The sequence below is a fragment of the Pituophis catenifer genome, unplaced genomic scaffold (assembly GCF_029215685.1).
Source record: "Pituophis catenifer annectens isolate HBS135680 unplaced genomic scaffold, rPitCat1.0.hap2 SCAF_10, whole genome shotgun sequence".
Classification (NCBI taxonomy): Eukaryota; Metazoa; Chordata; class Lepidosauria; order Squamata; family Colubridae; genus Pituophis; species Pituophis catenifer.
The window spans coordinates 16906393-17015362 of record NW_027256890.1 but is presented as its reverse complement, the minus strand read 5'-3'; the positions used below and the strand labels follow the sequence as shown (position 1 = coordinate 17015362).

General features: G+C 48.1%; 8 protein-coding genes across 9 annotated transcripts; 3 read left to right on the top strand and 5 right to left on the bottom strand.

Moving 5' to 3' along the window:
• Positions 1-5371: 5371 nt before the first annotated feature.
• LOC139322455 (hemojuvelin-like) lies at positions 5372-7018 on the bottom strand. The gene is given in 3 exon segments (XM_070951564.1): positions 5372-6230; positions 6539-6788; positions 6790-7018. Coding segments are annotated over 3 exon segments (924 nt in total). The 5' UTR covers positions 6840-7018; the 3' UTR covers positions 5372-5606.
• On the top strand, positions 6850-11948 carry LOC139322151 (heat shock 70 kDa protein 1-like). Its single transcript, XM_070951129.1, has 3 exons — positions 6850-6920; positions 7139-7217; positions 10068-11948. Exons 1-3 carry the CDS (start codon positions 6850-6852, stop codon positions 11946-11948), a joined length of 2031 nt encoding a protein of 676 aa, XP_070807230.1.
• Positions 11949-12976: 1028 nt separating this feature from the next.
• Positions 12977-18803, top strand: BOLA1 (bolA family member 1). The gene is made up of 5 exons (XM_070951127.1): positions 12977-14937; positions 16425-16705; positions 17257-17469; positions 17643-17846; positions 18112-18803. Exons 1-5 carry the CDS (start codon positions 12977-12979, stop codon positions 18609-18611), a joined length of 3159 nt encoding a protein of 1052 aa, XP_070807228.1. The 3' UTR covers positions 18612-18803.
• A 970-nt stretch (positions 18804-19773) lies between these two features.
• SV2A (synaptic vesicle glycoprotein 2A) lies at positions 19774-32461 on the bottom strand. Its single transcript, XM_070951565.1, has 12 exons — positions 31796-32461; positions 28068-28248; positions 27656-27807; positions 27056-27189; positions 26752-26841; positions 26510-26620; positions 26191-26279; positions 25161-25325; positions 24696-24829; positions 23012-23215; positions 22438-22597; positions 19774-21807 (listed from the first exon to the last, which is right to left on the bottom strand). The coding sequence occupies exons 1-12, from the start codon at positions 32379-32381 to the stop codon at positions 21624-21626; spliced, it is 2190 nt and encodes a 729-aa protein (XP_070807666.1). The 5' UTR covers positions 32382-32461; the 3' UTR covers positions 19774-21623.
• A 9784-nt stretch (positions 32462-42245) lies between these two features.
• SF3B4 (splicing factor 3b subunit 4) lies at positions 42246-44832 on the bottom strand. The gene is made up of 6 exons (XM_070951561.1): positions 44742-44832; positions 44443-44571; positions 43766-44308; positions 43401-43592; positions 42989-43159; positions 42246-42758 (listed from the first exon to the last, which is right to left on the bottom strand). Exons 1-6 carry the CDS (start codon positions 44773-44775, stop codon positions 42574-42576), a joined length of 1254 nt encoding a protein of 417 aa, XP_070807662.1. The 5' UTR covers positions 44776-44832; the 3' UTR covers positions 42246-42573.
• Positions 44833-46985: 2153 nt separating this feature from the next.
• On the bottom strand, positions 46986-60127 carry MTMR11 (myotubularin related protein 11). The gene is made up of 17 exons (XM_070951558.1): positions 59764-60127; positions 57839-57911; positions 57355-57488; positions 56940-57012; positions 56392-56534; positions 55873-55951; positions 55516-55672; positions 54845-54932; positions 54234-54322; positions 53558-53688; positions 52503-52572; positions 51814-51884; positions 50754-50926; positions 50049-50219; positions 49665-49913; positions 49295-49573; positions 46986-48263 (listed from the first exon to the last, which is right to left on the bottom strand). Exons 1-17 carry the CDS (start codon positions 59818-59820, stop codon positions 48147-48149), a joined length of 2154 nt encoding a protein of 717 aa, XP_070807659.1. The 5' UTR covers positions 59821-60127; the 3' UTR covers positions 46986-48146.
• A 5377-nt stretch (positions 60128-65504) lies between these two features.
• OTUD7B (OTU deubiquitinase 7B) lies at positions 65505-90157 on the bottom strand. The gene is made up of 12 exons (XM_070951555.1): positions 90029-90157; positions 77737-77878; positions 77115-77285; positions 76682-76930; positions 75221-75322; positions 74699-74826; positions 74299-74411; positions 73767-73894; positions 72356-72505; positions 72016-72130; positions 71290-71374; positions 65505-70583 (listed from the first exon to the last, which is right to left on the bottom strand). The coding sequence occupies exons 2-12, from the start codon at positions 77819-77821 to the stop codon at positions 69261-69263; spliced, it is 2649 nt and encodes an 882-aa protein (XP_070807656.1). The 5' UTR covers positions 77822-77878; positions 90029-90157; the 3' UTR covers positions 65505-69260.
• Positions 90158-95313: 5156 nt separating this feature from the next.
• VPS45 (vacuolar protein sorting 45 homolog) lies at positions 95314-106295 on the top strand. 2 transcript variants are annotated; one of them, XM_070951410.1, is made up of 15 exons: positions 95314-95438; positions 95613-95747; positions 96158-96218; positions 97274-97353; positions 97568-97636; positions 98352-98489; positions 98621-98731; positions 98897-99031; positions 99591-99704; positions 100786-100953; positions 102004-102162; positions 102377-102484; positions 102698-102819; positions 104003-104134; positions 105944-106295. In XM_070951410.1, exons 1-15 carry the CDS (start codon positions 95346-95348, stop codon positions 106035-106037), a joined length of 1719 nt encoding a protein of 572 aa, XP_070807511.1. In that variant the 5' UTR covers positions 95314-95345; the 3' UTR covers positions 106038-106295. The 2 variants fall into 2 exon arrangements, with proteins under 2 accessions (XP_070807511.1, XP_070807510.1); XM_070951409.1 differs by having other exon boundaries at positions 97262-97353.
• The last annotated feature ends 2675 nt before the right edge of the window (positions 106296-108970 follow it).

The window sequence follows — 108970 nt, the reverse complement described above, 5'->3', positions numbered from 1 at the left end:
GGCTAGAATCATGCCAGGCGTGCTCTGGGCAATCTTGCCATGTTATGCAAATCACATGCCTTCCAATGCCAAACACCCGGGAACACCATGAAAGGTGTCTTGGAGGCTGTACGGTGCATCCACTATAAAAAAATTATTTAAAAACTGATGCTCCACTATAAAAGTGGAGCATCAGGGAAGCTTTTCTGACATTCCAGGCTGGATGAAAATCTGTGGCTGCTTTTCGGAGGACCCTGTCATCCAGTCCTATGGGTCTCTGATATATGCCGCAATTTCCCCCCCCACCACCACCACCACTCTTTCCTTCTTATATTTTCGTATTGTGAGCAAATAGGCCCCTTTATTTGCTGAGCAAGCCTTTTGCTGATCAGAACAATTTTTTAAAGCCAAAAAGAATAGCCTTTTTCTCAGAAACCTCAATGTCACCTATTTTTGGAGCGTGAAACACCAGTGCTGAGGGATGGTAGTTTAATTAAATCACAGGACAGATCACATTAAGAGCTTGCCTGAAAATCTAAGGCCATTAAACACTTCTCTCCCCATCCCACCCTACACATACCCCTCCCCGGGTTGCAAAGAAGATTATCAAATGAGATTTCTCTTTTCCTCAGCATCTGTAGATTAGGACTGTATAATTCTGAATCCGTATTAAGGCAATACCTTTATTAGGTCAAGTCAAGGATGCCAAATCTCTGCCAGTTTTGGTGCCCGCCTCTCCCAGGGTGCCTGGGCTTCTTCACTGTTGCCACCCGGATGGGGCTGCCTCGGAAGAAGGGGCCCAGGAGAACCCACACAAAGGGATAGTTGGCTTCTCACTCTGGACAGCAGTCCAGCTGTCTTGGCCAATTCAACACTGTGTATTCTTTCCTTCCGGTTTTTCCTCTTGTTTTCAGCTTTGTTTACCTCGTTTATGCTACATGGTTTCCTGATAGAATTTAAATGAAGTGAAATGTTGTGGTAATAACTGCAACAGTTACCTTTTGTAACAATATTTGACCTCGTGGTCATTTATATTACAATAGTTTAAACACTGAATTATTTGAAGAAATGACCCAAAGAAGGTGCCTTCAGCATTTCTTCCCCTTATTTCCTGCAAGGATGCCAGGGACTGCCTGTCCAAAAGCAGGTAGGGTTGGGGGGGTGGGGGGGAGGCTCAAGGGCACCTGGCCACCTCCTATCCTAAAGGAGATGGTGATTTTGCATGCAACAGCCAGTCTCCGGCATCTCCAAAGGTAAGGCTTCGAATCTACTGCCCACTGGAGGGCTGCAGGGGGAGCAGCTTTGCTCCTGGGGGAGATTTGGGCTCTCTAGATGACAGAAGCGCTTCCGGGGCATTTGGGGAATGGCTGAAGGTTTTCCCCTCTTTGGGGAGGGGGAGGGGGAGGTCTGTGTCTTTGGTCTTGCTGAGTTCTTGCCCCGAATCTTTTATCAAATGAATTTAATTTCTGTTGGGTGAGACTGACTTAGTGTGGCCTTTTATTTATTTAGGACTCTTAGAGGACACATTTTTCATCCTTATTTAATTATCCCTGGGCTCTCCAAGGATTTCAATGGCAGAGAAACAGAGGCTCCTTTTAATTAAGCAGGGGGGTCCTGGAGCATCACAGAGGTGGAGTTAAAGAGGCAGCCCAGGCCAGAGGAGAAGAGAACGGGAGAGGCAGAGAGCAGGTAGGAGAAGCTGGGCCAGAGAGCTTCCACTCAGAGGCCTGGGAAGGGGCAATTGCCAATCCTTGGACAAAAGGGACCCCTTGGGAGGGGCGGGTGCTATGGGTTGGCTGTGGAAGGGCTCCCCAGCTCCATCATCTGCCTTGGCGTCCTCTGCTTCCAGAGGAGGCCAAGGAGGAAGGGGCAGCATTCCCCCAGGTCACTCTGTTGCTTGTATCCTGCTAGCTTGGAGAGCCCCTTTGCAGAAAATGCCATTTTGGGCAGTGGTGAAATCCAAATTTTTTGACTACCGGTTCTGTGGGGGTGGCTTGGTGGGCGTGGCAGGGGAAGGATACTGCAAAATCTCCATCCCCAACCCACTCTGGGCCCAGCCAGAGGTGGTATTTGCCGGTTCTCTGAACTGCTCAGAATTTCCGCTACCAGTTCTCTAGAACCTGTCAGAACCTGCTGGATTTCACCTCTGATTCCGGGGCCCGGAATGTGATTCCCCTGTGGCCGCTGGGTAGAGGCAGGTGAAGCACTGAGGCAGGCCTGCTGCCCTGTGGTGAGTCAGGCAGGCAATCCAGCACATCAGAACAACCAAGAGGGATCACAGCATGCAGATCTGGAAAGACGATCAATTTCCCGTTTTGTGGGCATATGTGTTTGCCCACATATTTTGAGATGACATGGTGGAAGAGAAGCCATGTGCCTGTCCAGGCTGTGAGGGAGAAAATATGTCACTTGAACCCTAAGCTGCCGGCGGTTTCCTTCTGCTAAACAAATCCCTAATTTCATGGTTAGAAAAAATCAGCCTTCAGCCATTCCAGTTTTTCCTTATTTGTTCGCTTGATGGCAGTGCTGGATCTCTAGAAAGCTGCCTTTGAAGAAAAGCTCTGGAGGCAGGCAGATCCTCCGGGATCCACTCCCAGAGAAGACAAACCATCAACCAGCAAAATCCTGTGCATCCCTTGACTAAAAAAACATTGATTAGATCCAAAGCTGGCAAGAGGGTCCTTCCGTGGCCCTTAGCTCCCCTGGGGGCTGGGGCAGACATCCTGGTGTGAATCAACTTCTGTACCTGGAACAGAGATTTGGAGAGAAGGGGACTCCCCGGCAGTGGTGAGTTTCAAAATTTTTTACTACCGTGGGTGTGGTTTGGTGGGCGTGGCATGGCTTGGTGGGCATGGCATGGGAAGGATACTGTAAAATCTCCATTCCCACCCCACTCCAGGGGAAGGATACTATAAAATCTCCAATCCCTCCCAATCAGCTGGGACTCAGGAGGCAGAGAATAGATGAGGGCGGGGCCAGTCAGAATTTTTACTACTGGTTCTCCGAACTACTCAAAATTTCCACTACTGGTTCTCCAGAACTGGTCAGAAACTGCTGAAACCTACCTCTGCTCTCTGGGTTCTTTTCCCCTTTCATCAATCCCACCCTATTTCCCCCAGGCATCTCTGTTCCTTTTTTTTTTTTTAGTCTTCATATAAATTAACATTAAAACATGTTGGCAAATAGTTTGACACACTTTTTTCTCTGTGTTTATATTTTTCTTGCAAAACATGGATGACTTAAAGCATTTGCCCTTAAAAGATGCTTGGCAAGGTACATCTTGAGCTGAAAACATGCCCAGCAAGGAGGTTGAAGGACTTCCATTGGCATCTTGATGTGAATGGCTCTCATTATTTCCCATCTGCGAGTTGCTTGAATCCAGAAACTTGGCCAGCTAGTTTGAAAATCTCAGGCATACGTGCACTCTCACAGAGAGGGAAGGCCATAAATTTATGTTAAACTATGCCAAATGTTGTAAAAGGAAGTCCTTCTCCAGGCACAGAAGAAAGCCGTAAGAGCAGTTGCTCAGTGGCCTCTCCAGATGGTTGACGAGTTTTATGTCTTGTGTTTAAAAAAAAAAAACTCCACCAAATTTTCCCATAGGCTTGGCTGGTGTTTGCACTGTTAAAGAAAAGAGAGATATTCATCCCTTCTCTGAAAACTCTGCTAGTTCATCTCCCAGGCCAAGAGAAAATGGCTCGGGAGCCTCCTGTTGATCCAGGAGCTGATTTCTAGGCAAGACAGATGGTTGCCACGCGTGGGAAAGGTGGCTGACCGAACTCCATGTATGCCTACCTGGGACTTCTTGGCTTGCAAATGTTCCAGATGTTTCTACAAGGATGATGGGAATAACTCAAAAGCTGTAGCAACTGGCTCTTTTGCTTCGATAAAATGTTTTTTTTTCCAGTGAAGAATTAACATTTATTTTTTATGATAGTTAACTATACCAATGCAAATATTCTGGGAAGGGTGCCTAGAACCCCTAGTAAGATCCGTTTGCTCTCTTTCCAGAGTGCAGGACATAGAAGAAGGGGCAGCCGTAGGCAGCAGGAGTGCGGAGGGGAGAAGAACAGAAGCTATCAGAAAGGGAAAGGTATGTAACGCATAAATATCTGGATTTATTTTCTTTAGACATATTAGTAACTCTACCAAGGTTGTTTACTCAGGCAATCCCAGACCATGATTTGACTCTGCTTTCTCAGACCACAGTCAGATACATACAAACATCCATCTTCCGAAGGGACATTATTCTGTGCATTGTCCAGTTTCTACAGAACTCAAAACCAAAACGAAGATATCCCATCCCACCATTCAATGGAGGAATTGCAGCTGACAGAAGACTGGATGTGGTGCTGGAGGAAATGCCAACTCTCCTTGGCAAGGATGCCCCTTCCTTCAGTAATTTGATGGCATCCATACTCGCCCCCAAAGGTGGGAACTGAGTGAGCGAACGGCCTTCCTTCTCACAATTTGGACCCAAAGCAGAGAGGAAACTGGGGCTTGAGCAAAATCCCAGTAGCAAATATTAGTGTTGGATGACTCCGAGTAAAGAAGCCCCTTCCCAGGAGCCAGATGGGAGGTGGGGGGTGGGGCGACCTGCATATTCTTGGGGGGGGGGGAGGAACTCTGAAGTTCCTCAGCCTGCTCTCTCCCCAGCTTCCACTGAACTTGCCCTTCCAGCCAGATGCAGCTTCTCAGCCAGATGCAGCCAGATGCCACAAGGGGGTGCAACAGTCCTGCCCCAGCCAGGGACTGGGAGGGCAGGATCAGTGTGACTCCCACAGTCCCCACGCGTGCGCGTGCACACCCCCCCACACCCCCACCAAGCTTGGTCTTTGCAATGCCGGGGGAAGGCTGCTCCGTTATTTTGAGCTTCACCTGTTGAGAAGCAGCAAAGCAGCACGAGAAACAAATAACAGGGGGTAGGTTGCGGGGGGCGGGGGTTGTCTGCAGAAATAGATTCCGACCATGGGTGGCACATGAACCGAGCTCTCCAGCGTGAGAACGGAAAAGCCACTCAGGAGGAAAAGCTGAGCAGGCCAGAGTGTTGGTGGGCCAGAGGCTGGCCAGGGCGACTTGGTCTCACTGGCTGTGTTCTCACATGCAGGTAAAGGCCCCGGTTGAATTTCAGTCCTTTGTTCTCAAAGGGAGAAAAGGGTGCTCAGGGCACTCTCCGCCCGCCCCCCTACCCCACCTGGAGCAAACTGCCCGTGGGGCTGCCTTGTGACTGAAGGAAGCCTGAAGCTGGACCGGTTTTCCGATGCTGCCCCCCATCCAGAGGGCTTGGGGGAAAGAAGAAGGTCCACCTCTCCAGGCTTCCTCTCTCTGCCTCCAGGGAGAAACACTTGCAGCAGACAAGAGATGCTGCTTCAAGCCCTTCAAAGGCTCCCACTTCATATATGAAGCATTTTCTTAAAAAAAACCCCACGGATATGACCGGCCCCCCCGCAGTCTCAGCTGCTGCAGAAATTGCCCAGCGGGACTGCTCTGAACGGCAGGTCCAGGCTCTGTCCAGGGAGGCTGCCAGGCCGGCCAGGGTCTCTGAGACCCCCACGGAGGCCTCCTCCCGTCTTGGTATCTGGCGCCTCAGGAGGAAGACACTCTGGATGCTGCCAACGTTGGCAGAGTTAAACCTCCCATGCAAATACCAAAATCGTGGCCAGGGTGAGGCAGAGAAAAGAGCTGGTGGCGACCTGGCGGGCAGCATCACGCTGGAAGAGGTGAAGCTTCTTGGCATCTGGATGGAAGAGCTTGGCATCCTCCAAGGCGCCATGAGCCACGAGGGTGAAGTTGCTGTCCCCTGAAGCCACCACATCGAAGACACACGAGTGAAAGTAGACGTCCTCCACTGGCAGCTTCTCCTTGCACAGCCGGCGGGCTTTCTCGGCAGCGATGGTGCTGTGGCCACAGCAGCCGTGGTGCCGGGAGATGCGCTGGCTGGGAGGGCATCCGCCCACGCACAGCTGCAGGTCCTGCTCCTCAGTGAAGGAGCCAGCCACCTCCTTGGCCACACGGATGGAGAAGGACAGCTGCTTCCCTGCCCGGCGGACCGCAATGGTGGTGCCGATGTAGGCCGCCCGAATCTCCACATGCTGCCCAGGAGCCCGTTCAAGGATGCTTAGGCTGTCCCCTCCAGGTCGCTCCCCCCCATTCACCGAGCCATCCACAAAAGCTGCTGGGAGGTTGTCTGCCTCGGCCTGGTAGACTTTCTGGTCAATGCACTCCTTCATGTTCTTGAAGATGATGGTGATCTGGAAAGAGGGGAAGGTCAGCAGCATCAGCTGCAGGAGGCAACCCAGGGCACCCTTTCCCCAGAGTCAGGGGGAGCTGCATTTGGTTGAATGGGGGGGCTTCCTTCCGCCCCTCTGGTTTGTCCCGAAGCCCCAATCCCTGGCCATCCATCTCCACCCGTGGGACTCCTGGAAGTTACCCTGGGGGTCTCCAAATTCAGCTGCTTGAAGAATTTTCAGACTGCAGGCCTGAGCCCCGAATTCCCTCCAGCCCCCAGGTACCCCCTTCTCCCATCCCACCCTTTCCAGAGCAGTTGCTGCCAGGTCACCTTGCTCGTGGCCGTGGCGTTCGATCCTTTGGCCACGGGGGAGTTGGTGGCTTGAGCAAACAGGTAGTGGTTGTCCAGCAGCGGCCAGGAGCCCTCCGCGCGGCAGGTGTGGAAGTCGTCCCCAAAGGTCCGGATGTGGGGGTCCCCGAAGGTAGCGCAGTGCTGGTAGGTGGGGGGCTGGCCGCGCTTGTGGGCAAAGGCCTTCTCATAGTTGCAGAGGTCTGGGGACCCAGATCCAGGGGGGCGGGGGGGGGCGGGGTGCTGGGCTGGGCCCCTCCTTGGAGCAGTTGTGCTGGGTCATGAGGTCCTCGATGCCGTGGACGGCCAGGTGGAAGGCCAGGTCCCCGCGGCAGGTGCGGGCTGTGTGGCGGGTGCAGCGGGCGTAGGCACGCAGGGCCAGGCAGTGGGCTGCCCTCCTACCAGGAGCCCGCAGGGGGAGTGTGGAAGCCACATACTCTGAGTTGCAGCGCAGGATCCTGCAGCGGGCTTGCACTGTGTGGAACGAAAGGGCCGCTGTGGTGAGTGCACAGTGCCAGGTGCCCTCAAGGAACAGCAAAGAGCCCACCCCTCCCACCTTCCCTCCTCTTACCGTATCTACAGAACAGGAGGAGGAAGAGCATTTTTAGGAGGAAGCCTCTGCCCGGGAGGCATAGGTGTGGCAGCCTTGGCAAGCAAGGGGATCCCTCACTCCAATCCATGCAGCCTTGGAGGGAAGCTGCTCACCCTCACTGCTCCTGGCCTCCAGGAACGAGCCCAATTTCAAGGAAGGCCTCCCCAGCACCTGCCTCTTTCCAGAACATTGGAGATGGGAGGAGGCCACGCGTGATCAATCCTGGCCCTTCTCTGGAAAGCGCCTTGGCCAGCCTCCTGCGTGGGCACCCGGTGTCTTCCTCGGGGCTCTGGCTATGGGCATTTTGTGGAAGGGAGAGAAAAGGATCTTTGGCAGCGGCTGCAGGCCCTGCAACCCGATCCCTACCCCACAGGCAGCAACCAAGGCAGAGGCTGTAAATAGGCTTTGCTATTTCAGGTCCCCTAAGCCAAATGGGGGGGGGGTATTTTAGGCTCAACCCTCTTGCATATTTGCACATATGTCGATTGGTGTGTGCAGAATATACACGAGCAAGTGAAGGCTCTCAGGAACTCCAGCGTGTCCTTAAGTAGAGTTTTCTTCCCTCTGTGTGCCTTTCTAGGCATCTGAATGTCTACGCTGGGTCGCGTGATAAAAGGAGGGGACTTTGCATCCTGGGGCTGATTGTCTCTCACAAGCCAGCTTTGAGGCAGTGGGAAAAGGTTCGATCCAACCAGAAGATCCTGGTGGGATTTAAACATTTGAAACAAAAACCATTTCAACGGAGAAGCCGGGAGGGGGTGCTCTTCTTCCCATGGTCACTGGATGCAGGCAGTCAGGGTGTCAAATCCTCCAACACCCGTTTTTTGTGTGTCTGCAGCTCTCCTTCCTGCCCCCGACCAACCCCCACCCCACCCCCTGTCCCAATCTTCCTATCTGCTGTCCCCAAAGAGGGACGAGAGCTGGTCAGAAGAGGGTCTGTCTGCTTCTGGGTTGCCAAACGGCCAGAAGCCAGAGTCTCCTCACTAGGGGTGAACCTCAAGTTCTTCTTGTGAGCAGCATGGAGTTTGGGGAGCCCCTTTCAGGCCATCGTCAGCCAGCACTTCCTCTTGAGGCAGAAGGATGTTCTGGAGAAGGTGAGCAGGACACTCCGAAGGTCACAAGCAGCGTAGAGTTGGGCTGGTGATAGAGACCCTCCCTCAACCCTGGGTCCTTTCCTTTCCTCCAGAGATCTGGGGCAGGAGCTTTGGCAGTGGAGCTGGTTCAAACTCATGGATAGGAAGTTTGTGCAAAAGTTGTGAAAGCCGGCTGCAGACCCACAGGACCCTCTGCCTCCCTCGCTTTTGAGAGGAGGGGGCTGCAACAGATAAATCAAGAGACAGGCGCACCTGTTCCTCTGCGGCTGTCACCCCTGGGTGGGGGGAGTCAAAGTCCTGAGGGTGGGGGTGAGGAGAGAGCCAAAAAAAGACTGTGCAGATGGAGCCAGGCGGAGATTCCGGCACACGGCAGCCGCCCGGTGTCTCTCGAGAACCGTCTCGGCTGACTCCTGGGTGGGAGGTGCGTCCCCACACGTAGCCTTTGATCTCCTTCTGAGGAGGAATGATGATGAGTCTCCACTATGGGGCTGATGCCTGCATTCAGAAGAGGAATAAGGGAATGGACAAGACAAGGGATTTTCCAAGCTGAAGTGCGTGCGCGCGCGCGCACACACACACACACACACACACACCTTGCGCTGTCATGAAGCCTCTGTGGCCCCGTCCGGAGGTTCCTCCCATTTGCTCCACATGCGAATGGCAATGGCTGAGCCTCCCACTGAAGACGTGTCTATCAAGGCTGCTCCTGGGAAAACATTCCCCTTCCTCCCCAGAGGTCACGGCCGTCACAGGAGCCCCATAGACACAAGAACAGTTTTTCCCCGAATGCCATCCCTCTGCTAAACTAATAATTCCCTCAACAATTCCCTTAGTAAATGTCAAATTATTTATTAAGTCTGGATTATTATTAATCTTCTCATTGTTCCCACCACCCATCTCCTCCACGTATGACTGTATGACTGTAACTTTGTTGCTGGTATCCTTACGATTTATATTGACTGTTTTCCTATGACTATCATTAAGTGTTGTACCTTATGATTCTTGATGAATGTATCTTTTCTTTTATGTACACAGAGAAGCATATGCACCAAGACAAATTCCTTGTGTGTCCAATCACACTTGGCCAATAAAGAATTCCTATTATTCTATTCTATTCTATTCTATTCTATTCTATTCTATTCTATTCTATTCTATTCTATCTGTTCTGCATTACTGCAATGCTGGAGCCTCTGGATTCTTGCTCAGCTTGGACGGCATTCAGCACAAAACCAACAGCTTGAACCGGCTCTTCACGGAGGACCGGCAGGGCCGTTAAGCTGTGCATCAAATGCATAAATAAATGCCTTTCCTTGAGCCCTTGCAGTCTTTGCCTTGTCCCCCTTTCTCTAGCCAGGGTGGCTGCTGATCCTCCCCAAGAGAGCTTTCCTTCCCCAGCCTCCAGGTCCTCTACGAGGGCTTCTCCAGTTTACCTGCTGATCATTCGTCTGGAAGCGACAGCCTGTGATGAACGGGGCCTTGGATGCCACCCAAGAAGCAGGTGAGCCATAGAAGGAGGTGACTCAGGCTTAAGAAGTGCTGTCAGTTCAAACCCCTTTGTGATGTCTGATGGTGAAGTCATCACATCGGTTGGAAAGGAAGGCTGGGGACCCTCAGAGCAAGGAGAGGCCCAAGTGCCCAGCTCTAGGCAAGGAAAATGATGCCATGATCCCTAGGAAAAATCTAAGCCCTAGTCGTCCAGCTTTTTGGTCCTAGAAAAGGGGCAAAAGAAAAGGGGAGACACCTGCCTCTCTCATGAGAACGGTCACTTCCTTCCACTCCTGAGTCGGTCACCCTCTGGGATATCACCATGCCTAAGCAACATGACCTGGCTATTGGGATTGACCTTGGAACCACCTTCTCCTGCGTGGCTGTCTGTCAACACGACAAAGTAGAGATCATCGCCAATGACCAAGGGAAGCGGACTACGCCGAGCTACGTGGCCTTCACCAACACAGAATACCTGATTGGGGACCCAGCAAAGAGCCAGGCCCCTCTCAATCCCCAGAACACGGTGTTCGATGCCAAGCGGCTGATTGGCCGCAAGTATGAGGATGCCGCCGTCCAGGAGGACATGAAACATTGGCCATTTACTGTGGTGAGCCACGAGGAGAAGCTAAAAGTCCAAGTCACCCACAAAGGCAAACAACGGACCTTCTACCCTGAGGAGATCTCCGCCATGGTTTTGGCCAAGATGAAGCAAACAGCTGAGGCCTACCTGGGCTATTCTGTTTCCCAAGCCATTGTTACAGTGCCCGCCTACTTCAGTGATGCCCAGCGGCAGGCCACCATTGATGCCGGAGTCATTGCGGGCCTCCAGATCCTAAAGCTGCTGAACGAGCCCACGGCAGCTGCCATTGCCTATGGCCTGGATGCCAGGCACCAAGAGGCAGGTGGCCGAAACATCCTTATTTTTGACCTGGGTGGAGGCACCTTTGATGTTTCTATACTTTCCGTGGAAGATGGCATCTTTGAAGTCAAGGCCACTGCAGGAGACACCCACCTGGGTGGGGAGGACTTTGACCAGAGGTTGGTGGCCCACCTTGCAGAGGAGTTCAAGAAAAAGCATAGGAGGGACCTCCATCAGGACATTAAGGCTCTGCAGAGGTTGAAGATGGCTGCCGAGAGGGCCAAATGCACCTTGAGTTCCTGCACCAGTGCCAGCATCTCTGTGGACTCCCTCTTTCAAGGGGTAGATTTCCACACCACCCTCACCCGGGCACGGTTCGAGGACCTCTGCTCCGATCTATTTCGAGCCACCCTGAAGCCCCTTGAAAGGGCCTTGAGAGACGCCAAGATGAGCAAAGGGGATATCAAGGACATCGTATTGGTTGGGGGCTCCACCCGCATCCCCAAGATCCGGAAGCTGCTGAAGGACTTCTTCAATGGCAAGGAGCTGAACAAAGGCATTAACCCTGATGAAGCTGTGGCTTACGGGGCAGCCGTCCAGGCCGCCATCTTGACGGGCAACCGGACGGCCAAGATGCAGAATATGTTTCTTCTGGATGTCACCCCTTTGTCTCTGGGAATCAATACTCAAGGAGGCGTCATGGCAACCATCATAAAACGCAACTCACCTGTCCCAACAAGAGAGGTCATGGAGTTCACCACGACTGAGGACGACCAAGACACCATCTTGTTCATGGTGTATGAGGGCGAGCGGGCCTTGACCAAACACAACCACCTCTTGGGCATGTTCACCTTGAAGGGCATCCCCCCAGCCCCCTGTGGGGTCCCGGTCATCCTGGTCACCTTCTCTATCGACGAGAACAACATTCTGACCGTCTCAGCCAAGGATGTGGAAACAGGGAACACCAGCCACTTGACTATCTCGGACACCCGCGGACGGCTGGGCAAGGAGGAAATAGAGACGATTGTGCAGACAGCGGAGGAATTCCGGGCAAACGACCTGAACCAGCAGGAAAAGATTGAAGCCATGAACTCCTTGGAGTCCTGCACCCTGGAGCTCAAGAGGGTGGCGGAAGAGCAGCTCCTGGATGGGAAGGCCAAGAGGAGGATGCTGGAAATGTGTGACGGTGCTGCCTCCTGGCTGGAGGGGAACCCCCTGGCAGAGAAAGAAGAATGTGAGAAGCGGCAGAAGGACCTGGAAGAGGCCTGGGACTCGGTCTACACTGGCCCAGGCGAGGTGGCAGAAGAGCGGGCAGAAGGAGACCCCGAGGCCACTGAGCCGAAGGAAGACAGGGAATGAATCGGCCAAGTGCCAGAGTACATTGTTCCACCCAAAGGGCGCATTAAAACTATGGGTAAAAAAGAAGTCCCTCTCTGACTATTAGTTTCTCACTAGTGGCTTTTAAGCCCAGATCAGCCCATCAGCAAGTCACATGAGCAGAGTCCAAGTCCAAGTTGAGGCTTAGCAGGAAGGCCAAAGCAAGAGAAGAGGCGTGAAGTGCGGGCCAGGCAAATCCTCCGAGTGGCTGCCTAGCTGGCCAAAGTCGCCTGCCCTGGCCTAAGTAGAGGGCCAAGTCCACTCCAAGGTGGCATCACAAAGCGCCTTCTCAAAACTGCAAGAACACAAGAGCCACACAGCTCGGCTTGCTCTCCCTTTGTCTGGCTCTTGACACAGTCTAGGAGGTGATCCTTCCTCTCCCAGGACCACCACTACAGCTCAAGGATGGAGCCCACCTGGACTTTCAAAAGTCTTGCTTTATGTCAGTGTATCCTTATTTTCTCTAGATGTTTTTGAACAGAGTGCTTAGTTCACCTTCTCCAGATGTGGGGTGGGTTCTCTATCCCGTTTAAGGATTTTGTTTGTCTTGCCTGGCTCTGAAACCCACCACAAATGGGATCGGGATCAGGAACAAAAAATACAGCCAGACCCCTTGCCCAAAGGCAATTGCACTTACCCAGGAGGCCCAGCACTGTCCGCTTCCCCCAACGTGGCTGGAAGCAGGGAGTCAAGATGCTGTCCCAAGAGAAAAGCCCCCCCCGGCCCATCTTCTCTGGGTGGAAACAGTGGTGGGCTCTGTAGCAGAATCTCCCCTGGGAAACAGAAGAAGAAAGGGGCTGCCATCTGCTGGGGACACCGAGACCCCCAACAGGCCCCAGGGGCCCATTGTGACATGCACAGTGATGGGGGAAGGGTGTCTGTCCTCTGAAGAAAAGGCCAGGAGGAGGAGTGGGGGGGGGGGCGCAGGGCCCAAGAAGAGCTGCCCCCTGGGATTGCCAATTTTCCATCATTGGCAGAAGGCCAGGGGCTGCTCAGGGAAAGAGCCACCTATGGGAGCTGACCTCAGCCATGCAGACGCGCCCAGGCCCACCTCCAGACCAGAGGCTCCCTCTGCATTGAGACCAGACACGGCCAGAATTTGCCCCAAAGGTCCAGCCGTGGGGATTGACCTGGGCACCACAAAATCCTGTGTGGCAGTCTGCCAGAGGGGGAGGGTGGAGATCCTGGCCAATGACCACAACAGCCGCACTACCCCCAGCTGTGTGGCTTTCACTGAGAGGGAGCGCCTGGTGGGGGAACCAGCAGAACTACAGGCCAGCCTCAATCCAGAAAACACCATCTATAACGTGAAGCGGCTGATTGGCCGCAGGTACGACGACCCGTCAGTACAGTTGTGCCTGAAGAACTGGCCGTACCACGTGGTGGAGGCTGGCAATGGCAAGGCCAAAGTCCAGGTGTCCCACCGAGGAGTGGAGAAGGTTTTGTACCCCGAGGAGATCTCCGCCATGGTGCTCTACAAGCTGAAGCAGGTAGCTGAGGCTTCCTTGGGCCGCCCGGTCACCCAGGCTGTCATCACGGTCCCAGCGTACTTCAGTGATGCCCAGCGCCAGGCCACCATTGATGCAGGGGCAATTGCGGGGCTCCACGTCCTGAGTTTAGTCAGCGAGCCCACTGCAGCTGCGGTGGCTTATGGGCTCAAGGAGACCCGCCAACGTAAGGGGAAGAGAAACATCCTCATCTTTGATCTGGGTGGGGGCACCTTTGATGTCTCCATCCTCACTGCCCAGGATGGTGTCTTTGAAGTGGTGGCTACAGCAGGGGATTCCCACTTGGGGGGGGAGGATTTTGACCAAAGGCTAGCCAACCAGCTCGCCCAAGAGTTCAAGGACAAGTTTCAGGAGGATCCCGCTGAGAGCAGGAAGGCGATGCAGAGACTGAAGGCAGCCTGTAAGAAGGCCAAACAGACCCTGAGTTCGAACACGACAGCCACCGTCTCCATTGACTCGCTCTACAAGGGCATTGACTTCCACACCACGGTCACCCGGGCCTGCTTCGAAGATTTGTGTTGTGACCTCTTTCAGGCCACCATGGTTCAGGTGCAGCAGGTGCTGGAGGAAGCAGGGCTCAAGAAGAGCCAGGTGCACGAGATTGGGCTTGGGGGAGGCTCCACGCACATCCCCATGATCCAGAGGCTCCTGTCCAAATTCTTTGACGGACAGAGGTTGTGCAAAAGCATCAGCCCCGAGGAGGTGGTGGCCCATGGCGCAGCCATCCAAGCCGCCGTTCTGACGGGCCACCGATACCAAAACCTACAGAACCTTCTCCTCCTGGAGGTGACCCCTGTCTCCTTGGGGCTGGAGACAGTGGGAGGTGTGATGGACGTAGTGGTCAAGCGCAACTCTCCCATTCCCACAAGAGAGAGCAGGAACTTCTCCACCACGGAAGACCAGCAGAGCAGCCTCTTCCTGCAGATCTATGAAGGGGAGCGGATGCTGACCAAGCACAACCGTCTGCTGGGCACCATCACCCTGAGTGGCCTTCAACCAGCACCACGAGGTGTCCCAATGATTGTAGTCACCTTTCGGATCGACCACAACAACATCCTCACTGTCTCAGCCACGGAAACAAACACGGGAAACAAGAAAGAGCTCGCCATCGCCGACACCCGGGGCCGGTTGGATCGAGAAGAGATGGAGAGAATCCTCCAGGAGGAGGAGGAACATCGAGCGCAGGAGAAATTGGAGGAGGAGAAGCTGGAAGCCCTCAATGCCTTGGAGGCCAGCACCCTCCAGCTCAAGAGGGCGGCAGCGGAGAAATCCCTGGACGACCGGGCCAAGCGGAGGCTGCTGGAAATATGCGAGGAGGCAGCCGCGTGGATGGAGGACAACCGGCTTGCGCCCAAGAAGGCCTACGAGGAGCGGAAGAAGGAGCTGGAGGGCGTCTGCAGCGCCATCCTCACTCACTTCAATACCCGAGAAGCCCAGCAGCAGGAAAAGCCAAAGGAATCTTAGCTCCAGAGGAGCATATTAAAAAAAAGAAAAACGGGATTATTCATTTCCTCCTCCTTCTCACAAGAGAGTCCTGGGAGACCAAAAGGACAGCAGGCCCAGAGTGACACAGGGGCTTTGATGCCTTGGCTGGAGGAGGAGCTGAGCTAACAAGAGGCGGCCCCACATCCCATCTTTCTTCCCCCCCCCGACCCCCAGCAGAGGATCTGATAGGGCCAGTGGCCACTCCAAAGGGATTGCACCAGGCCTGGGGAGGGGGCAGTCACAACGGGGTGGTGGTGGTGATGTTTGTGTTGTGGACAGCAAATGGAGTGTGATATGGAGCTGGCAGATGCAATGGAGGCCAATCCTCTCTAGGGCAGTTGTGCCCCACTGAGTGGGCTTCAAAAGGAGTTCCCCCACATCATCTAGGACAAGCGAGGACTCCAGCACTCACTAGCTATTTGGAAACAAAGGCCTTGATCTCTTCAGCCAGCCCACCCCAGCCCGCCAACTCTTAAGACCACCTTGATAAAAGGAACCCTGGAAATCCAGGCTGTGTGAAATGCGAATTTTGCTCCTGGAGGACTGAGTGGCTGCGGAATGAGCATCATCTGCTGACTGGAAACCCCCTTCCCCAAATTAGCCAGGGATTTGCTTTTGTGGCTGCTACACTCAAGAAGGGAGGGGACATCAGCTTCCCCAGATAGGGAGATGCTCGCTTTTATTGGGAAAGGAAGCAGGGACAACCCTTAACTGACAGGGAGGGGCAGGACAAGGGCTCATTTGCAAAGCCATTGCAGGAAAGTCCCACAGATAGGGGACCCGAGGCTACTTAGGGTGATGACTATAAATTTGTGCTGGAACCTGGGGGGCTTCCTGTTCCTGCCTGGGGGCTTTCAAAAGATTTCTCTTTATGGTTTATTTCAGAACAAAGCTGACCAAGCTTTCCTTATCTCAAACCTTAATTACCCAAACTAGATAACATCACTGGGACCAGCACTGATGATGTTACCTATTTGGGTAATGAAACAGTCTGCAAGAAAATGATCAAGGTCAGAGAGCACCCAGAAGCTTCAAGGGTTGGAGGGGGAAAGGCAGGGGAGAAGACGCCAGCAGACTGGATTCAAAAGCTTGGAAGCCTCAGCCAAGGAGATTTTGGCTCTCAAAAGATGACACCCACCCAGGTGCTGGAGCTAGCTCGAAACAGAACCAGGCGGGTTTAAGGGCCGCTGCCCAAGAAGCTGGTGACCCTGTTAGGTGGGGATCTTGCACGGTGGATGGAGAGACTAGAGCAGTGATGGCGAACCTTTTAGGCACTGAGTGCCCAAACTGGAACACACATACATGTGCATGCATGTGCATGTGCTGGAAACCCGAAAACCAGCTGGCTGGTGCGCGCATGCCTGTTTTTGGGGCTTTTTTTGGCCGTTTTCAGGCATATTTCAGGCCGTCTTCAAACAACCGGGAAACGGCCTGAAAATGGCCCAAAAAACGGCCTATTTTTTAGCCGGTTTTTGGGCCATTTTCAGGCCGTTTTCTGGTACTCTGGCACCCGCGAAGACCAGCCAGAAATCAGAAGAGCAGCTGGCGATGGCATGTGTGCCCACAGACATGGCTCTGCATGCCACCTCTGGCACATGTGCCATAGGTTCGCCATCACGGGACTAGAGATTCTCAGAGACACGGAGGGTTACAAGCCTCTCTGTCCTGCAGCCCGAGAAAGACAGAAGATCCGGGGAGACAGGGCTGAAGGAGGCATTGAGCAAAGAAGCCTCATCCCCCTCAAAGGTATCATGCTATTAAATGTTAAAATGTTAACAGGAACATTGCCTGAGGTCACAACATGGACACTTGTGCAGAAGTGACAGTCAAACCTCGGACCTCCTCCGTGCCTCCCAGGCAGGGTGGAGCAGCTCAGATCCTGTGCTTCTTTCTGGGACTGGCTGAGATGGGGGGGAGGGGGGCTAGGGGCTGCCCCAGTCATGGGCCTCAGCTTGGACTGGGCTTGTTCAGATCACCTCACTGAGGAGAGTGCAGGGTAGTGGTGAGGAGCTTGGGGGGTGTGGGGGACAGAAGCAGGAAGCAATGACCTCTTTTCTCCTGCTGGACAAGCGGTTTTGTCCCAGCAGGTTGGAGACCCGTTCGCGGGAACCGGGCCGGCCTGGCCGAAAGCTCAAGAAAGGCTCGCTCGCCACCTGGTGGACACATCCGGGCCTGCGCCGGTTCCGGGGTCCCTTGATGGGGTTAGTCCGGTCTCGGGAGGGGTGGGGAATATGGGACGTGTACGTTGCACCTGGCCATAGGCGAGGCCCGGGAGGGAATCTTCTGCTGAGGACCAGGAGGCGCGCTGACAGACGCTGCAGAAGGGAAATCTACCTGCGGCACACCTGGAGACCAGGGGCGGGCGCCAGCGAGGCGCTTTCCGCTGGAGGAGGCTGCGCGGTGTCCGGATCGGCGCAGTGAGGTCATAATGGCCCCTTCCCGGAGACACAGCGCGCTCAGCTCAGCTCAGGGAGAAAGAAAAGAACGGCGGACCAGCGCTCCATATACAGGTGAGACGAAGCGAAGGGAGAGATAGCCCTACAGCTGGCTGAGCATGATGGGAGTTGTAGTTCGGGGCGCCTGGCCGCAAAGGCTACGCGATGTGGGGTTCCCACCAACCCACTCCGGGCGGCCACGACAGCACCCCCGCGGCCCTAAACCGGCTTTTCCCCATCGCGCCCAGCCAAGACTACGGCTCCCAGAATGCAACAGAGCGCGAAAAAAGGGGGCGGCTCCTGGAGGCTGCCGGGAAGTGTAGTGCCGTTGGAGCCCCTCGGGCTGGCAGGAACGCGGTTTCTCGGCAGCGGCGAGACGGGCTCAGCGCGCAGCCCAGGAAGGGACGCGGTTTGGAGGGGGGGCGGTCGATCTCAGTGGTGGGACGCGGCAGGTGAGTCACCTTGGGCGGTGCCGGGCCGGCGCAGGGGCCCCTTGCAACCGTCCCCGCGGCGGGGCTCCCGGCGCCCTTCCGAAGTCGGGGGCGGGGCGGCTGCAAACCTTCGGTCCGCCGGGCTGGCCTTGGCACTCTGCGCGCGGCCGCCGAGCCGGGCTTCCTGCGCTCCGGTCGCGGGCGGCCCTTGCCGCTTTGGGCTGCCCACCGCTGGCGGGGTCGTGGAGAGCGAACCCCGCCCCTCCGGCCTTTGTGTTTGTTGCAGCTCCTCCAGCCGACTCGCCGATGGTCCCCTCCAGCCTGCCGGCCCTCGGCCGTGCCCTCCGCTGGCCGGCCTTCTCCGCCGGACGCGCGGCGCTGAGCGGCTCGGCCGTGGAGAAGCCGGTGGAGTCGGGCATCCGGGCCAAGCTGCAAGCGGCGCTGGAGCCCCTCCACCTGGAGGTCCTCAACGACAGCCACCTGCACGCCGTGCCCCGCGGCTCCGAGACCCACTTCCGGGTGGTGGTGGCCAGCCGGCGCTTCGAGGGCCTTTCGCTCATCCACCGGCACCGGCTGGTCAATGAGCTCCTCCAGGAAGAGCTGGCCGGCCCCGTCCATTCCCTCTCCATCCAGGCCAAGACCCCGCAGCAGTGGGAGAAGAGCTCCAAAGCCAGCCAGAGCCCCCCGTGCCTGGGAGGGGCCAAGCACGACCCGCACGTGGCCGACAAGTTGGGGAAGACGACGGGGCGGGTGGAAGCCGGGCCAGAGGGCCAGAGGGAGCCCTGACGGCAGCCTCCTCGGCGGGTCCCCGCATGCCTCGCCTTCCCCCAGAGTCGATGCCTCCTTCCGGGCTGAGCTGCCCAGAGCAGCCCTGGGCGCCACCTGCCACGGTTTGTGCCCGCTTGCTTGGTTCGCTCCCCTGCCCTAAAGAGGCCTGTGCGATGTCTGCTGAAGCCTATTAAAGGCCTTGGCCTTTCCTCCCTTTGTCTGCTCAGCTTTGTGGGGAGGTAGGTGGTTATTGGGGGGGGGGAGCTGTTCCTCCCCAGATGAGGGGGAGAGGGTCGTGATTTCTTTCCCACCCCGTGGCAAAGGGTTCCCAGAAAGGAGCGTTGGCTGAAACGACAGTAGGGTCAAATAGCCATTTGCTCCCTGGCACTCATTCGCCCTGCGCTCTGGTGGAAATGTTGGTTAAATGGCCTCTAGTGGGGATTGCAGCTTAACCCCTTAAAAAGGGGGAGAGCCTTTTCTGTGAGGGCACCCACCATCTGGAACGAGCTCCCCCCAGAGATACAGAAGATTCCAGATCTGCTCACTTTCCGCCGTGCCCTCAAAACATTCCTGTTTCAGCAGGCCGGCCTGGCCTAACTTTCCCTTTATATTGCTTTTTGATTTTATTTTAAACTGGGATGTCTTGAATTATCTAGGACCAGAGTGTTTAGTATATTTTAATTGGTTTTTTTTATTAACGTTTGTATTACATGTATTTTTATCGTTCGCTGTTCACCGCCCTGAGTCCCTTAGGAATAGGGCGGTATATAAATTTAATAAATAAATAAATAAATAAAACCCAGGCACCACCCCAGGAGGTTGGCAGGGAGGCCATAGCGCAGACTAAAAACAGCATCCCTCATCAAGTAGGAGGGGGCCCAGTGGACCCCTAGAGGAGCCCCCACTCAGCCGGCACTGGAGCTCCCTGACCGATGGCAGGAAAGCCCGAATGCCAGCCTTGCTGCCTCTTGTCTGGGCAACCCCCCCCCCTTCCAGTCTAACACCCCACTCCTCCCAAAAGCTCTGCTTTCCTGCCAACTGATTTGGCTTTCTTTAAAAAGGTCCTTTGGCTCCCTCCGAAAAAGTGGCCTGTGAAATGGACATTTCTTTCTGATTATTAAAAAGCAGAATTCAACCAGGGAAGATCATTAGATTTTTCAATCTTTTATTTTCCTCCATTTTTTACATGGATTGTTGTTAACTACAAGTTCATCATGGTGGTTGTGGGAACATGGCTCGATTCAGCCAAACATCCAGATTTCCTTCTCCAGTTGAACGATCTGTATACACATATTAGCCAAAGCATCTTTTTTTCTTTAAAAAAAAATTCTCTGTTTCTCACAATGACATTTAAAATAACTCTCCTATCTAACCAGCATTCTTGGCTTGTTTGTTTATACAAAATGAAATGATCCAGAGACTACAGCTGACATTATGGGTTGTTTTTTTCCTGTTTTTTTTTTTAATTGTTCTTTACAAACATCTAAAAACTACACCACGGCACAAAGTTTTTGTCAGTTGGTTTTGCGCACAGACAGAGCTACATATGGTTCGTGTCTTGGTTTTGTTCAGAAGCCCACCTACACCAGAACACGGGAGGGGAACTAACCCCAGTGAGGCCTGAGGTCTGGAAGCAGCAGGGAGGGCGCGATTTCATCGGGTAAGGTTTGCTCAGCAAGGGGGGGGGGGTGTCCGTTTCCCCACCCTACAAGAAAATGTGGCTTTTTGCATCTGGAGAGGTTCGAGGCTTGGAAGAGGAAGAAGAAAAGACACCCAGCTGCTCTTCCCAATAAAGAAGGAACCACCATCGTTGCTGCAGGGAGTGAAAGGAACTGGGGCCATCCTCCCTAGTGGTCCCACCATCAATTAGGAGGGGACGGGGAAAGGGATGGGGTGCAAGGGGGGAGGTCTCTTTCTGGTACAAGATGGCAAAACGCACAAGACTCAATCCTGTAACTAGCCAGCCTTTGAAAGACAGAATGGGTCTCAGGCTAGGGAAGAGCCCGGGAGGGGGGAGGGGGGGCTCCCGCCTTGCAGCATCAGGCTACATAAAATCCCTTCATTTGGTCCAAGATCTGCCTGCCGCTCGGGCACTCAGCTGCTTCGCTTGGGAGCGGCATTTTCTGCTCTTTTGGGCTATTTGTGGCAAATGCAAGAAAACATTTCTGCTTAACTCCTCCCAAGTTGTGCTTGGATGCCCCAAATCTGACTTCCAATGTTCAGGCGGAAGAAGGAAGGAAGCAAGTTCTGGCTCTGGCCACCTTCTTTTCTTTCAGGAACTAAACAGCTGAGGGAGGTTGCTATGTTTCCTTCCCCACTGAGGTGACTCACCCACAGCCAGGAGAGGCCAAGGGGGTCCTGGATCAGCCCGGAGGGTGGGAGGGGCCACCTCTTGAAAAGCACCAATGCAAACAGCGAGGAGAACACGCTGCAGGTTAAAACACTCCTTATAAAACCCTTTTCCCAAGAAAAAGTTGTGCTGCGGGGGGTGGGGGTGTGTGCATGCCCACCAGGCTTTGAGGGAAGCTACGCCTCCAATTCAAACGCCAGCAGAGCCCGAAATGTATCTGCTTGTGTGCTTGTACTATGTGGATCCCTGCTTCTAGCCCTCATTGTTAGCTATGGGAGTTTTAGTCTTACTTTACTGGACAAGTAGAAGTCATATTCACATATACACAGACTTGTGGAAACCATGATCTAGAAGCAGGAAAGGAGATTGCAGAAGACAAAGTTTTGTGTTACGTTTGCTAACGCCTAGCTTGTAAAATGCCACCCACCTCCCATGGCTTGGCCTGCCCTCCTTCGGCTTCTCTGGCCTCCCCACCTTCACATCTACCTCAGCACTGTGGGAGAAAGGATTGTGAGGAGAACTCAAAGAGCAGGTGAGCTTGCAGAAGAAAACCCAAGCGAAGACAGATTTCCCACTGAAATGGTACAACAAGACAGTCACAGTGTCTACAACGCTAAATCTCCCCCGGGTGGGGGCGGGGGCGTGGGCGTGGGGGCGGAAGAGTGCCGAGGGGCTCGCTCTCATTGCAGCACCTGCCCCCGGGTCTCCGGCAGCTTCAGGGCTAGGGAGCTGCCCACAGCCAGCGCCGCTGATGCCAGCAAAATGGGCACGGCTTTTGTGATGCCCACAAACGACGTGAAGATGCTGATGCCCAAAACCGCCGCCAGCTTGCAAAGAGCGTTGAGGAACCCAAACGCGGTAGTCCTGGAAGCAGGGAGGGGGAGGCCATGAGGAGGAGGAGGAGGAGGAAGAGGAAGAAGGGACAGTGGAAGGCTTTTGTGGGGGCAGAGCTTTCCCTGGGTCTCCCCATCCCTTTTGATTCCAGGGGCCAGGAGGGATCACCCTCCAGTTAAGAGTAAAGCCACCAGGAGCCTATCCGTGGCAGAAGCACAGAAGGTGCCCGAAGGAGCAGGCCCCTCCCCAAACAGGCTCACGGGGGCAGTTAGAAGGGGCCCTGGGCACCAGTGGTGGGTTTCAAATTTTTTTACTACTGGTTCTGTGGGTGTGGCTTGGTGGGCGTGGCATGGCATGGCAAGGGAAGGGAAGGTTACTGCAAAATCCCCATTTCCTCCTGATCAGCTGGGATTTGGGAGGCAGAGAATAGATGGGGGCAGGGCCAGTCAGAGGTGGTATTTACCAGTTCTCTGAACTACTCAAAACTGGTCAGAAACCCACCTCTGCTGGACACCCATATTGGGCAGAAAGCCACAGGCATTTTTGCCAACCCTTCTGTACGACACACCCACCGACACCCAGTGTAGGTGAGACTCATTCCCCAGCTCTTCTGTCTGCTCCCCCACACACCTTCTACAGGGCATGTCGGGGGAGCCTCACCTTCTGTCCGAGGGGTACAGCTCCACTGTGAGGACATCCAGGGCATTCCACGAGGCAATGCTGACCCCACCAAACAAGCAGAGGAGGGCAATCATGGCTGACTCGCTGTTGCCGAAGGACAAAAAGAAGCAGCTGACGCAAGACATGACACTCGACCCGGCTGTGTTGGTCAGAGGAGGCAGGGCGGCAGAGTAGAGAAGGAGGAGGAGGAGGAGGAGAAGCATTAGCTCACCAAGGTCTCTTTCTAGACCTCATCGTGAAAAACGGGCAGGCCCAGAAACCTTTTTGTCTCCACCGTGAAGTCCTGGCCAGATCAGGAATCCCCGTGGCTGGTTTCAAAGCCCGACCCAGACAGATCCTGTTGGGCCGCCTGACAGCCACAGGCAGAGCTCAAAAGGAGTCCAGCGCCACTCCGGATCCTAAAGCAGCCCGCCACATGACTGACTGGTTGGCCCCTTGACAGCCGGTCCCAGAGCTGAAAAGGGGCCACCCACCTCGCTCGGCCCCCAGGACCACCTGCTGAGAGGGAGGGCTGATCCCCCCCCCAGCATTTGCCAAAAGGGAGGCCCCTCACCCAACATGCGAAGACGCCCGATCTTGTCCATCAGGAGCGCAGAGACGATGTTGCCCGGCAGCACAGCCAGGGTGCCCAGGAAGCTGACAAAGTAGATCATGTAAGCGTTGTTGTCGTCACTGAAATCCAGCTGGCACCCTTCTTTGTTGTGCAGGAAGGTGCTGTTGATGATCCGACTGTCGATGAACTTGTACTCAAAGAGGTCTGGGGGTGGGCGAGAGGCCTGGGCTTAGGCCCATTCCCTAAAGAAACCCGGCAGATTCCGCCCCCTAATGGCCAGATCCCAAATCCTCCCCACCTCCCCCATCTGCTCAAGCCAGCCCTTGGCCCACCCAGGAACCCATCTGCGAGTGCCCGTCCGAGATCTCTCAGGACCCCCCCCTTTTTTTTATTGAATTTGTATACCGCCCTACTCCCGAAGGACTCAGGGCGGTGAACAGCCATAGAATAAGACATATAAATACAAAATTTAAAATAGATTAAAACGAATTAAATAATTTGGCTGAACAAATTAAAAACCCCAATAATTTAAAACCAGATTTAAAATTTCCATTTAAAAAGGGGAAAGACTTAGGTCAGGCCGGCTTGATGAAATAGGAAGGTCTTGAGGGCGCGACGGAAGGTACGCAGATCCGGGATCCTCCGTATCTCTGGGGGGAGCTCGTTCCAGATAGTAGGTGCCCCCACAGAGAAGGCTCTCCCCCTGGGGGCCGCCAGTCGACATTGTTTGGCCGATGGCACCCGGCGGAACCCCTCTCTATGAGAGCGTACTGGTCGGTGGGAGGCTATTGGTGGTAGTAGGTGGTCCCGTAAATAACCTTTCTGGATTGCTTGCAGGCTCCTGCCAACAGCTCTCCCCTCGCCGGTGAGCACACCTGCCTATGTCTTTCCATGCTGGGAGACTCTTCTGAGCCACCTTTTCCTCTGCCTCAGGGGTGAAATGTTCCCGGTTTGGACCGGCTTGCCCGATCCAGTAGTGATCATGGCAGGTGGTTTGGAGAACCGGTAGTGATCGCAGCGTGAGGCTCCGCCCGGCCGCCCAATTGTCGTTACTTCCTGGTTTTAACCAGGAAGTAATGTGTTTTGTACCCTCTGCACATGCGCAGGTGGTTTTGCTTTTTTGGTTTCAAAAGTAAAAAAAAAAGGCTGACAATCACAGCTGAGCTGTGCGATTGTCAGAGCCTTTTTTTTCTTTTAAAAGTGTTTTTTTTACAACCTATTTGGGTGAACAGATTGTAAAAAAATGTTTTTAAAAGTAAAAAAAATGATTGCGCGCCCCAGCTGATCACCCCCTCCCCGTGTGCGCTGTTCTACTTACCCCATGCCTCCTTTTGGTGTGTGCTGCATGCACGCATGTGTGCACCTTGCATTTGGTGCGTGGTGTGCACTATGCGTGTTTGGCATGCAGTGCGCATTTGGTGTGCAGCGCGTATGCACAGCCAGCGAACCGGTAGTCAACCGGTTCAGATTTCACAACTGCTCTGTCTCCAGTAGGGTCAGATAAGCAGCAGCAGAGCAGAGGCTGTGACTTCACAGGGGATGTGAGGTTGAGGTAGCAGCAGCAACAAAGAGTTTGAGCCGCTCTTTGTGGAAGCCCAGCTGAGGCAGGAGGGATGGCAGAGCTTCCCAAGGACCCCCACCCAGAGGTGCCCGGGAGCAGCTCTGGCCCCCTCAGACACATTACCTGTGTTGTAGAAGACGGTGGCCAGAAAAGTGCAGTTCTTGAAGAAAGTATTGCTTGATGTAACGTCCTCAAAGTAGCACTCTTCAAACAAAGAGTCAATGAAGGAGACCGACTTCATCTTCAGGCCAATAAACCTGTTCCAGGGTGGGGGGGTGAGGAGGTTGAGGATCCACTGGTTAATTCACACCTGCTACTAAGCCCTAATGTGGCTTCTTCTGATGTGGCATGATGTGCGTTTCTACCTGTTACAAAAATGCGCCTGAAAAGCATCTCTGCTTTTGGAGACTTTGCAGCGTGGTAGCCCAGCCCTTTCCTTGCCTGGGAAAAGACTGGGCAGTCCAGAGATGGTGCGGCTGAAAGAAGCATCCAGCTCTGATGCTGGGCCCTCAGCCTCACCTCTGCACTGACGGAGCCTGCGCTGACCTGGGGGTGTGGAATGGGGGGCAGCCTCTGAAGCAGACCTACTTGTCATTGAAGTACTCCCCCCGGCGATGGATCTGGTTCTCCAGGGTGAAGTTGAAGGTGATGTGTCTGAATGTCTCGTTGTTAAAGACCTTTGTGCGGGAGGCATATTCCACATTCTGGAGGTGTTTAATCATGTCTGGGAACCAGACGGTCAGGCCGTAGTAGCTGCCCGGTAGCCAAAGCCGGTGGAGGAGAAGGTGGGGGAAAAGAAAGAACCAGAAAAGTTTGGGGGACCCTCAACTGGAGAGAAGGGTTGGTTTTCCAAAACACCCCTTCTTCCCAAGTGGGAAGTGACACCCGGGCCGTTGGGGCAATAACTCGCAGAATCCCTCGCTGGGCAAGAACCTTGGTGGGGTAATGAGGCAGTGGGTCCAGGCAGCCTCCCTAAGTCCGGCTGCCCAACCCTCAGCTCCTCCTGCTGGGACGTTTGTCCTCCCGAGTCCAACTGAGGGAAATGCTGGGAGCGAAGACCCACGGCCCGAAGGTGGCCTCAGACTGGGTCACGCGCTGCTCCCCAGTGATGCCGCTGGTGGGCGGGAGGGATGGGAGGTTTGCTCTTTACTCCTTAAAGGCTTAATGTTACCCTTGGCATCCCCGCATAGATTGGAGGCCTAGATTCTCTTTGCCATTCAATTTTTCATTACAGGAGCAGTGGACACTGCCAATTGGCTCAGGGTGGGCTTGTGAAAAGCACCTCTGCTTTTGGAGACTTTGCAGCATGGTAGCCCAGCCCTTTCCTTGCCTGGGAAAAGACTGGGCAGCCCAGAGATGGTGTGGCTCAAAGAAGCATCCAGCTCTGATGCTGGGCCCTCAGCCTCACCTCTGCACTGACGGAGCCTGCGCTGACCTGGGGGTGTGGAATGGTTTTAGGCAAGGGGAGACGGGATAATGGCTTTTCCATTATCAGCCCAGCTCAGAGAGGTTTGGGCCTGTCTTGTGTTTCAGAGAAGGGATCGGTGTATCTCCCACCCTTGAGGCAGATCTATGGATCCAGCATCAGGTTACCTGACTCTCCCCCAGGGTGACTCACCTGAAGGACATGGTGAACCAGACGGCCATCATCATTAACGTGACCCGGCGATACTCGGGAGCAAAGCACTGGTGAAAATTTGCCCAGACCTGTGGAAAGCGAGGGGACCAGCTTGAAGCTTCCTGGTCTGGGACGCAGCAAGGGGCACGAGGGACTTGGCCGGCTTCTCCGGCAGCTCCTTTAGGAGGTTGCTGTCCTGAAAGCCTTTTGTGGAGGCCACGGTCGAATTGCAGCCTCCCCCAGCTGGTTTGGTTGCCCAGCACGGCTCCCACCAAGGGAACAAAAACCCAGCCATCCCAGAAACCCTCCCGGAACTGACCTGCTGAGAAAGATTCAGGAAGCGGACCATCCAACGCCGGTACCAAGTCCCCGTGTCCGACTGGATCTCAACCAATTCATCCTCCTGCTTGATTGTCTTGATGTGGGTCACCTGCCAATGGAAGGTGGCAAAAGACAGGTGAGGACCCTCGAAAATCATCCAGAGCTTCCCTTGCCAAGAGAGCAGCAGGGACGCTGACAGACGCAAAGAGCCCTGGGGGGGGGAGGAGGAAGGCCTCCTACCGAGAAGACCCGTTCAGGGTGGCCTTTTGCCCTCATGTTGGTGTCGTGGACCTGCTTCAGAACCATCCAGGCCTCGTCATGCTTGCCGTTCTGGAAAGACAGAAACAGGGAGGCATCCAGCATCTTGCTTCCTGAGGGTCTCCCTCTGCCCCCTCCGAGAGGAGCAGCCTCCCCCCTCGGAGGCTGAGCCCTTGGACCCTTCCTGCATCAGCTGCTGGGGAAAGCAGAGTCGGCCCAGCTCTGGCCCTGTGGGCATCTAGTAGCTCTTTCCGCCCCTACAAAGGTGGCGCTGGGGTCTTCTTACCTCCAGGAAGAAGCGGGGGCTCTCTGGCATGCTGGTGAGGGCCCCAATAGCAAAGACCGAGGGAAAGGCGCAGACCAAGACAAAGACACGCCAGCTGTGGAACTGGTAGGCGGATCCCATTTGGAAGCTCCACCCTGTGTGATGGGGGGGGAGTGATGGAGAGGAGGGCTTTACAAAAACGGAATGTCCTCTTCACTGCTATGAACAGCCTCCCCCCCCCCCCCCCAAATCCAACCCCCGCAAAATGCTGCCGTAGCTCCTCATCTGAGCCATGCAGGCCTACGGGCTGCCATCAGGAGCAACAACGGCCAAACCCTGGTCCCCCCGTACCCTCCGAGGCCGAGGACGGCATCCCTGGCAGACTGCTTCAGATTGGGAGGAAGGGACAAACCCTCCTGCTAGCTGCCCAACTCTGGGCGATGAGTGGGACAACAACCGAGGACCAATTTCTGTGGGCCCAGAGGAAATGCGGGCCTGGAAAGCCAGTCAGCCAGCCAGCCAGGGGCCAGCAGCCAAGCTGAAAAAGGCTCAGCCCCACTTGGTCTCCTTTGGTCATCCTGATCCTTTCTTCCCCCCCCCCCCCGGTCCTCCATGACTCACCGTAATGGGGGATGATGGCCCAGGCCATGGCAGAGGCGTAGATGCCGCCAATCATCCAGAACATGCAGAGCCAGCTGAGGTGCTCACCACGCTTCTCCTGGGCCAGGAACTCCGAGTAGTAGGAGAAAACGATGGGGATGGAACCCCCAATGCTGGGAGGGGAGGGGAAAGAGTGGTTTTAGAAGCGGGACGGGGAGGACCGACCTGGAGGCCAGTCACATTTGGCTGCCTTTGCAAACCTTGGGTCCTGCCAGCCCCAGGCCTCTCTTCTGGCCCTGGCTGCCCTTGAACACACGGCTCTGTTTGTCTGGTGTTGGATGCCCAGTCCACCCTTCCCCTGGAAAGCCAGCCCTGGCTCAGGATGGGGAGGAAGACGGGTTGTGCCAGGCGAAAGCCCCCAGGGCCCCCTTACCCCACGCCAGAGAGCAGCCGGCAGAAGAGGAACGTGCCGTAGCCCTGCACGAAGGAGGAGAAGAAGGCAAAGACACTGTTGACCGAGAGCGACATCAGCAGGCACTGCCTGCGCCCCAGCCGGTCTGCCAGGCCGCCCCACAGGAAGGCCCCCACCATCATTCCCAGGTAGACAATCAGGCCTGCAGGAGAGAGACAGCAGGAGGAAGGGAGGGAGGAGGAAGAAGAAGAGTTACAGTGGAGGAGCCATGTCCTGGAGGGAGCTTGGCAGCCCTCTGTTTATTCTTGGGAAAAGGGTTGGCCTGGCAGTCAGATAGGGTCTGGCTCTATGGGGAGGATGGGGGCAATCTTGCATTAACACCGACCCTGCTGGCGTCCCAGGCTGAGGGCCAGGAGGGGACGGTGCCCTGTGGCTTCCAGAGCAAGCTGGGTGCGTGGGGATTCTTTCCACCTGCTGGCAGTCCAGAGTTAACCTCTCCAACACCGACCAATTGTGCCCCCTGCTGGATACTCGGCAGCCTTGGCCTGGGCTCTGGCAGCATCTCCGTTGCCATGAGACAAGAAGTGGGGGCTGTGGACCTTTCTGGTGGCTTCCTCTCGCCCTGGTGGAGAGGTGCCCCTGCCCCTCCGTGGCTTCACCCACACTTTTCAGGCAGGAACTGGAGGTGGGGGACTGGCTTTTAGAGCTCTCAAATTGCTGACTGAATGGCCCAGTCTTGAACCACAGTGTTGGAGAGTGACCAGGGGCTAGGAGAGGAGAAACCCCCTCCCCGCCTGAGCTCCTTGATGGGCTATTCGCATTTCACTGGAGCCGGCACCCATCAAGGAGCCACCATGTGGTCCCGGACAGGTCTTGCTCTGCTTATTGGGTCAATGCGCACCCTGGGCAGCCAATCCCATCCTTTGCTGAGGCCTCAGTGCCCACCTCCTCCAACCATCCTGGGTGACGGAGAGTCCCGGAGAGGAAAGCTGCCCAACGCCTTTGGAAGGCAGCCTCATCGGTGGCTGATTTTATTAGACCAACAGCAGAGGAAAAGTGCCCGGCGCACTCGCAAGGCCCAAACCAGAAGGAAGCGGAGCTTTGCTTCCCCACCTCCTGCGTGACCTTTCCCCACCAGAAGTGGGGAGGAAGGCCGGCTTTGCCGCACTGCGGTGGTGTCGCATGGAAATCTGGCCCCACAATTGCCTCCAAAGCCGCCACCCCCCCCTTGACTTCTTACCCCCTAGCCCCCTCCACCCAGCATCGCTCTTCCTTTCTGGGGAATTTAATTTTGCCTGCGCTCTTCCCTCCCTGTCTGCCCCCGCCTGGCCTCCTTGCAGCGCCCCAAAGCAGCAAGGAGATAAGCTGGGGAGGGGGCTGGTCTCTCTGCAGAGAGCCGCTAAGATGGAGAAGGGGAAGATGAGTCACCCGGCAGGCAGTGCTGGAGCCTTTGTCAGCAGCAGCAGCAGCTGCTGCTGGTCCCCAACTGAGTCACAGAACTGCCAGGGAGCCACTGTTCCTGCAGCAGCCGAGGGACTGCTCCATTCCTTTCAGGAGGTGATGCCCCCGTACTTGGGGTCTCCGCCTGGGGGAGAGTTGCTGCCCTTTTTAATGCCTTCTTTTTTAAAATGGACACAGAAACACCTCTTTGGCCCACAGGGTACTTCAACAGAGAAATGCTAGGAAATGGACAATACTAAGCAGAGCAGAACCTGCTGGGTCAGGCCAAGGAACCCACCAACACAGAGCCCCGGTGGGAGCTTAGCTAGCTGGGTGGGTAGACCCTGATCTCCTTGATCTCGGCCTGTGTGTGGAGAACAGCCATTTCCTCCATGAATGTACTTAACTTCTTTTTTCAAAACTATCCAGTGGCCCTAATGGCATGGTTTAGCAAAATTAAGGAATCCCTGCATAGTGAGACCTAGCGTTTCAGGGAAAGATGAAAACTTACAGCATTGTCCTCCCTGCTATGCTAGTTTTCCATGTGCATGGAATTTGTCTCCTTACGGTATATTCAACAGAGTAGTCATACAATCCCAAAGTCCAAAGTGTTGTTATAAATTGCAAACACAATAGCTCTGCTTTATGGAATCTCAGCTCTGTTCCTCCAGACACATACGCACCGAGTGGTCAAACCTTTGCATAACCATCAACTATGCTCTCAATCTGTCTGATCCCATAAAGATTGTACTGGTGGCAAGAGAGCACTATACAACCTGAAAGTTTGCTACGAATACTTTCTGCTGCCAGAAAATTAGCAGTGCCAACTCCACAACTCATTCCACATGAACTGGTATGACTTACTTCAGGGCTGCAAATTTCTTGCTGTAAATTATTACGCCTCATCCCTAAACTGCAAAGTCCATGCAAATTCAGACCACCCCAACGATGCCCTTGATGTGATGTCCCGCTGCCTGGAGGCCGTGCGGGCCTGGATGGGGAGGAACAGGCTCAGACTCAACCCCTCCAAGACCGAGTGGCTGTGGCTCCCGGCGCCCCGATATAGTCAGCAGGTGCCATCGCTGACTATTGGGGGTGAATCTTTGCCCCCCACGGAGAGGGCTCGCAATCTGGGTGTCCTCCTGGATGCACGGCTGTCTTTAGAAGAGCATATGACGGCCGTGGCCAGGGGGGCCTTTTATCAGGTTCGCCTGATTCGCCAGTTGCAGCCCTTTCTGGATCGGGACGCCCTGCGCACGGTCACTCATGCCCTTGTTACTTCCCGGTTGGACTATTGTAATGCTCTCTACATGGGGCTCCCCTTGAAGAGCACTCGGAAGCTCCAACTGGTCCAGAATGCGGCCGCGCGGGTGGTTATGGGCGCAACCCGTTATGCCCATGTGACACCCCTCCTGCGCGAGCTGCACTGGCTCCCGGTGGTCTTCCGGGTGCGATTCAAGGTGTTGGTTACCACCTTTAAAGCGCTCCATGGCATAGGACCCGGGTACCTCCGAGACCGTCTTCTGCCACCAATAGCCTCCCACCGACCAGTTCGTTCCCACAGAGAGGGTCTCCTCAGGGTGCCGTCAGCCAAGTTATGTCGGCTGGCGACGCCCAGGGGGAGGGCCTTCTCTGTGGGAGCCCCAGCCCTGTGGAATGAACTGCCCCCGGAAATTCGTAAGATATCTGACCTCCGGGTGTTTCGCTGCGCATTGAAGACCCTGTTGTTCCGCCAGGCCGGACTATCAATACAATAGTTTTAAATTGGGGTATTTAAATTTATTGGGGTTTTAAATTTGAGCCATTTATTTAATTATTTTAAATTTTATATCATTGTTTTGTTTGTGTTTTTAAATAGGCTGTACACCGCCCTGAGTCCTTCGGGAGAAGGGCGGTATAGAAATAAAATTATTATTATTATTATTATTATTAAATATTCCTTAACTGGGAATTATTCTTGGTGAAAGTATATGTGGCTAAAGATAAACCTTTTATCAAGTTTCAGCTTGCAATAAAAAACACCACCTATTTCCCGTCTCAACTCTACCAGAGAGCACCGTCTCTTTTTCATAATGCTCTGTGAAACTCTAGGACTCGGGGGGCGGGGGGGGGGGAATGGGAAAGTCAACCATGCTCATCTATTGCTTCTGAAATTAAAAACTGAATCTACACCCCAAAACACGATTGGGCCAGCCCCCTTCCCCCTTCTCAGGTCATGCCTTCTTTGCCAGATTACCCCGAGAGGCCAAAGCTTTCAAGACAGAGATCTGTGAATCCCTCATTAAATCACGACCTTCCTGGGGACTTACCCAGCATGCCTTTATTGGAGTCTGACAAGCACATGTCTTTCTCAGCACTGGGGAGGACAAAGCCGACCACAAAAATCTCCACTCCATCAGCCATGAGAGCCAGTCCAAGCACAAAGTAGAGCGTCCACTGGAATTTCCCATGTCCACACTCTTGTAGAATTAGCTCATACTGCTGGGAAAGCTCCTCCTTCTCCTTCTTCTTCTCCCCTTCCAGGTCATTGAAGTCTCTGAACTCACTGGCTACCTCTGGGCCGGCTGTCAGCCGGTCTCCACCTTTCAGGGAATCATTCCGCGGGATTCCCTGGTACTCCCCCTCATAGATCTCATCGTCTTCATCGTGGCCTTCCGTAGCATCGCTGGAGGCCCCTTCATCGTCAACCGAGGGCTCCCCACGGTAGTATCCATCTTGGGGCTGATAGTCGTCATCGTCCTCTTCCTCAAAGCGAGTGTAGGAGCGCTTGGTGTACTCGTCTTGCATGCGCTCCACCCCCTTGCCCACCTTCTTGGTTGCGTGCTTCTTTACCTCCTTGGCGATGTCTTTTGCGCCACGGATAAAGGCGGTCCGGTCTCTAAAGCCTTCGTCCATGGCTCCCACCAGCCCTTTGGGCCTTGAAATGAAAGGAGGAGGAGGAGGAGGAGGAAGGTGCTGGGGACTCTGTGTGTGTGTGTGCTGTATTCAGCTTTTGGCAAAGGTTCCCCCCGAGGACCAGCTCTTCAAGGGTGGGGACCCATCTGCCTGAGCCCTGGCTTCTGCTTCAGAGGAGGCGGCAATGCCTGCCAAGGGGAGCAAGGCAGAGGGTGCTCCGCTGGGCTGACTGACAGCGGCCCTGCAAAGGAAGGAAAGGGACGGGTTGGTAAAAGGAGACAGAAGGTCAGGTAGAAGCCCGGTGGCTCAAGTCAGCTCAGATGACCAAAGGGACCAGATGGGGAGAAGGTGCCCTCACTCAGCCCTGGGAAGCTGGGAGGGCAAAGGGGAAATCTTTTTTGAAAATGGTGCCAAGAAAACAGCAGAGGTTTCTCCAGGTGCTGCCAGGAATCAAGAGTGATTTGAAGGCACACATTTAAATAAAATAAAATAAAATAATAAAATAAAATAAAATAAAATAAAATAAAATAAAATAAAATAAAATAAAATAAAATAAAATAAAATAAAATAAAATAAAATAAAATAATAAAATAAAATAAAATAAAATAAAATAAAATAAAATAAAATAATAAAATAAAATAAAATAAGATTATTTACCAAAACGTTCTACCTGTAAATGAGTACTTTAATTTCAACCATAATAACACAAGGGCTATCAATAGATTTAAACTCAATGCAATTCGCTCTAATCTTAATTGTAGGAAATATGACTTCTGCAATAGAGTAGTAAATGTCTGGAACACTCTACCTGATCCTGTTGTTAGTCTCACTAATCCCCATACCTTTCACTGTAAACTGTCTACCGTGGACCTTTCATGTTTCTTAAGAGGTCCCTAAGGGGGCGTGTATAAGCACACTAGCGTGCTACCGTCCCTGTCCTAGTGTTCCCAATTTTATGTAATCATTCTATGTGGTTATGGCTATGTTTTGCTAATTTATATCCTTTTTTTTTGTGCCAATTTTTTTCATGTGTCCATGTCTATAATGTTACTTGTTTCCTTGTACTTGTTGACAAATAAAATAAAATAAAATAAAATAAAATAAAATAAAATAAAATTGTCAAGTATTTGCAAGCCATTGGCACATGTGTCTCCACCCCTATGTGGAAAGGAGAGGCTTACCCTGAGTATAAAACCCCCTCCAACCTTTTCCACCTTGCTCTCTCGCTCTCTCTCTCCATCTCTCTCTTTTCATGTTTGTTCCTCATGAGACTTGATCTCTGTTGTACATAGTTAATATGCTTTATCATATGAATAAATAAATTTAAGACATTTATTTATGCATCTGCCTCTGAACTCTTCTACGCTCCTGGGTGTTTCTACGATCCCAATTCCACAAAAATAAAATACAATACAATAAAATAAAATAATAAAATAAAATAAAATAAAATAATAAAATAAAATAAAATAAAATAAAATAAAATAAAATAAAATAAAATAAAATAATAAAATAAAATAAAATAAAATAAAATAAAATAAAATAATAAAATAAAATAAAATAAAATAAAATAAAATAAAATAAAATAATAAAATAAAAAAAAATAATAAAATAAAAAAAAATGCACATATTGAAACACTTGTTCAATACAGGTAATTGAGGTTGGGAAATTCCTCCCCCTGCCGTTCTCAAATGAACCCCATGTCCTTCCCTTTCCAATCCCAGACAACAAAACTCAATGAAACTCAGACTCAAAGGGCCTTGGAATGGATCTTTGTTGTCCAAGCTGGTGCCCTCTATCCCCACAACCCCCCCTCCATACACACACACCTGGGAGGACAGAGCCACTTCTTGCTCGGGGAGTGGGGAGAGGCTTTGGAAGAGCAGAAGGAGCAAAAAGGGGTTTGAGTGGAAGAAGAAAAAACTCTCTCTCTGCCAAATGTTCTCCTCTCCCAGCAGGCTATTTTTAATCTCTGGTGGCAGAAATGGCTCTGGAAGTAGGAGAGAGACCGGCTGAGAACCAGGAGGCGAGAGGTGGTTCTCCAAGGCTCTCATCTCTGCCAAATCCAAGAATCCTCTTCCTAATTTGTAGGGCTGGGAGAGCAAGCAAACCTGGCTTATTTTGCCTCACTTTCTTATCTTTCCAGCCCTGATTTTTTATTTGCTTCTGCATTAGTTTGGGATTGAAGAAAACAACAATGCACTTCCCCACTGGAATGCAATCTCTTGCCCCAACGTTATGGCATTGCCACTTCAAAGGGGAACACGGGGCCTTCTTCACTGGATCCCAGATTATGCAGCTGCACCCAGCAAGGTGCCCGAGAGACTCCAGGACCTGGCATGAGCTAGCGGGGTGGTGGTGGTCTGTGGGGTCTGGGTGCTAGGGTGAAGGTCAAATCTGCCCTCAACACACACCTCAGAACCCCTCTTCTTTCACAAGGACCACCTGTGGGGAAAAGCACTGAAGCACCAATGCAACCTGCCTTCTACGGCACACGCCATAAGGCCCCCAGTGAGGCCAGTCTTCCGCATCTTGCCACCCTCCAAACCTGCCAGACTACAACTCCCATCCCCATCAGGTCGGCCTGTGTCAGGACTTGCTGCTGGGTTGTGAGGCATCTCAGCCGCCTCTAATGTCTGTGCAGGAGGCTGTAACTCACATTCATCATAGGGGGCAAAGGGGATCACCTGTGGCCGCTTCCACCCTACCTTGAAAGCAGCCAAGGTGTACCCGCAGCCTCGGGAGAAGCCCCGGCTGTGCCTCCTTCTCAGCCGATCAAAGGGAAGGGAACCGTCTCCCTCCAGCCACAGCCCGCGCTTTGGTTCCCTAAAGGCCCACGATTTCCGCCAGGTTTTGGGTTCCTTGCAGTTTGACCGAAAGGGTCGGAAACGGAATCGGGCATTTGCATCGCTCCACCCCTCCATCTGAACAGCTCCCCCCCCCCAGATGAGCAGATTTTTCCAAAAGGGGGAAAGGGAGGAACCATTTCTTTCAATGCCGCCCCCCCACCCCTTCCAGTATCATGCCGGGGCTTATTTTAACGAATAGGCGCATTCTGCGCTTGTACAGAGCGCTGTTGCCTACACGACGCAGGCCGGGTTCCAGGAGCCGCTCCTAAGCGAAGAGGAAACGGTTGCTCGGCCTTGCGCGGGGCTCAGGATCCCTCTCCTCGTTCGCGCAACCTGAAGCCCGCGGACCCGGGCAAGGTCACCTCCCGCCCCGGCATTTTCGCGGCCTCCTTCAAATGTTCGCCCCCAACATTGATCCAAACACACATTTTATGCGAGGACGGAACTCTGTTGTACTAACTGGCAGGGAAGGAACACCCCCCTCCCCCGCGAAAATGCAGACCTAGAGCTGGGGAAACCGCGCCCGCGTTCCTCGCCGGCAGCCCCGGCAATGGGCCTCCCGCTTCAGCCCGGCCAAAGAGAAGACCCTTGCCACCAGCCCAGCCACAGCCGCTCGCAAGCCCGAGCGATCCGACCCGACAGCTGCCTCACCAGCCTGGCGGGGACCCTTTCCTGGCTCGAAAACCCGCTAATTTAGCCCATTCAATCTATTTAAATACGCAGAGACGCCGTGGTACGTCTCGGGTCCCATGATTCCGAAGGGGGATAGCGCCGGCTGTGAGCGATGGGGAGCGTAGTCCAGTTGATTGTGGGCTGCGGTTCTTTTGGGGCGAGAAAACGGGGAAATGTGGGACTCCCAAGCCCCTCTTCTCCTTTCCAGTGGCTTCCCCTTCGACGCCGTCCTTTGGGGGGGAGGGCTCGAAGACCAGAGAGACGCTTCTTTCATAACCATCACCTCCCCCCTCCCCCTCCGCGCGCAAGAACCTATTTTTAATTTGCAGCACCGACGGAACCCATCAGTTCCACGGCGCTGGCTGCTCCACAGAGACCACGGGCTTCGTGCGCTTTGGACTGGGGAGGGCGATATGGGAGCCCGCGTGCCCCCCTCCCAATTATTCAATCGGCCTAAAAAAAAATCCTGGCTACATGGTGATGATGAGCGAAAGGTGAAGAGCACCAACCCCCTCCCCTGGCTCGCCCCCCCGCCCCGGCCTCCAAGGTCATTTGCTCTCCCGCTTTCTTCCTCTCTGCAGCCCCGGCCGTGGCGGAGCATCGCCTCAGGGACCGTCCCGCAATCCTGCACCAGCCAAGGCCGGACCGCTCCCGGCCGGCAAAGCGAGCCCGCAGGGGAAGGGGCTCCAAGATGCGGGAAAAGCCGCACGCGGGCGGGGGAAGGCCAAGATTTGCCAGGACAAAATGGCTACACGAAGGGGGAAACGGCGCTGGCATCCCCCTGGCCGGCCTGCACGCCCCCAGCCCTGCCTTTGGCTCACCTGGCACCGCGGTACTCGGCCCGTTCGCAGCCAGGCAAGCGCTCGCTTCCCCTGCCGCCGCCGCCGCCGCCCGCTACTGCTGCTGCAACCGCCAGAGAGACGCAGGGGGAGCAGCGGCGGCGGAGGAGCCAGAGCGCTAAGACTGCTGCGCCCCTCCAGTCACGGGAGAGTCCATTGTGGCACGGAGGGGAAGGGGACGGGGACGACAGCCCGCCCGGGAGACGAGCGGGCCGGAGCAAGACGGGGCTCCGCGAGGTCCCGCTTTCCTCGCATCCCAGCTGATCCCCTTTCAGCACTGCGCACTGAGAGGGAAAGCCGTCCGAGGAACGCAAAAGAGACGCCTTACCAAGTCCCCGCTTTTGCTATTTCTTCTTTTGCGCTTGTTCCAAGCAGGCTTATCAAAAAACCAGCCGCCAGGCGAGTGGCTGGAGGACGGAACCGAGTCACCCCAGCAAGCCTGCAACAGCAGCGATGTTCTCCCCTGCGGGGATCTCCCCCCCCCCCCCTGTAGCGACCTTCTTTTTCTTTACATCACCAGTTTCTGGCCAAAGGAAAAAAAACCCTCCCCCCAAATAAGCCAATGGCCCACTGGTTTCTGGGCACTGTAACCCCAACCCAGCAGTGTAGAAGGGCTTTCACAGGTCATGCTTCCTTCCCTTAGCCTGGGTACCTTCAAAGGGCCTCCTGCTGCAGAAATGCCTGAGTGTACCTGGCCTTGTATAGAGCAGGTCACAGATCCCAGCTCAGACCGGGCCCCTTGGATAATGGTGCCAGGAGAGAGACAAGACTGGCTGAGGGTCTCGGAGGAGTCCTGGTTGGAGGTGCTCAGATAGCAACACTCTGGGAGAGCAGGGCCTTTTATATCCAGCAGGTGCTAGGTGTCTTGCTGCCCAGAAGTGAAGTGCAGCTTAGTGGAAGAGATGCCCCAAGATGGGGCGGGGCAGTGGGGGGGGGGAGAGGAGAGGAGTTAGCTAAAGGTCAGAAGCCAGGAGAAAGGAGGATGATGTCCTTTGGCTTTTAATTCCTTTGATATCATTCCCAAACTGCGGTAAAAGGAACACCAGCCCTGCACTTCCAGAGATTCCAGGATGCCAGCCATCTGAAGCCTTGCATTTTTTATCTAGGACAGCGCTTGTCCCTTTTCTCTTTCGGAGGCCCCCTTTACCTTCCAAGGCATCACTGGCCCAGGCCCAACACAAGAAGTGTGAATTGCCACACAATCCACCCTCTGGGCCGCCCAGGAGGTCCTGACCAGATGCTCCCCAGTCCCACATCTTGGCCTGCTCATCTCCCACCCCTTTGGAGCCCCAGAGGGCCTCCTTGCAAGGCAGCAGAGCCCGCTTCACTCATCTTCCAGGACAAACCTAATTCACACACAAAGTATTTTTCAGAGCCCATCTGAAGATCCAGAAGCCACCACTTTGCTCCCCCAGGGATCCCTCTGCGCCTGCCGCCCAAATGAGCTGCCAGGTACGTGTGCTGCTGGTGGGCACACCAAATGCTCTTAGAAATGGGTTCAGCTTGCACTGCAGTTTGTGCCAGAGATGTGACCTCTAGTGGCGGCAAGATTCTAACAATTGTGCGCTTGGCTTGGCTTTGTTTTTCAAGATGTGGCTCACGAGCGAAGAGGAATTTGCAGGATGTTATTCAATGTTAGTTTGGGTATTTAAGAAACATTCTCCCAGTTAAACTGAAGACAAAGGTTTATTACTGCAGCTGATCAGGCTCCTTTAGCACACTGGGTTGAAACAGGCAAGCTTCCTCAAGTTACTCTGAGCCTCAGACCATCCCTTTATCTTTCAGGCCAGGAAGCTTAAGAAAAGGAAGGTGAACTATTCAGAAAACTGCCCCTTGGGAATTTTTTTTTCACAGAGATCCAGTCCATTTCTCACATCAACTGTCTTCTTGTATCCAATTTACAATCATTCATTCCTAATAAATGCTATTAGAACATGTGATTTTCATTTTAAAAAAATAATTTTTACTACTGTATATTAGCAGGGCGCTCCTTTGACATTTTCCAAAAGTATGTCAGTTCTTTGTAAAAAAAAAAAAAAAACACCCTGAAATTTAGGGATCCTGCAAAAAACAGAACATGCTCTGGTCTCACTCCCCGAGACACACCAACCAGGGATTAAAATATGTGCTGCGAGTTTTATCTGCTTGGAAAGGGATGTGTAGAGAGCACAAAGAGACAGCTTTTAAGTCTGAACGCAGCACTGTTGTGAAGTGTTGAATTTTCCTTAACAAGATATTTTTTAACATTCAGAATGTGGGATAATTATCAGTTCTTTGCCTGTGATCACACCAACTATGTGGAAACCAGGAAGCTTCATAGATTTTACACCGTTCTTTCTGGGCACGCGAGAGGAACCCACCACTGTCCTTCCGCTCCAACCCAACAGGCCACTTCCATCCCATTCTTACTCTCAGGTAGGAGGGTCTTCTGCATCTTGTCAACTAGGTCAGTCCCTGTTATTTTTGTATCAACAGCTTTATCTGTCTCTGTGGGGGAGAAATTCAGACTTGAGTTTGGCATCTTGGTTAAGGCCTTCTGGAAGGTGGCCTATGGTTGGGTTCAAGCTCCTTGCAGAGGACATGTCACTCTGCAAACTGACCCGGGGCACACAGGATCTAGTTGTAAGAATGGGTTGTTTTGCACAGGTTCCCTCCTCCCACAGTCAGTGGTCATAAAGGGAAGGACAACCCTATATACTCCTGCCCAAACTAACATCATGTTTAAGCACTGCATGAACTTTTAGTATAAAAAATAGCAAGAGGCACAGGCTGTTTTCTGGGAATGCAGGCAGGTGGCATGCCAGGTGTAGACAGAGGAATTCCCAGGTATGGCATCTCACTGATACGCTGGTTTCTCACCCATCTTATTTTGTGCACAACTGTAAAAGGTTTACAAGCCAGTTCCTTGCCATGGCAGAATGTAGCGCACCTACTTACTGTTAAAATATTCATCCATATAATAAAGCTTGTGATAATCACCCTGGCCCATACCAATTTGCAAATAGGGGTAATAGATCAACTGACGATGATAGTATGTCTCTTGTTGTCCATACTGTATTGAATAACTTGGAACAGGGGACATATGCGAGGCTGTTATTTGTGGATTATAGCTCTGCTTTTAACACCATTTTACCCAACAGGTTGTTTTTTAATATGTCCAATTTGGGTATAAATCAGAGGATTTGTTTGTGGATAAGGGATTTTCTGACAGGTAGGCCACAGTCAGTAAGGATGGGATCTCACCATTCCTCTACTTTGATACTAAGCACAGGAGCCCCCCAGGGTTGTGTGCTAAACCCCTTTCTTTATTCCTTGTATACACGACTGCACCCCATTGTATAACACCAATGCAATTATTAAATTTGCGGATGACCACAACAGTCGTGGGGTTCATTAATAAGAACAATGAGTCTGCTTACAGGAAGGAGTACAAGGGCTGGCATTGTGGTGTAATGAAAATAATCTCACACTTAACACCATAAAAGCTAATATTATAATTGACTTCAGTAGGAAGAGAGATGTATATCTACCATTGTACATAAATGGTGAGGAGGTGGAGAGGGTGGGTAGTTTTAAATATCTGGGCATTTATATCTCGGAGGACCTCTCATGGACTATGAATGCTAACATGCTTGTGAAGAAGGCACAGAAGAGGCTGTACTTCCTGAGAATGCTCAAGAAGATAAATCTATCTCAGCATCTACTTCTGTCCTAATATCGCAGCACCATTGAGAGTGTCCTGACATACGGCATTCTTGCATGGTATGGGAGCAGCTCTGTAGCGGACAAAAAAGCTCTAGAGAATCATTAAAACTGCCCAGAATATCATCGGACTCCAGCTATCAGCCTTGGACGACATCTTCGAATCTTGCTGTTTGAGAAAGTTACATAACATTCTCAGAGACTCTTCCCATCCAGCTTACAATCTTTTTGGACTGTTGCCTTCTGGCAGTTCAAGATGCCCTTGAAGTGATGTCCCAGTGCCTGGAGGCCGTGCGGGCCTGGATGGGGAGAAACAGGCTCCAACTCAACCCCTCCAAGACCGAGTGGCTGTGGCTTCCGGCGTCCCGATATAGCCAGCTGACGCCATCGCTGGCTATTGGGGGCGAATCACTTGCCCCCACGGAGAGGGCTCGTAACTTGGGCGTTCTCCTGGATGCACGGCTGTCATTAGAAGATCATTTGACGGCCGTGGCCAGGGGAGCTTTTTATCAGGTCCGCCTGATACGCCAGTTGCGCCCCTTTCTAGATCGGGACTCCCTACGCACAGTCACTCAGGCACTCGTCACTTCCCTCCTGGACTACTGCAACGCTCTCTACATGGGGCTCCCCCTGGGGTGCACCCGGAGGCTCCAGCTGGTCCAGAACGCGGCCGCGCGGGGGATTATGGGGGCGACGAGGCGCTCCCACGTAACACCTCTCCTGCGCGAGCTGCACTGGCTTCCGGTGGTCTTCCGGGTGCGCTTCAAGGTGTTGGTGACCACCTTTAAAGCGCTCCATGGCTTAGGGCCGGGGTACTTACGAGACCGCCTTCTGCCACCAATAGCCTCCCACCGGCCAGTACGCTCGCACAGAGTGGGCCTCCTCAGGGTGCCGTCCGCCAGACAATGTCGGCTGACGACCCCCAGGGGGAGAGCCTTCTCTGTGGCGGCGCCCACCCTCTGGAACAACCTCCCCCCAGAGATACGTACAATAACAGACCTCCGGATTTTTCGTCGGGCCCTAAAAACCCATTTATTTCAACTAGCGGGGCTGGCTTGAGTAAATTTTAAATTGATTTTAAATTGGGTTATTTTAATTTTCGGCCAATAATATTTAATTATTTTAAATTGTTTTTAAATTTTGTATGTATTGTTTTTTACCCCGGCTGTTCACCGCCCTGAGTCCTATTCTGGAGAAGGGCGGTATAGAAATTTAAACAAATAAATAAATAAATAAATAAATAAGATACAGAACAATTAAAACTCGGACCACACGTTTTCTGAATATTTTTTATCCCAGAGCTATGATTGCACTCAACGATGAATTAAAGGGCCACCATCAGTGAACTGTTGGACAGTATTACTTGGTCTGTTGTGTGGATGTTTGGGTGGTTTAGAGGTGGAGAATTGTGGTGGGTGGGAGTGTGTTTGGGGATTGTTATGTGTGTTGGACCTGGTCTTTGAGTGTTAAGTGAATTTCGTTGTATGCGTATACTGTGTATACACGTACAATGACAATAAAGTTATTTATTTCAGCTCCTTTCTTGAAATCTCTCATGGCCACTGTGCCTGGAGGGCATTTACATCCGGGCACCAAGCAACACCCCCTCCCCCAAGTTCAACATTCAACAAGGTAATAGCAGCAAAATAATCTTATAGCTGGGAGGGTCTGACACTTGGAAAGCCCAACCTGTCCTACTAAATTGGATGCTGAGTGACTCTCCCTATCCAATACACTTACCTCCCTGCTGGAAGCAGATCCCCTTCCAAACTCTGTGAGGGCAGCAGGACCACAGACAAAGTCATTACAGAAAACCTTCTCATTTTTTATTTCAAAACAGCAGTTTTTCAGTTGGATTTCACAAACAGGATCATTAAAAAAGGGAAAAGTGAAAAACCAGCTTTAATTTAAGGGAACACAGGTAATAATCAGGATGTGCAAACCCTCAATGCTGCCAAAGACATGACCATGTTTTTCATCACTAAAGAGGGAGATGCTGCTTGCTGGAATGTTTGTCTCTCCCCCCCTCCCCCCAAAAAAACAAACAAAAAAATAAAATAAAATAAAACAAAACAAAACAAAAAAAGGGAGACGCACAGGAGGCAGCAGGCAGGCTGGTGACCTATTGTGGCCTAGGGGGGGAGAGGCCCCCGCATAGGTCCCCGTGGAGGCACCATGGGCCGTTGGGCAGGACGAGGTGGCAGAGGGATGCGCTGGTAGCTGTAGGGAGGGGGGCGAGGGGGGCCATTGTATCCATGGGGTGGCATCAAGGGAGGCGGTCCACGCATCCCATGAGGTGGCATGGGACCAGGATGACCTGAAGAAAGAAAACATGTGGGCATTAGATGGCACCTAGAAGATTCCCAAGGCCACATCAAGCTGTGAGGGTAAGTTGCTTCAGGCAGAAAGGGAGTCAGAGCTATTGCATTGTTGGGGGGATTTGAGAAAAACTGCTTGCGTTTTCCTTCACACCCCTTAGGGCTTTATGGCACTAAGCCAGAAGAGAAGAGAAGAAAAAGAGTACCCCAGACCTTGGTTTCCACTTACCCATTGGTGATCCAAAGTGAGGTCCCCTGGGTGGCATGCCCATGGGGGGCGGCCCAGGATGGGGCATGCCTGGAGGTGGGCGTGGAGGTGGCTGACCCCCTGCCCCTGGGGGTCCAGGGTGATGTGGGCCCATCCCGGGCATTCCATGATGGACCTGCATTTGAGGCATCCCTAGGAAGGCAAAAAAAGGCAGGGATTTCTCATTCACTCATTCACATTGTTCCAAAGACATAGATTGGCAGTTTGTATCAGGAAGACCTCACTCACATTGTACAGCTGGTTTACAGGGACCACAGCTGGACCCCACTGTTCCCAAACTCTCCCACAGCCCCCAGTACTGAGATTCCTTACAGTGGCGAAGGCAGAGCCGGTGTTCTGCTAAGAAGAAAGTTGTCCAAATCACAGAACGTACCTGGATGCATCCCACCAGGAGGGAAAGGATGTGGGTGTGGAGGATGCGCCCCTCCGGGGGCTCCTGTGGAAGGAGGTCCTGGGGCACCAGCCCCTGGTGGCATGGGTGGAGGTGGCATAGCTGGAGGCAATCCTGGTGGCAAAGCTCCCGGAGGGGGCACTGGTGGAGGAAATGATCCAGGCGGGGGGATGCCTATAATGGAAAATCACAGAACACCCTGAAATACTGGAGAAAGCACCCACCAAACCCCTGGTTACATCACTCGTTAACATTTTCAGAAATTAAGAAAAAACGATTTTCTTAATTGTTTTTTTCTGGCATGAAAAAACAATTGTCGGAAGCTACCAGCCCCAGCACTGGTGTACCTGGAGGAGTAACCCCTGGTCCCAAGGTGGTAACCACTGGCGTGGGCACCGAGGGTGGGGGTGGAGCATCTGCAAAGAGTTGATGTGGCCGGTCGGCCTGGGAGAGGGGGTTCTGCGCAGCGAGGAGGCGCTCAGCCGCTGAGCCATGCCTTTCCCCCTTAGAATCCTTCTTGAAGGCATAGGAGACAGTTATGGGGCGGTTGCAGAGGTACTGTCCGTTCATCGCCTCTATGGCAGCATCTGATGCATCAAAGCTGGCAAAATTGATGAAGGCGTAACCCTTGGAGTTTCCCGTGTCTGGGTCACGCATGATCTTTGGAGTCTGCAGGATGACCCCGAAGGCGCTAAATGTGTCATACAGCAGCTTCTCATCAATCTCCGGATCCAGATTGCCAATGAAGATGTTGGCACCCACATCCAGGTTCTTGTTGTGGGCCGAGGCCTTATTGACCCGGATGGGCTTCCCGTAGAGTTTGATCATGTTCATGATCTTGATGGCGTAGTCCGCGTCCTCCTCGCTGAGAAATTCCACGAAGCCATAACCTGAAAGGACACAACCCGGAGAGGGCAGGTGATTCCGCTGTGCATCGGTGCCCTCGCTTGCCCCAACAGCGCATGGCCCCATGGCCAAGCAAGCCTCACCGGGCTGCCCAAGAAGCCGCCCGCCGCCCGCTTACCTTGGTGCTGGCCCGTGACGCGGTCTTTGGGCATGTGGGTGTTGACCACGGGGCCCGCCTGGAGGAAGAGCTCCCACAGGAGCGGCTCGCTGACCTTCTCGTCCAGGCCGCCCACGTAGACGGTGGCATCTGGGGGGCGAGACGGTGGTCAGGTGGCGGCGCCAGCCCACCCTCCGACCCGCGCCCCTGCGGATCCTTTCGGAGGATGGTGCCTGGGGCCCAGCCCGCGACTCCGCCAGGCGTCTCGCGCGGGCCTGAGGAGCGGCCGCCCCGCGCCACCCCGAGCCCGGCGCCGTTACCTTGGTTCCGTTCCGAGATGGGGCCCGCCGCCATCTTGATCCGGGGGCTTCCCGGCTTTCATTCGCACTTCCGATCCTAGCCGGAAATTACGTTAAACGTGGCCGCCGAGGCCATCTTGTTACTGGGCGGACGCTCGGACGCCTCGCCGTGGAAGGCAGCTGGTTGTAAGGGTTACCGGGCAACTCGCGCGCATAATCATCTCCTCGCGGAAGTCAGATTAAAAAATAATGAAGTGCCCGCCACTATATCACAACAACGCGTCTTCTGCGTACGTGCGTCATTTCGACAGCAATAACGAGGCATAAAACCAGAACTTCCGGGGTCCACCAGTCATGCTACTTCCGCCCAGAAGAGGGAAACTGCATCTGGCCAATCAGTGCGAGCCTATCCCAAACCCCTCCTCTTCGTCCTTTCCCGCTTTTTTCTTTTGCCAGGCAGGCGCAGTAGCGACTCACGCGCTCAGCTTTTTTTTTCTTCTTGTTTTTTTGTTCGTTCGCGCGCCAATTCCTGAGGGGAAAATCGTTGCCTTTTAAAAGAAGGCAGAAAAAGAGAAAAAAAATTGAGTAACTCTTAAGTTTTGTGGGAGCCTCTGCTCCAAATAGAATGGCAGCCATTGGCGCCTCTGTCTCTTCTTTGGGCTCGCGAGGTGCTCGAGGCCCAGCAAGGGTAGGAATAAGCCAGGGACTGGGAATGATGGGTCCTGTGGTCTTACCGCCGTCGTCTCGGCCTCCTCGGGATTGTCAGGCAGGGAAGAAAGTGCAGAGTAATTGTTTCCCCGCACATTGAAGGTTGGATAGAGTAGGAGATGCTTCTGAGCATAGGCAGAGTGTGGCTGAGAGAATGGCCTGGCTGAGCAAAGGGAAGGAAGGTCTGGACCCCTCTCAGGGAACGGGGTAGAGATTTAAATCGGAATCTTCAGGCAAACATGTCTAGGAGGGGCAGGTGGCCTATCTGCTTCGTGCTAAATCGGCAGAGAGTTTTATTTAGACCCCAAATACTCCTATGGCAGGCCTTTATATAGATAGTAACCCTTTACTTTTTTTTTCCAGCTCAATGTGTTTGTACAATACGTCTGGCCAAGGAAAAGCCACTGGCAGAGGGGATGAAGACTGTGCAGTTGCTTCAAAAGCTGGTTAAGAAGGGCAACTTCAGGCAGCAAATCGTGATTTAGCCCAAGGTGGGTGAAACAAGCTTTGCTCTTTCTTTTATTTTTGGTCTAGCTGAGAAGAAAGGCAAAGTAAATAGCATATAGCAGGGGTCACCAACCTTTCGGACCTCAGGGACCACTCAATTCATAATTTTAAATCCCGCGGACCACTAATATGATCTGCCTAATGACCCGCTGTGTGGGTGTGGCTAGGTGGTCATGTGACTGGGTGGTCATGGCCAACTTGATGTCACTCGCGTCGAGCGGTACCTTGCTGGCCTCAACTCGCCCCTCTCCTCCCAGCCCCTCCCCGCCTCCCCGCCTGGGCTCCCTAGGGCCCCAACAGGAAGCAGTTGTTGGAGCTAAGCAGCCACAAGAAAGAGTTGGCAAAACAGCTCAGTTCAAATTGGATCTGACCAAGAAGGAGCTCAGTAGAAACACCTCACTGAGGACTATGAGCATAGGCTTTCAAAGAAGAGGGAAAACCTGTGGGAGTGCAAGGCCAGGTACTGGCATCTGGAGGCTCAGTGGGTTGAAATGGTCAGCCAGTTGCAGGCCATGATGCAGTCCCACTGGAATGACGCCCTCCGGCTCTTCGCCACCAGCAGTGCTTCCCTCCAGCCTTCGCCCAGAGTCCCACATCAGGAGGCTGAAGCAGACTCCAAGTTGGAATTTCTGCCCCCCCCTCCAAAGACCCCGAAGGGGGAGACTCTCTGCAGCAACACAAATGTTCATTGCACGTATCCGGCCCAGGGGCCATAGTTTGAGGACCCCTGATTTAGTGCAATATAAAAAATGCAAATAATTTTTCTGCAGACCACCAAAATTTTCTTGCAGACCACCAGTGGTCCATGGACCACCTGCTGGTGACCGCTGGTATATAGCACACATGCAAACAAATGAAGTGAGTATGAAATAATGGTGTGTCTCCTATATACTCTGGATTGCAGTTTGAAAATTTGCATAAAGGTCTGTTGTGGTTATGGGAAGCCAATTCGTCCTTGTGCTCTGTCCCAGCTCTGGATTTCCGAGGATATTGATACACACCAACGGTCCTTATCAAATTTATTAAGTAGCAAGAATAAACAAGACCGGCCCAGAAAGCAAGATATGATAAACCAAAATACTCTGATTATAAATACGAGTTGTTTTCCAGCAAAAAAGCACTAGCTGCGTGTGACTTAAATAGGCTAAGGGAGTGGCCAATTATCCTCAATCCCTACTCTCAAGTAGACCTCCTCTTGAGTAGCCGCTCCTGCCTTTTAGCAGCCCTGCATGCTTGAGCATTGAGGAGAGGCTCCTCCACTTCGCTTTCTCCACTTGAAAAAATCTCTGGAGGTTCTGAAGGCCCTGGCTGAGTCTCTGCCACTGTCACCACATCCTCTTCAGCCTCCTCGCTGTCTGACGTGAGCGCTGGCTGTGCAGGCTGCTGGCGAGACGCTACACCAGTCTCCTCTTCATCGGGATCAGCCACGATCCGCGCAGGCCGCTGGTGGGCCACAACACCTTGTAACATTGTGACAAAGGGAGAAAAACAACCCCCGTTTCATCAAATGCACAAATATCCTTAACAACAGTTTGGTGTATGATGTTTACAAAAATTTTTATTTTATTTAAAAAGCTATTAGCTTAAAATTGGCAATTTACTGTTTGCTGTTAAGGATTCTGAACCAAAGCTTATGAAATAATATAAAATTGAAGTTATGGCAAACGTTTGTCTCTATAGAGATATGGAAGATTACACACACACAAACTTGCATATACAATACATATATACACACACATAGAGCGGATAGAACACATTGAGTGAATAAACAGTAAACTTGATATATGAAGAGGGAAGCTAAAAGGATTACGTTTTTGTGCACCAGTGTATCATGCATGTTGAGTCTGTGGCTCCAGGGTTGATGATTTCTGTCTACTGAATGTATGGTCAGCTTTTGATTCTACTTAACAATTAATACATTTACAGGTTACCTTTATTACCGCAGGCAATAAGAAGAAAAGTTCCTATTAATCTTTTTCTGTATTCCAGGGCTGTAAATATATAGCATGCCATTGTCTTTGTAGCATAAGAACATTAGTTCATTTGGAAGGATGTTCATTTTAGAAAACTATTCATGGAATATAGAAAGTACAATGCCTCATTTAAGAAGTTTCTAAAACCTAGCTTGTTGTGGTTGTTTTCATATGAAGGAGAAGCAATATATAACGTTCAGGAAGCCCTGTGTATTTTTAATGAACTGTTGTGGCCTTCTTACGCATTTTCCAGAGTTATGCTACAGCTTCCTCTTGCTTGCAAATAGGTTAGCCGCTTTTGAAGAAGATCCAGCTCTTCAGTGAGTTTAACAATGTTGGAAGCAAAGAGGCCAACCTGAAGGGTGACATACATTGATTTAAAAACTCAAGTTACAAAATAGTTGCTGCTACTACTATATATGCCATTTTAAATCATCTTTTGCACTTATACTCCATGTGTGTGTTCAACAATACAGGACACAAATTCTTCACCAAGAGGATGTAACAAGAAGGATTTCTAGAAATATGCTTTTAATCCAATACTGCATCCAAATTTCTGCAATTTGAAATTTCATAAGAGAGAAAATCTACTTTAAAATATTTTCTACAATTGAGGATGCTGCTAGGCCTGTTCTTGACTTCTTCAAAAATCCCCTTATCCCAACCAAATACAAAAAAAAAAAAGAAAAAAAAAGATGATAGTATTTCCTCTCCCACCAACATTTTTTGGAGTTGGGGGAATTGTTACCCATAGAGCAGTTTCTGTGGGGGAACTGCTGAAGAAAAATCTTGCCAGGATGCAGTATGAAGCAAGAGCAATGGTTTGCCCACAAACTCTTTGGAGCTTCACTGTTTCAAATGGAATGGACACTTTTACCGTATCTCCAGTTCACCAGAATCAGAAGAGTAGGCAGTGTATAACCTTTAATAAATAATTTTCATATACATCAAGGCTGAACCAGAAATAAATTGGTTCATCTGCTGAGCCAGAGGATAGGAGGAGAACATATGTGTCTGGAACAGATTCTGGGTGGCACCAAGACATAGTGTGCAAGTGCAAGAAGAGAACACAAATGATTCCTGCAGCACACGCCTGTCATTTTTTAACATTATGCAAGGTGTTTGAGGCCTTTGTGCATGTTTAGATTTTATTTTCTTTTGGCATACAAGTGAATGGGCTAAAATTTAGGAACAATGCAGATTAATAGCACTGCCCACTTGAAAAATAATTTTCATTACTGTGCAATGTTTGAAACCAAGGCAGTAAAGATGAGATGCTGAACAGGCTTTTACAGACTCCATCAATATATATATATATACAGTTCAAAAGCTATATTTGGCAATTTATTTCAGCTGAGGCTTTTTTCTATTGGGTTTTTTTTGTACCTGAACTTCTGGATTTCCCCGAAGATAACACCTTTTCCATAAACGTATTGAAGTCCCTATATATGATGGGAGAAGCAGCAAATCATTATGATAAATGAAGCTGCCATTGGATTTGGCCTTCCAAGACTTTTCTTGTTCTCTAGAAGTCTCCAGTGCCTGAACACGATGAAAACACTTTTTGGAGAGGGTCCCATTTTTCCAAGGAAAAATGTGGGTTTGCAAACTGAGGGAGCCTTTTGAAAAAATGTACAAGGTCCATTTTTCTGAAATATTTTCCATCTAGAGGAAAAAGAATGTAGAAAAGAAAGTTGGCTTTGAATCTAGCAAGCCAAATGTTAAAAAATAACACCTTATGTTTATTAATACGCACCTTGTCATCATTTGTGAGTAGGATTTTTTTGTTAAAAGTGCCTCCATTGCTGAAGTTGTTGTCATTGTACCAGGGGTTCCTGAACTGTGCTATCTGCCAGGGGTTGGATCTGAGTAGCCAGTTCCAAACTGTAGACAAATTTGTGTGCCCTACATTTTTGACAGGATAGCCTCCTTTTTGCAGGATTTCTAAGCAGAGATTTTCTTGCCAGCCATTGATAGGAGTGTAAATTTGATTGAGAAAATGATTCTGGATACAAAGAAAGATAAACTAATCATTTCCAATATATGTTTCTCTCCCCTGTTTTCATAGATTTTAATATTCAAGGAATTAGGACAATAATCTTAATTCCATTATTTTTCACAACTGCCAGTCTTGGCTCACCTGATTCTTTCGATTTCGTTCCCACTGGCAGTTGAATAGGAAAGTGCTAGAAAATGGAATGAAGCAGCTATCATATATGGCCATCAAGTAGGCCTCTGTAAACTCAAAAGATTGTGGGAACTGCTGCAGCAGTTGCCATATGGAATCCAGGAACAGGAAAAATATTGGTGACTACAAAAAAAAAAAAAGAATTACAACAGATTAAACAGTGAAGTGATCCCCCCCCCAATCCTTATCTCTTTTTTGCATTTAACTTCTTTTCTGAAAAGAGGATGAATTAAAGTAAAATGAATGCTTAATAGTGGATGTTAACACCATGTTTTTTTAAAGGCAGAAAGTGATTCAGGCTATCCCTTCTTCCATTCTTTGGGTTCCTTGCAAATCCATTTCATTTATTTTCATTAGATTTTTATCCTGTTTTATTAATTGATTGGTCCACTGAAGGCTGAATACATACCTGATATTCCTGCCTCCTATTTTTCCTACATCACCAGTCCTGTGAGGTGGGTAGGACTGAGTGAGTAACTGCCTAAAGTCACTCAGCTGGCTTTCGTGCCTAAGAGAGGCCTAGAACTCAGTTTCCTGGTTTTTAGGCCAGCACTTCAACCAGTACACCAAAACAACTCTCATTTTATTTTACATATAAACATTTTATTTCAAATAGCTAAAGGCACAATTTCATCCTAGCTCATAAAACAAACTGACCTCATCCTGGTCATTTTTCTGAAGTACATTGAGACGCTGCAGGAAAGGGTGGCCAGCTGCTACCCATTCTTTCTGGATCAGACTCTGGAATCCATGTATAGTCCTCATATAGGGATCTGAAAGAACTTGCACTAGGGAAGCCAGCAAACAATTCAAATCTCTGTCATCTGATTCTGGGAGGAAATGGAACAGATAAAAAGAGTTTGTGAGCCATGGTAGTTTTGCATAATTATTAATTGCAAAGAAATTGATTTTACTTACTAGAAATAGCAAGGAAGACAAAAATTATAATCACAAAGATGTAATAGGAAACGTACCATAGATCCTGTTTAAAAGCTTATGGATAAACAAATAATATAGTGAAATCTGATTGAAGGTACTTCCATGTGAGATTTTGGCACTGTTCCCAAATCAATATCATGATCATGGGAAAGGGTTAGTTTCCTGTCAATAGGATTTCCCATTAAAGCCTTATCTCCTTGGTTTTAATCTCCTTGCACTGGGCTTTGTAGCTAGTGACCTGTTTTGTTCTTGTTTTTAACTTTACTATAGGCCTGGATGGGGGTTGGTTTTGGTCAGCTTATTTGAATATTTTTTGTTGTAGATTCACTTTGACTCTAGTCATCTAGCTATCTCATCCTATTTGTAAGAAGAATCAAACGGGGATGGGAAGTGTGTTTTCTCAAACGTAGGCAGTTCTGTTTACCTATATTGCAACAGCGCACTGGGAAAAGAAACACCCCCCCCTCAAGTTATGTTGTGCTTATGAATAGATGTTGCATAACAAATCAGGAAAGTCTATTGCAGCTTTTATAGAAGACAAAGAATGACTCTGGTCCTTGGAGACTTCTGTCTAGCTCCCATATTGACACATGCTTGATACAAACACCACTAATGAAAATCTGAAACAGCATGACTTTCTTGCTTGGTTATCTTCAATAAAATTGTAGCATGATTTGTGAAATTATGGTTTATTGTGTGCACCCATATATTACAGTTTGCAAATAACTTTCAAGCAATTATTTGAAAATGGAATTAAGGACCAAGGAATTTACTTTACCTTGCAGTACAATTGATCGACTCCTCTCTGTTAGCAGAAAAGTCACTTCATTGGCTTTCTTCAAGCATAATCTAAACAATGTTGAAAGCAAAAAGTACAAGTCTCACATAGCCTTTCCTATTTTTCTAATTGTCCTTCTGTCTTTCTGAAGAATGCTTTGTGTAGCAGTTTCTTTTATATACTGAATAACGTCATATTTAATATCAATCATTTGAAAGGTATTCATATCTGCATGCTAACATTGTTCTTTTAAAAATGATGTAAAAACGGCAGCATTGTGAATCAAACATTAGGTTCTTCCCTGCAATTCTCTTCATAGCAGATCTTCGGCCAATCTAAAATTACTTTTCAACTAAAATCAGCCTTTAAAACACAAGATGAATTAATTAGGATTCATCTTGCAAGAATTAGTTCTCAAATCATAAGGAAGCTAGAAGTCATTTTGTAAACAATCTTCTACATTTTCAAGAGACAGGTCTTATTTCATTGAAAGAGAGCAAGAAACAAAACCAGAGCTTTCCCACCATAATTTCCGTGTATATATAGGCTTTGCATTTGAAAATATAATACTTACTTGAATTAATGTCTTGAATTAATTTATTTCTTAATCAATCAGTGATTGAAAGAATTAATCACGGGATAACTAGCTCCAGTTCAGGCAGCTGTCATAGAAGTCTGAGACCTCTTACCGTACATGATCTAGCCACCGTGTATTTTCCAGACTTGAGAGCCATTTCTCATCAGGTACAACAGATGTATCTGGGAGAAGCAAGAAGTATCACTGAAGTTAAATTTGACACCAGCGTTTTGTGAAAAGTGGGGATATTTTACACCTTTTTATAATAGAAGGCGCATTAAAAGCCTAGGAATAGAATCCTAGGCTTCCAAACCCAATGAATCAGCTGTATCATAAATCTAAAAATAAAATCAATAAATTAAAAAATAGATAAAAGAGGGCAATTGCAATGAAGTGAAGAGCCAAATTTTCATGGCTCTTCTTGACAGCAGAAAGGGGCCCTCCAGTTCTCGGGGGCGACTACATTCTGGAGGGCGGACACTGCTGTAGAGAAGATGCCCTTCTAAGTTCCTCCTGAGATACAGCGTTCTTTATTTGAAGAAACCTGGAGCACTTCAACCCTGTAGGATCAAATCAACTGGGTGGATGTTATGGGAGATTCCTCAGGCCCTATGGCATGTATTATTTTTCTAAGTTTAAAAGTATTTCACATAGATTTTAAAATATGTCAACATGCTTGGAGTGATTTTACTGACATTTTGTAGGAAATTCTCACAAATTAGGTGAGAATTGAAACTAAGAATAGCTTTCTTAAGGCCATGCGTTGTATTTGAACCAATGAGTTCCTGATCTTTAACTCAATATATTGCCTTTTATCCACATAGGTATTTCTGGATTTCTTAGTGGTTGAATTGAATTTCTGACTTCATTTAAGTGTGTTTATGTTTAAATTAATGTAGCCGAATATGGGAGTTTTGTCTCTAGCATTAAACCTGTTTTTGATGTTCAAACCTATCTGGTTGTTTATGCCATTTTCTTGCTGACAAAATTGCTTAATGATCTGATGTTAGTAGAGTACTTGTCATCTCGTATCTTTCATTCACTTAAACAGGCATTCTGACATAATTAATGATTAGGTTGAGAGATCTCTTGGTCTGTCCTTGCTAGTGCTAAAACGTGCGTGTGGCACACTTCTTAGAAGGAGAGTTGTCTTCTAATTCTGCTTACCAGTCAGGCAAAGGCTCAGGTTCCACAGTTTGGAGTAAGACTGATGGATCTCGGGAAGGCTGGGAAGATCAGCAGTTGCTTCTACAATTACACACTGAGAATGTCCAGCAAACAATAGTGTTTCTATTGCCCTTCAGAGAGAAATAGGAAGGGTGGAAGTAATACTCCAGGAAATGAGACTTTTTTAAAAAAAAGTAGTCTAAGGTACTGCACAATTTGGGCACTGCCAAAATTTAACAGCTTTTTGAGCTTTGGCTGTGTGAAAACGCAACTCTATAAAGTTGCTGAGATTATATCATTCTGGATCCTTTGTGTCTGCAGTTCACGTATGGTTCCCATGTAAAAGATGGAATGGAATTCAATTCCATATTGAATTGCAAGCCTTGGGGTTTCCCCCGCCCCTGGAGAAGACCTACCCAAGATTAACCAAGTGATACATACATTAGGACCAGGAGAGAATTTTTTGAGTATAGAAGTAATAATTTCTCCATGTTTTTGCTGATGTCCTGACCCCCTTTTCCCCCTCCCCTCAAGCTGTCCCACAGTGGTAATCCACCCTTTGGCATCATTCATCACACCCCTTCCAGTCATCCCTGTCTTTCAACCAATTGGTTTCTCAAGAGCAGAAAATTCCATGTCTTACTGTTAGCTATGAGTTTCTCTCGTTGGCATATACCTTATATCTTCCTTCTCTGGATCTGAGTTAGTGTGGAAGTTAGCTGCTCTAAGAAGATCACTGCCTCTCGGGTGATGCCAGCACAACCTCTGGTCATAATAACAGAGGGGAAAAACTTGAGTTCTGAGCAAGATTTTTCTGATCTTCACATTCAGACTTTCCTCTTTTTCTTCTAAATGGTTTTACATTTTTTAGGCAGGTATTCCAATGTGCAAACATTTCCTCTTTCATGCTCACAGACTGGGTTTGCATATGATGCTAAATGCAGGTTTAGAAAGCACAACTCTTAATTTTCATAGAATGTACTATGCTCTTAGAAATAAATCCTATTGTGGTTTAATTTTAGCATAATTCACACAATATACTAATATACAGTAGTAAGTGAGTTTCCTCATTATACTGAATCACTGGTAGACATACCTGGCTCCATTTTAACCTAGTCTTTCAGGTTGTGGGAACTTGGAATCATGCTATATTCAGCCTTTGTATGGAATAAATGTCCCCTCCCACTGGTCCTCTATTTGCAGCTTAACAGAAAGGCTCCCTCTTTCATTTGCCTTCTTGTTCTTGTGTGTGGCACAGCACACTCTAATCACAGTTTTATACTCAACTGGTATTCGTCTTTCATTGAAATGCACAAAGGCTCTTTTCAGCTCATTGTCCAGAAATCGACTGGGGACCCACAAGTATTTGGGAAGGCTGTTAAAAGGAAACAAATACATTTGAAACCAAACTTTACAAAGTACTTCTCTGCAATCTGGTACCTTTTAGTTATACTTCACCATCCCCAGCTAGTATGGGCAGGGTAGGACTTAGTCTAACACATCTGGAAGGAACCTGCTTGCCAAATATAGATTTTTAATGTATGTGTTCAGAAAGGACAATCTAATATTTACTGCTACACCTTTACGTAGTTAATTCCATGCCTGATTCTTGGTGCAGCAAGATAGCTTCAAATATTAATTTATTAAAACATGACTGCGTGCTTTTAAAATACCTGGGGTTTAAGAAGATTCTACTAAAAAAGGAGACAAATAAATATATTAACTGGCTACACAGCACAAACACTAACTAGCTTTTCACCATTGCTGCAAGAGCTTCCAGATGTAGGCTCCTTGGCTTAAGCCTTAAGCGACAGAAGGACTCGGTTTCAACTTCTCTCTCCCATTCATCCTGGCTTCACATCTTTCCATTGTTACTTCTCCATCAGCACATCTGCCCTCAATGCAACATTTGCTATTGGTGGGCAAGTGCCTCCCATTCTCCTAAAAATGGTCTTTACCTGGTAGACATATCAAAGCGCTCATTGACTGGGCTGACTCGCCAGTCAGCTGCACCGAGCCGCTTCAGCTCCTTCTCCCAGTCACAGAGAGTCTCAAACAGCACTACTGAGAATTCTTCCTGCAGCTGTATGTCCTGTCTGGCCAAGCAACTGTTCTCTACAACACAGAGGTCAATGTGTTGAGATGTGTATTTCAATAAAATCTCCCTGTTTCTTTGATGTTGCAAGTGCTCCATCGCTGGAGGTTTTAAATAAAAGATTGGATAACAGTTTTTCTGAGATCGTGTAGAGACTTGAAGGTCTCTTTGGAAAGGTCTCTTTCCAACCTTAAGATTCTAGGGTTCTATGTCTACTTACCCAAATTCTTCAGAGTTAAGTATTCATAGCAGGTATCCCTGCCACTGTTTTCCTGAGCCTGTGCAATGGCCATTGTCACCTGGAAAGTAAAGTTATGGAAGAGCAAGGTCATCTAGCTGGCTTCCTAGGCGGGACTAGAAATTTCTATTGTGCCACTCATCTGTGGCATCCAGGCCAAGGGTAGAAAAAGTAATCTGTTTTTTAAAAAGAGAAGGCTTCTCTGCCTTTAAGGAGAAGTTAATAAAGTATGCCAATGAATGAGGACAATGATTCTCATATCTAAAATATTATTTACCACGATGAGAAGAATTCGTGTGTGCCATCTTGCATTTTCCAGTGCCAGAATTAGGAAGGGGGAAAGAATTTCATATTCTCTTAATTGCAGAAAAGGGTTAGGGTTAGGGCCATACAAATATTTGATTTCTGAATGCAGAGTGAGAATATTTTTTGGCAGAAGGACTGTGTTTAGACTCACTATTTACTAGCTGTCTTTCTGCTGAATTCACCTCCATAACTTACCCGGAAGGCCTGAGGTTCTAAACCATTTTCGTGGAACTGGAACCTTAGCACCCGGAAATCTCGGCAATAGATGATCAGTTCCTCAGGAATGAACTTCAGTGTAGATGTGCTCGTCAGCACCTTGGCTTTTGTGAAACTATTCACTGGGGTGAGAACAGAAATCATGTTATTAGGAGGAGGAAGGCTGTTGTGAGGGAAAGATTGATTATTAGAATAACCAATAGCAGTGTCAATTCACAGAGCAATAAGACAACAGTTTCCTGCCTTGGGCAGTTTACAAGTCTAAAACTGGATGAAGTCCTTCCCAACTGTTACACTCTGATTCTGTCTCTGTTCTTCAGAACAAAAAAAAAAAAAAATACTCCATGGAAAACATTACAGATTTGAAGAGGTATTTCAAGCTGAATAATATTTCCATGAATACATCTCTGTGAAATGGAAAAGAAACATTGATTGATTTCTTGCATCTTGAGCAAAATTATCTAAGAACAAAATAGTTGGCTATTATAAACCCTAAGATTAAATATGTATTTTTCCTCTAAACCTACCAGCCACCAGTTTTCCAATACATGGTAGGGCCACTTCATAGTCACTGCACATAAACAGACAGCAAGAGTCATTCTAGAAGGAAAAGAAAGAACTTTTAATTGGCTTTTCATATTTCTGTTCTCACTGGATTTCAACTGGTTCTATAGACTGAATCTAGAATGGATAGGTATCTCAAACCCAAAGCAGAAATACAACAGAAAATATTTCTTCTGTGAAGGCAGGCTTAAAATTCTGAGACTGAGCAGGACCCAAGAATTCTTGCGTTCTGTGTTGCACTTCTGAGTCCCGTGCCTGCACAACTTCCGAACCATCTTTTCCTCCTACCTTTCCATTCTTGTTGCTCACTTGCTGCTCTCTGCTTTTAGGCGTAGCCTGAATTGGTATTAGTGGCCATGAATCAATCATCAAACCCACCTCATTGTTTGGAGAGGAATCTGGTAAGAAGGCCACTCTTAAATTAGTACAGTAAAGTGTGCCAGGAATATGGCCTTCTCCATCTCGGGAAGAACTTTTTTTAACATGACCTGCTGCTTCTTGGATATATTCACCTGAAATAAACAGTAACAGTTGAAGGACGACCACAAGGATTTTGTCTTTCATTTTTAAGTGCCACTTAATGGGATATAGTATGTGAAGTATTTAATGAGTTACATACATTAAGTATGTAATGAAGGATCATGTATTTTATATATGAGAAATGTAGCAGTGACTTCAAGTGAACCATTGTACAGTAATAACCCTTCATATCCTCCTTGCAATAAAAGGTTTGACTCCATTTTTAATAGCATGTCTAGCTCTGCTTTTTCCTCTCCATGCAATTTCAGCATGCTTCAGAAATGTAGCCCAAGACTGACATCCATGTGCATGCATGCCCATATTGGCCCATTTTCCCCACTACCTGCAATGCACTGGAGAGTATGACGATTTCCGTTCCTCTTTCTGCTCATGTGGGGGGACTTTGGACTCCTGGGCTGCAGAGAAAGAAATGAAGATGGTCGCCAGTGCAGCACAAATTGTGTTTCCTAAAAGCAAAGATCTTTAATCTGAACGAGTAAGACATATTTGGATATTCTTAAAGTAATACCCAAGCGGAGATAAAACAGACAACACTTGTTGTCTTGTCAGTACTAGTGAAAAAAGAGACAAGGGATTATTTTGCATATTATTTTCATAATTTTAGGGGGGGGGAGTTGCACAAGATATTGGCAGTTTACAAGACTGTACTCTATCCACTAGACTACACCAAAGTTTCAAGGCCAAGTATAGTTTAAGAGATCAGTAAATCACCTTGCAAAATGATTTTCTCCCTTACTTCTCTGACAGTCTAGTAAAATCAAGCACGTGTCTGTCCTACCATTTCTTTTACATTCTAAACTTTAGATTGAGGGTTGTCAATCTAAAATAACAAGCAAACTCAGAGAGCACCATGGACCCCTCATGTCAAGCCTGAGCTACAAATGTTCTTTAGTCATAAACTTTAGATTGATTATGTATTCCTGTATCTTCAGCTCCAGTGATTGTTACAGCACTTGGACTGGCTGACTTCCGTCATGCATACTTCTGCCTCAGTTTGGAAAACATTGCTTGATTATGCAAAGAATGTCCGAAGGGAAAGAGAAAGAGAATGTATGTAATAGTAAGAAAAAACAGACCTTTCTTGGAAAAGCAAAGACAATTGAAGCAGAAAAATATACATAAACTATTAATTAGACAAAATGTCAAGCATATTGAAACAAGCACTTTAGAGTCACAGTCTTTAACCTGTTTTATTTGGCCTCCCTGGCTGTTCTAAAGAAATCGCCTGAGATCAGCCGCCTGGTCATAGCAGGAACCCTGGAATGAAGCACTCGGGCCAAGAGGCTGGGTTTCCTAGCTACCAGCTCAAAAGCCAAAGAAGCATTAAAGCCAGGCGGCAGGATTTTTTAAAAAACATTCCAAATGTTTGTGAATCATTAACGGGAAAGTTGCCCTGCTGAAACGATCCATGGCCAAGTACATAACGTACAGAAACAAACACCCATTTCTAAAATTATTACTGCTTTAAACAAAAAGGGAGACCAGTGCTTTGAATCAACTTAAGGGTTTGGACGCGGAATTCCTGCAGATCTTTACACAAAATAATTGTAGAAATGTGCTTTGAAATTGCAGCAGTATTCTAAATCTTCTAAAAGAAGACAAAAACAAACAGTTGGCTGCACTGAAATTATTTCCCAACATAATGCCATGGATAATAGTCATTACACCTAACTTTATTGTTTTTCCATCCCTTCTTACTAAGAGATATTTATTTACAAGTGGTGCTGTCCATCCATTCTGCTGTGCAAGAGAACACATTGATGTTAGTGGCTGCCTTGTCTTTGATAGTAGTGTGGTTTAAAAAGGGAGTTTAAAAATCCAAGTTTTTCCTGGTGGCAGGGATACAGTTAACCCAGTTTGCATCCCAATGATTTCAATGCACATTATTTTTGAAGAACTCCTGGATAACACAGGTGCCACTTTGAAACATTCTTACATTTGCACAAAATGTAGAATTAACTTCCCCATATGCATACCACCACCACCAGGTGTAATAACTGTATAATTTACCCATTGCGTAATTAGTTAGACCCTTGCAGCGGACCTCACACATCACCCTCTTCATACTAGAAGGATCTTACAGAATAATTTAATCCTCTGTTGCATTTGAGAATATTACAGTAGAAAACCGGAAGGTATATTCATAGCCATATTCCCCCTCCTCCCCCAGTTTCCCCAAATAGCTGGCAAAAAAAGTTACTCAACCTTCATTCGCACATCAAAACAACAGGCAGATTGACTACTTACCCCTGTATCTGGAAGAGGGTGTTTAATTTTAAAAGAGTTCTTGGACATAGAAAGCATTGTAGTGTCTTTGTGTGCCCCATAAAAAAGGGGGTGAGTCTATTCTTGAGTGCAGTGGGAGAAATGCAAGAAGGAGGGAAAGAAGTCCGTGTCCCAAATCCCCCCTCTGATTAGCCTTGAATCTGAAATGCAGGCTAGGACTGGGGTTGGTAGGAAGGGGGTCTTGGTGATCAGATGCCTCCAACTCTTCTTCCTGCGAGTCAAGATAACTGAAGCAGCTCTTCTGCATATGCCAAAGTCTTCCTTGCAGAGGACAGAAGCAGAGAGAATGGATAAATTTTAATCGGAGTCCTTTCTGAAAAATAAAATGTTGCTGCTGTTTGGAGAGGACATCTGGAAAAGCTGGCCAGCAGCTGTGCGTGTAGGAGGGCTGCTAGCTACTGCAAGGCGCGGCTTTTGGCTTTTCCTTGGAGGCCTCCCTCTCCCCCCCCCTTGCTGCAATGGGCCCTTTGGAAATGAGCAGCCGCAGGAGGGCCATTCAGTCCTCCAGTCCTCTCTGTGAAACTGACACCTTCCTCCTCCTGTGGAATAAGCAGGGCGGGTGAAACTGACGCTCAGGCAATGGCTGTATGCTGCATGCAGCTGCCAGCAACAGCTCCCCTTTCCTAGAAGCTGCTTTTTTTCACAGAGCACTCACTCTGCTGTTCTAGGATGGTGCCTTGTTGCCAAGCTGCTTTAGTTATAACACAAATCCAGAGACCTGGATTTACAGTTTACAGGCTAATGAGCAGGATCCTGTCATAAAAAAATAAAAATAAAAATCACTCATTAGTTCTTTTTGCAAGTAAGCGGTATAAATGTGTGGTTTATGCAAGGACAGGCAGAGTCCTCTCTTTAAATTTCCAGAAGGAAATTCCCTCTCCACAAAGGGCAAACTTGGCAATCATTTTGGAAAGAGCTAGAGTGTTGAAGAATTGAAGGCAGAAATCATAAATTAGTTGTGATAACAGAGGCTGTAACATAACCCCCATCTATAGTGGAAGCTAGTGCTTTTTTAACATACGATCTGGCATTTGTAAGCAGCAAGATTTTTAGCCTTACTGACAACAGCAAATTAGAGTGATTAAAACAATGGATAATGGACATTAAAAAGAAATAAAAGTCCATTGTGAGCAAGTTCCAAATTATGTACAGTGAAACAAAATATCTCATTTATATACAAACCAGTGTTTCTCTCATATATGAAAAAAAATAAAGTGCCTATACTTTTTGCAGAAAATATACTTGTGGAAAGTGGGAGGAGAGTTGTCATGTAAATGCTGCAGCTTAGATACAAATAAATCCAAATTGTTTTAGAACTTAATATTGAGAGTGTGGGAAAGCTGAAAACTGAGTTATTTTGCAACCTTCATTAATCACCAGAATTGTTGGGTAACAACAATTAAACCTAGGTCCTGCGGTCTTTGGACCTGCTTGCTGTCATAATAACTGTTGCAATCCAAAACATCTGAAGAGCACTAAGTTAGGAATATGACTTCAAGATCTTGGCCAAATCTTGTTTCCTTCTCCAAGAAAACAAGTTAGCAGCAGCCTCAGGAAATTTGGCTACTGATTACCAAATGAGGTCTTGCTGGAAGGATCAAAGGGTAGCCTGTCACAAAGTCTCTGATAAGGACATCCTCTGAAGCTGAATAGCTTTGAGTGCTAGACCATCTCAGGTCAAAGTCTCTGAATGGTGGAAATATTATTTTGTATTATATAGCAGCTTTTTTTCAACTTGAAAAAGCAAACTGTAATTCCAGTTATTGCGAGTAAATATATAAATTGGGACTGATTAATAATGCTTTCCAACATTGCTAGAGGACATTAGTTTGAAACAGCAACTATGCATACTTGGGTACGCCAGCCCTCTTAGACTCCAGCAGGCATTCCCCACACAGAAGCCAAGAGCTGTCTTCAGCATGCCTGAGCAGGGAGGTGTATTGAGGTCACCCCTCCCTGGCTGGGGGCTTTTATAATATAAGAGGAGGATTAAATAGAGAAAAGGAATGCAAGCTGAAGCAGAGGCTGGCAGAGTGCCTGCCGGGCCTTCTTCATTTGTACTTTGCTGTCCAAAGAAATATTAGAGACAAGGAAACTCTTCTAGCTAGAGGATTTATTCTTATCATAGAAAGCTTCTTGGTTAATCTTGAAAAGATGCAAATAAAAATACTGCCTGCCTCTGACCTCTGTCAGCCTTATAAAGGAGACAACCGGACCAGGAAACTGGTGCCGTAGAGGTCTAATGCTACTTTTATTGGAACCATTGTAGTGAAAGAATCTTGCCAAGTCTGAATGTAACTTTCTCCCTCTCTCTCACTTTATGCCCTCTACATCTTTGTGGGAAAAACCCCACTCCCTTGTATAGAGTCATTCCCACTTTCCCTGTCAAAGCAGGAGACTGTCCAGCCTAAAAGCTTCAAGTGATCATTTCCTAATCAAGAGAAAATTTTCTGATCTGCTTCCAATAGACATAGTTTTTATATATATTTTAAAAAGCAACGTTAAGAAACTAAATGTTCATTCATATTTCCTTTTCCAATTCTGAACATTTAATAAAAATCACTATTGCTCCTAATAAAAAACACGTTGAACCGGTTTTGTTTCAAACTGTCTTAAGGTGACTTGGATCCCCTCAAAATTGGCTTCAGTTCTTTTAACTTGGAACAATTTTGTTTTATAGTGTCATTGCTATTTAGAATAGAACAGAATAACAAGAGTTGGAAGGGACCTTGGAGGTCTTCAAGTCCAACTCTGCTTATTTAACATAATTATTCAGAATACGAATAATCACAGATCTTCGCACTTTCCGACATGCCCTGAAGACCTTTCTGTTTCAACAAGCAGGGCTAGCATAAACATCTAAATTCTATGCCAAGGTCTTAGCAGATACACTAAGTTGACTCAATTTATTATTTACTGTTTATATAAAAAAAAATTATTATATGTATATGAAATCTTATTCTGTTCACCACCCTGAGTCCTTCGGGAGAAGGGCGGTATAGAAATTCAATAAATAATAATAATAGTGCATTTGTTTACTAACTTGAGAACTCTTGGAGTTAAAATATGTAGGATACTTCATAAATAAGCAAACACAGGAAAATACAAAATGACCTAACTTGAAACAAATTGTTTCTTCAATTGTATCTAAACGTAGAAAATGCTACAATAAGGCAAAGAGATCCTATTAAGGGATCGCCTAAAACCAAGAATTAGCTGAAAGGTGTCAGAATAACTTTGGAATTTGGTATGCTGCATATAAGGACCCCCCCCCCCCGCCTCCCCCCAGATTTTTTAAAGGGCTTATCTACTTTAAAGAAGTTCCCCACTATCTCACCCTTTTGTTCAATATCTGATTCTTGGAGACTGCCTGGGCAAGTCCTTGCAAGTTTTTTTAGAAGTAGTTTGCCATTACCTCCTCCCTAGGGCTGAGAGAAAGTGACTGGCTCAAGGTTTTTGTGCCCAAGACAAGACTCGAATTCATGGTCTCCTGGTTTCTTGCCTGATGCCTTAACTACTACAGCAAACAGAAGGCAGCAAATGGAGCTTATTTGGGATATTGTATGTCCCAAATAATATGTCCCTTTTATTCTTCCAAAGCTATTTTCAGATTCACTAACCTAGAAAGGAAGGTTGAACAGTTGCAGGTATTTTTTTCTGCCTCTCTTCCGGAAATTCTTTTCCTTCCCACTCCCTCCCAGTTAGAGGACAAATTTAACTCCACAGCAAAACAAAAAACTATACTGCATGTTTTGCTTCACCAGTCTCCCTACCTCGGGGCATCTTTGGTCAAGCGGAAGAGTGTTATTTTTGGAGGCCACAGTGCCTGTCTTGAAAGCAGCTTATTATATACGAGAGGGACAAAGACTCAGCATGGGGTTTGATAGTTGAGGCGGAGCCAGCAGTGATGCTTGTGGGAAAGCAGAAACAAGCTTCATTGGCACTTCAGATACAAAATAGGAAACTGCAATTCTCTCTGTCAAGAAGTAATCCAACCAGAAATCAAACCAGCAGATGCTACTTGGGTTTCCCTTTGCCCAACTGAAGTATAGTAAAGCTTCCATCCTGAATATAAGCCCATCGTACACAGGATTCACCCAAAGATTCATCTTGTCTGGCATCCAGATATTCCTAACCTGGTCACAAGCAGCAGCAGCAGAATAACAGAATTGGAAAGGACCCAATCCCTGCTTGAGCAGGAGACCCTATACTATTTCAGAGAGAGGATATATGGTTCAGCAGCCCTCACTGCATAAACGAGCCTTTTCCAAAAGTGTTATTAAAAAATCTGCACCATTAATAAATTAAGTTATGCTGGATTAAAATTTCTAGATTCATATTGAGTGATTAGGAATGACACAGTGCAGCTTCCTGGCCAATATGAACGCTTTTTACCATAGTAGAACCAGTTGATTCATTCCTTGGTTTTGTACTGAGAAAGAAAAGTGGACCCCTCTAACAGGGCAAGTTTAATTTAATTTAATGTAATTTAATGTAATTTAATTAATTCAATTTATATGCCGCCCCTCTCCGAAGACTCAGGGCAGCTTACAATACATTTTAAAAAATCATTATAAAAAAACATTTAAAAATTAAAAACATTAAAAACTCATTCACGTCATTCATGGCCGGATCTCGCCAGATCACAAGAGCGAGATCAACGGCCCCAGGCCTGCCGGAAAAGCCAGGTCTTCACCACTTTTCGGAAGGCCAATAGGATGGGGATGGTCCAGACCTCAGGAGGTAACTGGTTCCAGAGAGCTGGGGCAGCCACAGAGAAGGGCCTCCCCTGTGGGCCCACCAGCCGGCATTGTTTAGCTGACGGGACTCGGAGGAGACCAACTCTGTGGGATCTTACCAGTCGCTGGGAGCTATGCGGCAGAAGGCGGTCTCGAAGATAACCTGGCCCTGAGCCACGTAGGGCTTTAAAGTTCCTCAAAGCCTCAAGATACCATCTGTGTGAAAAGGCTTGTTATGGTACAAAGAAATCTTGGTGTGGGGATTGGGGGGAAAAGTTCCAATGCAGCATTTAGCAAAGCTGCTTGCCTGGAACCAGGTTAGAGAATATAAGTTCTTTAGAATGCAAGCAATATTCAGCTTCAGAATCAATTCCCTTCTGTCCACCACCACCACTCAACCAGGAGTGGCAGAGCCACTACTGATGTTTTATACTTGAGGCACAAGGGAAGCATTTCATACACATAACTGAAGACAGGCCAAGCCTACAGTTCGAATCAGGAGAGCTACCTGGAATTTCCACTTTTAAGGCAATGGTAGACAAGGACAAGCAAGCAGGGGTGTATGTGGGGGAGCAGCCTCCTGCTCAATACTGGAAGCATCTTCACGGGGTCCAAGCCACCTCTTCCGTGTGCTTTTGTTCTTCTGTTTTGTTCCTAATGATGAAAGGGATGCATTTTCGCTGCCAGGGAGGATGGATATATGAATCTGTAAAACTCTACATACGTGTAAAAGTAAAGCATTTGGAAGACGAATATATTCCTATATCTATTCCTTTAAAAATAATTGAAATAGACAAACAAAACATCATCAAGAAATGGTGGATTTACAAGGATAAAATGTTCTCTGTTGTTATTTTAAACCAGATCCCAGTCATTCTTCATCTGCAAAGAAGGAAAAAAAACCTCTTTTCAAAGAGGCTCACCAGTAGAAAATAACCTGTAAAGCACCAGCTCACCCTCCTGCTTAAAAAACTACAGCAAAACATAGTCATACTAATTCTTAGAAAAATTATTACCTAGTAACACATATATAAGACATTTCCGGAGCAAAGTAAACAGAAATTACAACAATATATTTATATAAATTTTTAAAAAATATTTTTTATTGTCAACAACTGGAGAATTAAATCAGGTCAATTAATTCTTAGACAACTAGCAGAAAAAAAAAATTAACAGAAAACCTTTCTATAGAGTTTCTACATGCTGGTTAAAGTTATACCCTGGGCATTTTTATTTAAGGTCATTTATTTTTGTCAAACTAAAATGAAACAAATTGAGACACAATGTCAGAATTAATCATAAAGGAACTGAAGCTGAAATGATTGGTCAATGAAGCCTTTTCTTTTGCTGTGCAAAACTTTGTGCATAAAAATGGGAAAAGATTATTTTGAGCATGGGAATACTTGGAATATTAAAATAATTTTAACTATTTGTAGAGTCCCACAAGTGTCTGTCAGAAGCCACAGTCACATCACTAATAATGCATGCCTTGTCTCAATCTGTGGTCTTTCTCTGTGTGTGCATCCATATCCATAGGGAAGGTGGGAATAAACCAATCCTTAAATTTCTCAGAGTATGCCATAAACTTTTACTCCAGCAGAGGGAGCAAGACCACAAACTTCTCCCACTACTTGCCTTTCTATGAAAAACTGTTTATTGTAGTGTCCCTTCTACTAAATTAAAAAAGGTGCTTGGGAAACTCATCTGGTTATATTTCTGCTCAAGAAAATAAATGGTTAAAAAAGGTACCTTAAAATATATCCACTGCATTCAATTTATAGCTGCATAGACAATGAATAAAAAGGGTAAGGTTTTATTTTTTCAATAAATAGTATTTTTAACGTTTGCTTTTTTAATGAAAAAAGAGTGCTGTTTCACCATAAAGGAAACAAACCTACAATTTAAGAAAAATAGAAGGAGGGTCAGGAAAGGGAAAGTCAGTGAACAACTATACCAATTCAAATGATCTGGTAGGCAGAAGTGAAATAATTAGAATTCACTGTTACTAAGGCGGAGAGGTTTTGGAATTAAAATTCTGGTGTTCATAGAAAAATACTTTTCAAATAGAAGTTTTTAAAGTGTTCACTTTATCTTGATGTACAAAAATGCTACAATCTTATGAACCCAATTGCTATAATTATAATACTAGTTATAATTAAAAAGTGATCAGAAACAAACTGTCAAGGTACAATCTCAAAATTACTAGTTACCAGTTTGAAAAAGCAAAAAAAGAAAGCACAGATCTCTAGAAAGAGGTCTTACTACTTGGAAAAAATTATATGGTAAGGGGGAATTCTGCATATAGCATGTCTTTCAGATAGCGTATGTATATTTTGAAACAAAAATTTTGGAGGTGACATTCAATTTAGTGAAAGTGATCAAATAAAAAGTAGTCCAATGTCACTGATAGGAATTCTTGCAATAACTAAACATCTTAAGCAACCAGCACTGAAAAGTGACACAGAGAATCATAAAAATGCAACCACCATTGCTGCTGCCCTCATAAAAATAGATTTAGGATAGTTAATTTTTGAAGAAATGTGTAATTTTAAAAAAAGGCTACTTTGAGCTCAGCTACTCTATACAGTCACAAACAAACTAAACAAGCTCTTCCTCAAATTAGATTTTAGTCTATCAAACCCAAAAACTGCTTGAAATGTCAAAACTTGAACATCCTGAGTTGGGTTTTCAGATCACATGAATTATAATTCCCAGATGTCCACCTACTGTCAAATTTTAAGACTGAAATTATTATTCTGAACACAATGTAAACATTTATGCTGCCTAACAAGATAAATACATGGTTTTATTTTTCTTTTGCTCCTAATTTTATCCCTCTGCACATCCTGTTTTTTTTAAAAAAAAACCTTTTCCCTATTATGGGGCTCTGAAATTAAGGAAACTATAATCTTCCATTTAGCATTAAACAGCATTTAGCAAGAGGGGTGGATGGACTATCAGCTGTGGATGGAAATCCATCTTGTGTGTCTCAGGAGCTTTTCTGCAAGCCCCGCTTTAATTTTATATCACGCAGCAGATCCTGACAAATTTAACACAGCAATACATACATATTTGCCTCTTAATAGTGCTCCTTTCTCAAATAAAATTATCTAGGAAAGAAACAGGAAAGCGCCATGTTATTTCATATTGGGCTACTGTCCATGTTAAGGCAGTGCAAGAAGTATTAAAGAAAGCCATGAGTGTTGGGTTATTGTTTAAAATATTAAGTACACTTGCAGTTCTCTGTCCCAACTCAGCAGCTCTTGATGGAAAATAATTGCATAGTTTTATACTCCCAAAGGCGCCCCCCCCCAAAAAAAGAAAAGAAAAACCTTTATCCACCACTCAAAATTCAGTCAAAACATAACTGGCATATGTCTATGTGAAATATCTGATTAGGAGGGAGTTCTTAGCCATCACAGGCGTTTTCTTTATTTGTTGGAAAAATATTTGCAACAAATGCTGCAACACCAAAAGTGGGAATAATCAGGTGCTTTTAAAATATACCAATATTTCTGAAGGCTGGAGGTGATGGGAAGTTAATGTACTGCATTAGAAAACCCACAAGGAACAAAGAATAATTTCTGTCTTATGTTCCCCCAAAGTCAGATTTTTTTTTCTATACAGAACAGAGGTAGTCTGGGAAAAATAGCTTGCACAGAAAGAAGGTTGTTCTCTGCAGACAAGAAAATATTACATAGATGTATCTTCTGATGCTTTTAAAAGTAGCTGGAGCAAAATCAGATAGCTAAGGATTCTTGCTGTGATGCCTCATTACCACCTTTCATCTCTCCATGTTCAAAGCTGCCTGCAGTGGTTTATTGCTCTTATTAAAGCCCCACCGATTTCCCTCCTGGTCTCCAAAATTCTACTCAAGTAGTTTAATCCCATCAAGAACAGCTTCATTTTTCAATTAAATCTTTCTCTCCTCAGTAAAAAAACACGGTGACTTGATTCCTTCCCACCTAGCACATTCAGCTCCTGACAAGAATTTTAAAATATATACTTTAAAAAAATAATCTCTGAAGCCCATCTGTAACTAACTGAAGCTAACACTAGCTAGAAGAGGCATGCTTAGAAGACCAGACAATTGTGGGAAAAGATGGGTGGGTTTGAAAGGAGGCAGCATCAGAAGAACAGGGAGGTAACTGAACTGGAGTCACTCTTCAGGATACTTCCTTTCCAACACAGACCCTGTGCAGTGTCAGAATACCCCAGAGACATAAAAATAGTCATAAAAAAGACATGAAACTGTTAAAGAGCCTCCAAGTTTCAGCCATTAAGAAAAATCTGAGTGATACTAATTTCAATCCCTTTGAAATAAAAATAAAAATAAAAAATACGTTGGAGGGTGATCAAATAAGAAGAGGCCTTTGTCATTGTTTTTCTCTAATCTTGGAATTCAAAACTTTGGTCTAGAGAATTTGCTTGATTCAACAACTACAGTCCTGCACAAAAAATGCAACCTCCCTGAATTCTACCCCCACCTTCTAGGGAACTATCCCCAACACATTACTCTAGCAGCCCTTGCTCTTTAATATGGAGTTTTCTTCCATGCTTCTAGGAAGTAAGGGGCTTTGGTTCCCCCACTCCCATAAGCAGCTTACCAACCCCAACTAGCCAGCTCTTCCCCTTAATGAGAGGGGAACAGGGGTAGAGAAAATTATTGCATTCCCCATATCCCATGGGTCCAGATATGAAACACACATCTTTGTTTCTTCAGAACCGATGTATCAGTGTCTCTTTCTCCTGTTCTTTGCGTTTCAGCTCTTCTTTGTAACAGCATGAACAGAAATTCTCAGTCTCTGGATGTCCATAAAAACTGCAGTTGGGCTGTTTGCATTTGGTCTGCTGTACATTGTACAGCAGCCATGTTTTGCTTCGATCACCCTGCACAACTTTTGGAGAGCTACCATCTGGCTCTGTGCATTCTTGATAGCCATTGCTGGACAGAACTGGGCAGGAAGAGCCTTCACAATCCACCTCCGCGTAATTAGGTGGCATATCCATCTCTGTAGTACAGAAGTGTCCCACCTGCTGGGACAGGTGGGAACGGCTCTGTGCACACTGCCTGGGCAGCGTAGCGTAAGAGGGAAAAGGAGCACAGAGGCCTCCAGCAACTTGTCTTCGGCCATCTTGGTAAGTAGGAGGATAGGTGCTTTCCACATTGCTCATCATAGAAGGCCGGGGAATGGTGAAGACTCCTGAGTGGCCAGTGGAAAAACTGGATATTTTAGTACCCACTGTGGCCAGATCTGAGCTCTGGAGACTGTATGGCGACAGTCCTGGGTGGTCCATGGAGTTCAGCAGAGTCTCTTCTCCTTTGAGAGGATTGCCTTCTAAGTCCATCTTTTTAGCAGCTCCCACATTGCCCAGTGCCACCATCTTCTTCTCGGCTTCCTTTTGTTTCTGCTCTGCAGAATAGCGCTCCTCAGCATCCAGAAGATAACGCTGGATCATCTCCTCTTGGTACTGGTGCCGGTGACTGGTCTTCAGCTGACCGGCAAAGATGAACTTGCGCTCCCCTTGCATGGTGGCTCGTAGGATGCTCAAACTCAACTTCACATCACTGCTGTATTTGCAGTTATCGGGCTGCTTTTCTGAAGATGTCTTAGCTGGACCTGACTTCTCTGGAAGAACTGAAAAATCTCCAGAAGACGCCTCCTCCTTACTGCCTTTCCTTATTTTTATGGAGCCTTTCTTTTTCTTCTCCAAAGTCTCCCCTTGTCCGTTGCTCATTCCACCTTTGACTGTTCTGCTATGCATCAGCCCGCCCATATTTTTTTTTAGCTTGCTCCCCAGAGTTTTGCCAAAACTTCCAAGTTTATTGGCTACGGAGTCAGCTCGTTTCTTCTCCTTGTCCTTTTCCCGCTCTTTCTTTGGTTTTTCTTTCTCCTTATCCTTGCTACTGGTCTTGCTGCTGCCACTATTGCTTGCTGAGCTGCTGCAAACCGACTCCTTATCTGAATCCCCCGAGTCTGCAGCCGATCGGATCTCATCCCCTGCAGAAGCCGTTGGAGACTCTGGCTGAGCAAGAGGTGCCTAGAGAAAGAATGGAGAGACATACTACACGTAGGTAAAGGCGGCTGTGCGGTATTAAAGAAAACCTCTCCACTGCCAGGGAAAAGGGAGACTGGGATTGGGGAGGAGAGGCTGTTCCATGTCATCTATTTCTACAGTAAAATGGATCTGTCTTAAGAGTGGAGCACCTTTTCCAGAAAGAAAAGATAACAATGGTTCAAGTAAGGATTATACAATTCTGGACACTATAAAGACACATTTTAGTGTATGGGTACCTTTAGTATATAAAACTCTTTAAATCATAGTAGACTGAATGTAAATTGAACAGCTCACATCGCTTGCTAAACAAGCCACCTTTGCAACATTAATACAAAGTCCTGTTTCATCTAATTCTGCTTAGCACAATTATTTTGTCTTCTTGAGAATAATGGATTTAAGTTACAAAAAGGCAGATTCTCACTGAAAAAAATTGGGGGAAAAAAAAATCTTCCTGAACTGTTGGATAGTGAAAGCAATTGCCAAGAGAGGGAGGAGGAGGTATATTCAAACAGAGGCTGAGCAGCCATTAGTTGAGGATTATTTAAAATGGATCCTTGAACTGAGCAAGGGTTGGACTCGACAGCTGAAATAATCCAAATCTAGAATTCTATGATTCTAGGGAGAACAGGAAAAACATTTGAAGTATCCCTCCCATTACATGGAATGTGATTCCGTTAACATTTTTTACCTGCATTTCACAAGACAAAGGGATCCACTTTACATTCATGTAGCTGTGCAGCAAATGTAACTTGGCTTCTAGTGAAAGTGTCACACTAAATAGGCAGCGCCATGTCAAAAACAAAAAGAAAATGATGCCACTGAGTTAAATCGGAGCTCCTGTTCCCTGGATCTTATAGAAATTCCAAGTATGAAATAACATTTCAAATAAATAATACCCTGGATAAATTATTGTAGATTTCAAAACAGGAGTACTAGTTTTCCTCACTTTTTTCACTCTAATTCATATTTCAAAAGACTGCCTCTCTGTCGTTAGCAATTTCCCCTTTCCCAGCCTAAAGCCAAGTGCAGAAAATCAGGAGTCAAGGCGGTTCAAATAGTTTTTTTTCTCAGCTAACCCCCTCTACAAGAACCTGAACTGCTAACGGTCAAAGGAGCTAGGCAGCAGATAGGAGTCCACGGAATTCAAGGTGGGCTGGACTCAGATCCCTTGTGGGCACAAAGGGCCAGAGGCTGATGATGCGCTTGACCCTCCTCCCTGGGTCTCAACCTGGTCACCTCCTGCAGCTAATCTCTCATCTCTTGCGTGATTCTTTACACCTTCCATTTCTTACTGTTCTTTATCAAGACCTGTTTGTCCTTCCTTAACTCCTTTCAAGCTCCAATATGAAATCCAAAAATGTAGAAACTCAACATTTCTTCCACATTGATCTGTCCTTTTTTTTTTTTTTTATACCTTGCCAATTTGACGTTATCGTTGTCATCTTTACCCCACTCCCAGTCTTTCCCAGGATCCACTGCAAAGTGTACCGGAAGCAATTTGTGTTCAGAGTCTGTCAGAGGGATCACAGCTAGGTTGAAAAAGAAAAAAAGAAACAATTTCCTTAAGGTCCCTAAAAACAGAATTTGGAGTTGGGAAAGCAGAAAAACTACCAGCAAAAGAAAGGCATACGCTTAATAAAAAGGGCTATGAGGGGATCATAGAACTCTCAGCCTGATGTTTTTACAGGATCCAAGACGGAGAGCAAGGACACAAGAAAGGTTAACAACAGAGCAGCAACCTGTTTTGTGCACACCTTGTTCTTTGATGGGTTCCTTTTGCTCCATGGACACCAGGGCAGAGAAATGGGCTTGGTCATAGGCCAGAACCAATGGGGAACGATGGCACTTGCTGGCAGGAACTTCCAGAGGCAAATAAATGCCACCAAAGGGGATAGGAGCAAACGCTGGAAAGGAGAAAGAAGCCTCTTGTGAAACCATGTTTTTTTTTTTTTAAATTTGATTTATATGCCGCCCTTCTCCGAAGACTCAGGGCGGCTTACAATGTGCTCAGCAATAGCCTTCATACTTTTGTGTATATTTATACAAAGTCAGCTTATTGCCCCCACAACTGGGTCCTCAATTTACCTACCTTAGAAAGGATGGAAGGCTGAGTCAACCTTGAGCCTTGGTGAGATTCGAACCTGCAGTAATTGCAGGCAGCTGGTCTTAATAACCAGCTTAATAACAGGGTGCCTTAGACCACTGTACTACCAATGTTCCTCAGTTACCATCATCATCATCGAGAGAATAGGTGCACCCAGTAGGGAGTTGCTGGGGGAAGTTGGCAAAAAAGGTCCAGGGAGTGAAGGATTTACATTGAATGATGTAACAGAAGAAACTGCTTTTGTGATCTATTCTGTGTATGTGCGCTACATGCAGGCTGGTGCCTTCCCTGGGAGAAAAGCAAAACTGTCTACTCCATAAGCTTATCAGAGATGACAAGGAATTCCTGGAACGGATGCAGGATGCACTTTAAAGGTTCAACAGTACCAGGAAACCTCTCAGAACACAGAAGAAAAGTAGATGGTGGGGACAAAGAGATGGAGGAATGAGACGCAAAATTCCAAGTGTCAGCCCTGGAGGCCACCTTTTTCTTTGGATCTTCGGAGCTGCCACCCTTAGTGCTGTGGGAAACTGGGAGGGGGTGTTACTTGGAACCCTGACACCAAGGTCTTCAGAAAGAGCTCTTATTCCTTGGACTTTCAGAAAACACCTCCAGGCTCCCTTGCAGAATGGGTTTCCTAGACCAGGGGTCACCAACCTTTTGGACCTCAGGGACCACTAAATTCATAATTTTAAATCCCGCGGACCATTAATATGATCTCCCTAATGACTGGCTGGGTGGGTCATGTGACTGGTTAGGCATGGCCAACTCAATGTCACTCACAAGAGGTGTCTCGATAGCCTTTTACAGAAGCTTCCCTCTGCAAGAGTTACTACTTCAATTTCAATTTTATTTATTGATTAGTCCTTTGGGCCATATCAAGTGCAGAATTACAAAGACAAATCATTACAAAGGTTTGGTAAAACAAATTAAGTAAGATTGGAGTTACTACTTGGGCCATTTTTCTTTCCAAATAAGAAGCATACTGAAAATAGCAACTGGCACTACCAAAGCAGATCACAACCGCACTTTCTTAATGCGCCTCACTTCACTCTTCTTACCTTCTCCTCCAGAATCTCGCAACATAGTGTCTGCTACAACCACAATGGGCCTCTTCAACACATGGGAAAGGACAAAAACATGGAATTCTTCCAGGCTCTCATACACAGGCTCCTCAGACCCTTCAACCCTGAAGAAAACAAATCAAAAAGCATGGGGAAGTGGGGGGAGATATGACTAAATGTTTAACATCCTGCATGCTGAATCACTGTATCGTACACCCCTTTCCTGTGTCACTCAGAAGAAGGCAATCACTCTACAGATTGGAGCCAGCAGCCCTGGGAATGAAGATTGGCCTATTATACACATATGGCCAAGACAGGCATAAATTGCCATTCGGCGGGAATTGATATAGGTGTCATAACCAGGTGCAGTTTTCTGCTGCATGCGGCTTCACAAACAAGTGCATTTATTTCCATTTGAGCATCTTTTTAAGGACCCATAAAATATCCCCCTGCCGTGCCCCCCCTCCCCCCCCAGGTAATTGAAGTCCTGGGCATTGCAATATTTTGCTTAATGAAACGTCCTACTTACCCTGCACAGCTCCCACTGTTGGTGCCGAAATGCATACGGGGTTCACTTGAAGCCAATTTGATCAGTTCATTCCACTCTTTTTGCCATTCTTCTTCTGTGTATACTAGGCCAGACTATAATATTGGCAGAGACAGTGAAAAGAGTAAGAAATCTATATGGAAACAAGACATCTCCTCTCGATCATCCTATTTTAGACGGTTTAAGATTTTCCCAAGACTGGTCTGGGAGGAGCTGCTGCATTTAGGGGTTTAGAAAAGAGACCCCATGTTTGACAGTTGAGAGAGTTAGGCTTCAAAAGGGATACAAGGCTGACTCTCGGGCTAAAGAATCCCCACTTCTGAATAAAGCAGAGAGCCAAGACTGGCCTCACCACTTCTCAAAGGCCGCTCCAAATCGTTACCTCTTTGTTTTGCTGGGTCTGCTGCCACCTCCAGCGCCGCTTCAGAGCCTCCCTCTCCGCCCCTCTGTCCATCAGGGTGTAAAGACATTTGCGGAGCATCAGATCCCTGTCGTGGAAACCCCACATACCTGGAGGTGGCAAGGAAGGAATAAGAAACAGCCCCCTTTTAAGGCATGTTTAATTGGGCCCAATCCCATGTCCGATCATGAGCCTATGTCATCATGTGCTTGCTTTGATTTTGGTTTACAGTACTGGTGGCTCACAGTAGTCAGGAAGCCCAGCGGATGGAGGAGGAGGAGGAGGAGGAAGCGGGGGGGGGAATTATCTGGGACATGCAGCCTGAGAAAAGGGCTCAAAATGATTCTGTGGTAACTGAGGTATTTGTCATTTTTACCAGGAAACTATAAACATCATACACTGTTGCTTATGGAAGGAAGGAAGGCAAAAGAAAGGAAGCCCAGCTGCCCAGCAGCAGAAGGAATGCACAAGATAATTGTGTACTTTATGACAGAAAGACCCTACCTAGGGATGCAGCATGAAGTAGGCAATTTCCATCCCCCGTTGTTGCCAAGGGAAGCAGCCTTTGACAGCTGGGATCTACGCTGGCCCACCAGTTCAGACGACCTAGGCCAGGGGAGAACAGATGTGTGTGTGTGTGTGTATATATATATATATATATATAGTAAATACAAACAGGTGTTCTGCATTTGAGAGTTTATGGGTTGGAGCATTTCAAGTACACACTGCTGCTATCTTCATTTGGCCTAATTTCTGCATTTAATGAGTTGTTCCTTGCCTATTATGGATAGAAAGAAAGAATTTCTTAGAGACTCACCAACTTTGATTCTTACCTACTATCCTACAACAGCTACTTGAGAGACAAAAAAGGTAACAGAAAAAGACTCAGCTGGACCTTAAAAACAAACTGGAAATGAAGATTACCGGACTGTGCATTAATGAGTTTGTGGCAGTCATACAAAGCCAAAGAGACGAGGGGGAGGGTTAGCAGCAAACCAACCAAAGCAATCTTTCCCTTATAACTGGAGCAAAACCTTTGATCTTGCCTGCAATATGACAATCACTGCCCCCAGCTTTCTTTAAAAAAAAAGGGGGGGATTAAAGAAATATCAAAATGTCAGGGTTGCCCAGCAAGACAGGCAAAACAGCATTTCTCAAGAACAACTCAATCCTACCAGAAGGCTCAGAACAAGAGAAGCTTTTGATTAGAATGATTAATCACAGGTAAATCCCTTGCTTTCCCTGGAATGGCATGTTTAACAGGCTGGAGATCAGCAATGGGTCCTCCGTCGTCCTCCAAGAGAAAGGATCTGACTCTGTGATGGAAACAGACATGATTGGCCTTCAGCCACCAGCCTTCCTAAACAGACCAGCCGCTCCCCATTTCGGTGGCATGCAGCACAGCCAAGTCCCACCCTGTCACTGAGCAGCAGAGATAAAACCAAATCTGAGGAAAGCTAAAACACAGTTTACTTGAAAAAGATTTTTATTTTGTCTATTTCTTTTGGATACATCATCCTTTTTCTTTTGGGTATATCATCCTTTTTCTGCTACGTGCAATAGCAATAGCAGATTAGGTCTGAAAGGAACATGAAGGCATTCCTGATTGTAAGATCTTCCAAGCCTCACAGCCAAGAAACTGCCTGAACATATTTTTCAAGTTGGACAATTTTAAAGTCCAAGTAACCTTTAAATCTTGTCAGCTGCATAGAATGTAGGATGGCTTAAGTCAGCACGGACCACTCTTTGATGTAGGAGGTTCTGGGGACTTTTGAATCAAAACGCCCTGGTGCTTGGCTCTAAAGCACCCAGGAAGCACAGCACAGGCCCAGGAAGCAACAGCACAAAGATGATACCTAACCTATAATTTCTTCCATCTTGGTAATCGAACACGATCATCAGGTGGGCCCAGGAGAGGTTAAGCTTTTGCATCTCCTTTCCGAAAAGCAGCAACTCTCCACTCACCAGCCTGCTCCAGTGCCACCAGCATCGATTGCTCAATGAGATCCCGCTCAATGAAGTTCCGGAAGTCTTCACTATAAACATTCAGGTCAGGGAGCTGGAAGGTGCAGATTGGCATCTCCAAGAGATGCTCACCGCTGCCGCTGCCGCTGCCGCCACCGCCGCTGCTGCCGCCATTGCTGGAGACGTGGGAGCGAGCCAAGGAGACGATGGTGGAGCTGGCATGGGAAATGCCTCGGGACAAGCGCTTCTCTGAAAACAGAAGAGGAAGTGGAGCGGCTGCAGAGGCGGCATGCTTGTCCTCTCCAGACTGACAGGAACTCAAATGCAGGAAAAATTCACCACCTTCCTCCAGGTGCTGACTCGCTTTCCTTGGGATGTAAACAGTGCCTCTATCCATAAAGGAACCATTTTCAACACCAGGAGAGGCTCTTACCTTGAATTATATCATCTTGGCGCTGCAGCTGTGGCCGGACACTCCGGGCAATCTCCTTCTCCACAAATTTAAAAGTGCGACCGTCATTGAAGGAACGGGGTAGGACCCCGGCATGGACCTGCCTCAGCTGCTCAAAATCATTCAGTGCAGCATTCAAGTCCCAGTTTTTCCCTAGGAAAAGGAAACAAGCCTAAGCAGGTTTTAAAAAGCCAACCCAACCTCCTCTTTTCCTTCGTAAGAAGGAAACCATCATTATCATCATCTAAAAGAAGTTCCCCCAACCTCAGCCTTTTATCTCTGCTTTCTCTAAATTTCCAGAAACCGATGCACTCAACCCTTTCTGCCCATTCAGGGAATCGTCATAAGCGTTAAGTATTTCATTGGAGGGAAACTATCCTGGATGGAGACTTAGGAGAAACCCAACCATAGAATAAAATCCTATAGCAAACCCCCACCTCAAGATTGGGAGCTTTGGGGTGAGCTGTAGGTAATCATAAATAGCCGGATGTGGCATTTTCTGAGATGACCATATTATTTTGCAACTCAGAAATGGATAACTAAAAGTCAAGAGTCGAGGGTGGCAGTAAAAAAATGAAAACCATCTTCAAACTGAAGTTTTTACCTTCAAGCAAGTCTCTTGCCAATCCCGGCTCTGCCCCCGTTGAGCGAACAAAATCCGAGAGGACGACATCCATATCCAGGGTCATGAATTCCTTGAAGGTGACTGGAACTACAGGGACATCTAGCCGGGAGAGTTTTTCATTCTAGAGAAGAAAAAGAGAAGATGAGAGTCTGGCTGGATGCCACAGAGGTCATCAGAGAGATTTGCCCCTCTGATTCAATGGGAGGCCAATGACGTTGCATCCTCTCACAGCGTTGTCTCCCTGACCCCCATCCACAAAGGCATGAGACTGGAGCAAGAAGGGGATTGGTGGAATACTCGGCTTTCGGAGGTGTGACGCCGTTCGGATGGGCCTCCAAACCTGGCTCTCTCTCCCGGCCAGCCCAGGCCTCTGCTGGGCCTGGCTGACAGGCTGGATTCTACCCTCTTGGCCTTCACTTTCTAATTGTTTTTGTATTACCTTTTATCTTTTTATAAGCTGCCCAGAGTTATTTCAACAGCTAGGTGTGCAGCATAGAAGTGCAATCAATCAATAGATAAGCAAGCGACATCTGATGATGCTTTAGCTAGAGTTGCCTGACCCAGATCCACTCCAGATAAAGGACCACCGTTTCCACTTCTGGGCCAGGGTTTGCTTTTGGCCCAAACCACCTGCCAAAGAGCAGGGGGCAGAATGGTCAGTACCCACATCCCATCATGAAATACAGGTTGTTCTCATTTAATGACAGGCAACCTTAAGCAAAGCAGTTGCTAAGTGAAACTGCAACTATGCTTGTCCTAACCCTAACCCTTACTCCAGCTTTCCTCTTTTTTTTTTTACAGACCTGTGAAGGTCGTAAATGTGAAATTGCAAAGTTACTTTTTCATTACTGCCATAACTAAGCAGTCACTAAACAGTCAATGCTAAATGGCTATCTGTAGTTCTCAAGACTTTATGCTTGACACTGCAAAACAAGTGCTGTAAATGATAATTTTAAAAGCACCGAGTAAAGACACCCTTGTATTCTCAATTCTCCTGGGCAAGAATAACTTTGGCATCTGCAAGAGCTCCAAAAGGCCAAGAACGCTAATTAAAATGAACACAAATGGACATTTCCATGAAATATAAATTGGACTTCAATACTCAAACACGAATCTAAACTAGGAGAAAGAGGAGGATTTTTCAGCCACAATGGCAGAAATGGATATTTATTTCAAATGGATTGAAAGTTCTCTAGAACTTCTGTCCTTACTTACCAAAAGGATCATTCTCCCTATAGTGGAATTTCAGAGGCCATTCACACCAGAAAGAACCTTAAGAATATTTCTGCATGCTTTTAATCCAGATTTCTACTGGAATTACTATATTCGTTTGCATTCGTTCTTTTCTATGAAAAAGATTAACAATGCTGCTATAAGGAGACCTCACAAGTCACCACCCAATAGCAATCTTGAAGTCTGTTTGCTAAACCCTGCTTAGGCAGCCTGCAAATTGCACTATAAGTGGTCTACAGCTGATCAGGTCTGCCAAGAAAGAACGATTTACCCTTACCCTGGAAGTCTGAAAAAGTAGTAGACAAAAGGGAGGGAGGGAGGAAGCCCTTGTTAATTTCTTGTTCTTGTCCGGCCAATTGCCAAACTTCAATCTCAAATTTTCCCCCAAACCATGTAATCCTTGATAGAAGAAAGTAAGTTTGCTGCGTAGCTCCGTAGAAAATCAGCATTTTCTTGCCCTCTCTACTGCTCTGCCTCAAATACACACCCACATAACATGAATAACGTAACATGTTACGTTATTCCACTCCCTCTTTCAAAAGCTCCAAAGTAATTGGAAATAAATTTTTCACGTCTGTTGCCCAGCACAACAAAAATGAGAAGTACTGAAAGATTCAGAGGTGGACTAGACTGCTGACTGATATCTCCCATTAGAAATACTTTAATTGTTGCCTTTATTAACTATTGCTGCAATCTGCTCTCAGCCTTCAAATTGGGGAACAAACCCTAACAAAATTCTAAGAATCTTGATTTTGGGTGCTTCCCCCTCCCCACTCTCAGGCTCCAAACAGACGAGCAAAAGAAGTGCCCCTGTTAAGAGGCATCTCTTTGGTTAGTCGTCCCTAAAGGTCACACTGACAAGTCCAAGCTTTACTCTGCTGTATCCGAGAGAGGAAAACAAGAGGGCAGAGATTCCTTTGCAAAGAATCTGCTGGGTTGGCCTTTGTCACGTCTGATTTGCTACATCCCTGAATCAAAAATAACACCTCAAATGACTAACATATTTTTTTGTTGTGTGGTAGGTACACAGAGGAGATAGGAACCTGCCAAAACTTTTAGATCTAAAAACAATCGTATGAAAACGTGCAGTTTCTTTTCTTGACTTTCCTTAATTTGCACATGCACAATAATTATATTTTAATCTCATCTGTAAGAGGTAAACAAACCAGCAGGCACCGTTCCCAATGACTTAGCAGGGGACAAAGCTATGCCCTGGTAGCCGGACATCTGAAGTGGCTAGCAATATGTTGCTTTGAATGCTGATTCCAAGATAGCAAGAATGCTACCTGTGCCATGGTGCGTGGTATCCCCATCGTATGGATAATGCTACAGTTCTTTTGCTACCTACCTAGAACATACACAATGGTAAAAAAAAAAAGTGCTATATGGAAGAAAGCAGCATATTTTGATGGATATAGGAGAGTAAACTGGGCCTGTAATACTTTTGAATTGAGGAAAAGGAATTGTTATCCATATGAAGCATGGATAACATCTCTATCTTTTAGGCTGGATAATAGAGAAGTAAAAGGAAAGTAGAATTGGATCACCTTGCCTTAGAAGTTGGTTAGACGAAACATCAGATTGACTTTTAAACGGAAGACAGTCCAAGAGGCTAGGAGAAGATAAGGGAGAAATCCTTAATAATAGATCATTTCCCCATCTTTAAAACCAGGTATTACTATCCCTGGGACATTCAAGAAGAATGATTTGCTATTAAAAGGAATATATCTTTTTGTTGTTGTACTAAAGTCTCTAGTCTTAATTCATCTTCCAATCAGAAACAAAGCCCCTAAAGCAAGGAGGGATTCTTCCAAAAACCTGTTTGAAAGCTGTATAAGCATGGCCAGTGATGTTATTTATTTACCAGCCACTTCTGAAGAAAAGGCAACCAAAAAAAATCAAGTACCGTAACTGCATACAATTTGAGCCCTAAGTTTTTAAATTCATCCTTTGCGCAGGCAAGCTTGGAAACTCAATGTGTGTATGATATGCATCATCAGTCCTGTTATGATGTCATTTCCTTCCTTCCTTCCTTCCTTCCTTCCTTCCTTCCTTCCTTCCTTCCTTCCTCCCTCCCTCCCTCCCTCTCTCCCTCCCCTCCTTCCTTTTTTAGTCTGATTTTAAGTACGGTTACAGTTACCATGAGCAGTTCCATCAATCTTGAGGCCCCCTCTTCTCCAAAACACATAACCAAATCATTGCAGTCGCTTGCTATTATCTCACAGTAACTATCTCTATGCATGAGGACCTATTTTACAAGAGGATACCTGAGTAAGTGTTATTTTCGGATTTACTCATATAATGGTACTCTGAAACAATTCTGGGTTCTGAAAACCAAAATTACAGTTCTTGTATAGTAGTAAGTCAAGGTCTATTTAGGGTAATTAATTTAAAATAGGCCACCTCTGACAAAAGGAATAGAAGAGAAAGAATACAGCAAACCTTCTAGAAGGAATGAAACTGAGTTCCATCAACAAATTCCACAATGCTCCTTTATTTCTAGGGAACAAGCAAGGGAAAAGAAAAAGAGAACATAAGCAGTGACCAGTAATATTTTCCTTTAAACACGTATGACTGCGTGCAAACCACAGCCTGACCCTGGGCTGTCAGGAACTCAAAAGTTCAGCATCTCTTCAGTTATGATGCAGCCTCCAAAATATGCTTGCAGAACCACCAAAGGAATCTTGCCGGTGGCAGGGCAGGGCCATCTTGGTGCAAGGGAGGGAGGAACGGCCCCTCTGGGAAAGCGACTAGCAACACATTGCCCTAATTCCCGGCCATTTCATTATTTCACTTATTTACCACAAGCTGCCCCCCCATAGAAATACATAAAAATAAAATAAAATAAACCCTAAAGGGGCTGGGGATCCAATCCACAGGGCAGTATAACTACATAATATAAAAAGGTTCCAAAACGGTACCTTGGAAAATTAGGCCAGCATTACCTGTTCCATATCAATGATAGGAAAACCAGCACCCTAAGATTAACCTGAGATTTTTCCTGAACTTTAACCTCAGCTTCTTCCCTCAGAAAGGATGGATAAGAATGTAATTAAGCTGGGCGTTTCTTTTTTTCCATATCTACCAAAGCTGAACTTGAGCAAGAGAAATGGCAGATGCCCCCTTTACGATATGTTCTGCCGAAGAACTCCTTGAAATAGCGGGGCTTCCCAAACTGAAAAATAACTGCCAGCACTGCAAGGGTCGTGCATTTGCACATTCATGCCCAGGATGTAACAGATATCATACTCGTTATAAATAGCCTCCTCTGGACAGGTCTTTTAGGTGCTCTGTCATGCCGAAAAGAAACGAGAGAAGGAACGTCTGTACCTGGTTCAGAGAGAGAGGTGATGCCAAACACTTCACAAAGACCAATTACATCCACCCTCTCAGGCAGCCAGGCTTTTGCAAACCAAAGCTTCCTGGTGCCCATTTTTTAACAGGAGAAACACTTGAAGCACAGAAACGGTGTGTAACTGGCAAGGTGGAGGACAAAGTTTGCCATATCTACGAGTAAGACTGGGAAAGCATCTGGCAGCCTTTCTGGGCCTCTTGGCAGAGCCTGCACAAAGCTCCAGAGCAAGTTATTCACCTCACATGACACCTTTTCCTAGAACTTCAGGAGGTCCCACGGGACCCTCTGTGACTTCGCCAACTACACTTGGCTCCAAACAGGCGCACATAAAGCACACACAAAGAGAAATGCGCACCAAGACACGCGGAGGGAGATCGGCCTAACCTATTCCAAAGAAGAAACACTTTCATATAAACAGAAAAGGTTAGATTCTGTACTTTGGAATACCACATGACAGAGACAAAGAAAAGGACTGTTATTCTTTGTAATAAGAACGAGGTACACATCATTTCTCAGCAGCAATTGTAGTTTTAAACACAGAGAAACTGCCAAAGAATTATTAGACACATTTTTTTTAAGTGAGTGATTAAAGGCCACCTACATAATAAAAGAATTTTAATGGGTGCAGGAATGTTTGCTCATGGAATTTCCAACCTACCTGTGACTCTATATAAATCAGTAAACTGTTAAATGATTCATGGATCACATTTTATGACTTCATAAGAGGGTGGAGAAGTCCACACCCCATTGGGTCCAACTTCATAACTTAACCTCTGCATCACAACGGGGAAACAATACACATTTATCAGGCTTTTTTCAAGTTGGTCAGAATTGTGTATAAATTTTGAATACTTCCCCTCACCTTTCATGCCAAAAAGCAGGCACAACGTAAAATGGGGGAAAAAAATCAGACACAATATAAAATGGAAAGTACTGCCAAATATTTTCCATTTAGTTCTCTTCAATTCCAGTTACTGAATCTTATGTTTTAATAACAAAAATAGATTACCTTATGTTTGATCTGAGGAGGAGGAGGGGAGGAGGGCAACAATGGCATGGGTGAGATCTAGCAAAGCCTAAGGAGAGCTAAGCATCTTAAGCAGCAGACACGGCACAAGATCAAATGAAGTCTGAGCTTGAATGCTATTCAGAAATACATTTCTTGGTAAATCCACAAATCATTTTGCCTTCCGCTTCCTTATCCCAGTATGTCAGATATACCTGGCCCAAATGTGGGGGTTCCATTTACAGCCCCTTGCCATGAATTGGGCTCTATTTTTAAATCTATCCTCCAGCAGTGAATTGCAGATTTAGCAACGCATTGTGCAGACCCCCCCCCAATACAAACATTCACCTTTGTTGTAATCCCACTGGTATCCAACCTTCACCCACAAAACATGTTCCCAGTCATACAGCACTTTAATTCCAATCCATGTATAATCCAATAGCCCAACAGGATACAGTTTTATAAACCAGGAGTTCCTTAACAGCGAAATATGTTTATAAAAGTTTAAGAAAGCTACTAACTTCCCGAGGACCTAATTGTGAGGCTTGCTTACTCCCCATTAACAGTAGCTATTTCTGAGCTTTGAAAAGATTCTTGACAGGCAGAAAACTTAAGTGCTGTTTTTTTTCTCTTACTTTTTTGCAGGAAAGATGACTGGAGAGGTTGTATCTTATCGCAAATTCCTGTGCATCAAATGTAGAAGAGGCTCTTTGATAGCAGAGAATTCTAGGGAAATTCACTTTTGCTGTTTGAAAAGGTGAGGAAGAGCTCCCCTCCCCCCAGCTACATTATGACTTTAGCAATAATTGCCTTCAGGGGGAAAAGACAGTTCCTTCTGCTGCCAATCACATGCCACATTGAAGGAAAAGGGGTATGAAGAAGGATAGGCCCATTTCTATATTTATCTAATTTCTATAACCACTCTTCCCAACAAATGACCCCGAGTGGCATACATTATGGGGCTGCCCTTGAAAACCACTCGGAGGCTTCAGCTGGTGCAGAATGCGGCCGCGTGGGTAGTGATGGGAGTGTCCCGATGCTCCCATGTCACACCCCTCCTGCGTGACCTGCATTGGTTACCGGTTGCCCTCCGGGTGAGGTTCAAGGTGCTGGTGATTACCTATAAAGCCCTACATGGCTTAGGCCTGGGGTATTTGGCGGATCACCTGCAGCCAGCAACAGCTCCCCATCGCCCCGTGCGCTCACATAGAGAGGGCCTACTTGTTGTCCCGTCGGCCAATGTCGGCTGACGGCCCCTAGGGAGCGAGCCTTCTCTGTGGGCGCACCTGCCCTCTGGAATCAGCTCCCCTTGGAGCTCCGGGTAGCCCCCGACCTTCGCTCCTTCCGCCGTGACCTTAAAACATGGCTGTTTCGCCAAGCTGGCCTGGACTGAATGGGGTTTTAATTTTTATTGGAAAATTAAATTAAATTAAATTTAATGGAATTTTAGTTTTTATTGTTGAATTTTAATTGGACTTGTTGTTTGTTGCTGTGAGGCGCCCTGAGTCCTTGTGGAGAAAGGGCGGCATATAAGTCCGATAATAAATAAATAATTAATAAATAAATAAATTATAAAACAAAAGCAATTAAATTGCTTTAAAATAAATATAGATGCACCAAGTAAAACTGTTACTATGGATGATAATACAGCTAGGAAAAGGGGCCCTTAACTTTATATTTCCTACTTGCTACGATCCAATCCGTCCCCAAATCTCCCTAGCAGAGAAGAGGCAGGAAAATCTCACATTTGTTGGTTGGGTCTAAAGCAAACGACTTGAGTATCATGCAGCACTCCAAGATGCAAATATACCGTAAGGTACAAGTATGGTCACTATGCAGCCATGTTATCCAACGGCAGCCCTAATCTTAGAAGAAGTAAGGGCAGAAGTCTAACAACTGAAGCGTGTATTCCCCAAAGCAAGTTCCATCAAGTTCATCATGGCTTCTTCACACACACACACACACCTGCATGGGGCATAGTCTTAAAAGAATGTTGTTTGAGAAAGGAAAGATGATACCCAAGTTGTATCATAAAGATATGCCAAATAATTTCAGATGTATTATAGCTCACGTCTAGCCAATGTTAAAGTAGTTGGACCAGGAGAGGCCCTAACCCTAATATCTTTGTCAACATCCTAAGCTAACCCATTGCCTAAATTCCAATCTTCAGGCCATTAACCCTAGCATACCAATTTGTACATAAGTGTTCCTCTGTTTTATGCATTCAGTTATTTGCAACTATAATTTGTAGGGAAGAGAGCAAGCAGCATGGATAAAAATAAACTTAAAACTAGATGACTAGGCTAAAACATGCAGATACTTGGAACAGTACCTATGAAAGAGAACATCACCAATGCAACCAATGCACATAAGGCAGCGGTAAAAGTATGTAACAAATCCTTAAATGGATATGCATATTTATCAGCCAGATTCTTGAGTGTTTAATGTAAACCAAATTAGCATACATATTAAAACAAAAAGTATAAAGCCTTTTATGAAAACCTTGGTGAATCTCTCTCTCTCCATCCATCCATCCATCTACCTACTTACCTACCTACCTACCACCCAATGACTAAAAATGCTTGGCAATCTTCCTAACTAAAAGAAATATATCCAGATGATTGTATTTTATGATTATGATTTAGAACTAGCTGTTCATATGTACACTGAGAGCCTATACACCAGAGACGAATTCCTTGTATGTCCAATCACACTTGGCCAAGAAAGAATTCTATTCTGCTCCAGCTTCAGCTTCAGCTTCAGCTCCAGCTCCAGCTCCAGCTCCAGCTCCAGCTCCAGCTTCAGCTTCAGCTTCAGCTTCAGCTTCAGCTCCAGCTCCTGATTCCATTCCATCCCATTCCATCCCATTCCATCCCATCCCATCCCATCCCATCCCATTCCATTCAGCAAATAGGAAATGCTTTCTGGAAAGCCCCATCTAAAACTAAGTAAAATCCCTGCATTCCATCAGAGAAGGTGTTTTATGGTGAGGGCACCCTCATGGAAAAGCCTTGTTTTCTTGCCTCAGTAAAGGAAAGGATAGAGCAAAGGAGGCAGCTACTCTGCTGGAAATAGGCGGCCTCTCATCAGGTTTGCTGGGGAATGGAAGCCCTCCTTTCCTGCTTGAGGTGCTTCCTGGATGCACTGGATTGCATGCTGAGGGGGAAAGGGCTGGATGCCACAAGGGGCTGGGCTCTCAGGACCCCTGGTAACAAAGGTCCTTCTATGAAAGAAAGGAGCCTGGACCTCCTTCACTGGAGTGGCTGTGGGAGGAAGCCAACTGGGCCCAGGGACTTTGCAAGACAAGAGGGATTCCAAGATAAGAGGTATTACCCAGCTGGATCCACAGGCCTCTTCCCACTTGCCTCTGGCATATGGTAGACAAAAATGTGCCATTCAGCTTAAGTGGCCATCTTTACCAGACATTCCTCTTCCACAAAATAAGCACCAAGCTTGAAATTACTTACACATCTGCCTCAGCATTAATAGATATTTTAAAAAATCCAGATACTTAACACAACTTTCATTGATTGCTCCTAGGAATTTTAAATAGTAATTCCTAACAGTAATTCTGTACAGTACCGCTATTTTACAAAACATGCATGAAAGTTCTCACTGCTTGTAGAAATTTCTATTCTGAGGTGGAGGAGTCAGCACAGAAATGGCTGTAATTCTTGAGATTCCAAAGAAGCCCTACCAAATTCTCATCCTCCACAGTTAAAGTTGTACAGATGCCTCCCCTTTCAGCGTTTATTCTGTTTTGAATGGTGGAATTACTGTAAGTAGCAAATGCTTTAAACTGTTTAAGTTAGAGGAGAGAGAATAGAGCAGTTTCTCTGTAGTACTATATCATCAGCCACATGACAGAGGCTTATCCCTACACAGCTGCTTTCTTGAGTTCTTAGCAGCTTATTTCAGTGTCTTCTCAAGCCTTAGCCAGAGGCTGGATCAATAATATACTAAGGGGTTCAATTGGAAGACTGCTGCCAGAAACACAGAAGAGAGCAAGATCAGAAGGTCAATGGGACCAAGCAAATATTGAGAACAGACGGCCATGGGGTTGAGCCTACTGACAGACAAGGCAGGAGAAGAAGCTAATCTACAAGCAAGATCAGAGGTTAAAGTGAAAGTTGACAGGTCACCTCAACTGCTCCAGAAATCATCACTGGACTCACAGAAATGGGGAAGAGGAAGATGAACTGACCCAGAACCCCCACTTTGCCATCTGAATGAAACAAGTACAAGGAAGGAAGAAATTCGGACCATCCAGGATCTCCATGGAATGAGGAGGTTAGCTTAAGGACATAGGACTCATCCCAGTTCTGACTCTGCCTGTGGACTCACCAGACAGCTGGAAGGGCCCTGCAATGGGCCCAAGGATCAGTTTTCAGCACTGCAGGTGGAGCTAAACCCTGAGAAAACAGACCTAGGTCAGCAGAGGTTGGAGCTGGTATGTCTTGGTGCAAGGAAGCTGCTTAAGGAGAATGAATGGCTGTCATCATTCAGCAGCAGTAGCGCACAGAGTGCAGAAGAGCCAGATCCTGTTTCTAGGTATGGGTGAAAAAATACTGCACTGCCCCAAACCCCAAGAGTCAGCCACTACTGCTAGCTGCCAAGGGCAGGCTGAGCTGGCTACATCAGCCACATGACTCACTGTAAGGAAATTCATGGCATGGCCCTTTTCTTTCAGAAGGGTTCCTGGGATGCTGCTCGGCTGAAGAGCAGCCCCGTGTAAAGATTGGCTTCTCTCAGGCACTGTTCCCACAAGGCACCAGGCCTTTCCTAAGCAGCCTTTGTTTGGATGGGCGTGTTCTGTTCAGAGGAACAGGGCTTGACGGGCAGGCACTCATCTGCCAAAGGCACAGAAATCTTTCTAGCCAAGCCCGCGATTTCATCACATCAAGTTAATCACATCCCTCATTATCAAAGACTACAGGAGCCAAGAGCACAACTCCTTGCCCAGAAGACTCGTGCTTCGCTCCCAGACAGACGGAGGCAGATGAGAGAGAAAGGCCAACTGCCTAGACAGGACTTCACTTCCCTCCCTCATTTGAAGGCAAAAGGAAAGAGACTTTTCCACTTCCAGTAGCCACATCGTTTGAGGGACTTGTCTTCTAGGAGTCAGCACGGCAACTTTTACATGCCCCACAGTGAAAATCAGTAACAGAGGTCCAAGGACTGAATAGTCGCTAAAGCCGCCCCTGTTCTCCAGAATAGTCATTGCAAAGCACAGGACACTCATCTCCAAGAGCACCTACTTTTGTGAGGAAGTTCACTTGGATAAAACACTCACTTCTGGAAAAGCCTGGCTCAATTCGGACCTTGTACCCAACCAGTTGCACAGGCGGAAAACAAATCATCTCTCCTTGTCTTCCAACATCACGTCAACTGCAAGGGACCACGTTGGGTGTCTGCACCTGGCAAGCTGGTTAAGGTTTGCTGCGGGGGAAAGACCTTAACAGTATCCTCCAAATACAGCCATTTGAGGAACAGAGGATCACTCCCTGCTGCCAAATGGGCAGGATCCGCTTGCTAGAGGTATTACGAGGCTGCATCGTCTATAGATAGCAGTCAGGTCCAGAGCACGTTAAGGGCTCCCAACAAGCGTCCAGGAGGAGGGACCACAAAACTTTTTGGAATAAAACACACCTGCTGGAAATCACCTTCTCTAGACAGGCGGCTGCTGGAGCACCACAGAAAACAGCCCTTGCTCCTGTGGCGCCTAAGGGGTGGCAACCAAGGACTGTCCCCCCCCCCAAACAGAACCGCCGCCCCAAAGGATTTCCAGGCTGCCAAGGAGGCCTAGGAGGAATGGAAGGGGTGCCAAACGAAAGGAACCGGGGCTGAGGGGGCTCTGCTTCCTCCAGAGGCAAAGGGCCACGGAGGGATGGGGAAGGCTGCTTAGAGCTGAGCTGGGCTGGGCAGCAAAGAACATTTCCCTCGACTCTCCCAAAGGCAAAGGCAAAGGCAAAGGCAAGGCCTCCGAAGCAGCCAAGGGGCCTCTTTCCGCCAACCGAGATCTCCTCCAACTCTGTGCCAGGCGCTGCTTGTTTTCATAGCCCCTTTTCAGGCCAGGGGGGAGGCCGGAGAGGCCTGATTCCCTGGGAGCCCACTGGGTCCCAAAAGCAAAGGCCCAAGCCGTCCGGGAAGCAGGTCTGGGTCATCCGCAGCCGGCCCTCAGCCTTTCGCTTCGCCCTCCCGCAGGCCCTCCGGGAGCCGCGGCGGCTGTCATCGCGCCCTCTTGACACCGGACAAGGGCTTGTGGAGCCAAGAAGCGCCCCGGCCCTTCTGCGTCCGCTAAAAATAGCCCGGGAGGATTCCGGGGGCGGCGGGTGCCGATTCCAGCTGCCCTTCGGCGGGGACTTCCCGGCCGGCCCAAAGCGAAAGTGCGGAAGAGGCAGCCGACTCTCGAGAGAGGCCAGGAGTGAGGCCAGCCCGGAGGAAAGAAGGATGCGGCGGCCGGTCGGGAGAGGCCGGGAAGCGAAGGCGAGGGGGACCCGGGGGAAAGCCGCCAGGCCCCGTCCGAGCCGCAGGCAGGGAAGGCTTCGGCCAACAAGTGGGCAGAGGCCGGGGACGCCCAGAGGGGAAGCGGCGCTTGCGGGGCCGACGAGTCCCGGGCGGGCTTGGAGGCGGCCCTCGGGAGCGCTTGGGACGGCAGCCGGCTCCCCACCACTTACCCTGCTCGTCCTCGGCCGCCGCCATCCCGGCTCCGAGGAGGCCCAGACCGAGAGGCGAAACCTCGGCCGGATGGCCTCCCGGAGACCGACCGGAAGGAGCGGAGGAGAGAGGGCGGCGGCGCCCCTTTTCCGCCCGCTTCAGGCCCCGCTCGCCCCTTCCTCGCTCTCTCTGCGCGTGTGCGTCGCTGGAGCGTCCCCTGCTCTTTCGCCCCGGAACTCCGGTGCGCCGGATCTTCTTTTCCGCCCGGAGGTGTTTCTCGGCTGCTCCGGGGCGGGGTCGAGGCACCGGGCAATCTCGTGGGGCGGAGCTTTCCTCGCGCGCCCGGGCCGTGAAGTGATGGGGGGGGGGGCTCCCGGAGGGGAAGGCGGGGTAGGCGAGGGTTCCCCTCTGAGCCGGGGCCGAGGCCCGCCTCTCGGTCGGTCGGGATGGGCTGAGGGAGGCCGCAAATGAGCGGGAGGCTTCGCTTCGCCTGCTGGCCCCGCCGCCCTCCCTCTTTCTCTGGGTGGCCTCGCTCGCTCTCTTTCGATGCCCAGATGCCTCCCGACTTTGGGGATGCGCTTCCGAGAGAGCGGTGGCCAAGGCGGTCCCGCCCAACGAAGCAGGGTAGAGAAAGGAAATACCGCTGGAGGAGACTTGTCTTTAAAGAGGGAGCTGCAGTCTGCATCCTAACCAAGTGAATTCCTCCACAGACGCCTTTTCCCACTGTAAATTTGGCCATTTAACCAAAAATAACCTCGTCTGTCTATTCAGCAGAACCTATTCTCAGGGATGCATATTGAATCGGTTAATCTGCTAATCGGTTCCCTGGGACTGAACTCTGGAATTCAATAGGATGGGCCGTGTTACAAGGTTTATGTGGATTTATGGGCTGCTTTTCCGGAAGCGTTGGATGCAGCGCAATGCAACTGACTAGCACCGGTGAGGTTATCTAGTCTGGATAATGAAACGCCTGAAAGAAAACAACCAAGCTCAGAGAGCACCAGAAACCAACAATTCCTTCCTCTTTGTTACCCCTCTTAATGCAGAAACGTTGGCTGGCACACAGTGATGCAAAGTGCAGATCCAGTAACCAAACTGCACAGATTTTATAAGTGTCATGTTATTGCCAAGCAACTGACTGAAAGTGAGCTTTCACATAACATAGTGCTGTATGGATGAGTGTATCTGCCCTTTAAAAACATATTGCAGTTTGTACTTTTATTAAATAAAGATATGTACTGGGAACAGGGCATTAGGATGTCATTTGGCCTGGAATAATATTCAGATATAAAGATAGTATCCTGTGAAGTAATAAAGCACGATGAACTACTTTACTGACCATCCCATAGTCCAGGAATTTGAACTTCCTTTTAATTCTAGCCAGCCTTTTTGGTGTGGGCAAAGCCACCATCAAAATAAACCTGAAGTACTATTCACTCTTGTTCCTTTAATAATTGGACTACAAATGGCCTCTCTTCTGGAACTGGAAAGGACCGCTGTGCCTAAATCTTGCTGCTATCTGGTAGGAGGGTTGAAAATAGATTCATTAGAACTGCCAACACGTATCTTTTCCTGCATGAATGAGTGCACAGACATTATAACTAAGAAGGACATCTGGTCACTTGTCAAAAAGGTATACAACATAATATTTGGAGTCATATCCCATGACTAATATTACATTGCTTTAAAATAGTGAAAATGTATATTACAAATATATTCATATTCATAGTCAAATTCTTCCCCAAGCATTCAGAAAAATAATTAAAATGCTTACTTCATTCCCTGAAAACAGCCAGCCCTCAACTTGGGTGAATCTCCAGAAAAAGAAAGTTCCAGAACAGAGGGTTCTTTGCTGTTTCACACAGCTGTTCCCAAGAAGAAGAAATAAATCTTGGTCTGAGGACCTCAGTGCTTATCTTCCCATTCAGCTTGAAAGGCTAACCTTCACCCTTGGAAATCGCTGCTGCTATGAAATGATAAAATATTTGTCCCTGCCAACGGTTTCTTGGAAACGACAACACAGCAGTGGGCAGAGCCTTCTGGCATTCAAGACCCCTGTAAGGAGAGGGACGGCATGTCCCATGGGGCCGAAGTGCTTGGCATTCTCCTGATCGTGGGCTGTCCATAGTGCTGATAGACCAAGCAGGCAGGATATGGGGGAAAGACAGTTTGGGCTGTCTTTCTTGAAGGCTGGGAGGATGGCTCTCCTTGAAGAAAAAAAATAACATTTGTGGCGTGGTTCTCGGCCCCTGGATTAAAAAGCCTACACAGGGGGCTCAAGAGTATCCAGAACTTTTTTGATGTTGTTTTCAAAGGCTTGCCCACTGGTGTGAGCCATCATGTGGCCAGCAGGTCCAGCTGAGTCCAAGGAAGGCCTGCTTTCAGGACTGGGAGGCTGAGGAGGTATCCAGAATCCATTCCCAACGGGAACTTGACAGCACAAGCTCTGAAAGTGACTAAAAGGAAACTGACAACATGCACTAGATGTAGGTTCTGTGTTGTAGTTTTCAGCACCTAAACATACCTGCCATGTTGCTCTCTCAGAATAAGAAAGGTTGTAGAAGTGCAGAAAAGAAATAGAAAATACACCAAAATAAGATTTTTTTTTTTTTTAAGGGAAGTACAGCCAAATGTACTTCACACCACTCAGCATACATCTCTGTACTCTTCTATCTTTCCAAATCATCCTTGTGCCTGTTTCATACCTGGCCTTTTGTTTCATCTCGGTTCAGTCATACGCGGGTACGTCTGTTAGATGCAAAACACTTCAAAAACAATTGTCCTGTGTAGGTAACATAGAGTTGTATGCCTGAAGCGTGTGCTTTAAAATATATTCATTTTTTATTTGCATTTTATTTCAGTAGTTTTTTAGTTTTATTTTAGAAGAAATCTAATCACTCTTCTCATATAATTCTGTGCTCTGGAAATATTTTTCTGCCTCACTCTCCTATTTTCTATTGCCTTTCTATGACGCAGTAGTTGAAGGATCTAACCTGGTTTCAAATTTCTTCTCAGACTTGAAGAAGGTAAAACCAAACTTTTTTCAAATACTCATTTGTTTTAATCCCTTTTATTATTTTTATACATAATATAAGGAGGCAAGCATATCTAATGCTCCTTCCTCCCCGTTTTCCCCACAACAACTCTGTGAGGTGAGTTGGGATGAGAGAAAATGACTGGTCCAAAGTCACTCAGCTGGCTTTCCTGCTTCAAGAGGGACTAGAAGTCAGGGTTTCCTAATTTCTAGCCTGTTGCCTGGACCAAACTGGCTCTCCATTTCCATCGTCTTGGAGGACTGAGGGTGTTGCTCTAATGGTGACAGGAAGAGACAGGGCATGCATTGGTTGATTGTTTTTAAGCCCCTGTGGACTTGGCCCCTTGGGTCACCGGTTCCATGATACCCCTGGTGTTTCCAATAAATCCCATCTCAAAACTAATCCTCCCATTCCTAAGTCACAAAAATGAAGAGGCATTAACCTGTCTCCAGTCAAAACAGAGGGCTAAGAGGGGCTGGTCACGTGGTCACCTCAGCTGACCCAGAGTGTGAATTGTTGCCTTTGTTTTTCCCAGCCATTGTTTATGTACTGGACAAAAAGATCATTTATCATCTCTGCGGACACAGAATAGTCCAGCAAAGAAAGGACAGCCTGTGCAAGGCTGGTTGCCCATGAGATGGGCCCAAATTTTGTTTTCTTGGCTTTTTAAAAACTAAATGCTGGGGTTAGGGTTAGGGTTTTGTTTCCGATGCAATGTTTGTGCAAAAGACAGCTGGAGAAGGGGATGAGAAAGGCTCCTTGGCAGCTTATCAGCCATTTGCATAGATCAATAGGAAAAGAGTTATTTGCCCTTTGTTGTGGATGAGCCAGAAGGACTGACCAGATACTTACCCCAGGACAAGAGAGAGAGAGAGAGAGACAGGCGGACAAACACATGTGTATCTTATGCTATGTTTAAATATCTATACCTAAATTAAGGGAAATTTCAAAAACAAAAGCACAAGATTTATGGATTAAATGTAGGATATCAAAAAGGCTGTAAGAATGACTGAACCAACTGAGTGAGTGGATTTCCACCAGCCTGAATTCATTCCCTTCCTTTTCTTTTTGCAATTCGAGAGAAGAGAAGCAGCAGAAGGCTAGCTCATCTGTAAATAAAACCTAAGCTACGCTGCCCTGCTAGGTCCGGCTCCTTCCCCCCTGCCAGACTTCAGGCTTCTTTTCCCAACCAAGGGGCTGAGGCTGCGCACGGCTGGGTGGGTGGGTGGAGGTATTTCCAAGTTCCTACGGGTTTCAGAACAGAGAGGGAAGCAGGGGAACTCGGACCCATAAATGGGGCCGGTGTGTGTGTGTGTGTGTGTGTGTGACAATTGTTCCTGGCTCAGTCCCCAAAGCAGTGGGTCTGCCTGGCCAGCTCCCTGACAATGGGCAAACCGAACATTGGTGGGGCTGCCCATTGATTTGGGACATCGGTGGCAGCAAGTTTTATTTCTTATTTGTCCATAAGAGCCCATCTCTCCGAAAGCGACTCTCTCCAGTCCCCAGCCTGAGTCTTGGCTGGAGAAGATTGGAATTGTAGTCCAAGACAGGGAAGCCCCCTGGCAGGGGTCTTTCTTGGGTAAGGATCCCAGGAGCCCCGGCCTCTGCCTGCCTGCCTGCCAGCCTGCCTCCTTCCCTGCAGCCATCCAGCTGCTCCTGAGTAGGAGGCTGAGCTGACCGGCCGGCGCTGGAATCCCCCAGCTGGCGACATCCCAGGCGGAGCTGTCCGGGGGTACCGCCGGGACTGGGATGTTGCCTCGAGGCCTTTGCGCCCTCCCAGCCGAGTCTCTGCCACCGCGGGAGCCAAAGCCCCGCCTGGCACCCCTTTGCTCGTCCCGGAGCAGGTTTTCGGGAGAGATGGGAAGCTCCCCCTTTGGCCGGGAGACGCTGCCGAGCGCTCCGCTCCCCCTGCAGACGGGCCCCGGGGACAAGCGGGAGGAAGGGCCGCAAGAGGACCGCGGAGGCTTCGTGAAGCCGAAAGGCAGAGGAGGCGGGAAGAAGCGGCCTTCTTTCCAGGGAGGGAGGATCGAGGCTGCGCCGGCTTCAAGGCGCCCTCTCGCTGGAGGCGCCGCCAGTACAGCGGGACGCGGCCGCTCTCTCCGCCCGAGGGGCCGAAGCGGCGGATTGAAAGCGAGGCCGGCCGGCGCAGGCGCGTTCCGGCCGGCGGGCCAGGAGGTTGCTGGGGGTTGTAGTTTAAAGCGGCGCGAGACTGCCGCTCCCAGGCCAGGGGGAGGGAGGGAGGAAGTGCGGACCGACTCTTCCCCGCGCGAGGAAAGCGGAGGCGCCGCGGGTCCCGGGCAAAATGAACGTGGTGCTGGCGGTGAAGCAGTACATCTCCAGGATGATCGGCGACAGCGGGGCCGGCATGAAGGTCCTGCTGATGGATAAAGAGACGGTGAGCTGCGGCGGAGAGGCGGGGGGTTGACGCGGGGGGGGGGGGAGAGCGTTTCGTAGCGCCCCGGTGATCCCGCCGTACTCGGCGGCGCCGGAGCCCCATTCCGAACAAGCGAGGAGCGACTCGAGTGCGGGGGGACCTCGAGCCCTCTCTCCCTTGACTCGCTTGTCCTAGACCAGCATCGTGAGCATGGTGTACACGCAGTCAGAGATTCTGCAGAAGGAGGTCTACCTCTTTGAGCGCATCGATTCGGCCAACCGGGAGAGCATGAAGCACCTGAAAGCCATCTGCTTTCTCCGGCCCACCAAGGTAACCCCCTCCTGCTCCCCACTCAAGGCCCTGCTGCTGGGGGGCTTCTCCCCCCCCCCCCGCGTGGCTCTGGCCTCGCAGGCAGCTACCATTCCACGTGACTCTGCGCCTCAAGTCCGGGGGGCCCCCTCAATTCTGCCCTGGGTGCCAGAGAAGCCTCTTTCTCCAGGCAGGTGCCACCTCAGACTACCTCTCCCCCCTCTCCCTCCCCAGTTTGCCACTGCACCTGAATCCCGAGTCCCAGCCTCCATCTGTGGTGCTGTCAGATATTTTGCATGCCCAGAAGGGGTCTGTGGTTCTCTGGGTAGATTTTTGCTGAATAAAAATCAGTTATACTTTCTCCTTTACTGGTTTGCTGCTAGTTTGCTGATCTTTCCACTTTTTTCTCTTTGGATTTGTTTCTTCCCTAGGAAAATGTGGAGTATCTTATCCAGGAGCTGCGGAGACCCAAATACAGCTCTTATTTTATCTGTGAGTACACCAGGTCTTTGCCAGCATTTCCTTCCTGCATTGTGTTCTCTCGTGCATAACTTACGGCAGGACTCAGGGTTTGTGTGCACTTACCCCCTTATCCCACTTATATTAACTTTTCCTCCTGTGAAATGCCACTACCTGTTATTCATCGTGGCTGAGCCAGGGGGAGATGGGGCTTTTAGCTTGTCCACCTGGAGGGGGGCAGCTATGCAGGTGAAGTGTTCAGTTCAGTGAATACTTAAGTGTACGTTTACTGTGCAGCTGGCCTCATTGCCCATGAATCTGCTTTGGGCTTTACCGTTTCAAGAATCTGCTGTACTTACAAGCTAATAAAATTTGTATACCATAGTCTTGATATTATATAGGTTTTTGCTTTATTTATTTTTTAATTTGAAGTTCAGTTGGGTTTTGGTAACCCAGATTAAACTTTCTGTATGCAAGAAAGGGGTGTGGCTAAATGGATAAATTATTAAATTGTACACTCCAAGTACACAACCTGAGCCTGTAACAAGGACACAAAGCTCGGCCTCTAGGAGTCACTCTTGGCTTAAGTGGCCACATTGATCCGGCCAGGGGCTTTTGGCCTAAACAGTCATAAAACCTCCAATATTCACCCACAGAGCCTTTGGAATAGGTAGTTTTATTGTATTTTTATTACTTTGGTTATGTTCATGCCCAAAGTCTATTGATAGGATGGTTTAAAATCTCTATAAAAAGACCAGAAATATCTCTATAAAAAGTAAACTATCTACAAAAAGACAAATGACAGTATTTGATTTTGAACTGCAGCAATTGGTTAAATGATAGTTTACTGATGCATTATGTCTCATAATGAGGTCTCCAAGTCAGGTGATCCGCTTTTGCCAAGCAGGAGCTTATCAGAGAAGAATTGCAGCTAAAGTCCCAGGTTAAATGCTGCCCAGTGCTTGTAAGTGGGTCTTGCTTTTTGCCTGCACTCATCCCTCTGTTCTTCTTTTCACACTGCAGTATTTTGATGAACTTTCAAAAGACTTTTTTTTCCTTGATGGCTTCTTATCAAGCTGTCATTTCAGATTTCAGCAATGTGATCAGCAAGAGCGATGTCAAGTCTTTGGCAGAAGCTGACGAGCAGGAAGTGGTAGCTGAAGTGCAGGTATGGGCTGCCCTGTTATTGTGCACAGTCGAGGTATTTTAGAAGCAGAGGACCCAGCCCACAGTCAGACAGAGGCCTTTTAACAAAATGGCCGGCTGTGCAGAAGGCCAGGCAACCTACAGCTGCCTGCTTTCAGGGACTGGACTGATCAGAAGGTCATAAATCAGTTTATTGCTAGCACAGCAGTGGATCCTTTCTACTTTTCTTTTGGTAGGAATTCTATGGAGATTACATTGCTGTGAATCCACATGTGTTTTCTCTCAACCTCTCTGCCTGCTGTCAGGTAAGACAGCTGTTGCCAGGCAGGAATGTGTGTTTGAGAGCAGGCGGGACAGAACTTCTAGTGCCACCGCCTTTCAGGTGTCAATCTCTGGTTCTTTTGGGCTGACTGGGCAGAAAGATAAGGAGAGCTTGTTGAAAATTGCACTTCCTAAAGACTTTAGCTGGCGTTCTGCCATTTTGAGCTTCCGTGGCTCTTAAGAGATTTTAAGACACAAGTGATGGATTTTCTTCAGTGGGATTACGAAGCGATTCTATTTAGGTAACAAAACGATCTTTATAGGAGCAATTTTGTTCTTCGATAGCTAAAAATGAAAACACTAACATTGGGAGGAGGTTTCCCCCCCCCCCAGCCTAAATGCTATTTTTGTATATACTGCAGTCATGTGACAGATACATTGAGGAAGTTTGTTTTGGAAGTCAAAGCTTGCATCCTTGCTGTCTTTACTTAAAGCTTAGATCAAAAGAGGAGAGTGACAATGTAATAGCTGAAGTCTAGCCAAAGAGAATTTTCTTTAGGAAAGGAGATCTCTCTTCCAGGTTGCAGCTAGATTGGCGTTTATGCTCGGAAGGGGGAAAATGCCTGCGGTACGGAAACCCCCACCCCCCATTAGTCTGCTCCTATGGAGCCAGAGCTCCCCAGGATCTCTCCCTGATACTTGCTTGGGGGCCGAGCCTGGGCAGCTCTTTTGCGACTCTCGGCCATTTTCTGTTTCCAGGGCCGCAACTGGGAGCCAGCCCATTTGTGCAGGACTACTCAGGGCCTCACTGCCTTGCTTCTTTCCCTGAAGAAGTGCCCCATGATTCGTTACCAGCTCTCTTCTGACTTGGCCAAGAGGCTGGCTGAAGGTGTCAAGGTGTAGTTTTATATTCTTCCTGTTTAGTGGAACCAAAAGCCTTTGGCATTTGCACAGCTTATTTATGTGTTTTTAGAGCATTGGCTTTCTGCGCCACCCCCTAACAGAGGAACTTCTTTTGCCCCAAACAGCAAGTGATCACGAAAGAGTACGAGCTCTTTGACTTCCGTCGCACTGAAGTCCCTCCACTGCTGTTGCTCCTGGACCGCTCGGACGATGCCATCACTCCGCTTCTGAACCAGGTGAGTGGCCGCCTTAAGAGCTGCAGAGGCTTTGAAGGAAGGGCTGCGCCATCATGGCTGGAGTCTTTGGGGCAATGGGGGGGGGGAGCCCTTATTTTCTTCTTCAAATGTCACATCCAGAGAAATGACTGTGCTGTCACTCTGCTTGCCTTCCTCTCTGTCTAGTGGACGTACCAAGCTATGGTTCATGAACTGCTGGGAATTAACAACAATCGCATTGATCTCTCTCGGGTCCCAGGCATCAGCAAAGACCTGCGGGAGGTGGTCTTGTCTGCTGAGAATGATGAGTTTTATGCCAATGTAAGAAGCTGCAAATCTTCATTTCAGATTTCAGATTCTAGTTCCGCCACTGGGTTCTCTTTCTCCTGCCCCCTTTCTCCTGAGGCTCTGGATTAAAACCTGGTTTATTTGCTCTACCAGGGCTGCGAGGTGGACCCTGGACTATATATATCCACTAGCTGGATTTATGCATCACCCTTAATATGGTTGTTTGGAGCCTGAACCCAGCCAGTGATTTAACAAACCATGGCTTACTGTGATGTGTACAATCATCCAGGTTTAGTCAAATGTCAGGTCCCTCCAACGTACAAATGTGGTCCATATGGCTGTACAGAAAGCACTTTTAATTAGGTGCTTCCGGTTCCACATTTCCAAATGTTCTGCCTCGCTTCCTGGGATCCTTTTATTCAGGAGCGTGTGATCCAGCTGAGAGCCAGCTAACTGATTGCGATGCTCCTTTGTGGCAGCTGGGGTTGGAGATGGGTTGGGCACTCTCTGTGCAGCTTTTCCAATTTGTGAGGGGTTGGAGCTCTGGGGTCTCCCTCCCCCTCATCAAATGGGTCCCTTCACCTCTCCTCAGAACATGTACCTGAACTTTGCGGAAATTGGCAGCAATATCAAGAACCTGATGGAGGATTTCCAGAGGAAGAAACCCAAAGAGCAGCAGAAACTAGAATCGATTGCAGACATGAAGGTTAAGTGAGGGGGTGGATGCAGGGATGAAATCTACTTATCTTCCCTACCGGTTCGGAAGTGCATGTGCTCCGCTCGCATGCGCACATCACATGCCCGCACAGACCCTCTGCGCATGCGCAAAACCCTTCTGTGCAAGCGCAGAGGGAAAAAAACAGGTTACTTCCTGGTTAAAACCAGGAAGTAACAATGACCGGGCAGGTGGGTGGAGCCTCATGCTGCCGTCCCTACCGGTTTGGCCGAACCGGTAGCATTTCACCCCTGGGTGGGCGGGATATTCCTTCTCCCTTGACAGTCATCCCTGCTTGCTCAGCTGTGGGTGTTGTGACCTAGGCTTACTGAGTCATTACAAGACACAATTATTCCTAAACAAACCTATTTTATTGTAACAGCTGAGAATTATGTTCACTCCCAGCTGAGTCTCAATTAATTGCAAAACACGTCCTTCGGAAGAAGTCCTTTGGGATAATCACCAACCTTTATCTTCTTTGACACCCTGCCAAACGCCTTACTTGGCAAAGCCACACGAAGTTCAGAAACAAACAAGAGATGCTGAGTTAGCAACATTGCTTTCCTGCAAAAGGCCCCAAGTGCCTTTGTTTCTCTTTTAAGCCTTATGAGAGGGGCCAATCATCTCCTGGCCTTACTCCCAAGCCATCCCTTATGCTTTAGCTACTCTTGCCTTCTGGCAGCTCTGTGCATGCGTGCACTAGGAACATGCTCCTCCTGTTCTCTGCCTCTCTGTGTCTGACTCGGGGGGCTCCGGAGTCTGCGCATCATTCCCAGATGGCCTTGGCCCCATCTCTGCCTCTGACCCAGAGCCCTCGTCCGAGTTTCAGGACTGGCCCATGTTCCTCCCCAGCCTCTTCACTGTCCAACTCTGCTGCCAGCTCCTCAGGCTGCTGGTGGACCACAACAGTGGCACAGGAGGGTGGGCAGCTGCTTGCACCCAAGTGTTGAGGCGGGGGGGGGGGGAGGGAAGCCTGTTTTCAATGCAGGAGCTCTCACGATGAGTTGGCTTGGAAGAAGCCTTTGCCTGGTCAGTCAGGAGCCTCGCTCAAAGCTCTCACTTCCCCTTCCAGGCTTTTGTGGAGAACTATCCCCAGTTCAAGAAGATGTCTGGCACCGTCTCCAAGCATGTGACAGTGGTGGGGGAGCTCTCCAGGCTGGTGAGCGAGAGGAATTTGCTGGAGGTGTCCGAGGCCGAGCAGGAGCTGGCCTGTCAGAATGACCATTCCGGGGCTCTACAGGTACCCCTGGAGCCCTGCTCCCACACGCCAAAGGGCGTGAATGTGCGTGTCAGAGCAGCTGCCAGAATGGGAAATAAACAAGACTCAATACTCCCACGCTGATGCTCCCAATGCTAGTCTAAGAGAAGTCAGTGCGCTGCCTCATTGTGATAAGCCAAGATATGTTAGCCATGAGCTGTTTCATACCGTAGTTATGGCTAAGGCTGTTTAACATCTGTCTTAGGATGTGATGTGCATGTTGGTAACCATCATTTTGAATGAATGACCCAACCCAGTTAATAACAGCTTGGTGAACAAACCTGAAGGGGGTGAGAGCTGATCACTCGGTCCCTGCCTCCTTAAAGTTTCAATTGTATGGACGTATATCCTTGCCCTCCCTCTCTGCAAAGCATCCCATTTGGGCTTCCTTTTCACCGGGTGTTTCTTAGAGCGCTTCCGTTCTGTAGCCTTCTTTCAACTGGCCGAGGGAAAGGAATGGTGTCCCTTTTAGTTGTGGGAAGGCCCAGAGATCACCTGGAGGCCATTAGGAAAGCAATCTTCTCTGAATTCTGCCATTCCAGGATGTTGGAGGGAGGGAGGGGCTGCTTCAAAAGGAGGGATTTGTCCCATGAGGAGAGACTGGCTTGAGGGCATCTGGCTATGGGGCAGGCGGAAAGTCTGTCCTTTTGCTGCTTCAAAAGCACAATCTCCTGGCTTGGTCTCTGATGCCATGGCCATAGGGCTCGGTGGTCTACCAGTAATAATGCCGCCCCTTTCAGAGATGCTGTGAGGGATAAGCGCGAGGGACAAGGAATGAGGAGCCCCATGGTTGAAGAAAAGCAAGGGAACTTGCCGGGGCTCCCCTTGGCAGTCTTCCTGGGAAGGGGCTCTTTTCATTGGGTGCCTCCGTGGCCATTCAGGATGAGAGAAACGTATCTTGACAGCGTTCTCCTTTGCCTGAATCGCCTTCACCTTACTATACAGTCGCTGAAAACTTCTGAGGAATAGGAAAAAGTGTACCTGGCTTCCCTGCTCTGCTTAAGGTCCTGGGCTTTCTCTCTCTCTCCATAGAGCATTCGACGGCTCTTGCAGAACCCCAGAGTGGCCGAGCTGGATGCTGTCCGGCTGGTCATGCTCTACGCCCTCCGTTACGAGCGACACAGCAGCAACAGCCTTCCAGGCCTCATGCTGGATCTCAAGAACCGGGGGGTCTCCGAGAGGCTTCGCAAGGTAAACGGCCTAAGGGAGGAAGCTCACCTTTCTGGCTGGTTTAATTCCACTTTCTGGATTGGTTGGTTCTGGGTTTGGCGAAAGTCAGCAGCTTCTTGAAATCTCTGTGGATACCTGCAGGTGGGCGGTCAGGATGTCCAGCAGGAGCAGGAGGGCCATATTCAAGCCTCACAGAAGTCTTAAAAGTGATCCCCCCCTCCCCCTTCTTAAATAGTTGGTGCCTGCCATTACTGAATACGGAGGGAAACGGGTTCAGTCAAGTGACCTCTTCAGCCCAAAGGATGCAGTGGCCATTACCAAACAGTTCCTCAAAGGGCTGAAGGTATTTCTGTTTCTGTTATTCTTAGCTACATCTGTATTGCAGTTAGTTGTGTTCTTACTCTGCAGGGGGTGGTTTACAAAAGGGCCAAGTAAAACAGATGTGTGTACAATTAATGCAGCAAAGAAGAATTACGTTTGTATATGAAAAGCACAAAAATGCATGAGATGGGGGCTAAATTCTCTCTCGTCATTCTGAATGTCTCCTTCTGACCAGGGGGTTGAGAATGTGTACACGCAGCACCAGCCTTTATTGCACGAGACTCTGGATCAGCTCATCAAGGGGAAACTGAAAGACAACCAGTATCCGTATCTGGGGCCCAGCATCCTGCGTGACAGGTAACAGGATATCAGAAATGGGGGTGGGGAATGGGGGAGAATGCTTTTGCTCATACGTGGCTAATTTAGATCCTCTAAGGGGCTAAATTTGATAGGGCAGTTAATGAATTCGGCATTTGCAATGATCATTGAGATTCTTTTAATGTATGAAATGTTAATGGTCCCTTAATTGAGATGCTATTGTTAGAAACTGCCTTAAAGGCCATGAGGTGGTAGAGTGAGGGCTGAATAAATCTTCCCAAAGGTGGCATTCCCTCGATGTGAGGGGCTACAATGACCACCTCTCCTCCCTGCCTACCTGCCTGCCTTTCTTGTAGGAAGGAAGCCTTAATGGAGTAAGCGCAGAGCAGTCTGCAGAAACAGGGTAAGGAGAACGGGTGTTGCCTCCGACAGATGAGTCCACCTTAGTTTGAGGCAGGAGGCTCAGAAGGATGGCGGGTCAGTCTCTCAAGGGTCAATCTGTAAAAGGCAAGACAGGATTGCAGATGGCAAAAATAAATCGGCCTTTGCGCAAAAAACGCTCTGAAGTATTGCTGTGCTCATCAGAAGCTGGTGCAGAGCACTCTCGTAAAACTTGTATGGGATTTCCAAATTCAGGCAGACCAACATCTACAGCAAAGCATGCCAGTCATTGTAGGAGCTGAAGAAAAATAAATCTAACTTATTGATGTGGGTAATTCTATATTGCACTGAAGGAGCTCAAAAGAAAGTGGAAAAGATTGTAAACTATTGGCTTTTGACAACTGTAATATCAAGGTTATGGAATAAACTGGCAAAATTTCCCCCCGTAATTATTGGACCATTAGCAGTTATAAGAATGGAGTTGTTAAAATGGCTTACAAAATTAGAATTGTATCATTTTATAATATTAACTTTACAAGATACAGCTTTGCTTAGAACGGCATATACATTTCAGCGGCATTTGAAACAAAGCTTGAACTGGCCCTAAACAAGCAGTATTGATTGCCAGTCGTGATCTTCAACAGAAGCCCCGTGACGCTGCCAGGCAAGCCTCTGCGAAGATGGCTTTGCCCACCAGGCCTTGCCTGGTCAGAGGGCAGGAAGACATAGGGGCAGTTCTTCCAGAAGAGTTTATCGGGTCAGGGTGGTGCTCCAGCTAAGAGGGCAGCCTCTTGCCCCCTTTCCTGCCCTTTTCCGAGCTCTCTGTCCGTCTTCGTTCCAGGCCACAAGATATTATCGTCTTCATCATTGGTGGAGCAACGTACGAGGAGGCGCTGACTGTTTGCAATCTGAATCGCACCACCCCTGGTGTCCGGATCGTGCTGGGTGGGACGACGGTGCACAACACAAGGAGGTGAGTTGAAGGTGGGGCAGAGCCGTTGCCGTCCTTTTCAACCAGTCTTTTTCCTTTTCCTGTGTGTGTGTGCGCGCATGCAAGGGCTTTACAGAGCTGAAGAGTTCTGCTCCAGATTCACTTGTGGATGGGCGCTGTCTTTTGGCGCACGCACGGAGCCAGTTCTGAGAAAAGGTTCTGCTGGGTTTCACTTGGTTTTTCCCCACCTGCGACTTCCAGGGGCATCATGCCGAATCCTGAGGAAGGGGGTGGGTTCTATATGGAGAGTTCCTGGATGGGAAAGACAGAGTCAGCCTTTTCCCAGGATGTCCATTGCCCCAGAGTTAGGATGCCCAGTAGGCAGCCCACCGTAGCTGTTCCTCCCCCTTTGAGGCCACAGAGAAGTGGCATCACACACACACACCCTTTTATTGAAGCTTTGAAGCCTGTTTCTCTTGCTGCCTGTGGGGAAAGGGCAGCTCCTGGAAGAGGGAAAAGCCTGCAGTTTTGGCCCCTGTTTCAGAGGGAGGAAGGGGCTTTAGAGCTTCATCAGGTACCCCTCCACAACAGGGTTGCTTTCATTGCCCCCAGGAGACATATTCTTTCTTGCAGAAGTGCCCCTAATTTTTAAAAGATGGGGCTCCCAGCAGTGGTGAAATGTAAAATTTGTTACTACCAGTTCTGTGGCCGTGGCTTGGTGGGGAGTAATGTGACTGAGTGGGCGTGACCAACTTTTTTTTTTTTTTTTAACTTTTAAAACCATTTTTTCTACAATCTCTTTGGCCGAAGAGGTTGTAAAAAAATGTTTTTAAAAGCCTCTGACGATCAGACAGCTCAGCTGGGTTGCCTCATCCCCATCATCAGCCTCGTCTGTTCCAGAGCATCCAAGGAATGATGGGCTTGAAGCCCATCGTGTGGTGGTGCATTCCGCATGTAGGAGGAACCATTTTTGCCTGCCTTTTCACCTGCTGGAGTCCTTCCGGGAGGCCAAGATCCTGTCCTCTCTTCTTCCTTTCTGACACCATCGCCAGTGTGTAACCGCAGGCTTTAAGGGAGTGTTCTTCTCAGCCTCTGTATTCACACCCTCTCTTAGGCAGCACAGCCAGACAGCTGATCCGTCTCCTGGAGGAGAAGGTCACTCTATCGAGTTACCAGCTCGACCAAGAGTAGATCTCAGGACAGCAAATTATAAGAGGCGAGAGGGGTAGGTAAGGTCTTGAATTCAGTAGCAGAAACCCATTGCCTGTGCAACAGCTTCTTCGGTTCCCGGTTAGGTACATGTGCGAGCCTGCAGACACAAAAGTGTGTGTGTGTGTGTGTTATAGTTAAGTCACCTGAATTCTGTGAATCCATAGGTGTGGGAGATGTTCACCTCCCTACCACGCAGCCCTGCTAGTACGACCAACTCCCATAGTGACCCCCAGGAGCCGCTCTCTTGATGGAGAAAAGGCTAAGGCTGAAAAAGCCGTTGAGGTTGGAATAGGGAGACTCAGCCATGGAAATCACGGGGGCCTCCTTGACCCTCTCTCAATTTAACTATCTCACATCGCTGATGTTACAAAGGCAAAATCAAGGTGAGAGGTAAATCTAACCAATAATAAAGGAAATACAAACTCTGTGCAAGTGTATGTGCGCGCTTCCAAGTCAGCTTTGGCTCCTAGGAAGTGCCTGGATGGTCCATGTCGTTTTTCTGCCTTTGGCCCCTATCTGCCCTCTCTGGCCCAAATCCTGCCCATTTGGCCCAACCCAGACATTGGCCTTTGGAGCCAGCCGGTGAGAAATGGCTGCTTTTCTTTTAATTCTCCCTTGGTGTCTTTCTGTCTTCCCCAGTTTCCTGGAAGAAGTGTCCGCTGCTGGCTTCCGAGGACGGGGCGCAGAGAGTTCGCAGGGGATGGGTCAGGCTGCAGCCAGGCGGCTGAACTGAGGCAGCACCGCCACTGGTTCTTTCCTAGCCATCTCAGACCAAAATCTGTCTGATGTGGTTCAGAGCTTGCTGAGCTCCATGCTTGGCCTCCTGGATAAGTGCTGCAGAAGATCACCTTGAGGTCTCCCTTCACCTATTACAGCCAGAGAGCACAGATGGGATGGAGACTGTGGTTCTTTTCTTTTCTTTTCTTTTCTTTTCTTTTCTTTTCTTTTCTTTTCTTTTCTTTTCTTTTCTTTTCTTTTCTTTTCTTTTCTTTTCTTTTCTTTTCTTTTCTTTTCTTTTCTTTTCTTTTCTTTTCTTTTCTTTCTTTCTTTCTTTCTTTCTTTCTTTCTTTCTTTCTTTCTTTCTTTCTTTCTTTCTTTCTTTCTTTCTTTCCCTCTCTCTCTCTCTCCCTCCCTCCCTCCCTCCCTCCCTCCCTCCCTCGCTGTCTCTTGGGTGTATCTCCTTTTCATGGTCAGTTCTCAGCTTGTTGTCTGCCTCCTGGGCTGGGGGCTACTAAGTGAGCCTCTGGGTCCCCTGTGTGAACTCCAATAAAAGGACACTCTGGCAGAGACCATCTGGGTTTCTTATTCAAAATGAGTGAATATCTCTGGAAGTGCTGCAGGCTGGCCGGCCAGAGAATGGGGTTGCTTGTGGAAGACAACTTTGAGGCCTCCTGAAGACATTGGGGGTGGGGGCAGTTCACAGCTCTTCTGCCCCATGGCCTCATTCGGCCTGCTTAGGAACACAGTGGAGCTTGCTGTGGACTGCAAGAGGGCCCAGAATATTCTTGGCACCCTCTCAGATGCAGGGCTGAATTTTTTACACACTTGTTTGTATTTCAGACTTGCTCCAGTTGGGGGGCTTCTGATTTCCTTGCTCTTTAAGTTTTGGATGTGCATGTGGGGGGTAATTGGAAGCCTTGTATTACCTCTGGCACCAGCAGGGTGCATTGGAGGGTTTTTAAGCCTTCCAGTATTTGGCCCTGGGTTGGCCTGGCGGTTCAGGCTGCGTAGGGGAGTGAGTTGGTCCTTCTGTTCTCCTTGGACTGGAACTTCCAGGACAGCCAGCAGTGAGGGGTGTGGGGGTCCCACTCCAGGGACCAAAGTCTTGACCAGAGTTCTTGTAAACCCTTTGTCATTGAGTATGAGAGCGTAGGGGATAAAACAACCGTCTCCTGAGGTTAATAGACTGGAGAAGGAGAAGCCATCAATGGCCCATGTGTGGTTAAGTCCAGATTTTCCTGGAAGGGTTTCCATAGGAGTTGCCCTGGGATGTTTGCTGCAGGAAGACAAGACGGTGGGAAGGAAATCACTCAACCCCAAGGAAGCCCATGGCTCTCCTCCTCCTCTTCCTCTTGTGGGCTCAGCCTGCCAGCTCTCAGCAGGGAGCACAAAACTCACAATGTGAGCAGGTTAGGTTCTCTTTCTGATCCAACATTTCATCTTTTTTAATTAGTTATAATCAGAATTGGAATTTTGACTGTTAATAGTTAGATCCAATTAAGCAGACTGCAATTCCCTTTCTCTCTCTTTTTTTTTCTTGTTTTCAAGAAAACAAGAACCCTTGTTTCTGGAAACTTCCGTTACGCGTGGGTCCCTGGCCTCACAGCCTCTGTGTCCACAGCAGCCCCCGTGGACTGTGGGAAGTAGATCTGGCAAAGGGTCAAGAGGCAGCGCTCCCACGCCAGTGGTGGATTTCAACAATTTTTACTACCAGTTCTGTGGGTTTGGCTTGGTGGGCATGGCAGGGGAAGGTTACTGCAAAATCCCCATTTCCTCCCGATCAGGTGGGACTCGGGAGGCAGTCAGAGGTGGTATTTACCGGTTCTCTAAACTACTCAAAATTTCCGCTACCGGCTCTCCAGACGTGGTCAGAACCTGCTAAAACCCACCTCTGTCCCACGCCCACCCCACCCCCCAGGCCGGAACAGCTGAGGCAACAAAGAGGCTTTTTGCTTTGGGACTTTTACAGGTAGTCCTCGACTTAAGGCCACAATTGAGCCCAACATTTCTGTTGCTAGGCAAGACAGTTGTTAAGTGAGTTGTGCACCATTTTACAACCTTTCTTGCCATAATTGTTAAGTGAATCACTGCAGTTCTTAAGTTACTAACATGGTTGTTAAATGAATCCGGCTTCCCGGTTGACTCTGCTTGTCAGAAGGTCGCCAAAGGCTGCTACCGTCATAAATATGAGTCGGTTGCCAAGCATCTGGATTTTGATCACATGACCAGGAGGGTTGCTACAACGGTTATAAGTATGAAAAACAGTCCCTTTTTTCAGTGCCAGGTAACTGAGCGGTCGCTAAATGAATGGTTGCAAGTCACAGACTGCCTGTATTGTTTTTTATTCCTGTTGTAAGCTGCCCAGAATTGAGTTGCTTAAGAATCATTTAAATAAATAAATAAGCCCCTTATTTTGGTCACATGACTGAGCATTCAGCCTCCCGTCTTTTCTCCTGACAGAGAGAGAAACGCCACGGCCAGCCCGTATTCCATGGGGCACTTTCTGCCTGCTCAGGACTGGGCTGCCAGTGGAGATGAGGGAGGCACCGTCCTTTCAACTGACAGTCCCCTGAAGCCTTTGCCTATTTAACGACCGGGTGGTGGTCCTAATGGCAGCCCCCTTGTTAGCCATAGGATTAGCAACAGGACCATAGAACTTTCCTTTGGATTTGTACTACCGGTTCTCTGGGTGTGGCTTGGTGGGCGTGGCTTGACTTACTGCAAAATTCCCATTTCCTCCCTATCAGCTGGGACTTGGGAGGCAGAGAATTGATGGGGGCGGGGCCAGTCAGAATTTTTACAACCAGTTCTCCGAACTACTCAAAATATCCGCTACCAGTTCTCCAGAACTGGTCAGAACCTGCTGAAACCCACCTCTGCACTCTAGCCACCTCCCAGGAGCTCTGCAGCTCAAGCCCTGGTAGGCGAAAAGGCCCAACAGCGGCT

Bases quoted from the DNA above. Each gene is read 5' to 3' on its own strand.
- SF3B4 (XM_070951561.1), bottom strand. From the start codon at position 44,775: ATGGCGGCGGGCCCCATCTCGGAACGGAACCAAG. The intron at 44,309-44,442 runs GTAAGCGGGCGG...GTGTCCTTTCAG, and splicing joins CGTCACGGGCCAGCACCAAG to GTTATGGCTTCGTGGAATTT. The intron at 42,759-42,988 runs GTAAGTGGAAAC...TTCTTTCTTCAG, and splicing joins TCACTTTGGATCACCAATGG to GTCATCCTGGTCCCATGCCA.
- MTMR11 (XM_070951558.1), bottom strand. From the start codon at position 59,820: ATGCTTTCTATGTCCAAGAACTCTTTTAAAATTAAACACCCTCTTCCA. The intron at 56,535-56,939 runs GTAGGTTTAGAG...TTCTCACCCCAG, and splicing joins TATTGGAAAACTGGTGGCTG to TGAATAGTTTCACAAAAGCC. The intron at 54,323-54,844 runs GTTGAGTATAAA...TATTATGACCAG, and splicing joins TCAATGAAAGACGAATACCA to AGGTTGTGCTGGCATCACCC.
- OTUD7B (XM_070951555.1), bottom strand. From the start codon at position 77,821: ATGACCCTGGATATGGATGTCGTCCTCTCGGATTTTGTTCGCTCAACG. The intron at 72,506-73,766 runs GTAAGAAGAGTG...TCTCCTTTCCAG, and splicing joins GCGAGATTCTGGAGGAGAAG to CGTTTGCTCCTATCCCCTTT. The intron at 72,131-72,355 runs GTGTGCACAAAA...TTTTCAACCTAG, and splicing joins GGAACCCATCAAAGAACAAG to CTGTGATCCCTCTGACAGAC.
- LOC139322151 (XM_070951129.1), top strand. From the start codon at position 6,850: ATGCCGTGGACGGCCAGGTGGAAGGCCAGGTCCCCGCGGCAGGTGCGG. The intron at 6,921-7,138 runs GTAGGCACGCAG...CCGTATCTACAG, and splicing joins GTGTGGCGGGTGCAGCGGGC to AACAGGAGGAGGAAGAGCAT. The intron at 7,218-10,067 runs ATCCCTCACTCC...AAGCAACATGAC, and splicing joins CAGCCTTGGCAAGCAAGGGG to CTGGCTATTGGGATTGACCT.
- BOLA1 (XM_070951127.1), top strand. From the start codon at position 12,977: ATGGGAGCTGACCTCAGCCATGCAGACGCGCCCAGGCCCACCTCCAGA. The intron at 14,938-16,424 runs GCTCCAGAGGAG...CCTATTTTTTAG, and splicing joins GAAAAGCCAAAGGAATCTTA to CCGGTTTTTGGGCCATTTTC. The intron at 17,470-17,642 runs GTGAGACGAAGC...CATCGCGCCCAG, and splicing joins GACCAGCGCTCCATATACAG to CCAAGACTACGGCTCCCAGA.
- VPS45 (XM_070951409.1), top strand. From the start codon at position 95,346: ATGAACGTGGTGCTGGCGGTGAAGCAGTACATCTCCAGGATGATCGGC. The intron at 97,354-97,567 runs GTATGGGCTGCC...TTCTTTTGGTAG, and splicing joins AAGTGGTAGCTGAAGTGCAG to GAATTCTATGGAGATTACAT. The intron at 102,820-104,002 runs GTAACAGGATAT...TCTTCGTTCCAG, and splicing joins CCCAGCATCCTGCGTGACAG to GCCACAAGATATTATCGTCT.
- SV2A (XM_070951565.1), bottom strand. From the start codon at position 32,381: ATGGACGAAGGCTTTAGAGACCGGACCGCCTTTATCCGTGGCGCAAAA. The intron at 28,249-31,795 runs GTAAGTCCCCAG...TCTCTCCTGCAG, and splicing joins CTCCAATAAAGGCATGCTGG to GCCTGATTGTCTACCTGGGA. The intron at 24,830-25,160 runs GTAGGTCTGCTT...ACCCTGGAACAG, and splicing joins GGGGAGTACTTCAATGACAA to GTTTATTGGCCTGAAGATGA.